The sequence below is a fragment of the Mesoplodon densirostris genome, chromosome 8 (assembly GCF_025265405.1).
Source record: "Mesoplodon densirostris isolate mMesDen1 chromosome 8, mMesDen1 primary haplotype, whole genome shotgun sequence".
Classification (NCBI taxonomy): domain Eukaryota; kingdom Metazoa; phylum Chordata; class Mammalia; order Artiodactyla; family Ziphiidae; genus Mesoplodon; species Mesoplodon densirostris.
The window spans coordinates 8761951-8875099 of NC_082668.1; the positions used below are offsets into that span (position 1 = coordinate 8761951).

At 38.0% G+C, this 113149-nt stretch overlaps 2 protein-coding genes across 2 annotated transcripts; one reads left to right on the forward strand and one right to left on the reverse strand.

Moving 5' to 3' along the window:
• Window positions 1–229: 229 nt before the first annotated feature.
• Window positions 230–106396, reverse strand: PSMD1 (proteasome 26S subunit, non-ATPase 1). Its single transcript, XM_060106299.1, has 25 exons — window positions 106207–106396; window positions 102154–102197; window positions 101449–101522; window positions 101087–101256; window positions 97553–97758; window positions 94526–94669; window positions 92167–92393; window positions 89609–89669; window positions 88430–88558; window positions 87203–87291; window positions 86649–86727; window positions 85984–86157; window positions 84022–84133; window positions 83230–83426; window positions 82161–82256; window positions 80094–80158; window positions 42334–42448; window positions 32621–32737; window positions 26012–26114; window positions 20086–20255; window positions 18251–18343; window positions 16513–16599; window positions 15795–15941; window positions 2422–2577; window positions 230–437 (listed from the first exon to the last, which is right to left on the reverse strand). The coding sequence occupies exons 1-24, from the start codon at window positions 106220–106222 to the stop codon at window positions 2431–2433; spliced, it is 2862 nt and encodes a 953-aa protein (XP_059962282.1). The 5' UTR covers window positions 106223–106396; the 3' UTR covers window positions 230–437; window positions 2422–2430.
• On the forward strand, window positions 57387–72558 carry HTR2B (5-hydroxytryptamine receptor 2B). The gene is made up of 3 exons (XM_060107016.1): window positions 57387–57750; window positions 66869–67069; window positions 71669–72558. The coding sequence occupies exons 1-3, from the start codon at window positions 57402–57404 to the stop codon at window positions 72556–72558; spliced, it is 1440 nt and encodes a 479-aa protein (XP_059962999.1). The 5' UTR covers window positions 57387–57401.
• Window positions 106397–113149: the final 6753 nt, after the last annotated feature.

The following is a 113149-nucleotide window of genomic DNA, read 5'->3' on the forward strand; positions in this document are numbered from 1 at the left end:
TTCTTGGAGTAATAAACAAGGGTGGTTTTCTCTCTTATTTTTTCCATTATTTTTCAAATAATCTATAAAATAGTTTAACTCTTTCACCAATATTAAAGTCATGCATACTCATCCCAGCAATCAAAGATTTAGCTCTTTGGGTTTAGGCGTTTCATGGTGGGAGGAAAGAGTACTAGATCCATTTATTTAAAATCCAGGCTGAAAAACAAACAAGAAGTCCTTGTCCATCTGAAGATCTTAATATATTTATTTGAAAACCAAGTTGTGTGAAAGAGAACACTAGATAGTCATATACCATCTCTTCAACCAAAGACTTGGACACAAGGTCAGCACAGAGGCAATGATACATGCAGTGAATAGCAGGTCTCAGCATGAACTTCCTCACAGGCGTTTCCAATATGAGCCTGGACAATCTTCTTCAGGTGAGCAATAAAATCCTGGGGAAGGCAGGAGAGGGAGAAGCTAGGGTTATTCTTTATTTAAAAAACATTAAAAAAACCCAAAACAAACTACTAGATGTTGAAGTCTAAAACTAGCCTATAGACTTCCATGGTGGTCCAGTGGTTAAGACTCCACGCTTCCACTGCAGGGGTAATGGGTTCAATCCCTGGTTGGAGAACTAGAATCCCACATGTTGCACAGTGCGGCAAAAAAACAAAAAACAAAAAAACACCCAAGATAAAAAACCAAAACAACAAACAAACAAACAAAAAACAAACTAGCCCCTAACCCTGCTGATGCAGTCCTAATATGACAGTTTGTGCTAAGACAGACTATAGTTTCCAAATTCTCATTTGACTGGATATCTTACCCTTTTAAAAACTAACAAGGGGAACTTCCCTGGTCATCCAGTGGGTAAGACTCCACGCTCCCAATGCAGGGGGCCAGGGTTCGATCCCTGGTTGGGGACTAGATCCTGCATGCATACCGCAACTAAGAGTCCGCATGCTGCAACTAAGAAGTCCGCATGCTGCAACTAAAAGATCCTGCATGCTGCAATTAAAATCCACGTGCCGCAACTAAAATCCCACGTGCTGCAACTAAGACCCGGCGCAGACTAAATAAATAAATACAAAAGTAAATAGATAAATAAATAAATATGAAAAAAAAACCTAACAAGAATCCAATTTCCAACTGAAAACTTCTAAGCCATTTTGTAGTTAACTGTCTTGAAAGACTTAATCAGGGGGTTTTCAGTAAGGTATTGTGAAAGGCTGAAGAGGGCTACTGTGAGTTCAGTTCTGCACACAGACTGAGAGCTCAGGGTATTAATATTGTCATGTGCTGGTTGGGTAAAGCTTAGGAAACCATCAAGAGCTGAAAGACAATTTTCAAAAGCAGGAAGGGAAGTTATAAATCTCCAAACTATCTCTTGGAGGCTTGAATATATTTTTCTACTAATAGCAGGGTTTCTGCCTTAACATTTATCTGAGATTTCTATAAAAGCTTTCATTAATTGCTACTTAGTGTGTAACACAGCGCTAGATTTGCAACTTGACATTTCAAATGTATTTTTCTTTTGTCCTAATGTAATAAATGATACTGATCTTACTTTGTTTAAAAAGTAGAATAAATTCATATTTGTTTGACAACGTACTTGTAGTAGGGTGGAATTAGAGAACCTTGATTATACAGTTTATATGCATCTTCAGATACGTGATGACCATTCAAAAAAAACTGGAGGAAACAGAATGACAATTTCGTGAAATTGCAATCTTTTGCATCTAAAAACCCCCTTCAACATTGTTAGGACACTGGCATAATAATAATCTTTTTCAACTGGACAAAGCTTTGTGTTACAGTCTAACTGACCCCAAAGTACCTATAAGCACTATGTCTTATACATATTAGATGTTCAATAGCTTCTCGAATAATGAATGGTAAGGCTTTTAGTGCCAAAAGTATTGCCAAAGGAAAGGGAGAGAGAGAACAATCAGTGAGGAATTTAGACCTGTGCTACTCAAAGTGTGATCTACGGACCAGTGCCCGTCCACAAACTATAACTGATCCACAACAAGGAGCTTACATCAAAATGGAAATCACCTCCGTCACTGAGCTGACAGTCAGTTCAGCTGACTTTTTTGGGGTTAGTGGGTAGCAAGGCTTTTTTGATGAGAGAAGCATTGAGTTACATTCTGGAGCAAGCTCCCTACTTCGTCATGGACCTATGAAATCAGTTTGCAGTCCAGCCACTTTGAATAGCACTGGTAGAACACTAGAGGGTAGAGAGTCAAAGAAGGAAAAAGGAATTGGTATATTCCGTATTCACGAAGAGGTCAAAGAAGGGTAAATTTTAATACCGTTTAGGTAAACAGGGATTAAGTACAAAAGGGAAAAAGTGAGACCATGTCTCTGTATAAAACATTTGTGAAGAACCGACTAAGAGATTTCCCTTGATATACAATTTTGTTCCACACACACCTCTGGTCCTTAGTCATCAATATACTCAAATGGTTCTGGGGGTTCTGGCTCTTGTTCCTCTTCCTCAATTTTCGGGCCATGGGCTGCCACAGGTTCCACCAGCTCTTCAATGTCTTCACTGGTATCCTTCAGAATGATGATGCCTCCAATGGACAGCTATTAAACAGAGCAAGGAATGAAGAAGCACAAGCTCCACTCATATTTCCAGAATGCTCCAGAATCTTTTTTTCTTTTTGCGGTACGCGGGCCTCTCACTGTTGTGGTCTCTCCCGTTGTGGAGCACAGGCTCCGGATGCACAGGCTCAGCGGCCATGGCTCACGGGCCCAGCCACTCCGCGGCATGTGGGATCTTCCCGGACCGGGGCACGAACCCATGTCCCCTGCATTGGCAGGCGGACTCTCAACCACTGCGCCACCAGGGAAGCCCGCTCCAGAATCTTGAGTGCATATTTGTTAAATGGTACCTCAAGGCTACTAGAATGATTTGGAAATAAAGAACTGGGATGGAACTACACTTTCCTAGATGAGTCAGGAAACCTAGGCATTTGTGCCTGTGTGATGCTACACTAGTGACTTAACTAAACTGTTCAAACGTAAGAAGGGGCTAATAAAATCTTCCTGATCTATTCCTTCAGGTTAGTCTGAGGACTGAATGAGGACATCATTGCCAATGTGCATAAGAAAGGATAAAGATAACTGTAATCTATAGGAGTACCTGTAAATTTAACCCAGTGGCTCTGGATGGTAGAACATGTGGTGTTGCTGTTTGGATGATGCATCCCAATTTAAGAAGTATTTCTCAGTACTGCACTAGCCTCAGTTGGACTGCAGGGAGAATGTTTACTATCCAAAGACGGTATTCTAATGCCTTGCTACTCAGTGTGTGGTCCTGGACCAGTAGCATCCTCATTATCTCGGAGCTTGTTAGAAATGCAGAAAACTTGGCCCCGCTTTAGATCTCTGAATTTGTATTTTAACAAGATCCTCAGGTGATTTATATGCATGTTAAAGTTTGAGGCGCACACTACTCTAACAGATACTTTATCATTTGTGAGAAAACCATCATTTTGGACACAAGAGACAATCTACGAATGAAAAGCCAATTTTTCTCCAGCAATTTCAGAATGATAGAGCAATATAAGTATCACAAATATCTGAGTGTTTTTCACTATAATCTACAAATCCTTGTGATGCGAGACAGTGAAAAACTAGACTAGAAACAAAAGGGAAGTAGAGTGTAGAAGCAATTCTATTAAGCTCTCTCCCAAACATATTAGCGAAAGGTAAATTCAAAACTCAAACTGTCTGCCCATCTCTGGTGTGCTAATCTTATTCTATTTGCTTGCCTGTGTCAAAGGAAATGGAAAGCTGCTCTCGGTAATTAAATCAGTCAACAGTGAAGGGAACATTTGGCAAAAACATATTTCTACCAAAGCACATTACTGGGAAGGAAAAGAAGCCCAAGCACGTTAGGCAAATGATTCATGTATGTATAAGCATCTCTGCAGTCCAACCTAATCTAATTTTTACTCATCAGAACTCTGCTCTGCCACGCTGTACAACGGGTGTGCCTTCATGAATTTCTGAACTATTTCCCTTCTCTCAATATATACACATTCATACACATTAATCTATAACCCTTTCACTTAAAAAGCTGGCTTTCCTTGAAGAAAGGCCATTTTATGAATGGACTCTTCCTTTAATACCAATATTCATCCAAGAACAGAGTAACATGGCCACTGTCCTAATACTCCATGGTCTAAAAGTCTATTTGAACCTTCTAAAGGACCAAATGGAGATCAATCTTTTACTCAACAGAAAATATCCATGTTCACCAAAGGACTTCCTGCAATTTGGAAATATATGGCTGCAGATTACAGTGGTACTATTTCATGCTTAACTGGAATGCTCCAGCCCAAATCCTGCAATATAATCAACATATGGGAAGAGCTTTTTATAGCTACATGGTTTAGATTTATTAATGCCTTATATGTTAGAGAGAAAGTTCACACTCTCTAAGCAGAGAATAAGATATATGACATTCTGTTTTCTGACAAGGCTAGTGACAACGGAAGACAGAGGTAATGGGTCACTTCCGGCTGCCAAATGTTCCACACTCTCTATAAGACATCTTTTAAGATGGACAAGAAACAGAGTAGGAATGCCATCCATTTTCAAAACTAAAGCTGCTGGGATTTCCCTGATGGTCCAGTGGTTAAGAATCTGCCTTCCAACGCAGGGGACGCGGGTTTGATCCCTGGTTGGGGAACTAAGATCCCACGTGCTGTGGAGCAACTAAGCCCATGCACCGCACCTACTGAGCCCACGTGCCACAAACTACAGAGCCCATGCACCCTGGAGCCCACATGCCACAACTACAGAGCCCACGCGCCGCAACTAGAGAGAAACCTGCACACCACAATGAAGAGCCTGCGTGCTCTGGAGCCCTCACACCACAACTAGAGAACAGCCCGCGCACCACAACGAAAAATCCCGCATGCCACAAAGAAGATCCCGTGTGCCACAACTAAGACACAACATAGCCAAAAAACAAAATAAATAAATATTAAAAAAAAAAACCCTGAAGTTGCCTCTTTCAAATGCAATGTCTGAGGAAGGATCTGATGACCCTGCCATTGAGGGTTCTGGAGGGAATGAGTCAGGGGGCACCCCTTTCTTCACTGCACACACACAGAGGCAGTCTTTTCTTCCTTTTTAAAAAAATTGAGATATAATTCACATAACATAAATGATCTCTTTTAAAGTATACAATTCAGTGATTTTTTTTTTTAGGATACAAAGTTGTGCAGCCACCTCCACTATCTAATTCAAGAACACATTCATCAACGTAAAAGAAACTCTGCACCTGCTAGCCGTCATTCTCCATCCCCCACTCCCAGCTCCTACAACCGCTAAAGCAACTTCTGTCTGTATGGATTTGTCTATTCTGGACATCTCAAATAAACAGAACCATACATTATGTGGACTTCTGCGTCTGGCTTTTTTCACTTAGGATAAGGTTTTTAAGTTTCAAACACGGTGGAGTATATGTCAGTATGTCATTTCTTTCAGCTGAATAATACTGCATTGTGCATATCACATTTTGTTTATCCATCCACCACTTGATAGACAAATATTTGAGTTGTTTCTACCTTCTGGCTATTATGTATAAAGCTGATATAAACATTAGTGTACAAGTGTTTGTGTGGACATAGTTTTCATTCTCTTGGGCACATACTAAGGAGTGGAATTGCTGGGTCATATAAGTCTACATTTAACTTTTCGAGGAACTGCCAAACTGGTTTCCATAGAGGCTGCAACACTTTACATTCCTACCAGTACTATATGCGGCTTCCAATTTCTCCATATCCTTGCTAACTTTAACCTACAAACCTATTGTCTTTTTCTTTTTCTTTTTTTTTTTTGCGGTATGTGGGCCTCTCACTGCTGTGGCCCCTCCCTGTAGCGGAGCACAGGCTCCGGACGCCCAGGCTCAGCGGCCATGGCTCACAGGCCCAGCCGCTCTGCGGCATGTGGGATCCTCCCGGACCGAGGCACGAACCCGTGTCCCCCGCACCAGCAGGCGGACTCTCAACCACTGCGCCACCAGGGAAGCCCCTATTATCTTTTTGATTATAGCCATCCTAGGGTATTATGAAGTATCTCCTTGTGGTTCTGATTTCCATTTCCCTAATGATGAATGATGTTGAGCATCTTTTCATGTGCTTTTGGCCATTTGTAAATCTTCTTTGGAGAAATGTCTATTCAAATCCTTTGCCTAGTTAAAAAATATATTTTTTTTAATCATTGAGTTTTAAGAGTTTAAAAAAATGTATTTGGATATAAGTCTCTCATCAGGTATGTGATTTGAAAATATTTTCTATTCTCTGGTTTTTTTTTCCACTTTCTTGATAGTGTCTTTTGTAACACAAAAGTTTTTAACTTGATTAAGTCCAATTTATCTTTTTTGGGGGTTGCTTCTGCTTTAGATGTCACATATGAGAAAACACTGCCTAATCCAAGATCATAAAGATTTACAGATAGTGTTTATATAGTGTTAGCTCGTACATTTAAGTCTTTGATCCATTTTCAATTAATTTTTATATATGCTGTAAGGTAGGGATCCAATTTAATTCTTTTGCATATGGATAGCCAGTTGTCTTAAGCACCATGTCTTAAAAATATTATTCTTTCCCCATTGAAGAAAATCAATCGACCATAAAATGGATTAAAGACCTAAATGTAGGGCTTCCCTGGTGGCGCAGTGGTTGAGAATTTGCCTGCCAATGCAGGGCACACAGGTTCGAGCCCTTGTCTGGGAAGATCCCACATGCCGCAGAGCGACTAGGCCCGTGAGCCACAATTACTGAGCCTGCGCTCCACTACAAGAGAGGCCGCGATATTGAGAGGCCCGCGCACCGCGATGAAGAGTGGCCCCCTCTTGTCACAACTAGAAAAAGCCCTCTCACAGAAATGAAGACCAAACACATCCATAAAATAAAATAAATAAATAAATTTAAAAAAATTATAAAAAAATAATAGGAAGTTACATGGCCCTCACCATTCAGGTTTATCTCTCATCCTAGTACTGGGTGTTTAAAAAAAAAAAAAAAAAAAAAAAACCTAAATGTAAGACCAGATACTATAAAACTTCTAGAGGAAAACACAGGCAGAACACTCTTTGACAGAAATCGCAACAAATTTTTTTTTAGATCCATCTCCTAGAGTAACGGAAACAAAAGCAAAAATACACAAATGGGACCTAATTAAACTTAAAAGCTTTTGCACAGCAAAGGAAACTATAAAACAAAAAGACAGCATACAAAATAGGAGAAAATATTTGCAAACAATGTGACTGACAAGGCATTAATTTCTAAAATATATAAACAGCGTATACAGCTTAATATCAAAAAAGCAAACAATCCACTCAAAAAATGGGCAGAGAACCTAAATAGACATTTCTCCAAAGAAGACATACAGATGGCCAACAGGCACATGAAAAGATGCTCAGCATCACTAATTATTAGAGAAATGTAAATCAAAACCATAATGAGCTATCACCTCACACAGGTGAGAATGGCCATCATCAAAAAAAACTACAAATAATACATGCCGGAGAGAGTGTGGAGAAAAGGGAACCTTCCTACACTGTTGGTGGGAATATAAATTGGTGCAGCCACTATGGAGAACACTATGGAGGCTCCTTAAAAAACTAAAAACAGAGTTACTATATAATCCAGTAACCCCACTCCTGGGCATGTATCTGGAAAAGACAAAAACTAATTCAGAAAAATATATGTACCCCAATGCTCACAGCAGCTCTACTTACAATAGCCAGGACATGGAAGCAACCTAAATGCCCACTGACAGATGAATGGATAAAGATGTGGTACACACACACACACACACACACACACACACACACACACACACACACACACACACACACACACACACACACACACACACACACACACACACACACACACACACACACACACACACACACACACACACACACACACACAGGAATATTACTCAGCCATAAAAAAGAATGAAGTAATGCCATTTGCAGCAACAGGGATGGACCAAGAGATTATCATATACTCAGTGAAGAAAGTCAGATAGACAAAGACAAATATAATATCATATCACTTATCTGTGGAATCTAAAAAACGCTACAAATTTATTTACAAAACAGAAGTAGACTCAGATAATACCGTAGAAAGCAAACTTACGGTTACCAAAGGGGAAAGGGTGGGCGGGGGAGGGATAAATTAGGAGTCTGGGATTCACAGATACACACTACTATATATAAAAGAGATAAACAACAAGGACCTACTGTATAGCACATGGGAACTATATCCAATACCTTATAATAACCTATAATGGAAAAGAATATGAAAAAGAGTAGATATATACATAAATGTATAACTGAATCACTTTGCTGTATGTATACCTGAAACTAATACAACATTGTAAATCAACTATACTTCAATTATAAAAAAAGTCAAATTGACCATAAATTTTTGGACTCTCAATTTAAATTCATTTATCTGGATGTCTATCCTTATGCCAATACCAGTTTTGATTACTGTAGCTTTGTAGTAAGTTTTGAAATTGGGAAGTGTGATTCTTCCAACTTTGCTCTTCTTTCTCAAGACTGTTTTGGCTATTCTGGGTCCCCTGTATTTCCATATGAATTTTAGGATCAGTTTGTATATTTCTGCAAAAAAAGTCAGCTGGGATTTTGATAAGGACTATGTTGAATCTATAGATCAAATTGGGGAGTACTGCCATCTTGAGTAATACTAAATCTTCCAATTTGTGAACATTAATTATTGGCTCTGTAGTTTTTTTCCTTGTAATGTCTTTGCCTGGTTTTACTACAGAGTAATACTGGCCACAAAGAATAAGTTTGGCAGTGTTTCCTCCTCTTGTATTTTTTTAGAGCAGTTTGTAAAGGATTGATGCTATTTTTTCTTTAAACATTTGATGGAATTAACCAGTGAAGCCATCTGGCCCTGGGCTTTTCTTTATTGCTTTCTGATTATTAATTCAATCTCTTTACTTGTTATATATCTATTCAGATTTACTATTTCTTCTTGAATCAGTTGTAGTAGTTTGTCTTTCTAGGACTTTGTCAATTTCATCTAAATTACCTAATTTGTTGACATATAGTTATTCACAGTATACTCTCATAATCCTTTTATTTCTGTAAGGTTGGTAGTAATGTGTAAGGCTGATAGTAAGTAATGTCCCTTCTTTGTTTCCTGATTTTAGTAATTTGAGTCTTTCCCCTTTCTTTTGGCTTTTTTTTTTTTTTTTTTTTTTTTTTGCGGTATGCAGGCCTCTCACTGTTGTGGCCTCTCCCGCTGAGGAGCACAGGCTCAGCGGCCATGGTTCACGGGCCTAGCCGCTCCGCGGCATGTAGGATCTTCCCAGACCGGGGCACGAACCCGTGTCCCCTGCATCGGCAGGCAGACTCTCAACCACTGCGCCCCCAGGGAAGTCCCTTTCCCCTTTTTTTTATTAAACAGATAGAAATTTATTTGCCATATATAATAAGAATAATCATAACAATATCCAACTTTAGTATACACGTACTGTGTGCCAGACATGGTTCTGTATGGCTCACGTATGTGCCAAACATACCTATATGTTGTGTCCCCTCCCCCAATTCATATGATGAAATCCTACCCCACCCCCACAAAGTGTAATGGTATGAGAAGGTGGGTCTTTAGGATGCAATTAGGTCATGAAGGCAAAGCCCTTAGGAATGAAATTCATGCCCTTGTAAGAAGCAACATGAAGAGAGTTTGCTTTCTCTTTCTCTGCTATGTGAGGATACAATGAGAAGAGGGCTGTCTATAAGCTGGGATGATGGCCTTTACCAAGAACTTGCTCATGCTGGCACCCTGTTCTTGGACATCTAGTCTCAGAACTGTGAGAAAGAAAGATTTGTTGTTTAAGCCATCCAGTCTTAAACAGTAGGTGGCAATTTGCTATAGCAGCCAGAACAGACTAAGACATACTTCAATGCAAATTACATTTTTATACAGTGTGTACACATCAACACCAATTTATGATTGCACTGTACAGCTGTCTTTTAAATCAGATAAGAGGAAAAAAGACCAAGGAGTGGGTGGTGAGCTGGCCACCCTGGGGACAGGGTGAGAGCAGACTCCGGCCACAGGGTGCGGTCCCTCTGGTGTAGAGTTCTGTGACCACATTTTCTGAACTCCAACTCATCTGATAAAGAATTTTTCTGGATTCCTTCATAATCTTAAGAATTACTGAAGACCACAAATAACAAATATTGGCAAGTATGTGGAGAAAAGGGAACCCTTGTGCACTGTTGGTGGGAATGTAAATTGGTTCAGCCACTATGGACAACAGTATGGAGGTTCCTCAAAAAACTAAAACTAGAACTACCAGATGATCTAGCAGTTCTACTCCTGGGTAGTATTTGAAGAAAATGAACATTAATTTGAAAAGATATATGCACTGCAATATTCATAGCAACATTGTTTACAATAGCCAAGATATGGAAGCAATGTAAGTGTCCATAAACAGGTGAATGAATAAAAAAGAATAAATGGACTACTCCTCAGCCATAAAAAAGAATGAAATTGTGCCATTTGTAACAACACAGATGGACTTGGAGGGTATTATGCTCAGTGAAATAAGTCAAATACTGTATGATATCACTTATATGTGGAACCTAAAATATAAAACAAACTAGTGAATATAACAAAAAAGAAAGAGACTCACAGATATGGAGAACAAACTAGTGGTTACAGTGGGGAGAGGGAAGGGGGAGGGACGAGATGGGGCAGGGGATTAAGAGGTACAAACTACTATGTATAAAATGAACTACAAGGATATATTGTACAGCACAGAGAACATAGCCAATATTTTATAATAACTAGAAATGGAGTATAACCTTGAAAAATTGTGAATCACTATGTTGTAACCTGAAACTTACATAATATTGTAAATCAACTATACCTCAATTAAAAAAATTAATGGAGAAAAAACAGGAAAAAAAGAGTTACAAACAAAAATAAACTTATACTATCTTTTATATTTACCTATATAATTATGTTTACCAGTGCTCTGTATGTTTTCATGTGGATTCAAGTTACTATGTCTTCACTTCATCCTGAAAGGTTCACTTTAGTACTTCTTGTATGGCAGGCTGGCTAGCAACAAATTCTCTTAGTTTTCATCTGTGAATGTCTTAATTTTGCCTTCATTTTTGAAGGATAGTTTTGTTGGATATGGCATTCTTGGTTGAGACTTTTCTTTGAGCACTTTGACTATATCAACATTCTGCCTTCTGGCCTCCATAGTTTCTAATGACAAATCAGCTGTTGATCTTATTGTGGCTCTGGGTACATGAGGAGGAGTTGTGTTTCTCTTGCTGCTCTCAAGATTCTCTGTCAAATCTGTTGCGTTTCTATACAATAACAATGAACTAGCAGAAAGAGAAACTAAGAAAACAATCCTGTTTACAATTGCAACAAAAAGAATAAAATACCTAGTAGTAAGTTTAATCAAGGAGGAGAAAGACCTATATACTGATAACTGAATAAGACATTGTTGAACGAAACTGAAAATACAAAGAAATGGAAAGACATTTCATGCTCATAAATTAGAAAAATTAACAATATTAAAATGTCCATATACCTAAAGCAATCTATAGATTCAATGCAATCCCTATCACAATCCCAATGACATTTGTTTTTACGGAAATAGAACCAAAAAAATCCTAAATTTAAAAATGTAAATACAGAAGACCTGGAATAGCCAAAGAAATCCTGAGAAAAAAGAACCAAGCTGGAGGTGTCACACTCCCTGATTTCAAATTATACTACAAAGCTGTAGTAATCAAAGCAGCATGTTATCGGCAGAAAAATAGACACAACAGACACACAGATCAATGGAACAGAACTGAACATTCAGAAATAAACCCACAAATACAGACAACTAATTTACGACAAAGGAGCCAAGAGCATACAGTAGAGAAAGTAAAGTCTCTTCAATAAACCGTGTTGTGAAAACTGGACAGCCAAATGCAAAAGAATGAAACCAGACCACTCTCTTACAACATACACAAAAATTAACTGGACAGCCAAATGCAAAAGAATGAAACCAGACCACTCTCTTACAACATACACAAAAATTAACTGGACAGCCAAATGCAAAAGAATGAAACCAGACCACTCTCTTACAACATACACAAAAATTAACTCAAAATTTATTAAAGACTTGAATGTAAGACCTGAAACCATAAGACTCCTAGAAGAAAACATAGGCAGTATGCTTTCTGACATTGGTTTTAGCAGTATCTGTCTGGATATGTTTCCTCAGACAAGGGAAACAAAAGCAACAATGAACAAATGGGACTACTTCAAACCAAAGGTTTCTCCACAGCAAAGGAAACCATCAATGAAAAGAAAACCTACCAAATGGGAGAAGATATTTGCAAATCATATATCCATCATACAAGAGGTTCATATCCAAAATATATAAAGAACTTTTACAACTGACCAACAAAAAAAACAAATGACTAAATTTAAAAAAAGGCAAAGGAGTTGAATAGATATTTTTCCAAAGAAGATACAGGTGGCCAACAGGCACATGAAAAGATGTTCAACATTGCTAATTATTAAGTAAATGAAAATCAACCAAAACCATGAGATATCACCTCATACCCAATAGAATGGCTATTATCAAAAAGGCAAAAAATAACAAGGGTTGGAGAGTATGTGGAGAAAAGGAAACCCTGGTACACTGTTGGTCGAAATGTAAATGGATGTAGCCATTGTGGAAAACAGTATGCAGATTCCTCAAAGAATGATCCAGCTATTCTATTTCTGGGAATCTGAAAACACTAATTTGAAAAGATATATGTACCCCTATGTTCATAGCAGCATTATTTATAACAGCCAAGATATGGACACAACCTAAGTGCCCACTGATAGGAGAATGGATAAAAAAGATGTGATACACACACACACACACACACACACACACACACACACACACACACAATGGAATACTTACTACTCAGCCATAAAAAAGGATGAAATCTTGCCATCTGCAATAACATGGATACACCTTGAGGGTATTATGCTAAGTGAAACAAGTTAGATGGAAAAAGACAAATACCATGATTTCACTCATATATGGACTAAAACAAAAAAAGTAATGAACAAGCAAAACAAAACAAAGCAAAAAAAAAACATAGAGAAAACAGTAACTTCTGGGGGGTGAAATGGAGAAAGGGGGGTCAATTGTATGGTGATGGATGGAAACTAGAGTTTTGGTGGTGAGCATACTGCTGTGTATACAGAAGGTGAATTATAATGTTGTATACACAAAACTTACATTTGTTATAAACCAATGTTACCTCAGTTAAAAAAAAGAAGAAAAAGAAGAAAAGAATCCTTCTTTGTCTTTCAACAGTGTGATTATGATGTGTCTAGGTGTGGATCTCTTTATCTTACTTGGATTCACTGAGCATCCTGGATATGTAGATCAATGTTATTCATAAAATTATGGAAGTTTTCAGTCATTATTTCTTCAAATATTCTTCTATACTTTTCTCTTTTTGGGACTCCCATTATCCCATTTCTGTGTATGTTGGTATGCTTGGCTTTTAACAGGTCTGTTCTTTTTTTCTTCACCCTTTTTTTGTTCCTCAGATGACCTATTTTCAAGTTTGCTCAAGTCTTCCTGAATCAGCTGTTGAGCTCCTCTAGCAAATTTTTCATTTCAGTTATTGTATTTTTCAAATCCAGAATGTCTATTTGATTATTTTTTACAATTTCTATCTCTTTACTGATATTCATGATTTGTTAAGACAACGTTCTTATACTTTCCTTTAGTTCTTTAGACATAGTTCCTTTAGTTCTTTGAACGTATTTTAGTTGATTTAGTCTGTCTATTATGTACATCTAGGCTTCCTCAGAGACAGTTTTATTAACTGCTTTTTTCCTGTGTATGAGTCATGTCTTATTGCTTTGTATGTCTTGTAATTTTCTGTTGAAAACTGGACATTTAAATAATATAATGTGGCAACTCTGGAAATCAGATTCTCACCTCTCCCCAGGGTTTGCTGCTGTTGTCTGTTTTGTGACTTTTCTATAAACTATTTTCTGTTGTATGTGACCACTGAAGTCTCCTCTCAGTTACCTGATTGGACAGCTAATGACTAGCCAGGGATTTCCTTAAACACCTGGAACAGTAAGTCTCCGAGTCTTTGCTGAGGGGCTATGTGTGTGATTGGGGCACACCTTCAACAGTCAGCCAGGCACAGACAGAAGAAATCTTTTCGCTTGTAAATGAACAACTGTTACAGCTTCCTTGTATTTATTTTGAGCAAAGGCTTAACAATCATTTAAGTTCCAGCTGAGGAAAATCAGCCTCCTCATATGGCCTCATGACACTGAACATATACTTTGCTCTCTTTAGTTCTTCATAATTGTCAAAATCACTAGGTGTTTTGTGTGCTTAAAGTATTCACTAGTTGTGTACTAATATACCTATTCTGGCATGAGCAGTTTTGAAAGGATGCTGTTAGAATATATTCTCTGGAAACATGTCACTTTAGCGAGCTGGGTTGCAGATTAGATAGCGACTACATTTAATGTGTCCATTAGTGGTTCTATTAATTCATTCATTCGACACTGCAGACCAAGCAGTATTAGGTCTTAGTAATGCAAAATTAATAGGAGATGGGAGAAGACCTGCAAGCTATTCCGTCTTTCCTGGCCTGATTGCCTGCTGCCCACAGATGGCTGATGACTTGTCACCACCACCAAGTAATATTCACTGACAGGATTTACCATGTTCCACATGTTGTTTTAAGTGTTTCACATATAACAACCTATTTAATCTTTACAATATTCCTAGGCGGTAGGTAGTATCACCATCCCAACTATTAGATGAAGAAACTGAAACACGAAGCAATCAACTGACTTGTCTCAGTTACACAGCTAAGAAACGGCAGATCTGCAATATAAACTCAGTTCCGCCCAATTCTAGTTCTTCCACTAAATATCTTCCATCCTTTGCCTTTGTCTCCTCTAGCTGATAATCTAGTCAGGTAAGAGCTTGACTCACAATTGTGGGTAAGAGTTGTCACCACCATCAGGGACCACCTTCAAGATGATGAGAATGGGTTTACTTTTCTATAAGGATCTAGAAATCTTGTCTATGACATTTTAGACAGGTCCAGGATTTGAATGTATTAAATATGTCTACTAATGGTTCTCTAGTTTTCGAGATACAAGAACCTAGAAAATAAAGACATTATCACTGCTCAAATTTCTGATCAGCATTTGTTTCTAACATGCAACATTCTGCCCTAGAATAAATTAAATGGCATGAAGATCCTTTTCTAATTGTAAAATAGAACACTCTAAGTGCTTACGTATTAACTGTATTACCTTGTTCAATCACATTCCTATGAGTTAAGGATGATAATTCTTATTTTAGAGTAGTGAAAACCGAGGAAGAGAGGATTAGTACTTGGCCTAAGGTCTCATAGGTTGAAAGTGGTAGAATCAGGATTCAAACTCAGGATGTCTGGCTCCAGAGTCTGTAGTCCAAATCACTATGCTGTATTAGAAACGTCCATGATGTAAGCCTTTGGTAGATGAAGGATGTTTGTAGGGTCACACAAAGAAAAGTCTCCCCAAATCTATATGGAATGCAAAGGAATGTTCTCCTTTGCTAAGAGATTTATTAGTACTACAGAGCTTTTCCCAATACTTTGGAGATTTATCCTTCTCTATAAAGATTCCATTGCCCTACAGATTAACATCCTACTGGTATATAGTTAAGGGGCATTGGTGACTTACTGGTTTGAAAGGCTGGTATCTGCAGGTCTCTGGCATGCTTAGGACCTTAAGTTGGGCAGGCATAACTCGAGCTGGGTTATCCAATAACTGGAAGTTTGGCTCAGGTTCTTTTTTCTTCTCTTTTTCTTCCTTTTTCTCTGCCTCATCCTAGGGGGGAAAAATAGCCCCATAAAGGTTCACTTCTGTTCTACATCACTGAATAATGTTTAATAAATTTACTGAGCAACTATTAGGTGTAAAAGGTAGTTAGGATTAGACATAACGGAAGTAGAAGTAAAGTGATACCAGACGCAGACAAGAGAGATGGTAACTCTGCTTGGGGGTGAGAATGATATTTAACTTAGTTGTAAAGAGTGAGAAGATTTTTCTATCATCAAAGATATTCAAAAATAAATGATGTTCCCTTTGCCTGAAAGGGCTTTTCTCTCTACCACCATCATCTCACTGTCTGATGAAAATCCTACTCTGCCCTTCAAAACTCATTTTGGTTGTCATTTCCTCCAAGAACTCATTTTTGATTTGTACCCTTCTATTCTTCCCATGAATGGGTGTAATTTCTAAAGTCTCTTCCAATTAAAATTTTGAGTCTTCATGCTTGGAACAGGATAATTATTTAAAGGAAGCCAAGAGCAAGGTATAACAATGTTCAACTAAGGAAGAATCTGGACCATGACAGAGAAAGCTACATCAACCCATATGACCACCAAGTTATACCTACCACTTCCATTTTCTCCTCCTCCTTTTTTTCCTTTTCTTTTTCCTTCTTTTTAGCCTTGGCAGTTATAGATAACACAGCAGTGGAAACCTAGAGGAGTGAACAGGGTAAATCATTGTAATCCCTTACTTACACGCAAATGTACAAGCCCAATGAGAATTCAGTTCTACAGTACTATTCTGTTTCCTTGTAGTAAGTATCATAAAGAACAAAATAATCTGGGAATATAAAGATAACTTACTGTTACAGTCATCAGGTAAATCTTTAGTTCCTAGAGGCCTGTGTCCAATATAACTCTAATTTTTTTTGATCTGTAGTATACCTTGGATGTGAATTTGCTATGATAAGTTTCTAAGATAGAGATTTGGGTGCCACATCCTTTTTTACTTCATAGGGAAAGCACTGGAAAACAAAAATTTTCTCCAAATCTGGTCGTAAAGATCTCTCACTGGACTAGATGCCCTACAATGGTAATCCACAGTGGGTGAGTCGTTAACCTGGAATTATCCTCCTTGATGGGTCTCATTGAAATCAAAGGTGAAACAGGTACTTCTAAAGGCTGGGCAGTAATGGTGTAAAGCTGCCTTTGTTTTAGACTCAAGAGGGAGGGGGCCCTGAAACACAGCTGATGAACAAGATACTGTTGTCAAAGGATATCATCACCTACCACCCACAATTTGGTCAGTTATATAATTATCCCTACTTAACTATAACATTTACAGCAAATAGTCAACTGGCTAATATGGAACGTTCTCTTGAGGGAAAAAATCATTTTCCTAAACCTCAAGTGTCGTAAAGGGTAATTTTACTGAGAAAACTACAGGGGCAAGCACAGCTCTCAATTTCACCATACTTTAACTTAACACGTATCAATGAGTGTCTTCATGCTTGTGGGGAGGAGTATAAATTGGTTATATCCATTTTGAAAAGAAATTTAGTTGACACTTATAAAAATAAATAATGTGCATTACTTTTTTTTTTAGTGGTATGCGGGCCTCTCACTGTCGTGGCCTCTCCCGTTGTGGAGCACAGGCTCCGGACGCACAGGCTCAGCGGCCATGGCTCACGGGCCCAGCCACTCCGCGGCATGTGGGATCTTCCCGGACCGGGGCACGAACCCCGTGTCCCCTGCATCGGCAGGCGGATTCTCAACCACTGCGCCACCAGGGAAGCCCCTCATGTGCATTACTTTTGATCAAGCAATTCCATATTCCTAACCTATAGATATACTTGTACAAGTGCACAAATATACATGTATAAAAACTCTATTCCAGTCCCATTTGTAACAGTGACAAATCAGAAATAACCTTAAATGTCTATCAGATAAAGAACTGGTAAGACAATGATATATATACATAAAGGGATTGCTCTGCAGCTTTGGAAAAAAAGAGATCAATACACATTGAAAGTTTAAAAAAAAAAAATTGTTAAAGTGAAAACAATAAGATACAGAACAGCACACAGAGAATAATTCGATTTGTGGTATAAAAAGTATATCTATGTGCAGAAAAAACATTTGGAGGGATTCACAAGTTGTGATTCCTGCAACACGGGACTTGGACGACCAGGAGAGAAAAGGGCTTTCACTTTATATTCCTGTGTAACGTTGGATTTTACTATGAGAAGTATTACTTTAAAAATACCTACTTTAAAACATAACAATATTTAAAACAAACCCAAGTAAAACACTAAGCAGCTCCTATATAGGTACAAATGGTGCTCAAAGTAGCAAAAAACCTACCTTTTCCTTTTCTTTTTCTTTTGGTACTTCCAGAGGGGCAGGATATGCAAATGTTGATGGTTTACAGTTTGATTTATACTGAACTTTCGGCATCTGAAGAAATAAGAGAATTCCCCCCCTCTATTAAAATAATCAAAACCAAGATTTAAGTATTCTATGCTCTTAACAAGCATACAGATGCCAAGGGGTGCCAGAAGTTTCAATCCTGGCTAAATTACACAGTTATTCAATTATGTTACCACTCCTCCCTTAAAGGCATCTCTCTTCTTTCACTGAATTAGTTTTGAGGTGCTTTACAGAACTACTGTGGTTCCCTATACTTTCTTGAAGCTCTGTGCCTTTGAACCGGCATTCCTTTCATTTTTACTGACCACACACCCTGCTTCAGAGCGTTAAGTCCCACCCACGGTATGAGCGTCAGATCAACTGTTACCTTCTTTGTAAAGTGTCATCTGATTATCTAACCTGCATTCCTAACTTTCATGTCCCTTCCTTGTACCACAGTAACAACCTATACACGTCCATATACAGTTTCTACACCATATAATCACACCTTACAAGAGTCTAGCATGAGCCTAATGGAAAAGTTGGCTTTGCATTACTTATTGACTAGGTTTAAAGTTCTCTAGTATGAATTTTTCTCTATTTACCCAAGAGAATGGTAATAAGCATCACATTTACTAGGACAAGCAATCTTGTCTTTTCCATCCCACTTTCACTGTAAGGAATGGAAACAGAGATCATAAAATTGTGTGCCAGAGGAAGAAGTCCCTAAAGATTATACAGTATGTTTAACCACAATGTTAAATGTTAGGGATTGGGAAAACAAAAGATTTTTGCTCTGAGAGATAAAACTGCTCAATATTTACAAATGTGAGTAGTTTAATACTGAAACACTTAGAGGATAATTAATTGGCTATACAGCTATACTGAAAAAAATCAATTCAATGAAATACTCAATCTTTACCAGCCATTTTTTCGCCTAAAATTTTTCCACTCTGAAAACTTAACAGAATGTTTTAACAATGGCGATGACCTAATGTAAGAGTTATTTAAAGATCAAAAAGCCTCTGAGAGGATGCAAGACCAAGAAAGTGAGTCATCAGGCCATAGGACTGAGAAAAAAGAAATAAGCAAAAACCTCATTAAAAAAAAAAAAAAAAAAAAGGATAGTGTGATGACAGGGAATGTATCACCTTAAGTCTTTGACTTAAGTGACTAGTTTCTTTCTGTCAGTGTCCCTGGCTCCTCACTGCTGGTCTTGCTTTCTGCCACTACCAAAGGGACATCCTCCTATCTTGTTTTCCCTTTAGCAACAATCCTTTCTTCTATCAAATGCCCTAGCATCACATAACACTGAAACATATCCCTGTCTCAAACCTTCCTTCCTTAGTAAGATTTAGTTTAGGTGTTCCTTGTCCAGATTACTGCAATAGCATTGTAACAAATTTCCACTGATATCAGAATGTTTCTAAAATGCAAATCTCATCATGTCATTTATCTGCATGAAATCCTACAACAGCTCTCGCAGACCTTCAATATTAAATAAAATTCATCAGTGATTATAAAGCCTTTTCATATTTTTATATTTTGCCCCCCTCTTACCAATCCCTCTCAATTGATTTACCCAAGGTTACGCAGTTAGTAAAAAGACTTGATTTTCAAAACTTCCACCAACACACTCCTCTCAATAAGGTGATGACTCAGTCTGAAGGGAAAATACTTTATTAATAAGGTGCTAACTACTCTTTAAAATGTTATGAAAATCCTTGTGAGTGGGTGGCCAATAGAATATGGTGAAGATACAATGTAAAACTGAGGTCTCACAAACATACCTTTAAGTCCTTGTTAAGGCCAATGACACAGGTAGGGGTATAAGCCAATGACAGGAAGTGTGAAAGAGGAAACCAGAACCAGAACTGGGTAAAGACAAGGACGCCAACCACAGAAGGCATATGGGTGTGCCCAGTTCTGGACTGCAAGGAGATTGTGACATTATGTCCACCTGTAGAAAAGGAGAGAAATCATAAACATGAATCTAGTTGAGCAATAATAAAGATTTCTAAGTACTACACTAGGGAAAAACTTGGTGATTATTTTGAGAGTATAGTTCTAAAATCTAATATGAAGTCACTGGAATTAGTTAGCCAATGAGCTATCTAGGGTCTCCAAAATTGGAAATACTGGACTCAGCGTAATTTAGAACTTCTTTCAATATAGGTAGGCATTTTCCAAAAACTAAGCCTGAAGGATATCAGAACTTGTATGCTTAATTAAATATTAATCTATATTGTACATTGGCTTTTAATATGCAAACAAAAAGTAAAATTTTAGTACACATCGTATTTGTAAACAATGGCAAAGAGACAAGAGGTAGATACTGTTTGCTTATTTTTATTCTTTCTGCTTTAGTCATGTCTGAATGCAGGCAGCTCCAAGATTAACTAGCCTTGTGATCTTGGACAAATCACTTTACCTCTAAAAGTTTTTTTTCCCATTGGCAAAATGAGAGTTTGAACTTGAGCATTTGAATTAGAGCACTACCACTAACAAAATATCCAATTCTTGATTCAACTGAAAAATTTTTTTGAGGAAGCACAATATGTAAAACAATGAAATCAGAGCTAATTCTGTTAAATCAGAAGAGATTTTGGGCTTGAATCTGACCTGTTAATCTACCTCTTTCCACGTCCCCTAGACTTTCCCTTGAGGGAGTGCAGAGAAACACAGTTTGAAAGCTAGTGAACAAGAACTAAGATCCAAGTATTAGTTAGCTAAGATCTCTACTGGGACCTCATAAGGCTGAGATTCTAGGAGGCTTTAGGGGTTGCAAACTTGAATGTCTTTAGGAACTGGTCAGGTAAACAAATGAGAAAAGTTGGACTGAAAGCAGTGTGGATTGAAGCAAACTGAAAGGTTCATGTCGGGCTTTCCTGGTTGCGCAGTGGTTGAGAGTCCGCCTGCCAATGCAGGGGACACGGGTTCGTGCCCCGGTCCGGGAAGATCCCACATGCCGTGGAGCAGCTGGGCCCGTGAGCCATGGCTGCTGAGCCTGCGCGTCCGGAGCCTGTGCTCTGCAACGGGAGAGGCCACAACGGTGAGAAGCCCGTGTATCGCAAAAAAAAAAAAAAGTTCATGTCATATTTAAAGAGAACATGTTACTAGGGGTGTTAGATCCAGGGTCACTATGTAATTTTGTTTTTAAAAGTACACTTGAATCTGGATTTTGGACAAAATTTTGCAAATTTTGCTAGGCAGGCAAAAACGTGTTTAAGGCAGGTATGGCCCACAGGCTGTTGTGTTGCAGCCTCTGGCCTATAGTAACAGTGTTAGTGTTGGACCCCAGAACTTTGAGACACGAATCTTTTAGCTTATATAATATAGCCCATAAAAATAAGGCTTGTTTGTGCCTAGTCACCATCCTAATGTGAATTCCAATTCTGGATCTCCATTGCTCACGTTTCACTTCTCTTCATCTCAGTATCACACAGACACCTTCATGTATTTTATGTATTTACTTATGGCTGTATTGGGTCTTTGTTGCTATGCAAGGGCTTTCTCTAGTTGCGGTGAGCAGGGGCTACTCTTTGTTGTGGTGTGCGGGCTTCTCATTGCAGTGGCTTCTCTTGTTGCAGAGCACGGGCTCTAGGTGCACGGGCTTCAGTAGTTGTCACACGTGGGCTCAGCAGTGTGGCTCACGGGCTTAGTTGCTCCGTGGCATGTGGGATTTTCCCGGACCAGGGCTTGAACCCGTGTCCCCTGCATTGGTGGGCCGATTCTTAACCACTGCACCACCAGGGATGTCCTGCCTTCATGTTTTGCTTGGAGTTAGGAAGTGAGTACTAACTTTACTAAGCCAAAAAGCATTTTTTATAAGAATCAGGGTTCTACTGTTCAACCAAATAACCTAGATTTTCCTAATACTCCCTCTACAGATATTTCATTTAAGATTTTACCTAGAGATAAATCAGGTATACTTTAATTGTGTTTTTCCAATAGGAATGAGTTATACTTTTACTGTCTGCTTATATTCTTCCCTATTCTAAACCCTACATTCACAGAATACTTCCTATATATTAAGAATTTTGAAATACTGAAAAAGATTCCAAGGAGCCTCCAATCTAGTGAAGACAGATAATTAGATAATTAAAATAAGGCATAAAAGTATTATGATAGGTATAACTGGGTACTAGGCCCACCTACATGGTGGAGGCTGAATACACTAGAAAAAGAGGGGGGAAGGGCTTCCTAGAGAATGTGATATTTGATCTAAGTTTTGAAGCTGAATTTTCTTTTATTTCAATGAAACCTATCTTCTTCAGACTTAGAAACTAAACTAGCCTTTAGTTCTAATAGTTTGAGATTTAATATGAAACAAGGGCAAGTTTATTCTATTGATAGTGTTTACACAGTTTTACAAACTTCACCATCAACTTTCTTAATCTTCAGCTTTTCTCCTTGAAGAAACCAAATCATTGAGTGAATTCTCATAAACTTCACTCATTCCTTTGAAGTTGCCCTCTCCAGATTTTCTCTACTACCATTAACTTCTGAGAGATAAATTACAGGACTAAAATTTTTTCTAATGCAGTTGCAGAAATGTTGTCCAGGAAGAAAGGATATTAGCAAAGTGAAAAAGGGTAAGAAAATAATCTTATACTCCTAATAGAAAATATGGCAGTACACAACTTTTATGTACTTAACACTAAAAAGAGAAATGGAAAGAAGCACCAAAACTTGATTGATTCATCACAGATCAAACAGACACTCACAAAAAGAAAGATGGAAGGAGAGAAGGGCTCAAAGAGGAAGGAGGGGAAAACAGAGAGAGGACTTCTAGTAAAGATGGCAGAATAAAGCTAAAACAAAGAATTATTCTCTCCCCAATTTCTTAACAAATGGCTCTAATTTAGTAGTACTGAATGAATGAGTAAAGGGTTGAAGCCTAAAACCACAAACTTCAAAAACTAGCAGCTAAAAGAAAACATAAAATATTATGGGGTAGTAAAATGTTACTTCTAAATCCTATTGAAAAACCAGTTACCTAAAGTAGCCAATCTGAAAAGGTTACATACTGTATGATTCCAACTATATAACATTCTGGAAAAGGAAAAACTAAAGCTATAGAGACAGCAGAAAGATCAGTGGTTGCCCGGGGCTTGGGGGTGCGGGAGTGGGGAGGGAGGGAGGGATGAAAAGGTAGAGCACAGAGGATTTTTAAGGCAGTGAAAGTATTCTGTATGATACTGTAAAGGTGGATACATATCATTACGCATCTATCAAAACCCATAGAGAGTGAACCCGAATGTAAACTAGAGACTGACAAAATCCAGTCAGTTAAGTGTCAAGTCTTAGTATAGATACCTTGGAAAAAGAAGCGGCAATAAAAGAAATGGTGGTGAGCACTGAATCCCTTTAAATATGAAACTAAGACTAAACTGTGAGAATTATGATTTCACAAGAGTATGTAAATGTTACGAGTTAGGACAATGTAAACATAATATAAAAATTTTGGAAGGTGGCAAAGAATGAGAAGGGAGAAACTATGGCATGTCAATGTCTGTATCACTTATACATGGGAGAGAATCAATACCATCAAGAACTGAAATGGTTTACTTCATCTAAAGTATCTATAGAATACTGTCCTTATTTATATACAGCTGCAACGACCTATCTTTAAGTTAAAAAGAGAAAAATATAAATTGTACGATAAACACTAAAAATTTAAGCAGAAAACTCTCAACTTCTTGGAAAATTAAAACAAAACAAACTTTACTAGACAAATGGATTAAAAGAGAAGGGTATTTGCCTCAAAAATTTAGAAAACAAGGACTTCCCTGGTGGTCCAGTGGCTAAGACTCTATGCTCCGAATGCAGGGGGCCCGGGTTCAATCCCTGGTCAGGGAACTAGATCCCACATGCATGCCAGAACTAAGAGTTCGCATGCCAGAACTAAAGATCCCACATGCTGCAATGAAGATCCTGCGTGCTGCAACTAAGACCCAGCTCAGCCAAAATAAATAAATTAATTAATTTAAAAAAAATTTAGGGGCTTCCCTGGTGGCGCAGTGGTTAAGAGTCCGCCTGCCGATGCAGAGAACGCGGGTTCGTGCCCCGGTCTGGGAAGATCCCACATGCCGCGGAGCGGCTAGGCCCGTGAGCCATGGCCGCTGAGCCTGCGCGTCCGCAGCCTGTGCTCCGCAACGGGAGAGGCCACAACAATGAGAGGCCCACGTACCACAAAAAAAAAAAAAAAAAAAAAATTTTTAGAAAACAGCACCAACGTTCTAAAAAAGAAAGAAAAAGCAAATAAGAGTCAAGCAAAAATAAAGAATTTAGGGGAAAAAAAGACTAACAACAGCATATAAACAAAAAGAGAAATCTCTAGCAAATCTAATTAAGAAAAAGATAATATAATCAAATTAGAAAGGAGACAGATTTTTTAAAAAGCCTTATATATAAGGGAGATTGCCTAAAATTAAAAAATAAGGACGCTGAAAATCTTAATATCACTAAAAAATACTCTAAGTACAAAACCTGACAAGGTTAACAAAAAAACTTACGATATTAAAAACTTCAGCTTCTTTCTCTGATTTCCTTCACTAGAAATATAAACACATTTCTAGTTGACCAATAAAAGAATGGTTGCAATAAATATGGATAACAGTTTTTATTAGAAGAAATTAAGATAACCAATAAGTTTTAGAAAAGCTCATCTAGTAATAGAATTACTATGAAAACCTTGAGATACTATCGTTTTACCTTCCAAATTAGCAAAGATTAATGAAAAAGATTATATTCTACATGCCTAGGGTACAGTTAGAAAAAGAATCTCACACTTGAATGAAATAGTTATGCTTACTCCCTTCTACCCTACTGAGTGAGATATCACCAGTAATAACAGTTAAAGAATAGGTTGAATGAACCCCAAGTCCAAGGTACTAAAGCACACCATTCTATCTTGAAAGGGTAGCCCATCTCTTTCTAAATAAACCATAGTGTAGTGGTGAAGAATGTGAATTCAGGAGCCAGTTGGTACAGTGTGCTATGCATTTACTAGGGAAATATTCCATGTATCTTTTTTTTTTTTTTTTTTTTTTTGCGGTACGTGGGCCTCTCACTGTTGCGGACTCTTCCGTTGCGGAGCACAGGCTCCGGACGTGCAGGCTCAGTGGCCATGGCTCACGGGCCCAGCTGCTCTGCGGCATGTGGGATCTTCCCGGACTGGGGCACGAACCCGTGTCCCCTGCATCAGCAGGCGGACTCTTAACCACTGCGCCACCAGGGAAGCCCTCCATGTATCTTATTTTAGGATGATTTAGCTACTAGAATTTGTCTAAAACCTAATATTTTCCTCCAAAAATTTCCAATGTCAACTTGTTTAAAACTGATATATACTAAGAAAATTAAAGGAAAAGAAATCAGCTGACACTCACTGAGCACTTTACTAAGTGACTGGGACTGTTTTAGTGGCTTTACATATACTTTTAATCCTCCCAACACTATGAGGTAGACCTTACGAAACAAGAAAACAGACATAAAGAGGGGAAATATAGCTAGTACTGTAAAGGGACTGGGATTCAAACCGTAATAGTCTGCAGTCTTAACTCTACTAAGTTATTATGAACTGCAGGCTCCAAATTTTCTCCAGGAGTAATTTGTCCCAGACTCAATTTCTACTTTGTCATATAGGTAGAACAGATATTTCATTAGATTTAGTTTAAACAGACAAATTAATCTGGAAGATTTATAAACATTTACCTGCATCCAGTATGCCCTGGGCCAGAATAGCGCCAAACTTGGCCATGACATCATCATGTTTATCATTGATGACTTTTGAATACAGCTGTCTGAACTGATTCACCTGAAGGAACAAGAAAAACAATTATAGTCTAGTTCTATTCACTTGCTGTGTCATTTTCGAGTGGGGAAAATAACTGCTCAAATGGCAATGAAACCTGAGTTCTGATTCACAACATTCAAAAAGAGAGGGATCCGGACCGGATTTGAAGGCAGAACAGTCCCATGGTTGAAATCATGGATGTCATGACTTTTCTGGTATGGGAGCACCAGCTCTGTTTTCAATCCTCATTCCACAGTGGATGATTCAGACTCAAGGGAATGCTGAGTGTGATTTCATATTGCACCACTCTTAGTCAGCAGGCTTAAACAGTTCAAGTGAACACTAAGGCTTCCAGTGAACTCTGAATTACACCTCTTCTGCTCACCATCAACCTACAGGTTTCCTAATGGGCACAGTCCTTCAATTCTACCTTACAACAAACTACCTTTCACTGCAGCTGTGTGAGGTATATTTTGGATTTATATTCACATATACAATAAAGATTTTCATTATGCTTACACATTAATTTTCAGAGGACACATCACAATAATTACTCTTACCAAAAGAATACATCAAGGGACTTCCCTGGTGGTGCAGTGTTTAAGAATCCACCTGCCAATGCCAGGGACACGGGTTGGATCCCTGGTCCAGGAAGATCCCGCATGCCGTGGAGCAACTAAGCCTGTGCATCTCAACTACTGAGCCTGTGCTCTAGAGCCTGCGAGCCACAACTACTGAGGCTGGTGTGACAACTACTGAAGCCCAGGCACCTACAGCCCGTGCTCTGCAACAAGAGAAGCCACTGCAGTGAGAAGCCTGTGCACACCAACAAAGAGTAGCCCCCACTCGCCGCAACTAGAGAAAGCCCGCGTGCAGCAACGAAGACCCAATGCAGCCAAAAATAAAATTAGTTAAAAACAAAAAGGGAAAAAAAAATCTTAAAAAAAAAAAAAAGAACACACAAAAATGGAATACATGCTGACTCATTCAGGAAGGGATTACTGGTAATTTTTGTTTGCTTCTTCATTATTTTCTGTATTTTCTAAAATTAACATATATTACTTTTATAATTAGAAAATAATATTTATAAAATGTATGTTCTCATCAAAATATCTGATTTTTGGGTGACAATAAGGGAAATATTTTATGCTTCCTCCATGTCTTACACTTCTCTATTTTCCCACCAAGTGCTTTTCAAGTGGTAAGCACCCAGAAAGAAGTCGGCTTGTTCAAGAAGCACACGATCACAGAGCTCCCCAAATCTGCCAAAGGCAGAAAATATTGAATTTGAGTTTCCCAATATAATGATTTTATCTGCATTACATATTCTTTCAGAATCTCTTGCCCTTTTCATTTATCTTGGTCCGGGAGGCCACACTGTGATACAGTGCAGAGTAACACAGGGTCAGACAACACTGGCTTATAAATACCTCTGCTCTAATAGGCTGTTTGGGTAAGTTACTTGGCTTTTCTGAGTCTCAGTTTCTTTGTCTCTACAGGGATTACAACACCTACACGGCTGTTGTAAGGACTATATGAAGTAATACATATGTAAAGTAATGTGTAAAAGGCATTTTATGATTCAGTAAGCATGGCTGTATTACCATATCAGAGCAGAGTCCTACCAGTCCTCCATGACTATCCTCTCTGCAACCTAAATACTGTTATCAAAATGATATTCCTTAAAATGGTTCTCACTTATTTATTCATAGGCAACAACAGAATGTGATAGGGAAAACAATGAACTAACTCTGCCACTACCCAGCATATGACCATTAGCAAGCCACTCACTTCTTTACATCTTACTTTCTCTAGCTATAAAACCCCGCACGATGAGATCATCACAAAATTTCCTTCTAGTTTTAAAAATCCTAAGGTTTGATGCTTTTACTCTGGTTCAACAAGTCAAATTCCTTTGATTCTTAACTTATTTTAGATGAACACTTACATTACCTTATATAGGATGGAAATTTTATGTGCTAACAGTTTACAAAATAGTTCATGAACTTACAAAAAGAAACGCTGGACAAAGCACTGTATGTACATTATAAGGAAGAACTTAAATATAAAACCACACCCCAAACAACAGGACATTTGGTGAAACTGAAAGATGGAATAAAAAAAAATCAATGCAAATACATAATGGGTTTATCCAATCAATATTAAGTAGACTAGTACTTCATAAAAGCTAGTTTTTGTTCATCACTTAAAAATTTTTCCTCTCATTTTATTACTTATGCAGCAGTAACTTAATTTTCATTATTACGATTCTTCATAAAGAATTATATTAGTAGGTTAGGATAGTATCTTACATTTGGAAGGCGACTTTGAGCCCATCTGGTCTACTCTGCCTAATTTACAGATGTGAAAAATGGAACCAAGATAGGTAAAAAGACTGGCTCACTTGTGATCACAAACAATTTATTGCAGTCATGGCTAAGGATCATGATTTTCTGACTCAATTTCATCGCTATGAATAGTATGGCCCCCACATAAAACAAATCAGAATTTGTACGAGAAAATCATATTAATTTCCCATTTTATATTATGATAATCTCACAGAAAAGACAATTAAATTTCAGACAATGCTGTGACCCATGCCTTCTGCTGTGCCTGATTATCTAAAATATACCTTCTCCAAATCCTGCATTTAAAACACTCATCATGTTTTTAACTCTATACACCTCATACTGTTGGAAAAAAACAAAACCCATAATTCTATGTCAGAGAGAAAAATAAAGGATGGGAGAAGGGCATAAAGTTCTGTAAACATCTTTTCTGTGGTTACTTATCACCTAGGTATGTCTCTTCCTATTTTTTTTTTTTTTCCTGTTTTCCTGGATATAGAAATGAAGCTGTACATCAGGGATCAGTTTTAGAGTTTTTTTTTCCCCCTCTTCTCTTTCTATGACATTACATTAGTTCTTATGACTTCAACTAGGTATATAATTCCTTCCACGAACTCACTGAGGCCCGATGAATTTTGGAATTCAGAATTTAGAAAGGTGACAAGGTGCACACACCATAAATTATGCAATATGCTCAGTGGAGCGTGGGGGTAATATCCCGTAATCAACCAAATTAATGTTTCTGAAGCAGCAAAAATGAATATTTACTAAATGGGATAAAGGCTATAAATGAGTTCATACTGGCTCAGATTTGACAGCCAAACGAGTCCTTAAAGACAGACAAAACTCTTAGTTTTCAGACCTTTCTGTAAATTGGCATTGCAGATAAAGGGCCATGAACTTATATAATTTATCTGGGCTAGCTCCTATCTCTTTCTTTAGTTCTGATTTTTTTCCTATGCTCTCATCTTATCTCCAACTGACTTGCTATAATCTCAAACTTAACATGCCTAATGTGAAAATTATCTTTATTCTTTTTCAAGATTCCTGGCAATGCTATCATGATTTCCCCACTATCAATAACCCAAGTGATGTTTTCAGCTCCCTCCTCAATCTTATTAGTATTATTTTGTTCATGGTAGTTGGTTGTGCCTTTTCTTTATATTACCACCAACACTTTTAGGGTCCAAATTCCTGTCTTACTTAAGGCAACAGTATGGTAGTACAAATTACTATTTAAAAATGTGTTATGCTGTAAAATAAAACCTTATAATATAAAAGTTCATGCTGATTTATTTTAAAACTGCAAAAGCTGATCAAACTTGGCCAAATATGATCCTACTTCCAAAAAGGGTACATGTCAGTGGTGGGAGAAGCTTCCTTGTAACAGGCCTCAGGCTAGATGATATTAGGCAAGGAGGAGCACAGGATCCCATTCTTACACTTTAATATTTTTAACTGATTCTATATATGATACTTGTTATATACATGTTCAAATAACTGCTAACAGTGAAGTTCATTTAATAAGAAAAACAGAAGATAGATCCTTCATAAAGAGTTGGGTTCTGGAGACAAAGTAACTCCAAGGACCTATAAAAGAACAGTATTCTAGTTAAATGGTTCTGAACCTCTGGTCTAAGAGCCTTCTAAATTGGGTTTGTAATCACCCAAGGGTGTATGCGTGTTCTGGGGTCTATGTTTGTGAGAGTGAGTGAGCAAGAAACTGGCAGAAGAAAAGCAAAGATGTACTGGAGTTAGTTAAACTAAGACCACAATGTGTAGAGCTTAGTGTTAAGACAGCATTCTGTAAAAGGATGTGAGGTAGATCATGACTGCATAAAAAACATTTCCTTTGGAAATTTCCATTAAAAATCTCACAAAATATCTAAGAAATGTCCCTTCTGTATTCCTTTGAGGAGGGGGTTATAGTCTTGATGAAATTAACACTTGATCTTTAATTTCAAGGCATTTTCATGGACTGGTTTGTAACCTTGTGACTAGGACTCTGTAGCCTTGAGAACTTACTTTTCTCTTCAAGCTTGTTAACAGCTTTTTCTTTTCAGCAATATCACACCACCCCAAAAGAATATCAATTTTTTAAATTTTGGCCATGCCACGTGGCTTGCAGGATCTTAGTTCCTGGAGCAGGGATTGAACCCGTGCCCCCTGCAGTGGACGTGCAAAGTCCCAACCACTGGACCACCAGGGAATTCCCAGAATATTTATTAGAATAAATAGTTGAAAGGTTTTTGAAACTATACAGCCTACCCTAACCTAACCCCACCCCATTACAAAGTACTCTGCCATTGTTGGTGCAGAGCTTATGGTTATAAAATCAATGAAATCCTACAGCAGAGGATGGGAAGATGGCAAAACATTTGTCATGTTCACAATACATATAACAAGAAAGCAACATGTGAGGTCAAAGTGAATAAGTATCTATATATTACTGTTAGGGGACGTGCATTCCATGGCCAAACTTCCTTCTTTAATGACATTACTCAGTTGGATAACCTCCAGCTGATAAAGCTCAACAGAAGATCAAAAGTAGAAATAAAAGATGCAAAAACTACTCATAACTGCTCTATTTAAAAACAAAAACTAAAAAGAAATGTGGTCTGCTTGAAAAGATGTTTATATTCTAGAAGATACAATATATTAAGTAAGTAATTAAGTATTAAAAGAGGATGAGAAGTTTGATTCTATTTTTGCAATAACCCAATTTTTATAAGTCTTAAAAGTGATTTTAGGGCTTCCCTGGTGGCGCAGTGGTTGACAGTCCACCTGCCGATGCAGGGGACATGGGTTCGTGCCCTGGTCCGGGAAGATCCCACATGCCACGGAGCGGCTGGGCCTGTGAGCCATGGCCGCTGAGCCTGCGCGTCCGAAGCCTGTGCTCCGCAACGGGAGAGGCCACAACAGTGAGAGGCTCGCATACCCCCCCCCACACGCACACAAAAAGTGATTTTAGGAGAGAGTAGGACTAGATTAAAAAAAAAAAAAAAAAAAAAGACAGCAACAAAAATGATAGCAACTGCTCAGAAAAGGAAATTATTAAAGTTCCACAGAATAATCAATGAGTTCTGAAATTTTTCTCCTCCTCCCCGCTAGTCTATCTATTGATACTTTGCTAAAAGTGAATCTGCTTAATGAGGCAGAAGACAGTATACCAGTGGCTTTTTCTGTTGTCAATTTATTTCACTGTTTCTTATATAGGAGCAGAATTATACAAGGTTGTTAAATGCCCTAACTTTAAATTAAGAATTAAAGATCTGAAATTTCTTCATAAGCTATATACATCTATTAAACATGTTAAACATGGTAATTTTTAGTATATGTAATAAGATTTATGCAATTTCTGTTTCTCAACAAAATGAGAAGTTCTGGGTGAGGTGCCAAGATACATTAGATACCAAAGTCTGAAATGAGGTCTGAGAGACTATCATGAGGAAATTTTAAAACAGATGCCTCAAAATCTGTTATGGGGTCATTCACACGGTATATATGAGGACCTGATTGTATCAATAGAAGAATATGTGAAAAGGATTTCTCTACGGGGAAAACTGGGCTTTATGTCTTTCCCACTAACTCTAAGCCTAGAGATGGGCTTCAGGGAGACCATGTGGTGAGCATGTGGTGAGCCTAGTATGATCAGTGGTCACTGGAAGAAAGAAAGCCTTCCTGGAGCCATTTGAAACCCTGCCCAAGGGATCTCCAATGAGGGCAATGACATTCTAACAGAGAATCTGGATGTACTCATTTCTAAACTGAGATTGTATATACTATATAAAGTTTTTATTACCTCAGAAGGATGGATCAAAAAAAATCACAGACCACTTAGTTTGTATCTTGTATCACAGGAACAAGTTATCCTACTGAATAAATTTTAAAAGGACAGCAGGAGGCAAAAATTCAAGTTGATTTTTATGATTTTGTCAACCCATGAGTTCTAATTTTTCAAGTATGGCTATATAACTGAATTAACAAAGTGACCATAAATTTATAAAAAATGCAATCAAAGAGTATTATATACTTAAAGTTTTCCTATTCTCCTACCTCTTTACTTTCTGTGAGTTCAGTGTACACCATATTTGAGTTAGAAATGTCCTCAAAAGAAGATAAGCTATCAAAGAAAAGCCTGAACCAGCTCTCTTCTAGAGAATTTTTTTGTTTGCTCACCTTGGGACAAGTGATTTCAGTCTGCTGGATCATGATGAGAGCCGAAGCTATGAGAGCTCCTTGCCTCACATAGTTCACAGGGTCATTTGTCATTGGTTCTAGCAAATTAATTGCTTCCTGAAAGCATTAAAAAAAAAACTTTTAATAAAGTTTATATAGCTAAATTTTCAGATTAGTTACTGTCTTTCTAAGTCAATATTTTCATCCAACATTGTAATCACAAGTTAATTTAAGACTACTTGGATGCAACAGTCAGAACTGAGTATGCTTTAAGTTTCAATATAATTGATGGTAAGTGAAAAGGAAGCTTACAACACAAGTGCTCCTGTCTTGGGGTAAAAGAGATAAAAAAGAAAGCAGAAAAATGAGATTAATGTTTGATAAACACCTATTGTTTTCCAGGTGCAGTGGGAGATATTTTATATATATTATCCATTTAATCCTCTTCATCCTAAAACAACAATAACAGCAATACAAAACAATCTTTATAAACAAAGAAACAGAGTTAGACAGGTAAAGTAAATTGCCAAAAATCACATAAATGTAGCAAACTCAGGCCAGTCTGACTCTAAGTATCCAACTTCCTTCAAATACTAGGGTAAGATAATATCTTAAGATGATTTTACAAAATCTAATTTAAAAAATTAAATAAATCGAATGTAAATTGAAACAAACAAAAAAACAAAGAGAAACAAAACTCCCAAAACAAAAAAGATTTTACCTGCTAGGAGAATGGCAACACAAATTAAGTCAAATACGACTAGAAATGATTCCATGGTTACACTTCCCACATACGGTGGGATTTTCCAAAATGTTTACCAGGATATCCCCAATATCATATTCTTCAGAATACCAGTTCTAGAAAACAGGATTCCTTGATTAAATAAGTTTGGGAGCTCCTGCATACTGTATATCACCCCCTCTTCTGATTCAAAAATGTATCTAGCACACCAAGGGCTCCAGGAGTGTACATATCATAACAAAAGGTTCAAGAAACCTTACTAAAGAAACTACTAGACCTTTGCATAGCCCAGCATCTGTTCATTGTATTTGACCAAGAACTCTTTTGCTCCATATAACTTCTATTACACACCCTGCAGGACCTTTGTTCAGTGCCCCTTACAAGATCCTTAGGTAGGTATAAATTTGGAGGAACAAAGCAATTAGTTTATATGATTATCAAACTTATTTAAATACAGTATGTCATTTCTCAAATGTCCTTTGTTCCAAAGCCAAGTAAAGGAAGAATAAATTGAATCCTTTTGCGGGGGGGCATGGGGGGAATGACTTCAGATTTCCTTTTACGTCGATTTATTTACTTAAGAAAAATCAGAGCAAGAGACTGGTTCAAGATAGTGGAGTGCGCAAGAAGGACGTGCGCTCACTTCCTCTTGAGAGACCACTGGAATCACAACTAACTACTGAACGATCATTAACAGGAAGACACTGGAACTCACCAAAAAAGATACCCCACATCCAAAGACAAAGGAGAAACCACAGTGAGATGGTAGGAGGGGGGCAATCACAGTAAAATCAAATTCCATAACTGCTGGGTGGGTGACTCACAGACTGGAGAACACTTATACCACAGAAGTCCACCCACTGGAGTGAAGGTTCTGAGCCCCACGTCAGGCTTCCCAACCTGGGGGTCCGGCAATGGGAGGAGGAATTCCTGGAGAATCAGACTTTGAAGGCTAGCGGGATCTGACTGCAGGACTTCAACAGGACTGGGGGAAACAGAGACTCCACACTTGGAGGGAACACAAAAAGTAGTGTGTGCACTGGGACCCAGGGGAAGGAGCAGTGACCCCATAGGAGACTGAACCAGACCTACCTGCTTGTGTTGGAGGGTCTCCTGCAGAGGCAGGGGGTGGCTGTGTCTCACCATAAGGACAAGGACACTGGCAGCAGAAGTTCTGGGAAGTACTCCTTGGGTGAGCCCTCCCAGAGTCTGCCATTAGCCCCACCAAAGAGCCAGGTAGGATCCAGTGTTGGGTCGCCTCAGGCCAAAAAACCAACAGGGAGGGAACCCAGCCCCTCCATCAGCAGACAAGAGGATTAAAGTTTTACTAAGCTCTGCCCACCACCAGTCCCTCCCATCAGGAAACTTGCACAAGCCTCTTAGACAGCCTCATCCACCAGAGGGCAGACAGCAGAAGCAAGAAGAACTACAGTCCTGAAGACTGTGGAACAAAAAACACATTCACAGAAAGAGAGATGAGATGAAAAGGCAGAAGGCTATGTACTAGATGAAGGAACAAGATAAAACCCCAGAAAAACAACTAAATGAAGTGGAGATAGGAAACCTTCCAGAAGAAGAACTCAGAATAATGATAGTAAAGATGATCCAGGACCTCAGAAAAACAACGGAGGCAAAGATCGAGAAGATGCAAGAAATGTTTAACAAAGACCTAGAAGAATTAAAGAACAAACAGAGATGAACAATACAATAACTGAAATGAAAAATACACTAGAAGGAATCAATAGCAGAATAACTGAGGCAGAAGAATGGATAAGTGACCTGGAAGACAGAATGGTGGAATTCACTGCTGTGGAACAGAATAAAGAAAAAAGAATGAAACGAAATGAAGACAGCCTAATAGACCTCTGGGACAACATTAAACGCAACAACATTCACATGAAAGAGGTCCCAGAGGAAGAAGACAGAGAGAAAGGACCATAGAAAATATTTGAAGAGATTATAGTCAAAAACTTCCCTAACATGGGAAAGGAAATAGCCACCCAAGCCCAGGAAGCACAGAGAGTCCCAGGCATGATAAACCCAAGGAGAAACATGGCGAGACACACAGTAATCAAACCGACAAAAATTAAAGACAGAAAAATTACTGAAAGCAACAAGGGAAAAATGACAAATAACATGCAAGGGAACTCCCATAAGGATAACAGCTGATTTCTCAGCAGAAACTCTACAGGCCAGAAGGGAGTGGCATGATATATTTCAAGTGATGAAAGGGAAGAACCTACAACCAAGATTATGCTACCCAGCAAGGATCTCATTCAGATTCGATGGAGAAATCAACAGTTTAAAGACAAGCAAAAGCTAAAAGAATTCAGCACCACCAAACCAGCTCTACAACAAATGCTAAAAGAACTTCTTTAAGTGGGAGACACAAGAGAAGAAAAGGACCTACAAAAACAAACCCCAAACAATTAAGAAAATGGTAACAGGATCATACATATCGATAATTACCTTAAACGTGAATGGATTAAATGCTCCAACCAAAAGACACAGGCTAGTTGAATGCATACAAAACAAGACCCATATATATGCTGTCTACAGGAGACCCACTTCAGAGCTAGGTACACATACAGACTGAAAGTGAGGGGATGGAAAAAGATGTTCCATGAAAATGGAAATCAAAAGAAAGCTGGAGTAGCAATATTCATATCTGATAAAATAGACTTTAAAATAAAGAATGTTACAAGAGACAAGGAAGGACACTATATAATGATCAAGGGATCAATCCAAGAAGAAGATATAACAATTATAAATATATATGCACCCAACATAGGAGCACCTCAATACATAAGGCAACTGCTAACAGCTATAAAAGAGGAAATTGACAGTAACACAATAATAGTGGGGGACTTTAACACCTCACTTACACCAATGGACAGATCATCCAAACAGAAAATTAATAAGGAAACACAAGCTTTAAATGACACAATAGACCAGAGAGATTTAATTGATATTTATAGGACATTCCATCCCAAAACAGCAGTTTACACTTTCTTCTCAAGTGCACACAGAACATTCTCCAGGACAGATCACATCTTGGGTCACAAAACAAGCCTCAGTAAATTTAAGAAAATTGAAATCATATCAAGCATCTTTTCTGACCTCAACACTATGAGATTAGAAATCAATTACAGGGGAAAAAACGTAAAAAACACAAACACATGGAGGCTAAATAATACGTTACTAAATAAGCAAGAGATCACTGAAGAAATCAAAGAGGAAATCAAAACATACCTAGAGACAAATATGACGATCCAAAACCTATGGGATGCAGCAAAAGCAGTTCTCAGAGGGAAGTTTATAGCTATACAAGCCTACCTCAAGAAACAAGAAAAATCTCAAATAAACAATCTAACCTTACACCTGAAGGAACTAGAGAAAGAAGAACAAACAAAACCCAAAGTTAGCAGAAGGAAAGAAATTATAAAGATCAGAGCAGAAATAAATGAAATAGAAACAAAGAAAACAACAGAAAAGATCAATAAAACTAAAAGCTGGTTCTTGGAGAAGATAAACAAAATTGATAAACCATTAGCCAGACTCATCAAGAAAAAGAGGGAGAGGACTCAAATCAATAAAATTAGAAATGAAAAAGGAGAAGTTACAACAGACACTGCAGAAATACAAAGCATCCTGAGAGACTACAACAAGCAGCTCTATGCCAACAAAATGGACAACCTGGAAGAAATGGACAAATTCGTAGAAAGGTATAACCTTCCAAGACTGAACCAGGAAGAAATAGAAAATACGAACAGACAAATCACAAGTAATGAAATTGAAACTGTGATTAAAAATCTTCCAACAAACAAAAGTCCAGGACCAGATGGCTTCACAGGTGAATTCTATCAAACATGTAGAGAAGAGCTAACACTCATCCTTCTCAAACTCTTCCAGAAAATTGCAGGGGAAGGAACACTCACAAACTCATTCTATGAGGCCACCATCACCCTGATACGAAAACCAAAGATATGACAAAAAAAGAAAATTACAGACCAATATCACTGATGAATATAGATGCAAAATTCCTCAACAAAGGGCTTCCATGGTGGCGCAGTGGTTGAGAGTCCGCCTGCCGATGCAGGGGACACGGGTTCGTGCCCCGATCCCGGAAGATCCCACATGCCGCGGAGCGGCTGGGCCCGCGAGCCATGGCCGTGGAGCCTGTGTGTCCGGAGCCTGTGCTCCGCAACGGGAGAGGCCACAGCAGTGAGAGGTCCGCGTACAGCAAAAAAAAAAAAAAAAAAAAAAAAAAAAAAAAAAAAATTCCTCAACAAAATACTAGCAAACAGAATCCAACAACACATTAAAAGGATCATACACCATGATCAAGTGGGATTTATCCCGGAGATGCAAAGATTCTTCAATATACACAAATCAATCAATATGATACACCATATTAACAAAATGAAGAATAAAAACCATATGATCATCTCAATAGATGCAGAAAAAGCTTATGACAAAATTCAACACCCATTTATGGTAAAAACTCTTAAGAAAGTGGGCATAGAGGGAAACTACCTCAACATAATAAAGACCATATATGACAAACCTACAGCAAACATCATTCTCAATGGTGAAAAACTGAAAGCATTCCCTCTAAGATCAGGAACAAGACAAGAATGTCCACTCTCGCCACTATTATTCAACATAGTTTTGGAAGTCCTAGCCATGGCAGTCAGAGAAGACAGAGAAACAAAAGGAATCCAAATTGGAAAAGAAGAAGTAAAACTGTCACTGTTTGCAGGTAACATGATACTATACATAGAGAATCCTAAAGATGCTACCAGAAAACTACTAGAGCTAATCAATGAATTTGGTAAAGTTGCAGGATACAAAATGAGTGCACAGAAATCTCTTGCGTTCCTATACACTACTGATGAAAAATCTGAAAGACGAATTCAGGAAACACTCCCATTTACCACTGCAACAAAAAGAATAAAATACCTAGGAATAAACCTACCTAGGGAGACAAAAGACCTGTATACAGAAAACTATTAAGACACCGATGAAAGAAATTAAAGATGATACAAACAGATCGAGAGATATACCATATTCTTGGATTGGAGGAATCAATATTGTGAAACTGACTATACTACCTAAAGCAATCTACAGATTCAATGCAATCCCTATCAAATTACCAATGGCATTTTTTACAGAACTAGAACAAAAAAGTCTAAACATTTGTATGGAGACACAAAAGACCCTGAATAGCTAAAGCAGTCTTGAGGGGAAAAAATGGAGCTGGAGGAATCAGACTCTGTGACTTCAGACTATACTACAGAGCTACAGTAACCAAGACAATATGGTACTGGTAGAAAAAGAGAAATATAGATCAATGGAACAGAATAGAAAGCCCAGAGATAAACCCACGCACCTAGGGTCAACTAATCTATGACAAAGGAGGCAAGGATATACAATGGAGAAAAGACAGTCTCTTCAGTAAGTGGTGCTGGGGAAACTGGACAGTTACATGTAAAAGAATGAAATTAGAACACTCCCTAACTCCATACACAAAAATAAACTCAAAATGGATTAGAGACCTAAATCTAAGGACAGACACTATAAAACTCTTAGAGGAAAACATAGGAAGAACACTCTTTGACATAAATCACAGCAAGAGATATTTTGATCTACCTCTTAGAGTAATGGAAATAAAACCAAAAATAAACAAATGGGACCTAATGAAACTTAAAAGCTTTTGCAAAGCAAAGGAAACTACAAACAGGACGAAAAGACAACCCTCATAATGGGAGAAAATATTTGCAAACGAATCAATGGACAAAGGATTAATCTCCAAAATATATAAACTGCTCATGCAGCTCAATATTAAAAACACAAACAACCCAATCAAAAAATGGACAGAAGATCTAAATAGACATTTCTCCAAAGAAGACATACAGATGGCCAAGAAGCACATGAAAAGCTGCTCAACATCACTAATTATTAGGGAAATGCAAATCAAAACTACAATGAGGTATCACCTCACACCAGTTAGAATGGGCATTGTCAGAAAATCTAGAAACAACAAATGCTGGAGAGGGTGTGGAGAAAAGTGAACACTCTTGCACTGTTGGTGGGAATGTAAACTGATACAGCCACTATGGAGAACAGTATGGAGGCTCCTTAAAAAACTAAAAATAGAATTACCATATGACCCAGCAATCCCACTACTGGGCATTTACCCAGAGAAAACTGTAATTCAAAAAGACACATGCACCCCAATGTTCATTGTTGCACTGTTTACAATAGTCAGGTCATGGAAGCCACCTAAATGCCCATCAACAGACGAATGGATAAAGAAGATGTGGTACATATATACAATGGAATATTACTCGGCCAAAAAAAGGAACGAAATTGGGTCATTTGTAGAGACGTGGATGGACCTAGAGACTGTCATACAGAGTGAAGTAAGTCAGAAAGAAAAACAAATACCGTATATTAACACATATATGTGGAACCTAGAAAAACGGTACAGATGTACCGGTTTGTAGGGCAGAAATAGAGACACAGATGTAGAGAAGAAACATATGGACACTAAGGGGGGAAAGTGGCGGGGGGATGGTGGTGGTGGTGGTGTGATGAATTGGGAGAGTGGGATTGACATATATACACCAATATGTAAAAAATAGATAACTAATAAGAACCTGCTGTATAAAAAAATAAAATTAAATTCAAAAATTCAAAAAAGAAAAATGAGAGCGATTAATAGATAATACAAATACCATATAAATGTATTCTTTCTCCTCACTTCCATGAAAAATGTAGTGCTGTTGTTTAGAAGAGAAAGTTTTGCAAACGTTACTCATATTGTCAATATTGTTTATGAAGTATTCATGATAAAAATATAAGAAAATTTCCAACTTGTAAGTTAAAAGACACTAACTTGGGGCTTCCCTGGTGGCGCAGTGGTTGAGAATCCGCCTGCTGATGCAGGGGACGAGGGTTCGTGCCCTGGTCCAGGAAGATCCCACATGCCGTGGAGCGTCTGGGCCTGTGAGCTATGGCCACTCAGCCTGCGCATCCGGAGCCTGTGCTCCGCAGCGGGAGAGGCCACAACAGTGAGAGGCCCGTGTACCGCAAAAAAGAAGAAAAAAAAAAAAGACACTAACTTGGCCTTTGAGGTATGTGATATGACCTCAAAGATACATTTTAGAATAAATAGGTGTTTCAGGCTTTTAAGAAACAAAATTAATGTGCCAAGCTTCAGACAGATAGGTATTGATACGTAGATCATACAAACTATCTAGAAATAAAGCAGACTTGTTTAGTATGAGTAATGAAGAATATTCATTGAATTAACTTGTCAGATACTGTGTCTCAAAGAACATTTGCTCCTAGATACCATATTAAGTTTAGAATAATCTGGAAAGACAAAAATCTAATTTACATTTAACTTATGAGGTCTGACATAAATGTCTACTAAACACCGGAGGGAGAAAATACTTAGTAAAACATCCATCTATATTTTTCCTTTGTTTATAGAACAGATGTGTCCTAGAAAAAAATGAAGGCCTATTTCTATAAACTGTATTTTATACACACAATGACTTTTCTAATAGCCCTGAAGATACATTCTCATGTAAGAAATTCTCTTCCAAAAGAAATGAAAACATTTAAAAAACAAAACTGTGAGGACAGAGACCCTGTCCAACTTGCTCATCATCATATCCTTAAAATGATCTTCCCTTCATCATTCATTTGACAAATATTTACTGAAACTCTACTATGTGCCAGGTCTGTCTGACTTTAGGTTTTAGCAGTGAACATTCAACATGTTCTCAGGGACCTTACATTTCAGTGGAGAGAAGACAGACAATAAATAAATAGGTGTAAAAATATGTCAGGTGGTGATAAGTGCTATGAAGAAAAATAAAGCAGGGTAAGGAGACAGAATGAGAATACTGGAAGGGCATGTCTATACATTTTTATACAATTCTTGCCACATATAGTGAAAATGCCTATTTTAATTCCTAGCTTCAATAATGTTTTATGTGACTAGAAAAAAATTATTTGTATCCAATACTAATACTCTTTTTTAGGGAAAAAGTCACACAAGTTAAAATCTAATTCCTGGAATCAATCAATAAACTAATAACTATGCTTTGCTTTACTTTAGTTTGGACAAGAGATGATTTTTAAAAAGTAGCTCCTTTCTGATGTAAAGACACTGGGAATATAACCATGTTCTTGTTCTCTCTCTCTCTCTCTCTGTCTCTCTCTCTCACACACACACACACACATGCCTGTGTGCTATTAAAAGAAAAGTGCACCTTTTGGGGAACTGGCCAAGGTGTGCTCATGTGCTCTATGAAAGGCAAAATGTGGTGATTTATGTTATTGCTGTGAATCAAGAATACTTGTTATTAAAGCATTGGTGCATTTCTTTATGACTCTCATGACAAACTGTTTTCAAATCATCAATGTACCTAACCCCAGTCTTTATTTTGTCACTTTTGTGGGCTTAACAAATACCAGGTTATCTATTATGTTCTTGAGGAGAAAACAGGCAAACAGCAGTTAAATATAAACTTAAAACAAACACACAAAAAATATCAAACTGAGTTGACTGTGGTGGCCTCACATAAGAACTTTGATTTCCACAATACTTATTATGCAAATTAAACATGTAAAATAACAATGTAAAATGGCCAGAGTAGCTTTTCAAAGAAAAAATACTATTTCTTCTTTTTAAAGAAATCAATGCTTTCATAAAAAATTCAACAGCATTGTTTTCATTAGAGCCATCCATGTAATGTGGTGGTTTGTTCTTAAACGGCTTTGAGCAATCCAGCATAGTTAAGTGAGGAAGTTCTGGGAAGCTTAACTTGTGAGGCAAGTTAAGTCTTACAGATCACACCACACTTGTATTTTTACAACTGTTACATAAACTTTTCGGCTAGGGAAAACAGTCTGGCGCCAGAAAAGAACTGACCGCATTGGCTTTGGCCTTTACCTTGTTTCCTGTACCAGCACAGCAGATGCCCAGGGCCATTGCAGCTCCATAACGCACATGAGGATTGTAACTCTCTGACAACAATGAAACGACACTGGGGCACTGTTCAGGGGTCCTGATGAGAAACAGAGAAAGTGAAGACAGTGTTATAGATAACATTTTAAATCAAGATGGAAGAATTTTAAACAATTTTTTGAAAGTTATGGGAAGCAACAGAGTTATATTTAACACAGAAGTTGCAGAATTAAAAATCTCCAACAGAATTCTAATTATTGATATTAGAAAGCTATCGTCAATATTCAGAGAATATATGCCAAGAAAGAGGAACATATCAGTGATCCCTCAACCACAGCTCTGCATCACAGCATTACTCATTCCCTTGTGTCTTCTCCAGGGTGGGGAACAGCCATGGGAGACGAGGCGGGGTGGGGGGTGGGGGTAATGGGGACGGGGAACGCTGCCCTACGTCCATTCTTATAACTCCTGCTTACTCTGTGTCTTGTTTCAGAAGACAAAAGTCACTTACAGAGACTCCAAGATGTTTCCAAAGCTGCACAAAAGATTTAAATCTCCCAGTATTACTCTGATTGAATATTAAATTGTTAAATAAGACTTGGTATGAAAAGATTCTGATTTTTTTTTTTCAGCAATTATTTTTGTGTTGATAAGAACAGAGAAATTGTTCTTTCCTCATCTTCTTCCTATTTGCAGCAAATACAGAAGAGAGGACAACCTTGACAAATGAAGTATCTGATCTCATCTTGGAAGGACTATCCTGTCGTAGTGGTCACTCCTGAGGCGGCAGCAGGATGGGTGTAGTAACTAGAAGAGAGTGTAAGGGGAGTCTCGGGAAGGCTGGCACTGATGTTGAACTAGGTGCTGGTTACACAGGTGTGTTCAGTTGTGAAAATTCATCAAGCTGTAGGCTAATTATGATCATGTTTTTAGATGTATATTACACTTCAATAAAAACTTAAAAAAGAGACTATTAATATATTACATTTCAATAGAACGTTTTTTTAAAAAAGTATCCTGTTGTGAATGAAAGCAGTTATTACCTACAGACCAATTTAAATCTATAATTCTGTTGAAATTGTCCTCTAGCCTCAACCTCCAGTAAATGGTAAATTCAGATTTCAAATGGGGTAGAGCCAAGTTTATGCAAACTGTCTATAAAGGTGGGATTTTGGGGGAGGGGCAAGATAGGGGTAGGGGATTAAGAGTACAAACTACTACGTATAAAATAAATAAGCTACAAGGATATACTGTACAATACAGGGAATACAGCCCATATTTTATGGTAACTATATATGGAACATAATCTTTTAAAATTGTGAATCACTATGCTGTACATCTGAAACTTATATATTATACATCAACCATACCTCAAAAAAGAAAAAAAGGTAGAACTCTGCTATCACTCTTTCTTGAAAATGTTCTGGGCCTCCCTGGTGGCGCAGTGGTTGAGAGTCCGCCTGCCGATGCAGGGGATACGGGTTCGTGCCCCGATCTGGGAGGATCCCATATGCCGCGGAGCGGCTGGGCCCGTGAGCCATGGCCGCTGGGCCTGCGCATCCGGAGCCTGTGCTCCGCAACGGGAGAGGCCACGACAGTGAGAGGCCCGCATACCGCAAAAAGAAAAAAAAAAAAAAAAAAAAAAGAAAATGTTCTTTCTCAGTTTGATGAAGCTAGTTCCTAGTACAAAAAATCTGTAAACAATCTAGTGGCAACAATACAGAAGAACAGTATAAAGAAAGCAATGTACTAGGAAACGGAAGATCTGGGTTCTAGTCTTAGTTTTGTTAATTTCTTAGTACATGACATTAGGCAATTCATTTAAATTTTCTTTTCTGTAACTAGATAATATTTCTTGACTATCATGCAGGAATAATATAAAAACAAATGAGCAAATACACATATGCTTTCAGTTAATGAGTACTTAGGTAAATAACAGTAAGTTATATAAGAAGTAAAAAACCCATGTTCTAGTTCCTGTTTTGCCTCTAAATAGCTGGGATAATTTTAGACAAGGTTCAATTAACCATACACTCTGGGGTCCCTTTTCACATCGGAAAAAGAAGGAATTGGACTAAAAGTTCCATAAGGTCTGTTCCACTTTACAATTCTATGGCTTTTAAAAATGAATCAATCATCAAAGGTTTCAAATCAGTGTTCATTATTACAGGACATTTCATCAATGAGAAATATTCCTATGAAATAAAAATGAGGGCTTCCTTGGTGGTGCAGTGGTTGAGAGTCCGCCTGCCGATGCAGGGGACACGGGGTTCGTATCCCGGTCCGGGAAGATCCCACATGCCGCACAGCAGCTGGGCCCGTGAGCCACGGCAAATGAGCCTGCGCTTTCGGAGCCTGTGCTCCGCAACGGGAGAGGCCACAACAGTGAGAGGCCCACATGCCGCAAAAAAAAAAAAAAAAAAAGAAAATTTTAAAGGTGGTATCATACCAAAGAGGTTGCTGGAGAATAGTTGACAGCATCGTTGTTTAACTTTTTTTCCCCAATTAATTAATTAATTAATTATTGGCTGCATTGGGTCTTCATTGCTGTGTGCGGGCTTTCTCTAGTTGTGGCGAGCGGGGGCTACTCTTCATTGCAGTGCACGGGCTTCTCAACACAGTGGTTTCTCTTGCTGTGGAGCATGGGCTCTAGGTGGGCAGGCTTAGTAGTTGTGGCTCACGGGCTCTAGGTGCGCGGGCTCAGCAGTTGTGGTGCACAGGCTTAGTTGCTCTGCAGCATGTGGGATCTTCCTGGACCAGAGCTCAAACCTGTGTCCCCTGCATTGGCAGGGCGGATTCATAACCACTGAGCCACCAGGGAAGCCCAGTTCTGTCCATACTTTGATACTCAAATCCTCTGACAAACTCAAACATCTTATCACATAACAAATTATAACAAATTATAAATAAAACCACTCAAGACTGCACATGTCTCAAGGGTCAAGGATAGAGACTGTGTCTTCTGTACTTAAATTAGCGGCACAGTGCTAGGTACTAAAGATAAAATAATTTTTATTACTTAATAAAAGACAAAGGGAGCCAAACTAAATATATATTTAGAGACTTGACCAACAAGTATTTCCTATTAGGTTCAAGTCCTAAGGGTTAATCACTGGGAAAAATATCAGGCCCTTCCTTGTTCCCCTCCTCATGTAAGTTTTTAACTCAGCTAGATAATCAAAAAAGAGAGTTAACAAGTACCTCTGAGTTACTTCATAAGGGCTAATTGAGTATCTTTTAATTTTATGTGCTTTGAAGTTCCCAGTAGGGAGACCACATAAAGGGCTAGGGAAGGCCTACTTTAAAAAGTAAAACACTGAAACAGGTAACTAAGTTCTGATTTGTTGTTTCAATAAAATTTCTTGGTTTGTAGCTAACAGTCATCTTACCAACTTACTATTTGTACAATCTTCCAGAGAGCAGGAATTGTGCAAGGTCATATGCACAAGTCACTACCATACCATATTATCCAACCATAAAGTGCACATATGAATTCCTTTTTTTAAAACATACTGGCTATTAACTACTGTTTATTGAATATTTTGTACAACCTCAATATTAAATTGTATTAATAAATCAAAATGCTTTCAAGAATATGTGTTTTTTCTAATCTATCTTCCCTAGAAGAGGAAAAAATATAGCACTATACGTATATAGGCAGAAACACTGTTCTAAGCACGTGGGTTTGGTCCATCGCAGTGGGAATTTGGTGAGGACATAAACCTCATGGTAGTCCCTTGGTAGAGTTATGAATTTATATTTTCATTAGGTAAGTGCCACAGGATTAACATAATGACACAGGAATTAAGAGTATTCCCTCTGCTTAATTCCCTTGTACTCCCTACCAACAGACTCCAAATAATCTGAGCAGCATCCTGAATTTTGAAGTGCCTGTTGAACGTCTTTAACTAAAGAGTCCACAAAGACCTCAGTCAATACACAGAATTCTGTACAGAAAGAGGAATAAAGGGCACCCCTCCCCTAAACTGCTTCTCTTTCCACCATGACTATTCATCTGTACACCAAGAAAACTCACATTTTCATTCTATTCGCTCATTCCCCACATCTAATCTGCCCAATCAAGTGAAACCTTTAAATCTTGTTTCTGTTTTTGCACTGCTTGTTTTAGACCCTGATCATCTCTCACTTGAAATAATACAGTGGTTCCTTAAACGATCTCTCTTCTTCCTCTCCCTTTCGTTTTCAACATGCTGTGGTAGAGAGAACGTGGGCTTGGAATCTGAAAATCCTGGATTCTAATTCTAGTGCAGCCATTTATTAATAGAATGGCAATCACTAAGTCTCTCTGAGCCTTAACTGCTTCATGCGTAAAATGATATCTGCTCCACCTTATTTATGCTGGGGAGTTAGTGGTGTGGTAGAGTAGAATACTATACTATAATTACTAAAATCTAAATGCATAACCAGAAATTTATGCTGGGGAGTCAGTGGTGTGGTAGAGTAGAATACTATACTATAATTACTAAAATCTAAATGCATAACCAGAAATTGCCTTTGGGTCAGAACCAGGAATTTGGTTACTAGTATGCTGTAGTTTGGGCTCTTATTTTTAAAGAAAGGTAAGGCAACTCATACCCAAAAGTTCATTCAAAACAATGTAAAACAAGTTGGATATTAAATCTAGAAAGCTGGTTATATTCAGGGTTCTGACCTCCAGATTTCCTCACCAACTTTTTAGGGAGCTAATGGCACAGAGAACACTTTACCTACCTTGCCCCTCAGGTGCAGCAAGGACAGGACATTGCAGGGAAAAGTGACTCACAAAGAGCTTATCCTAAACGTATCTTAAAACTTCATTTATTTTATGATCTCCCACTTGTTAAAAAGTATTATACTTAGAATAGGGCATTAACAATTTCATGAGGTTTAGAAAAAAATTTTGCCTGCGAACATAAATACAGAGCTTTGCCTGGGAGCCTAACGCAGAGAGCTTTACCTAGTTGATTACCATAAAAGACGGAGATAGGTTGTGAGGGCTATAAACTCAAAAGCACATAAAAAATTCTTTTATGTTTCTCGGTCTAATAATAGTTCCAACTCTGACACCTTCTTCAGAAAATTTGTTAAGACAAGGAACGACAAATTCTTTAATTAGCTTAGACATTCAACCTCTTCAAGAGTACAATAAAATCATAATATTCTAGGTTTATTTTAATTTTTCAACAGGCAGCTCTAAAAGGACAAAAGAATTTTTCTAAGTAATGATCGCAATGCAAACATTCACTGAAAGCAAAACTTACATTAATCTTTATCCAAATACATACATACATGTTGGTATATATATATAATTTTTAAAACTAAGCTAATAAATGATAAAATTTATAGCATCACCATTTTGAAACTGGTAATGAATTAATGGACAACAGCATCATTATCAAAGACGCTAACATCATGAAAAGAGAAACAACTAGACCTTACACCTTATGTTCACTGCCAGCCCCTTCTTAATAAAAAAGGAGGAGAGGGAGGAAGGAAGAGGGGGAGGAGGAGGAGAAGGAGAAGAGAAAGAGTGAAAAATTGAACCTGAATGTGACCAAGCCTCTAGATCTAGCTATCAACTTACAGGAAATATAGAAGACCAAAAAACACATTATATTACACACAGGGATCCAACTGAGAAAGAGCGGGGCAAGGCAAGGGAAGGAGAAAGAACCTACAAATTAATAGAAAATACACTAACTCTTTAATAACAATTCATAAGGCTTTTTTTCAGTTATTTTAGATAATTCTGACTCTCCTTGAATGTTAGCTTTTCTATGTAAACATTTATCTCTTTAAGATAATGTCACAAAATAATTCCTGTAGTTTGTTTTAATGGCTTTGGATCAGCATTTAAAACTAAGTATTTAGGGCTTCCCTGGTGGCGCAGTGGTTAAGAATCCGCCTGCCAATGCAGGGGACACGGGTTCGAGCCCTGGTCCGGGAAGATGCCACATGCTGCGGAGCAACTACTGAAGCCTGCGCGCCTAGAGCCCGTGCTCAACAAGAGAAGCCACCGCAATGAGAAGCCTGCTCACCACAACATAGAGTAGCCCCCGCTGGATGCAACTAGAGATAAGCCCGCGCAGCAATGAAGACCGAACACAGCCAAAAATAAATAAATATTAAAAAAAAAAAAAAAAAAAACTAAGTATTTAAATGACTAATCCCTGATCAGCAATACAAGTTCATCTCTATGTCTCTGTGAACATATTTAGAAAAATAAATGTCTAGAGATGTTCAAGTCACAGGAAAAATAGTGGATTTTGTTATATTAGCTGGGGATAGTTAGAGAGCAAGGAATTCAACACTTTGATTAGCACAAAATGTTACCTATGACTTAGCTTTTCCTCATATTTACATTTTGATATGTTAAATTTAAAAGTATATTTACTCAGACAATTACAAATTTGCTAGCTGCATTTGTTCTCAACAATGGAGCTACATGTGGGAATTCTAGCAACATTTCTTTTTTTTTTTTTTTTTTTTTTTGCGGTACACGGGCCTCTCACTGTTGTGGCCTCTCTCGTTGCGGAGCACAGGCTCCGGACGCGCAGGCTCAGCGGCCATGGCTCACGGGCCCAGCCGCTCCGCGGCATGTGGGATCTTCCCAGACCAGGGCACGAACCCATGTCTCCTGCATTGGCAGGCGGACTCTCAACCACTGCGCCACCAGGGAAGCCCACTAGCAACATTTCTTGCTCTCTTTATTTCTTGGCTAGTTTATAAAAATTTAAAAAGTGAATACCATTAAAAGAGGGGAGATATTAAACATTTTGAAGTTTGTTTTCATCACAATATAAAACATACATAAAATATTATCACAAAAATAACTGAAAAAGAAAACAGTTTCATTTCCCAAAAACACTTCTGTCCCATGAAACTCTGTATCCTAAGCTACTGCTATTTGTAGTTTTTTACTACAGTTTTTTTTTTTTTTTTTTTTTTTTTGCGGTTCGAGGGCCTCTTACTGTTGTGGCCTCTCCCGTTGCGGAGCACAGGTTCCGGATGCACAGGCTCAGCTGCCATGGCTCGCGGGCCTAGCCACTCTGTGGCGTGTGGGATCTTCCCGGACCGGGGCACGAACCCATGTTCCCTGCATCGGCAGGCGGACTCTCAACCACTGCGCCACCAGGGAAGCCCCTTTACTACAGTTTTTATGGTAGTTTTTTTTTTTTACCATCAATTTAGTATTTACTGAATTATCTATCTACTACATGTAAAGTACCACAAGGAAAACAAAACCACACAGATCTTGCCCCAAACCTTACAAATTTAGTGCAATCTTTAATATCTCTTTTTTAACATCTTATTGGACTTCAGAAAGCTAAAAATAATTATAGTTTTAGACAAGCTTTTGGTATGTTTCCAAACAGATTAATTCCTTTCAGGTGCTGCCAAAATGGAGTGAAAATATCTCAAATAGGTGAGAAGAAAGTAGATTGAAAAGGTTTATATAAAGAAATTGCTATTTCACCATAATAAGAAACATGGCTCTTAAAAATCTCAGACTGCATTCCTGAACCTAGAGAAATATGTAACATTCAGAAAGTTACAGCATTATCAGCATGTTTCCCCCTGCCCTTCAAATCATCAAACTAAGAAATGAAAAATTCTCTAGAGGGGGCTCAACAGCAGAATTAAGCAGGCAGAAAAAAGAATCAAATAAGGTTAACTGATAATATTAAGTTAGGTTAATTGAGAATTGAAGCTAGCTTAGTTGAGATTATCCAATCTGAGGAGCAGAAAAAGAATGAAGCAAAATGAACAGGAGAGCCTAAGAGACCTGTGGGTGACACAAAATATACCAACATATGCATAATGGGAGTCCCAATGGGAGAAGAGAAAGAGAAGGCTGAAAGAACTCTTGAAGAAATAATGGCCAAAAACTTCCCAAATTTTGATGAGAGACTAGAAGCTTAACAAACTCCAAGCAGGATAAACTCAAAGAGAACAGTGAACAAAAAAGACAAAGACTACATTCTAGTAGGAGAAAGACAATAAAGAATAAATGATAAAGTAAGTAAAAAGGTGAAGTTCTAAGGAGAACCAAAAAAGTAAATCAAGGTAAGGTGTATTGGAAGAGCCAAGAGAAGGGGGCATTTTGCAGTATTCATTAGAGTAGTCAAGGCAGGCTTCAATGATAGGTGATATTTAAGCAAAGAAAAGAAGGCAGTGAAGAAGTGAGCCAAGTGGCTATCCAGAGAAGGAGTATATTAGGTAGAGGAAACAGCTCATGCAAGGGCCCTGTGGGGGGATGACGCCTAGCATGTTTGAGGAGTGGCAAAGAGGCCAGTAGTTCGAGTGTAGTGAAGAGGGGAAGAGTAGTTGAAAACAGGGCCAGACTATAGGAAACTTGGTTTTTACTATGAGTGAAGGGCAATCAGGATTCTAAGCAAAGGAATGATATGATCTGACTTGTTTAAAAATGGTAATTTTGGCTGCTCTACTGAGACCAGAGGGCAAAGGTAGAAGAAAGAAGATGAGTTAAGAGGCTATCTCACAAATCTGGTTAAGATATAACTGTGACTTGGTGGTAGTCATGAACATGGGGGAAAAAGTTTGAAATTTGGTACATATACTGAAGTAGAATAAACAAGATTTCCTGATGGTAAGACGTGAAAAAAAAGAGACTGGAAGAATGCAACTGCCTTTAACTGAGATAAAGAAACCAACAGATAGAACAGATTTGGAGGGAAAGAGCAAAAGTTCAATTTTGGACATTTTGAGTTTGAGATGTTTTTAGACATCTAAGGGAAATACTGAGTAGGTAATTAAATGTAACAGTCTGGAGTATGAAGGAAAGGTCTAGGCTAGAGATTCAAGTTTGGGAGTTTTAGTATATAGGTAGTATTCAAAGCCTTAAGTGTGTCTGAGATCACCAAGTGTGAGGGGAGAGGAGATCCAGAAATGAGTCCCAGAGGAGCCCCAATATTAAAGAGGTTGAGATAAAAGAGAACAAGTAAAGGAGACTACAAAGGAGTAGTAATGAGGTAGGAGAAAATCCAACAGTGTGGTCTAGTGGAAGCCAAGCAAAGAAACTATTTTAAGGAAGGGGAAGGGGAAATGATCAACTGGGTCAAATGCTGCTGTGAAGTAGGCAGAGCAGGTTACATCACCTCCTTTTTACAAATGTAGAAATTAAAGCTCAGAGAAATTGGTTTGTCTGAGGTCTCCTAACCCTTAAGTACGCTGCTTGTCTCATGTCATGACCACAAGATCACAGTCATTGGGCTGGAAACAGAGTTTTAGGAGTTTTTTTCAACAAGTCAATGGAAAACCATAAGAGTGAATTGGAAGGAGAAAATGAAGAGGGAGAAAAGTCAACAGGATAGGAACCTTCAAAAATCTACATATTAAGAGGGTGGAATAAGACTTAAAAAAGATTCTGTAAGAAAGACAAAGAACCCAGGATAGGGCGTCTTTGAAGTAAAAAAAAAGATACAAGTTTTAAAGAGAAATGCTCAGTCAATAGTGATGAATACTGCACAAAACCAACAACTGGTGTTAATTAGTGACTTTCTAAGAGTTATTTTAATAGAACGTTGGGGGATAAAAATCTGATTACAAGGGTTATAGATTGGGTGGGTAGTAAGAAGGAAAAAGATAGGCAATTCTCTAAAGAAGTCAAATGATGAAGGAAAGAGACTTAAGGGATAATGAAAGGTTTTATTTTTCATTAACTGTAAACCTGAGCATGTCTGCAAGAAAGAAGTTAAAGCTGAGGAAATGAATATTCAAGGCATGGATTCTATGTGTGAAAAAGAAGATACTTTGTTCAGCAAGACTGCAAAGAATTACCATAAAGAGTTGGGACTAAGGATTTAAGTAGAAGTTAGTTATGGTAAAGACGAATGACAACATGATCCCAAACGATAGGATGGATGAAAAGAAAGACATTTTAAGAAGTTGAAAGGTGACAGAGCTTTCAGATGGGTCTAAGTCTTTCATTAAAATAAGACGTAAGGGACTTCCCTGGTGGTGCAGTGGTTAAGAATCTGCCTGCCAATGCAGGGGACATAGGTTCAAGCCCTGGTCTGGGAAGATCCCACATGCCGTGGAGCAACTAAGCCCACGTGCCACAACTACTGAAGCCTGAGTGCCACAACTACTGAAGTCCAAGCACCTAGAGCCCGTGCTCCGCAACAAGAGAAGCTACCGTAATGAGAAGCCTGCGCACCACAAGGAAGAGTAGCCCCCACTCGCCACAACCAGAAAAAGCCTGTGCGCAGCAACCAAGACACAACACAGCCAAAAATAAATTAATTAATTAAAAAATAATAATAAGAGGTAAAGTCAGTCATCAGGGAACAATGAGCGAAGTTTTAGCTCTTTCACTGATCTCATCAAAGAGAGTGAACAAGAAAAGAATTAAAAAAAAAAAAAGCCAAGAAATATTTGAGCTGCACCGAGGGCCCTGGTGAAGTGAGTTAGCCTTAGCTGTACCATATCTATATTATAATTATCAGCATATGCGTTTGCACCCCTCATAAAATTTCAAATTATATTGATATAAAGGCAGAAAATGTTTATCTTGTTCATTACTGTATCTCCACAAGCTAACGGAACTCAGTGAATACTTCGCAAATGAATGAATATGTAGTGGACACAATCCACATATTGTCAAAAATTCCTTAGTGTGTTAGTGTTTGAAAGATACTATGACTGAGAGATAAAAAATATCTTTGACTGATATTTAAGTTGTCTTCCTAAACTTATAAGAGATACTAGACTGTCCCTTTAAGTAGAAGACAGAATCTGTTCAATAAATTTAAAGGCATCAGGGATAAAAATAAGTATTTTAGAAAAAAAGGCACCAATTAGGTGTTTTGGTTATGGTCAGATTAGAGTTTGAGTCTGACCTTTAAGCTACTTTAGTAAGAATTAATTTATCTGGAGTTCTTGGTAAATGAGATATTCTACACAAATAAAGTTTTCAGATATTTGAAATCTCATTCTACCATTTAGAATCATACTTTTATATTTTTTGTCATTTTGGATGAAAATTTTTAAAAATGCATTTCATGTACTCCTGTCATCCAAAACAGAGCTGAATAAAGATGATTTAACCTTTATTAAATATATGGTAGACAACACTATGATATCAATTATTATACCACAGAGTTGTGGACAGCTGAGTTATAAGAACTACAAGTCTCTATTCTGAGTAGACCTACACGCCTACACTTTTTAATTCCTGTTTTTTTTTTTTTTTTTCGGTATGCGGGCCTCTCACAGTTGTGGCCTCTCCCGTTGCGGACCACAGGCTCCGGACGTGCAGGCTCAGCGGCCATGGCTCACGGGCCCAGCCACTCCACGGCATGTGGGATCCTCCCGGACCGGGGCACGAACCCGTGTCCCCTGCATCGGCAGGCAGACTCTCAACCACTGCGCCACCGGGGAAGCCCCTAATTCCTGTTTTTATAATTGGCCCTGTTTGCTATTACCAAAGTGCTTGTCCACCTCTTAATTTGTTACTCTACTCTGGAGAAGGGAGGGAAACGTGTTTGTTAAAACTGTCTCAAATATTAAAACAACAACAACAACAAAAAACCGTCTCAAGAGTGAATTTATCAATGGATATTCTTTTGTACGATTCAGATTTACCACCATGTGCAAATGTTTGTTTTCATTAAAGATGGGAGAGAGAAGTTTTTGTGAGTGTGTTTAGAGCAAAAAGATTTGGAGTGGGGACTTATAGACAGCCTTCTGCCTAATGTGCATGAGGTTTTAGAGCACAGGTTTAGTTATTTGCCAACTGAGAGATTCATCTACCCTTTTATTATTATTATTTTGCTTTCTCTCTGATTATCAGCTATGCTTCTAATAACTCAAGGTTGCCAAATAAGTAGCTGTTCTAGCTAGTTATGTCCTTTAGCCATTAAACTAATTAAAAATACAAAAATAAAATAAAAACATTCCAAGAACCAATTTTAACTACTTTTAGTTAAGGTTTAAAAAAAAAAGTGAGGGACTTCCCTGGTCATGCAGTGGTTAAGAATCCACCTTCCAATGAAGGGGACGCAGGTTCGATCCCTGGCAGGGGAACTAAGATCCCACATGCCGTGGGGAAACTAAGCCCATGCGCCTCAACTACTGAGCGTGAGAGCCACAACTAGAGAGCCCGCGTGCTCTGGAGCCCGCACGCCACAACGAAAAGATCCCACGTGCTGCAACCAAGATCCCGCGTGCTGCAACTAAGACCCTATGCAGCCAAAAATAAAATAAATAAATAAATATTTTTTAAAAAAAGAAGAAACTGAGTGAATGTGGGTGAGAAGGGTCAGTATTGGCACAGTATTATAAAATAATAATGTTTGGTATTTTTATAATATACTCAATGAATATTTTAATAAATTTATCTGTAAACACAAACCAACGAAGGTTTCTTTCATACAAGTCTTTTCATTAAATATAATGATGCTATTTTCAATGTGACATTACTTGTTTTACAGATACCTATCTGCCTGCATGAGCATAGGGGTCAAATTGTGGTTCAGAATAAAGCAGTATTTTAAGATATTTTCATAGTCCTGAAGAGAAATTCTGGCACATTAAAATCCATCTGATTGTTCTTGAGGGTTATTTTATTCGTTTTCACCCAAAATTCTTAGTAAATATTTCTTCCAAAATATTGAATTTTGAGTTAAAATAAAACAGCAAATATTGAGTAAAATCTGAAGTGCTCAGTAGAACTGAAATGAACAAAATATTTTCCAATAACTTTCACACAAGGTAAGGAATATAAATTTGAAACAGGGCATAAATGTGGTTGACAATGTAGAAGTAATTAAATAGTTTAAAAATATGAGCAATCTATGATGATTTTTATTTATTTTTTGCCACACGGCATGCGGGATCTTAGTTCCCTGACAAGGGATCGAACACGCGCCCCCCTGCAATGGAAGCGCAGAGTCTTAACCACTGGACCGCCAGGGAAGTCCCCTATGATGATCTTTCAAAAGGAAACCTTGAGAATGCTGAAGTTCTAGTACTAAGCTAGTCTTACAGTTTAAGGAAAACTCAGATAGAATAGCTGATAAGACTTTTACACTAATTTTCTGAAATAAGGCAGAAATATATTTTCATTATATATCACATACTTTCCCCAATGTATCTGTGAAAAAAAAAAAACTGCCAGTGAACCAACTCCAAAATCCAGAGGCCATCTTTTTAAAAGCAAGCAATGAAAAAGTCTCTTCTAAAACTTATGTAAGCATGTAGAATTCAAACCTTTCTGTGTTCTTCTATATAAGCTTGTAACCAGAGCAAATTAATTGTGTTCCACAACAAAGGCATAAAAGCTGGATAAGAATCTTGTTTCACTGGCAGAAATTAGAGCTCTGGAAATCACTCTAAGGTTCACTGGGCAGAACTTTCACAGAATTAAAGCTCTAGTATCTCTAGATTGTATCTTATTCTTTCTCAAATGGGAAAAACAGCCTAGGGTTAATCTAAAACAAAACTACGTTAAGCTAAAATGACAGAGTTTATTACAGTCCCCCCAATATTAAAGAGAGCTCTTAAGAATATAACTTGAATGAGGGTCATGAACTGGTTCAACATACTTAACTAGTGACTTTATGAATTATAATGAATGCTGCTACTCTGTAAAAATGAATATATCACAGATGAAATAACCTCCTTGGCATGCTTACAGCTAGACAACACATTTGTTTCATTGCTTTCAAGCACCAGTGCTGGAGGCTCAGAATAAGTCAATGGGAGGAGGACTCCAGTCACAGCAGCAAGCAGGTCTACTGAGCAGATAAGATGACATGCTTGGGAGAGTAAAGAGCAAGCAAGAGGTAAGTATTTAACAATATAGAGTTGATCTAAAGAGTTTTCTTTTTTTTCTTTCTTCACAAACTCTGCTACCATAATCTTTTATTTCTATTCAGTGGTTAAAAAAACCAAAATGAAAAATTTACAAATGTTAAAGGGGAGATTTTTAATGTGGGATTTGTAGATTTTATGAATAAATGATTTAATCTTCCTCTCAGCTTCCCCTCCTTCCTTTGGAAACTGGGAAGGTTAAGAAAAAAATTACTACTTAAAAGCAAAAAAGAACTGGTTCAAATTTGGCATAAAGCGATAAACATAAAGTGATAAATTTGGAAAATATTTGTTGCAGAAACATGCTTTCTTTGAAAGATGAAATAAGTAAAAACAATTATCAGGATTCTAGTAATACTTATTTTCTCCCCTTCTTTCAAACTAAAGGAGTTCTAAAATGTTTTACAAAAATGGCATTTATATCAGTATTAAAATAAACCTGCTCAGACAAAACCCAATTACAAATAAGGATTCCTAGCTGGTAAATCATTTATTTATACGTTAGGGGGGCTTGGAGTGTTTCTAGGTAGATGGCCAGTGTGTATGAAAAGTTCTATTCAGAACTATTTGGTGCTCTGATGTTTCTAATCTTCTGTACATATTCTAAAGTAAAGGTAAAAAGACATTCAAGGGTCAGGAAACATCTAGGTTTTTATTATACCACTGAAAAAATTAATATATTCCGTTTCATTAATTGGAGCATACCAGGCATACGTTTATGAGGATTGGCTGCATTGTCACAAATGCACAAGAGACCTATTGAGAAGGGTGGGGCTAGTAATAAATTCAACTGTTTTTTTTAAACTGGGTTTTGAAAATAAAGAAATAAAATAATGCAATTGACATATTTTATATCTAGGGGGAACTCTCTGGCATTCAAATTCAAACTCGACTCCATCACTACAAGAAAAAAAAAGAGGGAGAGAGAGAAACCAAAAATATAGTCTTTTTTTCACAGCTATCAGTTTCTTTCACTAAGCCTTCTGAAACCGGAACCTCTGCAGAATACTAAACACTCGGGCCTTACCTACAGACATGGACAAATGTATGTATGCTCTCATTTTATAGAACTTGAAATTCTTTTTTTAAGGAAGGAGTCAACTTTGGCCTTGAGTGTTTGGCATGGGTACAAAGGCTTAACAACGCAGATGACTAGCTTAGCTACTGACCATGCTGACCACTGTCTGGAATCAGAACAAATTAAAGAAAAACAACGAATGGCTCTCTCTTATAGAATATTCGAACAACGCACAATTCCTGAGCACATTTTGCAGAGCTCATTTGACCATTTAATATCTTCTAACTGGTCTGGATTACAGACAGAATCGATACCAGACGAAATGAAACAGATTGTTGAGGAACAGGGAAATAAGCTGCGCTGGGCAGCTCTTCTGATACTCATGGTGATAATACCCACAATTGGTGGAAACATCCTCGTTATTCTGGCTGTTGCACTGGAGAAAAAGTTACAGTATGCTACCAATTATTTCCTAATGTCCCTGGCAGTGGCTGATTTGCTGGTTGGATTGTTTGTGATGCCGATTGCCCTCTTGACAATAATGTTTGGTAAGTATTTCACTTTGTTCCTGCCATCAAACCACCGAACTATGGTATACTATTAGAGAAATGGATACTCATTTAATCTTTAAATATGGACTTGGACTATTTAAAGGTACAGTGAGTAAACAGTCCTTCATTTTTCATCATTTTCCATAGTTGATAATCATTTTTAAAGGGCGAAAAATAATTTCTTGGAAACAATTCCATTCCCTCCTCAGCCACCTAACAAAATCATTTAAAAAGTCATCCAAGTTAGCAATATTCATATATTCTGCATATATTACCTAAAAATTATTGTGAAGAACAGACCTATACTTTACCCCATTACTGGTACTTTTTTTTTTCTTGATAAAGCAATATCTAGGACACTGCTGTGACAGTTAATGTGCTGGATTAATTATTAATAATAAGGTCTTTGAATCACTAAATTCCAATATAAATCTCTAAACCCCAATTTAAATTGGAATTGTTCTAAAAAGTTTTGTTATATCTCTTTATAGTTTGTGTACTTAAGACTTAAACACAAGTCTTACACATGTGTCTTGTTAACAAAAAACTGTGTTTAGTTGCTGAAGGAATGGTCTGGCTCAGAGCATCTCAAGAGATGATCCATCTGTTTAATTTTTATGATTTCTGACCATCTGTGTCCTTGATATATGTTAGAGGAATCAGACCTCTAAGTTACTAAAATAAGGGATCAAAACCTGAGTTATTACAATAATTTAAAATATAATTAGAACTAAAATCTTAGTTGTAATATCGATAAAAAAGATAACGATATTAAAATGATATAAGTAGTTTCCTATTCATGCATATCATCTCTAGTTAGAGAATTTGGGTGAAAACAAATAATTCTGATGATGAATTATGAGGGCTCTTAAGAATCAGCATTAAGAGAATATTTAACTTATTTAATGCTTGACATTAATTGATATTCCATTCATTAACTGCTTAAGAAAAATTATTATTTGTAGCAGATAGGGCTTCTTGGAATTGCTTATATGGTGAAGATAAAAATATTTCAGGTTATAGAAGTAAAATTTATTAACTAGAATATATATTAGAAGGTGAAGAAAAACTGCCATTCAAACTATTGTATTCAGGTTTAAATGTTACTTTTTTATAAGTAAGCACAGAAAGATATCTAAAAGTAAGTACTTGATCCCCCATATATAATCAGATGGTGATGGGCTAAAACTTCCCATTCTAAATCAATACTTATCCAGGCTTTAAATTCTGTGGCAGGACATGCAGTAATGAATAAGGTCTTCTGCTTTAGAAGACTCTCTAATCATTAATATTGCCTGTCTATACTCCTCCTTTTTACAAATTTGCAACCTTTTGAATATTCTAGTGCTACACATAACCATGGAAAATAATTAGGAAATCTTACTCTAAAGGAGAACCTAAACAATCTTAATTCTGAATAAAGTTTAAAAGAAATAAATGAGGATTATGCAGGAACATTTATGCATATATGGTAAAGACTGTATAGGCATTGATTCAAACTCTTATCTCCATGCACACAATAGTTTAATGTGTCAAATCACTCTTTAAATTGTGCTTTGCTAGGCGTACAAAAAATGTTAAAATGCTCGTCTCATACTACCACAAAATTTAATTGACGTTATGTTGAATAAATGAGATTAAAGTGAATTTTAACTTTAAAATCCATGAGTCCATCAAACATACTGTGGTAGATACTTAAATCAACAGCTAAACAGTTAAGGAATCCTAAAAGGCAAAGTTTCATGGCATTAAAGTAAGCTGACAAACAAAACACGAAAGCAGACAACAGTGATAATCCCATGTATTCCACAGGAAAACAGTAGGTATATAGCAGCTGAAAACTAAGTTTATATTTAAATATTTGGGGCCCAAGATATTCTTAGCTATAAGAGTCAGCAGAAGGGCCTCCCTGGTGGCGCAGTGGTTAAGAGTCCGCCTGCCGATGCAGGGGATGCGGGTTCGTGCCCCGGTCTGGGAGGATCCCACATGCCACGGAGCGGCTGGGCCCGTGAGCCATGGCCGCTGGGCCTGCGCGTCCGGAGCCTGTGCTCCGCAACGGGAGAGGCCACGACAGTGAGAGGCCCGCGTACCGAAAAAAGAAAAAAAAAAAAAAAAAAAAAAAAAAAGAGTCAGCAGAAAATCCAACATATTTTAACACAAAATATGCAGAATGTCTTCCTATGTCTGAAATAATTATTACATTTTTAACCTCATTTCCTTCTTTCAAATGTAAATTTTTAATTACAAAATAAACTCTTTCATATACTGAAACACTTCTACTATCAGTAATTAAACTATATAGAAAGGTTAGTAGATTTTTAAAAATAAACTAACCTGGGAACTTAACCACTATTTAAAATATTACTGCATTAATTCATTATTGAAAACATTATTCTATTTCTATGAGAAAATGTATGAGAAAATGCATGTTGCCCTCTAAAAAGCTTCAAAAGGATGCATTCATAAATTGGGAACTGCACATATTATAAATGGGGACCTGACTTCAAATACTAAGATTTTTTGATAGCCTTTCATGTGTTAACAAATACTAAGACTTTCTAAATTAATGCATTTATAAGAATTTCTGTAATCTTAAAATGCAGGAGTAGATTTTGTGTATTTTTCTCTCATTATAGGGATAATCTTCAGAACTTCTGAAGTCAGTACAAACAAAAGTGTCCCTGGCTCTGTAAACATAAACAAACTAATTACACTATGAATGACATAAGTTATTTTAGTTATCTCAGGGAAATTCAATGAAAGTAACACTGAAACTTTATATTCTAATAAACTGTAGTTTAAAAAAAAAAGGAGAGCACTGAAAAATTTAAAGTGGCTTTTCCACTGAGAAACATTTTATTCAACCAATAATTTGTATAATATTTGATTATATATTATTTGAATTTCTATTTTTCCAAGATTATTACAACTGGCAGGCATACATGGTCTTTCAAATTGTGCTACATCAACTTTTCTGTCACTTCTTCCTCTTTGGGAGCATTGGACTTAACCTTTACTTTCCAGTTTTTTACTGTCTTGTCTATAATTCTTAAAAATCATGATCACAAATTAGTAGCTTATAACATAAGGCCTGAAGTTGCCTAGGTTAGAAATACTTGAGTAGGACACAAAGGAAAACAGAACATCATATGCCAATATAAAAAAGACAGATTATTCACAGTTTAAGAACATCTCTGAACTTTGCCTTCTCTCATGAAATAAATGATTAAAAATGTAAAGGGAGCAAATATAGCATTTGGTCATTCATTGGTCATTACTGGCTTATTTACAACAAGTTTTAATCCATGTCTCATGATCTGTAAGTTGAAACAGTATCTGTGGTACAGTTGAAAGAGGGTGTATAAAATGGCTGAAAGATGGGGGTTTGAAGCAAGATACCCTAGGCTTTGAATCCTGGTTCTCTTGTATTGGCTTAGGCAAGTCACTTAACAACATATCAGAGTTCAATCACCTTGTCTGTAAAATGGTTATGCTACATCTTCCATTGCCAATATCCTGTGAAATTGTCAAGTAGGTCCCAGCACGTTTTAGGCACTAATAATTGGCAAGTATCAGTACAACATGCAAAGGGTTTATATACTTAAATAGAAGATTTAGTTTGGATGTGAGTTTCACCAGAGATGAGATAAATGTATAGCAGTAAAAGAAAAAAAATCAGTTATTCATTTATGCAGTGAAATGCTGCTCTACCTAATTCTTAAATGAGGGAGCAAAGAAATTAAAGGTACTTCTTTTTGGAAAGTGGAAATTTTAAAAAACCAAGGAAAAATTTTCATAAGTATTAAATCACTCGAAATGCTTAAAATACTATATTGGACATCTAACCCCAGGATATCTCACATGCTCAAATGTAATGAAAAAACAAGAATAACAAAAACAAAGCAGAAGCTTCGTAATAAAAATTTAAGCACTGATCTAGGTCTGTCTTTTCCAGAAGATAAATATAGAAACATAAGAATTTCTGAGATTAAAAAAAACGTGTACTTGAAAACTATGTCCTTTTTGGACATTAGAGCCATTTAGGATTTGTCCTGCTCCAATACATTCATGAACTATTTACCTCAACGAACATAGTCCTCTTGGAATGGCTTTTAAAATAGCCTTTAAATACTCAAAAGGGAAATCTTTTATGTGCCAGATCCAGAGATTAATGTCAATTACTTTCCAAAACAAAAAAACAAACAAAAAGGCATGGCAATGTTTGGCAATGCACATAGGTTACTTATGCTTCTTTGCCATAGTTAAAATTCAACTTTAGTAAAAGGCATACTTTCATGACAAATTTAATTAAAAGTTGAACAGTTAAACATGTTCTCATGCCCTTTTTTTGAAGTACAGTTTTAAGTTTAATTGGATGCATGCACTCTTGCTACAGCAGGCAGGAAGACAAACATACCAGGTTTTATACTGATGATATGGCTCATTGTTTCTAAGTGGGAGTGTTTTAATGATTGGGCTAGTTGGCTAGTTTCTGTCAAACAATAATAGTAATAAGAACTAACATTTATTGAGTGCTTTCTCTATGCTATTGTTCTAAACACTTTACATGTATTATTGCATTTAATCCTCAAAGCAACTCTATAAAATCATTATTATTATCATCCCCATTTTACAAGAGAGGACACAGAAATAAGTAAGTGGCAGAGATACAATTTGAACCTAGGAGAACTGATTCTAGAATTCACACTCTTAACCTCTGTTACCCTGCTTTCTCAAATGAAATGAGAAATTATATCAACCAAAACTATAATATTTGGCAAAGACAACATTTATATCTTGAATAACTCGATCTAACAGGAGGGCCATAGGATTTTCTCTAGGGACAAGGCAGAACCCAATATTTTTTTAAGGTTATATTTCATATTAAATGATACAGAATACATGGGTCTTAACCAATACTTGCATGAATCCTTGAAATGATTGCCAGACATCTTTTCTGAGGAAGATATAAGACATAGGTCTAAGAAGTTACTGAACCTTCCCTGGGAGACAAATAGAACGTAGGTAACTGAACGGCAATTCTACCACCCCTTATGTATGATGGTACTTACAGCACACAAGTCTTCATTTTAAACAAGGTATTTGTGCTACTAATATTTTTAGATAAATAATGAACTGTCCATGATCCAAGACTCATTTAAGACTTGTTTTGATCCTATAATTATCAATTTGTAATTATTTTAGGCACCCAAGGAAATGCCATTATTCAAACGTTATTGGAAGTAAATTCCTCTTTGAGTTTAATGAAGTGGATAGGGCAACGAGGTGGGAAACGGGATTTGTTTTTCAGAGAAATTTTGTGTGCTCTCTTTTTGTGGGACAACAAATACTATATAATTTAAATGTCTTCCCCTTTCTGTATTAGCTTTTATTAAAAAAAAGTCTAATTTAGAGCCCCAGCAGTAATTAACTTAGTTTAAGTACCTGATAACTTATTTCCCTTAGATTCTTTCTTTCTTTTTATGTTCCATTTAAAATAATACATTACATTCTTATGGAAATAAGTTAGACATAATACGTTATAACAAATAAATGAAATTATAAATCCTTAAAACAAATTAAAACTCCTGATAAAAATAACATTTAAGTTTTTGAATAGCTAACCTATCTCACCATACCAAGTTAACCTTTTTCAGTTACTCTGAATAGTAAAAAATCTTTCTGACCTTGAGCCTATCAAATTAATACTATTTAGAATGAAAATATGTGGACTAGAAAAAGTCCTTTTATAAACTGAGACTGTCTAGAACTGTTTTTAACTTGTATAAATTACTGTATTATGTGATTTCTACTTAGGCAATTATTTTAGCTTTGTATGAAAGATTTCTATTTAATGCAGTCATCTGTTACTTTTATATTAGTTTCATAAAAACAGTCTATTCACTAGTATTTCATGAAACTTGGAATCATAAAGGTTAATCAAAAAGATCCATCACTCTTAATTCTAAACCTCAGTCTCTTTCTTTCTTAAAGAAGTTTCTCTATCATGTTTCAACATCTCTACTGTTACCAATTAAGAAAGCACTCAAGTAATAAAATTTTAATGATCTGCATTAATTTTAATATCCACTTTCTGTTCCAAAATTGGAGTTTATAAAATAAATTCATTATGTTGGAAAAGGAGGCTAACAAGGTTTCACAGGTTTAACTAAAACCAGCACTAAAGAGCTTTCCCTCTTAGCTCACAATGAGAAGTATGTGGGTCAGGCAGTTCAATTCCAAAGACATGTACTTTTCATATGAGAATTCTATTGTGGTTTTCTAGTCACGGCTACTAGATTTATGACTAGAATTTTCCAGACCTTAATTAAAAAAATATAATCCATAATTAGAACAGCTAAATAGGCAAGTTTAAATTTATTAGCAACCCACTTTAAAAGATGATGGAGAGCATGCATTTAAAAAAAGGAAGCCTAAGATATAAGACATTAATTATCTGCCTTTTAAAATCCTTAACTATGATTAACATCTCTGGTTGTAGCTCTAGGCTTGAGTATTTTTCTACTTCCTACTCAGTTCTAAATCTGAACTTCAGGATAGTTTAAGATGAAGCCTCACTTCAAGTAGCTTCCACTGCAAAACTATCTGTCATATATGATTCTTTCCACTCTAGACCATAAGTTTGCTTAAGCTCAGGTCAAAGAGTACATTGCTGCCTTTGTTCAAGGTCCTTTTCCACTAGTTAACAGGAAAACTGAACACTACGGCTAAGAGGGAGAAAGTCTGATTGATTAGATTCATTCTAAACACAAGTTTCTCTGCCATACTTTGTTTATTTTGAGCCGTCTTCCATAAGTTCGTTTCTATGAGGAACAGAGTGCCTATCCTACGCCAGCAAACTCAATACACAACCTTTTCAAGAAAGCAGTGCTTCTCAAACACTAATCTGCATACAGATCACCTGGGTATTTCCTTCAACTGCAGTATGATTCAGTGCCTAAGGGATGAGGCCCAAGAGCCTGCAGTTCTAACTAGTTCCTAGGTGATGCTGATCCTTGCTGATCTGAAGAGCACACCTTGAGTAGCAAGGTCCTAAAGAACGTTTTCAATTAACATTTAAATTTTGATAAATAAATGCTCCCTCTCATATTCAAAGACTTAATTGTACCAGAATTTACTCATCTGCAAAATCAATGATACAATCTCTAAGGTCTCTTCCAGCTCAATGACTATAATTTATCATCTCTGTCCCTTATCCCCACCCCCAATTCAGTGAAGTAGGAAAAGTCTGATTAAAGTAATTTACTTAAAAGTATGAATTACTCCTTTCACCTAATGCTTTAAATCCTTTTGAAAGAATCTGCTGAACATGGAACCAAGTACCAAGGAATCATTTATCCTTTTTCAATAAAAAATTCATACTGAATTTTTTTTTTTTTTTTGCGGTACGCAGGGCCTCTCACTGTCGTGGCCTCTCGCATTGCGGAGCACAGGCTCCAGACACGCAGGCTCAGCAGCCATGGCTCACAGGCCCAGCCACTCCACAGCATGTGGGATCTTCCCGGACTGGGGCACAAACCCGTGTCCGCTAGCATCGGCAGGCGGACTCAACCACTGCGCCACCAGGGAAGCCCCTGATTTTGTTTTAAAAAGAAATATTTTAATATTCCTATTAAGAATGCCACATACCAACTCTGGAAACAGAAGGCACCAAAAGGTGCATTTGTCAGCCTTGCTACCTACCTTTTCTTGTGAAGTGTCCAAATATTTTTCACTGAGATCCTACTTGAGTCTTGAAAAAGACATATTCAAGTCTATCTAAAACCTCTTTCCCTAAATTATGGTCCTTTTTTGGTCTGGGATACTAACCTTTCTCCACCCCCCCCCCAGGCTTCCTGAATTTAAACAGTTTACAACTAAAGGGTCTCTTGGTGCTCTGAAATCCTGAGATAGTTATCTTGGTTCCCCCCTTCAATTATCTCAATCATTTTATACCTGTCGAAGTCAGATATACTCGCAAAAACCAGGAAAAGAAAAGTAGTTTACATGTCAGTGGACATACAATTAAACCATAAAAAGGGTTTATACAATCTCATATGTATGACATTTGTTCTATACAGGAGGAATTTGCTTTTACAGCAAGTTCTAAAATCTGTGTGTGTTTGTAAAATGGATTCTAACTGAAATACTCTAGGACAAACGCTATAATAAATTTTAGTTGTTTTAAGACTGCAAAATTTAGTAGTGAGTATAATGCATAGTGTATCACATTCATATATGTATGAATACTCATCTAAGTAAATTTATTGGAAAACTATCATAACCCAAACCTGAAATTTTTTAAAAAGTTAATATTTCTAAAGTGTTTCAGACTGTATGAGGTAGAGAATAAATGCTTTTTAAATAAGAATTTATTAAATAAAGTACTATGCTTAATAATGAGATTTTCTTTTTAAACCAAAGTCTGTACTGCTTATTACATCTCCTTGCTTGGAGTGAAGGATGCACTATATTGGAAGGGTAACAACCCACTTTTCTTTGGAATAATCTGAAGCCATTCCTTTTGCAAACTTTATTTAAGAACTATTTCTGTCAAAAGGAAAACTCAAGTCATTCCACTTAATTATTTCACCAAATTAGAGTTTGCTATAAACAAGGATCATACTGCTAGTTAATGCTAGAAGTGAGCCAAAATCCCAGGCCTCACTGAGACTGCCATGCTAATATTATTTTTGCCACATTATATTGCTTCCTCTATTTGATAAATGTATTTTTTTAAATACAATAGCAGCTTGAAAATAAATTTTATCTGAATAGTAAGGTTAAGTTCCAGTTGCAACACTGTATACATTTTTAAAAGATCACAAAAGGAATACACAAAAGAGCAAAGGTCAAAATAATGCTAAAAATGCTAAACTGATTTAGGAGAAGAGCTGTAATTATTATACAAAACAGAAAATGTATTTAAAGGGTACCATCTACAGAAATGTATTTAATATTACTGGACTCCATTATCTGAAGTCAAACATTACCTTGGAGCTTAAGTCATACAATTTCAGATGAATTCAGGAAAAGGTTAAAAAATATGTATCACTTAATTAAAGGTTGCCATTTTGACGAGAATATGTTTTTGTTTTGTTTTTCTTTCTTTCAGAGGCTATGTGGCCCCTCCCACTCGTCCTATGCCCTGCCTGGTTATTTCTTGACGTTCTTTTTTCTACTGCATCCATCATGCATCTCTGCGCCATTTCAGTGGATCGTTACATAGCCATCAAAAAGCCAATCCAGGCCAATCAATATAACTCACGAGCTACAGCATTCATCAAGATTACAGTGGTGTGGTTAATTTCAATAGGTATGTGGGGAATGTCAGGGTGTGGGGTGGTGTATATAGCCTTTGGTTCCATTTGGCTAGGAGATTACCAGGCCTGGTAGACACTGTTACACCAATACAAGCTCCTCACAACATTACATTCATCATATAGCTTCTAAAGCACACTATCAGCAAAAAGTGTGAAAAAGCAGAAAAGTTCAAGGCTTGATTTTGACATGCAGGAAGACTAAATCTGAAAACAGTTTTCATATTTGTCAACTGGTCATTAAGGTCTGGGTAGCATGCAGAATCTTGAAATTTTATTAAAGTAACAACAATTAAAAAAAAAAGAAATGCAACTTAAATCACACCTAAGAAGATAAATAGGAAAAGAGGGGAAAAAAACAAAAACAAAAAGAACCCAAACTTCTTGTATGCAGGTATCAGAGTTCATATATTCGCCTTGGAAACCAATATGTACGCAGACTAAAGGCATTACTGTTTAAGTGTTTTGAACATGTTTAATTTCAAGTTTTAAGAGAGATACAAACGATGTTCAGAAATAATTTTTGGGAGAAATCATATTTCTTCTAAACTGTTTTATGCCCCTGTGCCCATGTTTAATACTCAAAGATAGCTGCTATATTAGAGTAACTTAGCATGAAGTGCAGCATAAATGATAACTCAAATCTTTTAAGTAAGTTAGTATCAGAAAAACAAACAGATTCACAACGGTTACTATGATCACTAACAGTTTGCCAGCAGATTCACTTTCTCCTAGTAAGGAAAAATTCAAAGAAGAAAAAAAATCAAGAGAGACCTGAAAATGCTAAAAGGAAAGCAAGAAAAAGATGTGACTTCTCTCCCTAATCAGAAAAAAGAACGCTGGGGGAAAAAAACAAGAATCCAAGACTTTGAAAATGACCTTTATATTCCTGGAATAAAGATACCAAGGCCAACCCTCTTTTGAAAAGTTTGGAGGTAAAACTAAGGACTGTTACTAGTCTGGCTTGGGAAGAAATTAGGGTCAAGGAAAAGTCTACTCAGAATGGAGATATCTGCAAGTAGAGAGAAAAGGCTAGCTTTGGAGACAGAGCCTGATTGATAGAAGAGGCCCCTAAAAAAGAAGCTACGGAAAGGGCATGGATGGGTGACAACTGCCAAAATTTAGAGTGGAGAGAAGGAAAACTAAAGTAGTTCATGTCAAACAACCCATACCTTTTTGGTAAGCTCAGTGTGATAAGGGAGAAGGAAAGGGAAACGGTGTGTGTTGGGGTAGGGTGGAGGTGGGGGCTGGGCAGGGGGAGAGAATAGGGCAAAGGTAGAGGGAAAATAGGAGAAATGGCTCCTTAAGAGAATTAAAACATTGAAATTGAAATATAATCAAGCCAATAAACAGCCTGTTGGTAATTCAATCAAGGCTGGATGACATGAATTTATAAATTGATCAAATTTATAGAGTACCTATGATATGTTAGGTACTAAGAATATAAAGATAAATAAGAAAAAGAATCTTTGCATTCAGGAAGATGGACTAATAATACTAAGTGATATGTATACAGGAAGAAAAGAATAAAAAGATGACCCCAAATTTACAGCTCAGAAGGATCTCACAAATCTACTTTTTCCTTTTACAGATGAGAAAAGAAACCTAAAGGTTTTAAACAGTTGGCTTAAAGACTTAACAGCTTTTTAGCACAAAGGCCAAGATAAAGGCCATTTTCATTTCATCACACTTTGTGTTGTAGAACCAATGACAATTTAGTGACTTTGTAAAAGAAAAGGCAAATAATGAGGTTAGTTCAGTTTTTAAATTCTGCAAAGTGCTAAAAAAAAAAAAAAGAGCTCACTTTCTTCTTCTGGATTTACAGTTATCCTAGGTCACACCTGACAACAGTAAGGCGAAAGGAGAATAAGAGGGTAAGGTATAAAAAATACTAGTGAAAACTTAAATGTCATTGACCAACAAGCTGGTTGGGAAGGTAACCTGAGCCTTGATGGGAGTTAATGGAATGTGAAAAAAGAGAAGGAAGGATGCACTAGACGTCAAGATAATTGCAAAGAGAAGTAATGAAGATTAGCAGGACAAGAAAGGGAAATATCAGAGTTCATGATTTTCGATATGGGCCAGTTTTTTTGTTTTTAATTTATTTATTTTTGGCTGTGTTGGGTCTTTGTTGCTGCATGCGGGCTTTCTCTAGCTGTGGTGAGCGAGGGCTGCTGTTCGTTGTGGTGTGCAGACTTCTCATGCAGTGGCTTCTCTTGTTGCGGAGCATCTAGGCACACAAGCTTCAGTAGTTGTGGCACACGGGCTCAGTAGTTGTGGCTCACGGGCTCTAGAGCACGGGCTCAGTAGTTGTGGTGCACAGGCCTAGCTGCTTCACGGCATGTGGGATCTTCCTGGACCAGGGCTCGAACCCGTGTCCCCCGCACTGGCAGGCAGATTCTTAACCACTGCACCACTAGGGAAGTCCCTATGGGGTAGTTTTAAGTGGACTTATGGATGCATGGCTTCAGGAGTGCATTGGAGTTGAAGAGTTCAACAAATATAAAATTAGGTGTTAGAAGAGTAATAAATGGGATGAAGTCATGGAAGATGATAGCAAGGTTAACAGTGGATAGAAAGCTAGAGCAAGGGGCTGAAACCATTAAAGAAGACAGACATATATCCTGGAGGTTGGTAGATGATCTGGATGGAGAATAGAGTGGTATAAGTAGCTTAAATAGACTTGAAAAGGGAAGTGCTTTGGGGTGGGGAAAGAACAGTGTAATGATTACCTGGAAGTAACAGGGTAGAGGAGGAGCCAGCCAAGTTTTTCTATAAAGGGCAAGACAGTAAATATTTTGGTCTTACAGATGCTATATGGTTCTGTCAGAACTACTCAACTCTGCAGCAGAACAAAAGCAGCCATATATAATACATTAACAAATGGGTGTGGCTGTGTTCCAATAAAGTTTTATTTACAAAAACAGAAGGCAGGCCAGATTTGGCCCTTGGGCTATAGTTTGCTGACCCCTAGTGTAGAAAAGAAAGTATACAGAATCCTCTTTCTGGTGTTATACCTGAGGAAAAGTAGAAAAAGCAGTGGCCTCCATTAGAAAGGGTTTGAGGAATATATTCTTGTCAAGGTCTCTTTGCTACCATAAAAAGGCTATGCAGATGATAGGAGTACTTTTAGATTCATAAAAGTGAATTCTTTCATGATACTTCCTAGAGGTGTCTAAAGATCAATTAATTCAGACTTATTTTAAAGTATTTGCTGTTTCAAAGGGAAAGGATTAGGGTTAACCCTTGTGCTGTCTTGCTAATAAGCTACTTCACTAATAAACAAGGTCATATTTAAATACCTACTTCACGGTATTTAAAGTATAATAAAATTAGCATGAGGTACATTTCTTTCATTTTTTTTTTTTTTTTCTTCTTTTTGCTGTATGCGGGCCTCTCACTGTTGTGGCCTCTCCCGTTGCGGAGCACAGGCTCCGGATGCGCAGGCCCAGCGGCCATGGCTCACGGGCCCAGCCGCTCCGCGGCATATGGGATCCTCCCAGACCGGGGCACGAACCCGTATCCCCTGCATCGGCAGGTGGACTCTTAACCACTGTGCCACCAGGGAGGCCCCCATTTCTTTCATTTTTATAGAGGAACCTTCAATCTTGAAAATAAATTTCATGGCTTCCCTGGTGGTGCAGTGGTTAAGAATCCGCCTGTCAATACAGGGGACACGGGTTCGAGCCCTGGTCGGGGAAGATCCCACATGATGCGGAGCAACTAAGCCCGTGCGCCACAACTACTGAGCCTGCGCTCTAGAACCCGCAAGCCACAACTACTGGGCCCAAGTGTTACAACTACTGAAGCTCATGTGCTTAGAGCGCATGCTCTGCAACAAGAGAAGCCACCGCAATGAGAAGCCCGTGCACCACAATGAAGAGTAGCCTCTGCTCACTCCAACTAGAGAAAGCCCGCATGCAGCAACAAAGACCCAACACAGCCAAAAATAAATAAATTAATTTTAAAAAAAGCAAGCAAATATCATGATCCACTCGCTCTCAAATTTTTAAGTAGCATTTGAAAATAAACAATGAACCCTGAGTCTTCCCTAAGAAGTCAGAAAGAAAAGGTTAAAAGACATTCACAAATATCAAAAGATAAAACTGTCTGTTAAATGAAACTCTGTAACCTCAAACATTATAAAATAGGTATCTACTCAGAATTAAGATACTGCATGAATGTATTCTTAAGTCTCTTTAGCTCAGCTACACTGGATATTAAGATAAAAGCAACTTCTATTCTGAATTCTTTTCCTTAACTTGGGATAGATCAACGAACAAAAACAGATAATGAGAAATGGAGAATAAATGAAGACATTCTCTACTATTTCATGTATACACTATGGTTTTAGGGAAGCTTTAATTATAAAACTAAAACCACTAACCAATCTCTTTAAAAACAGCAGGTTTGCTTACTTAGGTTCTATTTGTCAAATCTTCCATTGATTTATTGCTTGACAGATTCTGCATTGTGGGTACCAGGAATTACAATACACTAATAGGGTAAAGTCAGTAAGATAAACTTTAAAAGGACCTAATCTAAGAGTCAAAGGTCATAAAGTAACTCAATTTATCTTGTTTCTTCTTCCTTAGGCATTGCCATTCCAGTCCCTATTAAAGGTATAGACACTGATGTGGGTAACTCAAACAACATCACTTGTGGGCTGACAAAGGATCGTTTTGGCAATTTCATGCTCTTTGGCTCATTGGCTTCCTTCTTTACACCTCTGGCAATCATGATTGTCACCTACTTTCTCACTATCCATGCTTTACAGAAGAAAGTTTACTTGGTCAAAAACAAGCCACCTCAACGCCTAATGTGGTTGACTGTGTCCACAGTTTTCCAAAGGGATGAAACACCTTGCTCATCACCAGAAAAAGTGGCAATGCTGGATGGTTCTCACAAGGACAAAACCCTGCCCAATGCAAGTGATGACATACTTATGCGAAGAACGTCCACAGTAGGAAAAAAGTCAGTACAGACCATTTCCAATGAACAGAGAGCCTCAAAGGTTCTAGGGATTGTGTTTTTCCTCTTTTTGCTTATGTGGTGCCCCTTTTTTATTACAAATGTAACTTTAGCTTTATGTGATTCCTGCAACCAGACTACTCTCAAAATGCTCCTGGAGATATTTGTGTGGATAGGCTATGTTTCCTCAGGGGTGAATCCTCTGGTCTACACCCTCTTCAACAAGACATTTCGGGATGCATTTGGCCGGTACATCACCTGCAATTACCGGGCCACAAAATCGGTAAAAACTCTCAGAAAATGCTCCAGTAATGTGTACTTCCAGAATCCAATGGCAGAGAACTCTAAATTTTTTATGAAACATAGCATGCAAAATGGCATTAATCCTGCCATGTACCAGAGCCCAATGAGTCTCCGAAGTTCAACCATTCAGTCTTCATCAATCATTTCACTAGATACACTTCTCACCGAAAATGAAGGTGACAAAACTGAAGAGCAAATCAGTTATGTATAGAGTAATGGCACAGTTTTTATGTAACTAATATAATGATGAGTAAGATAAAGAAGATATAAATATACCAAGAATTACATAAAGAAGAACTTTATATCATGTATCAAAAACCATCTCTTTAAATTAAGAATTATGTATTAAGATTATCCAATTTTCTTTATTTGGGCAAAATTATTCTAACGAAAAAAATCATTTTTGTATAGTTGCAAATTAAAACAATCCAGCACACTAGTTAAATGTTAAGATAGTCAAATGAAATAAAATTAAATAAATCAATAAACTTCTGGCTTACAAAAAAACAATGTCACCATAAGAATTTATTTAGTTCCTAATTGGATGCAAAGCTATGCTAAGAATGAAATAAACAAGACAAGTATTAACCTTGTCTTCAAGGCATTAAAGACATAAGGTATAACACAGAACAACAGTGACAGGAACAGAGGACTAAAAATAAGTGCATAAAATAATGATCACATCTGAAGGTGAGCTGAGATTGCCATTCACAGTCTGGCTTAGTTAAATGTAGTCACAATTTTGCACGGATCAGGAAACTGTCTTGATGGAAGGGGTAGGGAGAGTAGTTGTATATCACACAAAGTGACACGGTCTTAGAACTAGAGCTGTTTGTTAGATGGCTCACACCAGGCATCTACTCAGCAGAGGTGGGTCTACTGGAGGAGGAGGAGAAAGCAAATGAAACCAGTCTTGGGTACCTAAACCTCATTATGTTTCTCAAAGAGCCTGTGCATTATGTTTCTCAAAGAGCATGCAATAAGGCATGGGACCTTATTAATCCAGGAACCTACATTTTAATGATCTTATAAATGAGATCACGGCTGGCTAAGCTTCCCCAAAGACTTGGTTGAACTTCTGGTACAAAATTTTTTATTCATCCTTTTGTTACTTTACTTTGCCCTACTAGATCTGGAATAAATCCAATCTATGCCGTTTACTAACTGACTGAATTTACAAAAATACTTGATTTCTCAGTTTCCTCATCTACGTTTCATAGGCTTCTTATGAGAATGAGTTCATGTGGGTACTCTGTAAATGGTAGCCAATTCTATTTACTTTGATATTTTAATTTTTAAATTATTTTTGGCGGTGTTGGGTCTTCGTTGCTGCGCGCGGGCTTTCTCTAGTTGTGGCGAGAGGGGGCTACTCCTCATCGCGGTGTGCAGGCTTCTCACTGCAGTGGCTTCTCTTGTTGCGGAGCACGGGCTCTAGGCATGTGGGCTTCAGTAGTTGTGGCACGTGGGCTCAGTAGTTGTGTCTTGTGGGCTCCAGAGCGCAGGCTCAGTAGTTGTGGTGCATGGGCTTAGCTGCTCCGCGGCATGTGGGATCTTCCTGGACCAGGGCTCGAACCCGTGTCCCCTGCGTTGGCAGGCGGATTCTTAACCACTGCGCCACCAGGGAAGCCTGTGATATTTTATTTTTATGCTACTCACATAAATGGTGAATAAATTTAGGCTGAGGGAATCTGTAGTGAAGACAGCCCATGTCTTAACCTTTCCTTTTCAGGTTGACCCATTCTTATGCCTCAACCTATTGCTCCATCCTTGATCCCTTCCAGGCAACACAGTTTAACAAAATTATCACAAGAAATATGCTGGCTATGGAGAAGCTCACTCAGCATAAGGGAACCAGGTATATAAAATTCAAATGGCAGAATCCTTTCCTAGAACATGGTTCTATTACAGACCTTATGGGCTCTACGTTATCTGCCAGAAAGAGTATACCGTACATATTTAACACCTAAATCATTAAAACTTTAGGCATTTTTGCCACAACTCTTTCTTCAGCAGTGTTAAGGGTGGATTATCTCCACGTGAAAGGATGCTTAACATCACTAATCATTAGAGAAATACAAATCAAAACTACAGTGAGGTATCACCTCACACCGGTCAGAATGGCCATCATCAAAAAAACTACAGGGCTTCCCTGGTGGCGCAGTGGTTGAGAGTCCGCCTGCCGATGCAGAGGACACGGGTTCGTGCCCCGGTCCGGGAAGATCCCATATGCCATGGAGCGGCTAGGCCCGTGAGCCATGGCCGCTGAGCCTGTGCGTCCGGAGCCTGTGCTCCACAACAGGAGCAGCCACAACAGTGAGAGGCCCGCGTACCACAAAAAAACAAAACAAAACAAAACAAACTACAAACAATAAATGCTGGAGAGGATGTGGAGAAAAGGGAACCCTCTTGCACTGTTGGTGAGAATGTAAATTGACACAGCCACTATGGAGAACAGTATGGAGTTTCCTTAGAAAACTAAAAGTAGAACTACCATACCACCCAGCAATCTGACTACTGGGCATATACCCTGAGAAAACCATAATTCAAAAGGAGTCATGTACCACAGTGTTCATTGCAGCTCTATTTATAATAGCCAGGACATGGAAGCAACCTAAGTGTCCATCGACAGATGAATGGATAAAGAAGATGTGGTACATATATACAATGGAATATTACTCAGCCATAAAAGGAAACAAAATTGAGTTATTTGTAGTGAGGTGGATGGACCTAGAGACTGTCGTGCAGAGTGAAGTAAGTCAGAAAGAGAAAAACAAATACCATATGCTAACACATATATATGGAATCTAAAAAAAAAAAAAATTCCTCTCCTAGGGGCAGGACAGGAATAAAGACGCAGACATAGAGAATGGACTTGAGGACACAGGAAGGGGGAAGGGTAAGCTGGGATGAAGTGAGAGAGTGGCATGGACATATATGTACACTACCAAATGTAAAATAGATAGCTAGTGGGAAGCAGCCACATAGCACAGGGAGATCAGCTCGGTGTTTTGTGTCCACCTAGAGGGGTGGGATAGGGAGGGTGGGAGGGAGACAAAAGAGGGAGGATATATGGGGATATATGTATATGTATAGCTGATTCACTTTGTTATACAGCAGAGACTAACACAACACTGTAAAGCAATTGTACTGCAATAAAGATGTTAAAAAAAAAAAAGGATGGATTATCTCGAATAAGAGGCAAAATAATTTACGTTCCTAAAAAAAAAAAAAAAAAAAAATTCCTGTCTATTTTGGTTCCAGTCTCTAATATGAAGTGTTTGGCATATGTTAAGATTTACATTCTTGCCAAGTCAGAGATTAAGTTTTCAGGTATCACTCCAACAGTATTCCAAACTGTGTCTTAGGTATCTGATGGCATATAAAATTGTTTCAGAAAATTTAAATACTAGAGATGGCAATCTCACTGGCAAAGCTCTATCCCTAGACAATCTAGATTAGAAGGAATATCTTCCCACATGCTCTATACTGACTTCAAATTTGTGTATGTGCTTAAACATATGCATACCCACAGAATTAACTATAAGACCTTTAAGCTGTTCAGCTTCAATTCCTGAAGAAAAATTCCTTGCTTACAGTTAGCTGAGAGCTAGTTAATGAGAGATCATTCTAGTATGTCCAGAAGATTCTAGAAAAAAGAAATACAACTCCAATATAAACTATTCCTGAAAAAGTACAATACAGCACAAAATTTTTAGCATTTTGATACATAACTGATATTTCTATTCTAAAACATTTTAAGGAAATCTATATTTAAAAGCAAATCTTGAAGTTAACCACCACTATGGCAACAAAGAGCCTCTCTTTTATAGTCCTACCTTCAAAGAAAAGGAATAGGTTGTACCTATTTAGAAGAATATTTTGAAAACAATTTTTTTCACTCTATTCCATATTTATTGTTAATTGAATGCGAGGGGAAAACAAAGATGCAGATAGAAGATAGAAGGAAGAATTAAAAAAACAAAACTAAAGAAAGTTACAGCATCCAGACACTGAGGAGAAACAGAAAACAGCACATAGAGAATATGTATCAAATTGATATAAAATTGTGAATGGAGATATTGTAAAGGTAATGTATGCATTTGGTGGTAACTATTTGACTGCTAGGGTTCCTTCAAATGCTAAGGATCTATGATGATGCAACATATTTCTATTCAAGAAACCATGTTTTGTGGTCTAAAAAATATCTGCACCAAGAATCTCCCTCTGATCTTGTGAGATCCATCCATATCTGCAAGTAAATTAATGTATAAATTGAGAAATATTTAGTGTTATATTGTAAGCTTAAGTCACAGCAAAGATGATCGCGGATATCAAAGATTATCTAATTTTAAGAAAGGTCTATATCAGATCATCAACTTGTTCACCATTATAGCAACTTAATTTTAACAAGTATATAAAAACTAATACTTCTATTAGCCTCTTTCTTCATTTTCCTTTCCGATGTGAAGATGAAATAATTCAGATGCTGTTCAATTCCAACTGAGTTTTCAGTCAATGCCAAGCACAGTACTGTACAGAGTTGTGATAATAAATCTGCTGACTAGACTAATAACAATGGACCCACGAATCACCTATTTACTGGGTTAAAAATACACTAGGTTCACTTCAACTTGGCAAGGATGTTTTTCAATTTAATTTTCTATTCTTATCATATAGATTATGAACATATAACCCACAAATACCAGGAGAAAGAAACAGTGAAAATACTACAACTCCCTGGACTATCCTAAGAATAAAGGAGACAATATACATGAAAATTTTTAGTTTCCTACAAAGACAATTTCACCTTAGTTGCTGAAGTACAAATACGTGTTTACTGATATGTTTTCAGTATTTGTGTCCAATAAGTACACTTTAAAAGCAGTTTTAAAAATTAAGAAGAAATAAATCCTTAAAACATGATTCAAGGGGGCCAAATGTCTGTAGTTATTTTAAAAGTGACATTTAAAAGGGAAGAAATGATAAAATGGAGCACACTAAGAAAGCAACCAATGACACATCAGAAAACACTTACTAATTCTTAGGATACAGGACAGAAACTTTCCAAATATTAAACTTAATAAGGAAATTTGAGATTAAAAATGTTCTATCACAGCCACTCAGAAAGAAGGCGCTCTGAAGGAAAGGCATGGTAGAGAAAGCATTGGTCTATCCTGAGACCTGTTTTGAATTTCTGTTCTACCATTCAGCTCTATGACAACAGGAAGTTTTGTTAACGATTTTGGAATTCAATTTTCTTCTCTTTAAAAAAAATGGGAATACTGTTTTATTTCTAAGGTTTTTTTCACCTTTAAATATTATCACTCCAGGGAACTGACAACAGTCTAAAATTAGAGAACTTGGTTTTAACTGCAACTCCTTAGACAAGTTGATTACATTTAATTTTCTTCATCCATGAAGTTTTAGACAAAGTTACCTCTAAAGTCTTTTCCAGTTTCTACTTCTTATAAGAATCATATTATGAAGAAAAAAGAAAACAACAGCAACAGAACTCTGAATGGTCCCTTAGAAATAATGAGCACAAAACCAACTCATTAGCTGGATCTGAGTATCCTAGGTAGTAGAGATCTTAGCAAAGCCTAAAAGCAGCTCATGGAAGACATCTGCTGCTGAAACTGGGAATTGAGCACATGTGTAAGCTACAGTAAATACAAGGGCAGAAATGAATTTTGATAATTAGAGAGCAAAGCACTGTCAGGTTAAAAATGGAAGAAAAACAGTTTTCACGAAAGCTCAACTTCTTAGGTGGCTGATTTATATAAAATATAAAGTGACTAACAGGAACAGTTAGTAGCCGACAATGAATAGATAAAACAAAGGAAGAGACCATCATGAGTAGGATTCTTTATACAGGCCAATAGTTACTAAGGGTACATCTAGAAGAATATATTTTCCATATACAAATTACCTAGTTTTCCAGTAAGAATTAAAAAAAAACCCTCCCTGAATAGCAATAATAAAACCATTTGTTTTTGGCTTTCAACTGTGTCTAAACTCTAGAACAAAAATAAGGAAAGGCTAGCATCACAGGTTGGCTAGAATGATATGCCAAAGACGACAGGAAGGAAACAGGACTATTCAACTTCTATTTTGCTTCCATCTTTTGTCTCAGGAGAATGCTTTTTAGACCAGAAAGATAGAAAGTAATGTTGTAAAGACTGATCAAAATGCAAAACAGGTGAAGAGACTGGTGCCTTAAATGAGTTCAAGTCTCTAAGCTAAATGAATCACTTCCCTGAAACAGAACTTGTGAATATAATTGTAGAACCACTGTTGACAAATCTGAGCAAAAACAGAAAATGGCAAAGATACAAAAGGACTGTACGTGGCTAAATATTCCAACGTTCAAAACGAGATAGGACTCAAGAAATTTAAACTATGGAGTCTGCTGTAGATCTTTTGAAAAAATGTGGACTAGCTTAACACAAATAGGTTTTATCAGATCTCAGAAAAGGAATCAATGAACACGTGATACTTCTATGAATTTACTAAAAACAGTAATCACCAATTAACCACATAATCTGTTTTAGAGGTACCAGACCAGTAGATCTGTATAAATACTACGTCTTTAGGATTTAATGAAAGTTCTGTAGTGTCTTGGTGAACAAGTTAGACAAATGAGGGTTAGAGATAATACAGTAAAGGAAATTAGTATTTTGTTGAACAACCTCATTCAACAAAACTGACTGGTGTAAGGAGAAACCTATTAACATGCTATATGGATGTGTGCTTTGCTCTTTTATTCGACATTTTTATCCACAATAGGAAAAAAATATTTAGTGCCTGCAGTAAATGGTTAACTTCCTATCTTGCATCTTAGAGAAGGTCCCCTAACCAGTTCACAGTGGATGTTGAGTAAATACTTGTTGGAAAAAATATATATACATATCTATACCAAAGATTAAAAGTACATGAAACTCATCTTACATGCACCTTCAGAACTTATTTTACTGTAATTTCACCACAAGTAAACTCTAATAAGCAGTGCCCAGAAACGAGCTGAAAGAAATACTTTTAATGTTCCTATGTTGCATTTTAAGATAAAGTACCTTAGCGAAAAGAAACAGTGTATATGAGATTGGAGAGAAGAACTACTGTAAGAAGTACTACTGCATCTACCACCACTAACTATTACAACTGCCACTACTCATACACACTTGAATAGCACTTACTAGTGCCAGATACAGTTCGAAGGGCTTTAGACATATTAATTCACTTAACTGTCAAAAAATAGTCTTGGGTACTATTACTATACCCTTAGGAATGCGAAGTTCAAAGACGCTAAGTAACAAGCCCAAAGTCACTCAGCTAGTCAATGACAAGGCCAAGATTCAATCCTGGCAGATTGGTTTCAGAGTGTCCTCTAAATCACAACCATACTACAATGCCAAGGGCATCTCCAAATGTTTCACTCTTTTGCATTTAAACAAAGCCTAATACCTTTCACTCTCACTAAAGAGCTCCAAGAACTCTACAAGTCTGTGTGACAGACAGCATCCCTTTTTAATTACCAATATACCTGGGAAGAGGACGACTGCTTCTCAAAGAGCATCTCAGACTCTCAAAACACACTGGCCTCTGTTTCAGAGGAACAGTACTAACTTTATTGTTATATGGTCCTCACTCTGAACCTAGACATACTTCCTCAGATATTTAGCTTCTGTTTAATTACTAACTACAAATAGAAATGGAATGTAAATAGAATCAGAAGTCAGAAATTATTACCTGAAGAGAATGAACCCAAGTGATTCTACTGCTGCCCTCCTGACATCGTCGTTAACATCACTTACCTAGGAAAAAATTTCAAGGATAATTACATTATACTACATGCATCCTAGTACTACATTCATTACATTACTAGAATAAATTGATTATGAGAGGCCCACATCATTAAAATGTAAACTAGATCTCATTAGCATATTACCATAGCCACCTCCCTAATTCATGGTTTCACTTTCAGCAGTTTCAGTTACCCACAGTCAACTGTGGTCTGAATATTTATTAAATGGAAAATTCCAGAAATAAATAATTCATAAGTTTTAAATTGCATGTCATTCTGAGTATTGTAATGAAATCTCACGCCATCCCACTCTGTCCCGCCTGGGATGTAAATCATCCCTTTGTTCGGTGTATCCAAGTTGTATAGTCTATCCATAGTAGCCCTCTCAGTTATCAGATTGATGCGGTATTGCAGTGCTTATATTCAAATAACCTTTATTTTACCTAATAATGGCCGCAAAGCACAGGAGTAGTGATGCTGCAATTCAGGTATTCTCTTACTGTGCCTAATTTATAAGTTAAACTTTATTACAGGTTATGTATGTATGTATGTATATAAAAAAACATAGTATATGTACTATCCGTGGTTTCAGGCATCCCCTGGGGGTCTTGGAACATATACCCCGTGGGTAAGGGGGGACTACTGTATTCCTCTATTAGAATGTCTTACCCCAATTAAGAAAAATTCATCTGAGAATTTCATTTCAAGGCTTAGAAGCCTTTTATAGTTTGGTGAAGTTTAAGATGCAGGGCTACTTCTAAAGACTATTTCAGCTCTACCGTAGCTTTTGTGGGCCACGTTGAAAATCTCACCATTCCTTCAATGTTGTTTTCAAAACCATATGTCCAAAACTCAAGCAAAATACAACCATCTATAACATACCACATGCTGCACTGATAAATAATAAATTATTAATAAATACTGTGTCATGTGAATATCTCTAGGAAGAAAGAAATAATAATAGCTCTAAACCCTTTCTGTATGGGAAGATGACCTTGGGTCTACCATCTCTCAGCACCAAGATGGTAGAAACCTACTGGGTTAAGACATATGGAACATCCACTGTGTTATCAGGCATTATTTATCACTGAAAAACTGTACCTGGATTGGGTGACTCTGAGTGGAAAAAGCCTGTTGGAAAACATGGGCATTGGCTTTCCTGTGCAACGTGTCTCTTGTCACAGAGCATGTCCCTTAGGGGTACCTGGAAGCTAACTTCACAGGCTGTAAAAAGAAGTCGTTCCTATTGTTCATTAGATTTCCCTACCCTGGGGTGGCTGCACACATTCACATGGTCTTTTTTTTTTAAACACAATAAAAGAGTTTAATAAGGTGTCCAGTTTACAAAATAAATCTAAAAAAATCAATAGCTTTTGTTTTACACCAATAATAACCTGGCAGAAAATGTAATGGGAGGAAAATTCCATACAATCATAACAATAAATATGAATTACCCAGGAACAATTCTCCTGAGGTGTGTTGAAGTCCTAGACGAATGGTTTACAATTTATTTGCAGACGGGAAGACATATCATGTTCCTTAAAGGGAGCAGCTGATATGCAGTTTGAGTTTTCTGTGTTGTAACTCTAATTACACTTGTATTAATTTGTTCTGGCATCTGTATTCCCCACAATACTGTAAGCTCAATGATGCCAAAGACTCCGTGTCATTCCCTGCTGTGTTCTAGTGCATGTCCAAGTTCCTGGATCCATTCACATGGTCTTGTCCCTTATAAATGAGGGTGCCCCTTGGAATAGAGTTTCAGAAGTTGCCCCTAAATGACTTTAAGGACTTTCATTCAAATAGACACACTGTTATCCTTTCCTGTATCCTTCTGAAAAGCTAAGTGAACCTGGCGCTAGGTTACGGTTGACTGTGCTCCATGAATGAGAATCTGAACCTGGGGCCGCTGGTGGTAGTTATATGGTATGGGTGTGCAGTCATCAGCACATTTAGTGTCCGTCTGCAAACTTTCTCTTCCACGTCTATCCAAGAAAGGTCAGAGTACTTACAGCAACGTGTAGCAGGCGGCGAATAGCTTTGTTGTTACCTGAACCACAATAAGCCATGGCCACAGTATACATTCCAGATCGTCGAAGAATTGGATCCTAAGAAATAATTCAATGTCAATCATCAACTTATTTCAGATAGTAACTTCTACAGGCTTAGTTTCATCCATCAGGGGAGTTGGTTTTAGGTAAGAAATGAACTCAAGGAGGACCATTTTGTGGTTGGCAGTTCTCTAAACAAATGGAGAATTAAAAGACTCTAATATGGTAGTAGTTAACTGCTTCTAATTCCCAATATTCTGTGCAACATGCCTATACTGCCTCACACTTTTTATGAAGTATAAACTCAAGCCCAATACCAACACTCACTGCCCTATGATTCTCAGCTTCCATTTGTCAAACAACAAAGAAGCTTGCTTCTAATTCTACATTCTAACTTGCTTTTACCTTACCACTTAATTCTTGGGCACTGAGCACTGAGTGGAAGAGATACGGAGTCTGATAGGTGAGCAAAATAATTAGTAGTTTTATGAATAAACTATAGCAGTGGATGTTTTTATCAGATTACAGAGGACAGTACTGTTTACCATTGACTACCTACCATATACAATACCATTGTAAAAACAAAACAAAAGGCAAAGGAAAAAAATCTCACCCAAATAAATAAGTATAGAGATTGGCACTGTTTTCTGATGAAAAAACAATGAAGTAAACTTTATATCTTATTAGATTATGAAATCATCCCCAAAACATTATTTCTAAAGGAAATCAACTTATGTATTTCTAAAGAACTTTTCTAAATCTGCTTATTTGAAAAATCACTGAAGTCTTGATTAAATTTAAAATTCTCGAATTAGCCCTGCTCACCTCTTTTACTCAGTGTTTTTCTTTCCTAAATTCTATTAGGCTTTATATATCTTTTGAGAAGTTTTATCAACAAATGTCCCTACGAGTTCTGATAGGAACAGAGATAATTTCCAGTAAAGGTTAAGTGTTTCTGTAAATGCTGGATATAATAACCAGAGGGTGAGGAAATGCAGGGAAAAAAAGGATGAATAATATGTGATCTCACCTTATCACGGCAGAGAGATTCAATGAGAGCATCAGCCTCTTCCATCCTCCCGTACATCACTAATGCTATGCCAACTGCAAGACCACGTAGAATCTTCTCATGTTGAGTTTCCTGTGCATAGCCAACCATGTCCTCAATAGCCTGGGCATTTTTAGAGCCCAACATAACCAAACCTAGGGCCAGGCCAGCTGCTTCCCCTAGTGAGTGAAAAGCAAAACATTAAAGAATAAGAGTTATGTATGTAAAGTAAATAAAACATATCCTATTGGAAGTGCTAACTATTAGCATCAACTATCAAAACAACCATTAGCTTCTGAGAGCATTTTTTCAAGTCATCAGATATAAGGAATAGTTTATGTGGAAGTACATCCATATATTTACAGCTATTTTCCTTTTAAATCTTGATAGGATATACTACCAAATCCTACAGTGATTTCAAAGGAGACATTATGCAATACTTTTCTACATTATCACCAAGCAGTATAGACAGCCCCAGGATACAAGCAGATCACTCTAATAAACTTCTATTTGCAAAAGTCAGTTATATAGACATACACACAAGATATACCATTTTAAAAAGCCTATATATCACAAAACATATTTTTATAAGATGAGTTTGATAAATGAGGCAAATAGAGAAATCTATTCCTATACTTCCTAAAAAGAATTCTCTACAAATAGAGAAATCCATTAGATTTAATTTTAAGAGACCACAAAATATAGGTAGAAAACAAGTATTACAGTTACATTAATTAATCCTAGAGTTTGTCACCTTTGGAAAGAATCACTTACCTGTCACAGCATCATCCTGATAAAGGTTTGTTTTTAGCAAATCATACACATCCTGGCGTGCAGTCCCCATGGCAGCCAAACCAAGGCCCAGACTACCACCATGTCGAACAATCTAGAGAAAAAGGATGGGCTCCATTTATTTGGTACACTGCACTTAAAATCCAAGCTTTCATTCTAATTTCAAAATACGTTGTGATATTAAGCATGGAAAGCAGCTGGCCTAGAAAGTATGATCAAAGGATACAGAGGGCCAGTGGTAACCTCACCAATTTCAGTTTCAAAAGAATGCTGCTTGCTGATGCAAAATAATAGTGAGTTGAGAAGGAAATGAAAAAAATGAAAGTGGAGATAGTACAGCTCTCATTTAATAAATTTACATGAGAAAGGGAGGAGAAAGATGACAACAACTAAAAGGGAGAAGCAAATGGTGAGGAAAGATTTTTTTAGGATAGGTGAGACCTGAAGATGCTTGTGGACTGAGAGAGGCAGCATAGAAGGAAACTGAAGACAGAGGAGAAAAAAGTTTTTTCATAACTTCCTGGTTATGAAGAAAGTGGGAGAAAATGGTGTCAAGACCAAAAGTTAGTCTTTATTTGAAGAACACTTTTGTGGTGATCTGTTACTTTTGAATGTACAGAATCCTTTTATTGGTGGCAGCACCCCATTCCTGCTTGGGGAATATTCCTCCCCACTGGTTCGAGTCTTGGTGGAACCATCACTTAAAATAAGCTCCCATATTCCCCTAGCGGAAGTGTGGGCCTGTGACCCAAGACAGGCCAGTCAGATGCTCCTCTGGAATTTTAATCTTTCTTAGGTGGAATGACCCAAGGACCTAAAACATTTCAAGTTCATTCATCCTGACAGTAGTGCCCTGAAGAGATGATCCCATTAGTTCCTGTTATCTAGATTCCTAGAATTGCCCTGCACTTAACCTTTGTGAGAACTGGTTCATCAGCTTTTCCTTTAATTAAATAAGCTACTTCCAATAAACTCCTTGTTTAAGCAGAGGGTTTTATTGCTGATAACCAAGAAGTTTTATCTGACAAGAAAATTTTTACCTGAGACCAACAGAGGAAATGAGGTGGAGATATGTATAAACTATATGATTTGTGGATAGGGGGTTTATTAGCTGAGAAAGACCTTCCTACTGGCCTCAGTCTTTTCACTGAAGTAGGACAGAATTTTCTGGCTCACTTAGCTACTCTCCCAATAGCCTTCTAAAAGAGACTAACATAAAAGTTAAAGTCTAAAATCCTATGCGTCAAGGTTCCTTAAAAAAAGAACAGGGCTGCTTAGTAAGTTTTTCCAAAAGAGTTACATTTAAAAAATCATCAAAGATCAAACAAGCAAGAATTCTGATTCCCAAAAGAGTACATGCAATTTCTTTGGGCTTTAGTTTCCTGAAAAATAATAGAATTAGGCTAAACGATCACTAAGGTCATTTATATAACATAACAAGACCCTGAAGTGTGGGAATACAACACATATTTTATCAATATAAATATCTGGTACTTTATTTTGCTCCTCACACAAGGTTTAAGGACTGAGAAGCACAATTTTAGCTTATAGAGAAGGAGAGGAAATTACCTTCAAAAGAAAAGATTCTAGGGACTTCCCTGGTGGTGTAGTGGTTAAGACTCCATGCTCCCAATGCAGGGGGCCTGGGTTCGATCCCTGGTCAGGGAACTAGATCCCACATGCATGCCCCAACTAAGGAGCCCATGTGCTGCAACTAAGGAGCTGGCCAGCCATAACTAAGGAGTCCTCGAGCCACAACTAAGGAGCCCACCTGCCACAACTAAGACCCACACAACCAAATAAAGAAAGAAAGAAAAGATTCAATGAGTACAGTACTGGTTTGAGAATCCTACAAAATTTCTATTCACTAAAATAATTTGGCAGATATAATGTTTCCCTGGACTCCTAAGTAATGGGAATTTATTTTTCCATTCTAATACTTACATCATTGCTGGCATTCTTAAGCTGGTTAAGCAGATAGTCAATTATATCACCACCATGATTGGCATGAATGAGACCTAGTGCATAGAGACCTCCACCTTCCTGATAGGCTGATCCTGGAGAGGTGTCCTTGGGAAGATATGTTGCCATTAACTGTAATGCTTCCTTCTCATGACCCTGTAAATTTGAGCCACCACAAAGGTGTCAGTAAAGAAGGTTAGAGAAAAGAAGATGTAACATTTTCTATGATTTTTGCTTTTTCTCTGGAGTGAAGGGGGAAGTGGGGCTCTCTCCTAAGCAACTTTATCACTCACACAAGAAGACAGCCTTTAAATGACCCAGTCACATCCTGGTTAGAAACAAATGCTGCAATTCCCACCCCCTCCTTGTTTTATAACAGTTCCCCAAATTCATCTTAGACAATGCAAATAACTTATTTCAATTCATTTTGAGAAATGTCTAAGCTAGTCTTCACAGGAAAAAGATTTCCACTTTTTGTAAAAAAAACAAACACATTTCTTCTTTACTTTATCCTTCCCTGTATGAGGACTGACCCAATTTAACAAAATGTACCTGTCAATGAATTATAGTAAACTTTAGTTTTTTTCTTAACTCCAGGAAAATTGCTTCTGTTCTGATGCCTGCTCACAGTGATTGGTATATATTACCTTATGAATTACACCCAAACTGGCCGTGGCTGTAAATTTTGCCCAGTTAGTGGCTCTGGCTAACCATTCCAAGTTATCTCTGTAAGAAAAGGAAATTCAGCAACACAACTGAAATGAATTCCATAAAGCTTTTTATAACACTAACATCAAAGCATTAAAATGTTCACCTTGAACTGTTACAAATCATTTTACTTTATGGATCTCAAGTTACTGATGATTCCGTTTTACCTCCTAAGTTGTTCTTAATATTTTGAGGACTTTAAAAAAATGAATGACATGTAATTCCACTATGAACAAAAGCAAAATTGTATCAAATTTCTAAGCTTAACGTATTTCATTCAAAAACCTATATTCAAGGAAACTAATAAAGAAAATTAATTTTACTTCAAAACAAGCAGGCATATGCAATTAAAAAAATTTATAAAATAGAAAATTAGAATTTAAAATTCAGGACTATCAGGCAGGGAAAGTTCCCCACATCCATGTGACAATGTCAACAGAGTCTCTGTCAAAGACAATTTTAAACCAAAGTGGGAACCTACAAGCATATTTACCTAAGAAACTGGTCACTGGTAGTCCCACAGTGCATAAAAGAGTTTGCTATAACAGTTGCTGTGTGACACACAGAGTTCCTTACTGCATCCTACAAAAACAAATACAGATTTTTATTATTAGCAAAGTATTCATACAAACGCAAGCTTGCACGTGAACACACAGTAAGAGGCCCTGTTTTGTGGTGAAAACATGAATAAACTGAACTGGTGTTTAACATATGAATCTTGGATATTTCTTTTATAAACATTAAATAGCTAGCTTATAAAAAACAAGCAAGTCAAACAAAGTTTTATTTGTGGTCTTAACTTGAGGTCAGTAGTAGATTTTAGGCAGGAATTTACGCAGCAGATTTTCTAATTTTTGGTTTCTGAATAGTTCGTCATTTCTCTTCAGTATCTTGCTCAAGGTCTCCAAAGTATTGGGGTAACCTGAGGAGCAATGCTGCACCTCTTCTGGCACTGTAACTCTGGCAAGCACCAAAGTTATTTTGTTTATTTTTAATGAGACTGCGTTATAAAGACAAACATCAGAAAATTGTCATAAATGCAAATTACATTATTCTTTTTGCCATCTGTAAAAATTATTTTGAAAGTCTGGAGAAGCATGATTACATATGCCTCAATCAAACAACTGCTTAGTAATGGAATAGTATATGATAATAAAAAATGAATAAATGACTTTGGGAAAGGATACTGGGTAAATAACACAGGCAAGGCAGGAAGATTTTTTGTACTATGTATCTTTTTATATTAAAACATTTTTTGAACCAGATGAATAGATTATCTGTTCGAAAATTAAAATTAATAATTGTTAGGATCAATATCTCAACAAAGGTTACAATATCAAGGTGAGAACCCCTATTCTCAAGGAGTTTGCAGCTCAGTGGGAAAAAACAAACACACAAATAACCTGTATTCATGTTCTGATTGTGGTATTTGTCCAAAAGCCACATGTATACATTCAAATAAAAGCTAACTTAAAAAAAAAAAAGCCACTAAACTTCCCAATGAGAGACTAACACAAAAAACAGGAGCTCAATCAATATTAATTCCCTTTCTTCTTCAACAAGATCAAGCATTTCTCCCATTGTTATTTTCTTAAAAATACTTATTTCCTTGATCAGGAATAAAATGCAACAAATTATTCAATAAGAAATAAATATAAGTACTTATTCAACAAAGAAATAAATATAAGAAAAAAGCCTCCATTACAGATGAGTTTCCTACCTTTGTGTTTTTTAGAATCATGAGATCTGTGTTATTGTTTCGTATTAAAAACTGCAGATGTAACTCAATAGCCATTTCACCACTTAGAATTTTAATCATTTTCAAAGTCTGGTCCTTGGGCTCTGGACTCTGCCGAACAAACAAGAATGAAAATTATTGTATTACTGAAATCCAGTAAGCTAACTTTAACAGCCCTAAACCAGTGAAATTCACAGTCATACACACAACAAAACCCATATTTTAACAGTAGGATCTAGAAAACTCATGTATCATTTATTTGAGAGAAAGTAATTTATTTCTTTATTAGATGCCATTGAGATATGATACCAGCTTGATGGAAGAATGCAATTCATTCCAAACTCGCTTCCAATATAAAATATTTTAATATTAAAAAAAACTGTAAAAGAGTAACTAATTACTGGTGATATGCAAGGAGAACTATTTTATACACAGCCAACTTATAGTTTAGGTGAGAAACTCCCTCCTCCAAATTGAGAAAAAGCACCTTTAACCAACACATATATATGATCTCATGAACTACCAAGCCATCAACACAACTCTCCAACCATGTGAACAAGAGTTGAAATTTATATACCTGATAACCAGAAACCAAAAATCCTGATAGAGGAAACAGTTACATCCAACAGACCACTGCTCTAATCCTTGCCCCACTCTCCACACACCATGAATACTAAAAATAAAGACAACTAAACTACCCCCTCCCCCTCTATGATAAGTTGCCATTTATTTGTTAGAAGCCATACTTTTTTTTCTCACCCTGTGACAGGTAATTCAGTTATTCTGGACAGAGTTCATTCTTTGATAAGGATCTGAGGATTTGACTTCTTCTAAGTCAAGTGCTTTCTGGGATTGATCTTTTTTCTTTTTTGACCATGCTGTGTGGCTTGTGGGATCTTAGTCCCCTGACCAAGGATTGAACCCAGGCCCTGTCAGCAGTGAAAGCGCTGAGTCCTAACCACTGGACTACCAGGGAATTCCCTGGGATGAATCTTTAAAATTTTACTTTTTACAGAAAATCCATTTTTATAAAATAACTTTGGTATCAAACTTAATAATAAACCTCCATAAAAGCAGATATGAAATACTTTTAAATAGTTTACAATATAGTGTGGAAATATGTGTTTAAATGGCAACCTCAACTTCAAAAAGCACACTTACCGCTTCTGGTGTCTTTCCTACAAGTACACTACCTGTCTTTTCTTCTGTTTCCATTGAGTCACTAAAAAGAAGAGAACCAATAGTTACTAATGTGATAAATCTTTTCTGAATAGTATGTGTGGGTGGCTTTTTTTTTTCTTTTAATCAAACTGAAGGTCTGAACCATGTCCAAATTAAATATTTTGCAAGGAAAAAACAGTTAATTACTTCTTAAGTACTGCCATTAGGAAACGAAAAAGATTGTAAAATAAGATGGAGGCAACCCAGTTACTGGATTTCCACCAAATACATTCATAAAAACACGCAAAGCAACTATGTTAGCAAAATATATGGACAACAAAACCAGGTGACAAAGTATCTCCCAGATTCCCAAAACATGGTCAGGTGAAGATACACCACTACGAGACACAAAGACCAGTCTGAAGCAAAGCAGCTGGAGCCTCAACAACTCTTAAACGAACCAGCCGACACCCCCTTCTAGGTCAAAGCACTACACTGAGGAGAAAATGCTGGGCACAGAATCCAAATTAAGGTGGCAGAAATGAGGGAAAAAGAAGGCTGAAATAAAAGTGAGAAAGGAAACAGAGCCAGAAGATCTCAGAACATAAGACATCATTTTGTTTAAAACTCCACAAACACAATAAAAGAGGAAGTTCTAGAGAACAGGGAAATTAGAAAAACTATCCTCCTTTGTAAATATTTAGGAAAACTAATTTCAGTAAAGATAAACCACAGAAAAGAATCAAAGTAAAATCCCATTCACTATTATAAGAAAAAATTATTTGAAAAGAGGTCAAAGATATGAAGAAAACTTTTATAAGATATAAAAGAAAATTATATATATATCAGAAATGAAATAATATAACTAGGGAAAAACTGGGAATGGAAGAAAAAGGATAATTACTTCAGAAATTAAGATCAACTCAGAAAGAACATGAAAGCAAATAAACACAACACAAGAATAGGAGAGGGTAAGGAGAAAGGAAATTTTAAAATCAAAAAGAAATAAATTAAATGCTATTACCCCACGATTAGGAACAAAGGAAGAATGTTTGGATTTCCTAACCAATGCAGAAAAAAATAAGGGGGGAAAAGATATGAAAGTTATAAAGGAAGAAGTAAAATTGTCTCTGTTCACAGATGACATGATTCCTATGTAGAAAATTCTATAAAGGGATCTATAAAAAAAATTTACTAGACCTAATAAGTGACTTAAGCAAGGTTGTGGGGTTCAACATTAATATAGAAAAATCAATTGTAATTCTATATATTAGCAACAAACAATTGGAAATTGAAATTTAAACGTACCACTTACAGCAGCATTAAAAGACCTAATACACTTAGGAATAAATTTAGGGAAAAATGTACAAAACTCCTGTACTAAAATCTACAAAAACACTATTGAGAGAAATGAAAGAAAACCTAAATAAATGAAGATTACAAGATTACTGACTTACAGTAATTTTTATTAGTTCTAATAAAAGTGTTAAAAAAGCCGACAATGGGGACTTCCCTAGTGGTCCAGTGGTTAAGAATCCGCCTGCCAATGCAGGGGACACGGGTTCGAGCCCTGGTCCGGGAAGATCCCACATGCTGCGGAGCAACTAAGGCCGTGTGCCACAACTACTGAGCATGTGCTCTAGAGCCCATGAGCCACGACTACTGAGCCCGTGCACCTAGAGCCCGTGCTCCGCAACAGGAGGAGGCACCGCAGTGAGAAGCCTCCGCTGGCTGCAACTAGAGAAAGCCCGGGCACAGCAATGAAGACCCAACACAACCAAAAATAATAAAAATAAATAAATTAAAAAAAAAAAAAAAAAGGACTAGTGAGAGGAAACATCCTTGTTTAAAAAAAAAAAAAAAAAAAAAAGCTGAGAATGTTTCTAACTGTACAAATATCTAACCCAAATGCCTAAAATCTAGCCCAACCTACCCCATCTGAGATTTTTTTTTTAATTTATTTATTTTATTTTTGACTGCGTTGCGTCTTCGTTGCCATGTGCGGGCTTCCTCTAGCTGCAGCGAGCGGGGGCCACTCCTCGCTGCAGTGCGCGGGCTTCTCACTGCGACGGCCTCTCCTGTTGCGGAGCAGGGGCTGTAGGCGCAATGGGCTTCAGCAGTTGTGGCTCGCGGGCTCTACAGCACAGGCTCAGTAGTTGTGGCAGACAAGCTCAGTTGCTCCGCGGCATGTGGGATCTTCCCAGACCAGGGCTCGTACCCATGTTCCCTGCATTGGGAGGCGGATTCCTAACCACTGTACCACCAGGGAAGCCCTATCTGAGATTTTTAATTTACTTGACTAAATAGCACACATGCTGTCTGGCAGGCACCCTCCCCATCAGACAACCACTTCCATTTCTTTCCATAAGGGTCCATTTCTTTGGTTTTCCTTAATGTAAGCAGCAGAGTGCAAAACAGAGCAATAGCTTTAGTAAGAGGCTAATCTATGAAAGCTGATGGCGAAATTTATTCTTAGATTATGTTGTCTATAAATATCTATTCCCAAAATGAAATAAAGATTGTTGAATTAGTTCTGATAGAGAAAAAGATACTTATACCTGTCTTTCTCTGATCCTGGAACAGTACCCGTATTGGTGGATCCAGGCACAGAAGCAATAGGGGTGCCAACAGTTCGAAGATTCTGGATTACAGATGACAAAAACTGCTGGCTAGCGCTTTCATACAAATCAAAACAAATCTGATAAGCCATCAGGAGGTTGTCTTCCTTTACCAGTTTTTCTAAGATATCACTCACAGCCTGAGGATCATCTAAGAAAATTAAGCACTGAAATGCAAATAAAGAACAATTACATAATAATTGAAGACTTTGTCTACAACATACTTAGAGAGTGATAGTCAACAAATGTAAGTAAAGGTAAACTGGGGCGGACTAACTATCTAGTCTAGCATTCTATTTCTGATCCTGGCACCAAAGTTTTCCTGAAAATGGAATCTGCCTTCCATAAGAAAATCCATACAACTTATATTCACAGCTCCTAACACTGTGCCTGGCAATCAGCAATATTCACTAACCGGCTGGTGAATGAATCTTGGCTTCTTTAAATCTTCTCCATACATCGCTATCCAGTGCTCTGTAACTTATTTTCTGCTTTACCATAAATTGTAGGAGTCGTTCATTCATTTTAACACATTATACTGTGCTGGGCCAGGACAAGAGGCACATTTTAAAATGACCATTTTGAAGCATTTCTCTTACTACTCTTAGGATTTGCCACCTGTTTTAACAAAAACCACCCAATAAATTTAGGATTTTTCTTTTAAGAATTCAATTTAAATTTTCTTTTTCCCTTAAGCAGCAAATAACTCAATTTCAAAATGAACACATTAACCAAAGTTATTATAAATTAAGAATAGGAAATTATGGAAACAAAATAAATGACCAAACCAGTAGACTGGTTAAGAAAGGCAAAGTATATCCACTGAATGACTACTGCACAATCAAGAAAGAGTTTGTACAAGAATTTGTGAAACGTCAAAACATGAAAAAATGTTAAATTGAAGGAAATATATAATTGATACTGTCTGCTTCCAGGGAAGGGAAATTGGGAGCCAAAGGAAAGAAGTGTCAAGAAGACTTTTTGCTGTATATCCTTGATTCTTCACGAATTTTGAATCATGTGAATGTAATATTATCTGTTCAAAAGTGTATTTTAAAAATGTAAAATAAATTTAAAAAATTTTACAGGGACAAGGAATAAAATAGCTAAAAGAAATAAAATTACTTCTGAGGAATAAAACTGAAATACACAGAGGAAGAAGGCAAAGGACTACTGTTTTTCATGTAAGTTTTAAAAAACTATTTGAAAAACTATTAAAAACTATTTAGAAGCAAACACAACCCAAAAAACCTATACAGAGAAAAGTGAAAGGAAATATACTAAAATGTTAGGTAGACTTCGGGTGACATAAAGGTGGATATTTTTCTTCCAGCTTTTTCTGTTTCACACTTGGTTTAAAAAGCATCAAAAACTATATATAAAATAGATAAGCAACAAGGATTTACTGTACAGCACAGAGAACTATATTCAGTATCTTGTAATAACCTATAACGGAAAATAATTTGGAAAAAAATAAAAACCTGAATCACTTTGCTGTACATCTAAAACTAACATAATATTGTAAATCAACTATACTCAATTTTTAAAAAAAGCATTGAAAAAAAGGATGCATTAATCTAAATTTTAAATATGTATAGAGGATAGAAACATATATTGAGAACACATTATAATGAAAAAATAACAAACCAAATGCATGATAAAATGCTGTGCTCTAAGCAGAATACAAAAATTTGTCAATAAAACATAATCTACCATCGAAAAGAATGAGGTAGCTCCACACATGCTAGTAGGTAGAGGAAAAACATTTATGAATCTTTTAATTGGGAAAAGGCCAATGGAAAGGGAAAGATACACTTTTCATTTTATCTATTTTCTATACTGTCTTAATTTTTTTTAAAGTGTGCAAGCAAGTCCATACATGAAAAGAGATAAAATATACCCAAAGGTCTTGGCTAGTGTTTGGGGAATGAAACCAAAGATAATTTTTATAGCTGAAATTCTTTCTAGAATGACATAACATAGGTACCGTTTTTATCTTTTCTTCTACCTTTTTTTTTTTTAACCTCACTTTCAAAAATTTCCTTAAATGCCTGGATTATTTTCAAAATGAAAAAAAGAATACATAGAAATAACATATTAAAACAAAACAGCTTTTTAGTTTTGAGAGATTCAGTTTCTTATCAGTAAAATGGAATATAAACGCATAAAGTATCTTCACAAGGCTGTTGTAAAGATCAATTGAGATACATGTATGAAATTATAGTGATGTGATGTTATATAATGTAATGTAGTGAGGCATGGCTCAGCAGTACAGTGTAAAGTAATACAATGTTATCACCTGACAAACATTGATGAAATCAGGTTTCTCCAAGTTCATGTAGATTTTAACTAGAACTCTCAGTACTTTATTCCGAAACTGTTTATTCTGCATTAAAGACATGCAGAGCTTGAGGCTATAAGCCAGCATTCCTGGGACATCATTCTGAAAGAGATAATTTGAAGAGACATGATTATCTGGTTACTGAAGCATGTTTATTTAGAAATCAAATTATTTTAATCAATATTCTTTAGTCATTCTAGGCAGCTAAAGATTTACTTGCTACTTAAACAATAAAACTTAAAATTTTAACCATTTCAGATGAAAATCTTAAAAGAAAATTACCTATTTCCCTGTCTTCATGAAAAAAAAAATAGGTTGAAAACAATTAAATATTTAGTGATCATCCAGGATCATGACTATATGACCATAGTATACTATACCTGTGGTGGTGCTGTTAGTTATTATAAAAAGATCTATACAGCTGTACATATACCAAGTGGCTATGCTTTTCAATTGTGCCTGCCTCTAGTCTTGCTAATCCTCATGACTTACCGCCTGTACTCACTGGCCAGGAACACAATGTGATAGAACTATTCTCCAGCTCTGAGTGACTCAAGCTTTGAGTGCTGTCACATCTAGCTGGGGCTCTCCCGAGGAAACTTTGACTCCAGATTATTTATGTATTTATTTATTTTATAAATTTATGTTTATTTTATTTATTTATTTTTGGCTGCGTTGGGTCTTCACTACTGCGCGCGGGCTTCCTCTAGTTGTGGCGAGCGGGGGCTATTCTTCGTTGCGGCACGCGGGCTTCTCACTGCAGTGGCTTCTCTTGTTGCGGAGCACGGGCTTCAGTAGCTGGGGCGCACAACTACTGTGGCTTAGTGCTCTGCGGCATGTGGGATCTTCCCGGACGAGGGCTCAAACCCATGTCCCCAGCATTGGCAGGCAGATTCTTAACCACTGCGCCAGCAGGGAAGCCCCTCCAGATTATTTATGTTTACCTTGTGCTTCTTCAAAGCGTACCCAATATTTGAGATACTAACCTAAAAAAGTCCTTCAACATAAATAAGCATACCCAATATTTGAGATACTAACCTATAAAAGTCCTTCAGCATAAATAAGCATGCTGAAGAGCTACAGGAGTACTTCTCAAAAAGCGAGTGGAGAAATTAAAAATTCACAAAATTCATTAATTTGAAAAGATATACACACCCCAATAGCAGTGTTATTTACAATAGCCAAGATATGGAAGCAACTTAAGTGTCCATCAACAGATGAATGGATAAAGATGTGGGGTGTCACACATACACAAATGTATATACACAATGGAATACTACTCAGCCACAAAAAAGAATGAGATTTTGCCATTTGCAGCAACATGGATGGACTTGGAGGGCATTATGCTAAGTGAAATAAGTCAGACAGAGAAAGACAAATACTGCATGATATCACTTATATGTGGAATCTGAAAAATACAACAAACTAGTGAATAAAACAAAAAATAAAAGCAGACTCACAGATAGAACAAACTAGAAGTTATCAGTGGGGACAGGGAAGGGGGAAGGGTAATATAGGAGTAGGGGATAAAAAAGGGTTATTATAGGATTATATGAAATCATGTGTGTGAAACTTTTGAAAACTGTAAAGCACTATAAAATTTAAAGATAGCTTTGTTCAATGATTAAAAAAAAATTTTTTTTAAAGCAAGTTGTGACCTATCAGCGTATACATTATGAAATCAACTTAATGGGACTAGCATTTTTTAAAAAATGAAATACAATTTAAAAATATCAGGATTACATCGTAAGTAGAAAAAGTAGGTATTATTTCATCCTAAATTACATCTATATGTATATGTGCACTGGGATGTAAAGTAAGACACATTTCTTACTCTGCTTTATTCTTTTTAAAAAAATTTATCACCCCTTTACCTTATAGGGAATAAAGCTTCACTGCCTGTTCCCCCAGTGGATTATTCCATTTGGGCAGGAACTTTGTTGGTCTTGTTTGCCACTGTATCTCCAATGTCTAGAACAGTGTCTGAGACATAATACACACTCAAAAAATATTTGTTGAATGAATAAAAACAAATATTTTAGTTCTATTCACCTGAAGACAAGGAGAAACTACAACTGCACAAAAATCAAACAGAGCAAAATAAGAGCCGTTCTATGACACTGGGTCATTCATTCATTTACTCATTTAAACTAATCTTACCACTGCTGCTAAACACTGCCTTAGGCTTTGGGGACCCAGTGGTGAAAGTACCTATCCTTAAGGAGGTTATAATCTGGTGGACCTAGCTGGACCTAAGGGTTGAGGAGGGTATGGCTGGCAGGGACTGACAGAAGGATCTGTAAACAAATGACAGTTGAGCTGAACCGTGAATCTTGAACAGGAATACAACAGGTAAAGAAAGAAAAGCAAAAAGGATGTTTTTGGCAGGGGCAATACTTTTGGCAAGGGGAATGGGGTATGGTACATCTAGCAGAAGAGACAAGGTCAAAATGGCTGGAGTGCAAAGAGCTAGCTTGTGGAAAAGAATAGGTAGTGAGGCAGGCAAAGTGGGCATGCAGATCAATGTCCATTTAACTCAGTCTTGCACCTCTCTGACCACTTTGGTTGGTGACTTACAACTGTCATAATTATTGCAAAACATCCCCAAACCGGGAATGTAGCTTATAGTTTTAACCATGATAAATGCATTACAATAGTAGTTTACCAATATAGTCTTCTTAAAAAGAGCAGGGTAATTAAGACAACTTCCCCATGCAAGATCTCAAAGGAATAAATGTGGTAAGATAAAAGCAACTATTCGACAAACACAAAACACAGCCAAGGTTCATTTATAAACATAAATATAAATATAAAATACATATATCTTATATTTTATAAATATAAAAATAAAAATTTTCCCAAAAGAGCACCTTATTATATCTAAGTTAGATGTTCTTTTCACTATCCATGCAATTTTCAGTTTTAATTATTTGCTCTGCTGATTCTTCATCAGTAGCAATCTCTAAAATCCCATCATCTACCTACCGACTCAAGTATAGTCTTCTCAAAGATGTCCAGTCTTCGTGTCTCCAGAGCAATGCCGATAGCTTGCTTATACTTGTGATCATCTAGACATCGTTGAAACATTTTATTCACAATGCCTTCCAATCTCTGGTCAATTGGTTTTTTTTCTCCTTCAGGCAAATCTGCATTTTCCACACACTGTTTGGTGTAGTGATCAATGCACTTTGCTATAGAGAAAATAAAATAACTCTGATCAGCTGGTAAATAGGGCTACACTACTAGAAAGGACAATGCCTACATTTATAATCATAAAAAAAACTTATGGGATAACTATGGAGTAATGAGCAAATGTCAAATTTTTTAAATGCTGTAAGTTATACCTTCAAATTAATATTGTTCCCTTCATTAACAGTTACACTGCAGGGCTACACACTAATTCCAGTAAGCTGACATTATTTAAAACATTTCCAGGACTTCCCTTGTGGCGCAGTGGTTAAGAATCCGCCTGCCAATGCAGGGGACACGGGTTTGAGCCCTGGTCCGGGAAGATCCCGCATGCTGCGGAGCAACTAAGCCCATGCACCACAACTACTGAGCCTGCGCACCTAGAGCCTGTACTCTGCAACGAGAAGCCACTGCAATGAGAAGCCCGCGCACCGCAACGAAGACCCAACGCAGCCACAAGATAAATAAATTAATTTAAAAAAATTTCTATCTTGTTACTGCTTATTATTCAAAATCATGTTATTCAACTTGACTAAGCTGCTTATTCTACGGAGTTGGCTACAAACAGCTGCTCTTTTCACTCTCAAAAACAAATACTTGCCATGATTAAGGATATTAACAAAAACCCTATTGTAGCAATTATCACATGGCAATAAATTACAATTCTTCACATTAATGAAACTATCAGATTCTTGATAGTAGAGAGTCTGTCTATGACCTGAAATGTGCCACAGGTTCTAAAGGCAATCCCAAGAAGATTTCCAAAAACCTTTCCGGCAATCAGCTAAAATATTCACTGTCTCAATGTGAGGTAGGTTGAACCTATTCACACATACTTCCCCTCTCCCCCAAACAGGGAGTCTGAAAATTCATGCAGTGGTGCATGTGCATAATTTGGCTTTCCCATTTCACGATGATTTGGGTGAACGGGGAGGATGAGGCAACATACTGAAGGGTATCATGTTTACAACTTACACTACTTTACAATCATAACTTAAACTTTATAGGAGCAACCAAGAAAGGAAATTTCCCTAAACCTTCTTCCACCTTCTTAAGGAGAACAGCCACTCAAGCTGAATGACATATATAATAGTTATCCTCTCTATAACTCACTGGCCTGTCACCCTCCCTTTCAAAGAGAAAGGTACAAGGAAAAGATTAATTCGTTGCACACTATAGCCCCAGGAAACAGAAATGATTTGAACTAGGATGAAGAACTGCTGGTCTACTAGATGGCCCATGTTAAGGGGTCTGTATTCTGGGGGAAGCAGAGGACCTTTATAAATTGGAATATACCACATTCAGGGTCCACCCAGGTAGGATTAGGCAGGTTCAGGTACAGTTAGTAAGAACTAAGTGGCACTCACAAAGCAGACCTTAAACAAGTTTGGTTGCAGAAAATCTTCACCAGGCCCTAATATGAGCTTTTTGAACCAAATGCAGTTGTGAGGAAACATTACCCCTACCTCATCAGAAAGGAATCTCAGATTTATAACATTTGGGGAGCTTTCCTTAGTTAATAACTGAGGAAGAAAAATGTTACCTCCCAGGTTTCAAATGAGACCTGTGCTCTCACTTACCAGGTTTATGTCATAACTGTATTCCAGAACCAAGCCTCATTCCTAGCTGAAGTCTTATTACAATCGGGAGAAGATTGAAAATTCTAGCCTTGAATTTTCTGAGTGTACTGTTTATGACATTCATTAAGATCCTAGGAAGGCTTTCCTAAATTCTATTTTATATATCCTCACAAATCTCACTGACATTTAAAAAAATCCATTCTAATAGTCCCAAGAAAACTAGAAGGGTGAACCCCATTTCCACACAAAGAAAAGCAAACAGAACTGGTCTACCAGTCAACCATCACCTTCTACAAGCTAAGATTAAGATGATACATAGGAAGGCATCTACCACCTCATAGCCTCTTATAGGCCAGCTGTCCTGATTAAAAGTATCATTTGTAAAATGTTAACATTGCAAGCACTTGCAGATCACCACTGGAAAAAATTATCAACATTCATCAAAAAAAAAAAAATCCTTCAAATAAGAGAAAAGAGATAAATGCACTTAACTCACCATTTCTAACTTAATGTAGGGAAAGTGCTCTGGTTTCAAATGATACGGTCTATTCTTTAAAATCATCTGTTCTTCCCACAGAATTCACAGATGAAAACTCCAATTCAGTGAGTTCCCAACAACAATAAACTTACTTGCAACATTCTCACACCATCATGGCAAAAAAATTTTAAATGTGAACACAAAATCTTACTTCAAACTTCAGGGACATTTGAAAAGTACCTCTCTGGACTGCCTTGTGCAGCATTTCCCAATTTCTGAAAGAGAATACCAATTTTCTCCTTTTAAGGGTTCAGGTGAATAATGCAGATCTCCTCTTAAACAGCAATTCAAAAAACTATACTATACACACTTGACAGAGAACACACTCTTGGGCTCTCTGTACCTATGATCTAAAGCTTGATAGTCAAAAAGACACATCTGAAGGGTATGCAATCCCTTTTTCCACCTATTAGAACAGGAGTTTTCAAACATTTTTAAAGCTACAAAAGCTTTGAACAAACTCTTACAGAGCTGGTTCAACTTACAAGATAGAGAATCCCAAACCTTACCTGTGTGCTACCCTCTCCAAAAATACAGAAGCAAATAAAAAAACAATGGTTACTAGTAGAAACAGTATGGATTTCGTAGTGAGTAAGCCTGGGTTTTAAATTCTGACCCTCCTATTTAATAGCCATGTGTCTTTATCATCTTGAAACCCAAGTTTTCTCATGTGTAAAACAAGGCTAGCTCCTTCTTCACAGGGCAGCTGTGGAATAAACTATGCTATGAAGAACGACCGGTACAGTGCCTAGTACAATGGAAACACTCACTAATGGTTTCCTGTGTTAGAAACAACTCTATAAGTTACTATCATTTAATTTCTGTTATTCACAATAATCTGATTTAATTTTTTCATATAACAGTACGCTCACCGGAAAAGAGATAAACATAATCACTGAGATAACTATCTTTGTGTTAAGTTGGCTGTTTCTGAATAATTTCTTAGATTCATTCTTAAAATATCTTGTGAGTAGAGTGTCTTCATTATTACTGTTGTTCATGTTATTGTTCATTACGACAAAAAATAACAAAGCACAGAATTCTAAGGCAGATCTAAAAACTCAGCCTGCATAAAATTACTGTAGAAAGATTATGAACTTTCAATTCAAATGAAATGTGGCAACCTCAAAAATTCAGGGAAAAAAATGCTATATGTACTAGAGCAAGAAAGAAGCCAACAAGATAAAGCCTTACTAGATGGAAGATAATTACCTATAATAGTCTCCACATATTCAGAGTTATCATTGACATTGAAGAGGTCACCTGCTCCAAGTGCATAATTCAGAGACTCCTCAAAAGCCCCCAGGTGATAAAATACTTTAGATGCCACTAAGGCTGCAAACTGCCGACTCCGGAAACCTTCATCTTCATACAAAACTTCTCTGAAAGAAATTAGGAAGTATAGGCCTAGTTCAAACTGTGGTTCTCCTTAAAAATTCCAAATCTAAATACTCAAGCCGCAATTTAGTGGCAGCAAATCTCTAAATGAATTAATAAGCCACAAGACCCACATCCACAGATAATTAAGGTTGATCTACTTTATTCCAATTTATAGAAATAAAGTAAATTCTTACATTTTGTCTACAGACTCAGAAATTTCTGCCCAGAAGTCATTGACAACTGCATTCAATTTGTGTAGTGCAAATTCCTGTAGAAGATAAAACCAAAATTCGATTTTGAGACAGACTTACCATTATACTTCCTTAAAAAAAAGTTTCCAACAAATCAGTGGCCAAATTCTAAGTCATATTTACTAAACGACAAATACAAAAGTTTACCAACTGACTTTCAATTGGGCTTACATACTTCCTTTCTGTTTTCAATCATAAAACATAATGTCATTCCTTATCATACTGAACATTTTTCTTCTTTGACAGTATGTATAAGATTGACTCTAGGCTGCTGGTTTGGATATAAATGAATTCAGGTGCCTAGAGCCAACTGAAGTATATTCCAAATTTTTGTCATATGAAAATAGTTTTAAAATATGTGATACAGAAGTAACTTTTTGTGATTGCCGTTGATAAGAAAACTGGTGTGTGTGGGGGTGGTTTCCAGGTGCCACACTGAGATTTATTTGCCTCAGCTTTGTTAAACTCTAGGGAAAACCACTGCTGTTGCCCAAATACTGTCCTGTCCTCTGGGGCTAGATTTCAATGACTAGGTATAGACTAAGTAGGATGGCTATTTTAAATGGTGGAAGATATATAGATATCAGTAAATTCAAAGAGCTTCAAAGTACTCATATTAAGCCCAGTTAATTTTTCTTCAACTCATACCTTAAGCTGTGGTTCTTCTTCATCCAGAAGAGAAATTATTCCAGCTATAAGACAAAAGATATATGATTATGAAATATATCTCCTAAGATAAACTAATGCTTAGTCAAAAATATATCAGAGTTGGAAAAAAAGTATTTTTTGAGGGGTGACTTCACTAGAGGAATCATTATTTTTCTTTAAAACTGAAAAGGTTTATATTTCAAATTTTAAGAATTAACTATGTTATCAAACCCTCATAATACCATATATATCCCATTATTTGCCTAATTCAACAGTTTGCAAAGCATGGTTCCTGGATCAATTAGCATTAGCATTACCTGGGAACTTGTTAAAAATAAAAATTCTTGGCCTCATCACAGATCTACTAAATTAGAAATTGTGGGGATGGGGTCCAGTAATGGAGCCATAAGCCTTCCTTGTAATACTGATATTCATTACAGTTTGACAATCACTGGCCTAATTTACTGACCAAAATGAGAAACTTTCCTACACAATTTTAGAATAAAATTATTCACACAAAATAAACCAAGAGTTATAAAATTATTTACAAAAGCAGGAGTATTTAGTCATCAACTCACAGAATAAAATAATTCGATTATTTCAAGATGCCTATATTAAGGCACCTCTGTTGTAATCACAAGTAACCTAGAAGGTTTTGCTAAATGATGAGCAATCTCACTGTTCTGACTTCAGTTACTGAAGCACAGCATTCCCCATGTGACCCTGAGGTGATTAGCACTAACACTGGAGAGTAAAGGAAATAACTGTCCTCTCCAAAAAAATGCACCCTGAAATACAGTCATATATCAAATGGATTATTAGAAAAAAAGATGTGGGAAATTACCGTCCTTGGACCATGAAGGAAACTAAACTGTCTCTCAGATATGTTTTCCCTGTAGGTCTTAAAATCATTCCGGAACACTGACTTGAAACTGTGAGCTGATACAAAGTGTCAAGGCAACTTTCCTTAGGAGATGTAGCCATTTCTAAATGGTAAGTGTAGGTTTGCCAAATAGCTTCAAAATTTAGCAAACAAAACTATGCCATGGTTCTAGCTAGGGCATACTACTGTTCAAAAAGCATGAAAGCAGATAAAAGGAACTTCTTGGTACTCTAGGTTGGTATAACAAACCCAGAACAGAGAGGTTGAATTGAAAGCATGAAGAGAAGACAGATTAAAGAATGCAATCGGGGAGGGGAGGGGGATTGTGAACTAGTGACATGGAAGAGCTGACAGACAAGAGTCCCTTAAATGTGGAACAGATCATAAATGGCAGAATGCTTATCAAAACACTAAAAATGCTACCCATTCCCTTATCATCAATCAAGGGTATGTCTGAGCTGCTTTTACCAAAAGAGGTGATGGATTTCTGTATACTCTCCTGTTTGGTTTCACTTATGACTAATGTGTTATATGGTTGTCCTGTCTTAGAAATGCAGCCGTTGTCCATGGAACACAACTAAATCAAATACCTACACTCCATACACAAATATTTCTCATCTTAAAAACAACAGAACTCACCTTGAGATGTGGGACGAGGCGCACCTGGGGAATGCGGAATGTTTCAGGATGCTAAAAAATTTCTTATGCCATAATATGAAGTCGGCAGATATTACCTAAAGTTGCTGTATCAATTTATAGCATTATTTTAAATAGCATATTATTTATAAATATAAAGGTATGCTCCAGAAGACACAGCTTAAAAGTTGAAAACAGCTGCCTCAAGGAATAAGGGGAAAGAGGAGTGGGAGACTATTGTTTTAAAGCTTTTACGCATAATTTTCCTTTATTATGTTAAAAAAAAATTCATTCTCACGTCTCCCTCCAGTAACCACCTATCTCTATCTCTCCGCTCCCTTTCACAGCCAAACCTCTTGGAAAAACTAAACAGTACACGTTAACCTCTTATTCACCACTGTGTTCTTAGTGCCCTGCAAGTGCCTAGCCAATAAATGAACAAATAAACTGACTAATCCAAACCAGTACCTGTTAGGTTCTGTTTAGCACCCGGGACAGAGCCTAAGCCATAGACAGCCAAAGGACAGGAAACCAGGTGACAAAAGGTTTGGAGCAGAAGCTGATAAGTAATCCAGTAAAGGTCACCAGTGACAGTAACGAATACACACTATGCTATCACCACCAAGTCTCAGAGTAAGGCCTCAAAAATCATTAGGTTTAAATTCTATTAAATCCCCACCAAGTGTTATTTCAGCCTCTACTTAAAATACTCTGGTGACTGATCTATTGATTTGATTAGCTAACTGAGTTCTTCATTCGCGAAATACTTCTGAACTTCTGTCATCTGCTTGGCGGTTGTTCTAAGAATTATGAAAAGTTTCCCGCCCCAAATTCTACCACAGAGAGAAAAACAGTAGTGAGGCAAGTAAACAAAGTAATTACAGGACTGTAATGAAGAGAGGGGACAGCTGAGGGGGAGAGATGCAGCGTGTTTTAATAGAATGATCAGGAAAGACGAACATTTGAGCGGAAACTAAGGCTTGAGAAGCTAAGGGAAAACTTGAGGAAGAGGAGTTTAGAATGTGACAGGGCCTGAGGTAGGAGAGAAACTGACATATTCAAGGAACAGAAAGGCCAGTATGATTAGGGTATAGTGAGGAAAAAAGCAGTACAAGACAAGCCAGGAATCAGATCATGTAGGCCTATAAGCCTGGATTTTATTATAAGCACAGTGGAAACCACTGAAGGATTTTAACCAGAAAAATAATATTATGTGATTAAGGTTTAAAAAAGAATACTCTGACTACAACACGAAGAATGAACTATACGGAGGTAATTGTTGGAAAAACAAAATCTTAAGGCTGTCAAAGCAAGCCAGGCAAGAGATGAAGGTGGTGTGGGCTAAGTAGGGGGATCTGAAAAACAATGAGGCCTACATTTACAAGCAGCAAGAAATTTAGTGCTCATTTTCTCTTTAGAGAACTCTGACTGGATGGAACAGCTTGTCCTTACATTGAACTAAAATTCATCTCCCAATCATTTGTACCCACTGGAGACAAAACTCTAATCCCATGTACAGGGATTCAAGTCTTTAAAAAGAACTATTATGTCTCCCAGGGTCTCCACCAATTTCTTTAAGCAATCCTTATAAACACACGGTTTGAGGCTCCTTACAAGTTACTGTTCTCTGATTTTATCAGTTTGTTTATAGCAAAGCACTTGTGGGGCAAGTGTAGAGTAAAACAGGACGAGAAAAAAAGGTTTGTGAGCAGGCACGAAAAAAGGCACCAAGGCTGTGGACAGCTACGTGCACATCAATCTGCAGCCCGGGGCTTAAAAATCTCCACTTGAAACCTGACTTCTACAGCTTATCCCGCTGCAAACGTCACTCCACGATCTACGCACACAACGGTTAAGTGTAGGAAACCTGCCCCGCACACTCATGAGTTCTTCCTTCAAGGCAGCATAGTTAGCAACTAGCCTCAAAACCACAGTTGGATTCTCAGTATAATGTCTGCCTTCAGGATGCTGTCTTCACCGAACACGAAAGTTCTCTGGGTGCTTTAACTAAATATCCTTAGAACAGACCCAGAAACGACCCGCCTCAAGCCTAATTTAACTTAGATTTCCCTCTAAAGAGAAAAGTGCTAGGTCAGGTCGAGAAGTACTTCAGTAGCATGGGCTGCCTTACAGTCCGGCTGCACTGGGGGACCATCCCACCCTAACCACCTGCAAGGAAGGGCTGGGCTCGGACGGCCCCACATGGTCAACCGCCGGAGGAATGGAATTAAGGAAAACCCGTCGGGGTCGGAGAAGGGCCCAGGAAGCCCCTCGTGTCCGGGCACGGGGGTGTGGCTGCGGAGGAAGAACGAGCCGGTCAACCCAGCGCGATTCCCCCGAGCCGGAGGGGGTCGCGAGGGCCCCGGGAGAGCCCGGGCCACACTGCCAGCCCCCGGCCCGGGGGGTGAGCCTCGCGCAGTGAGCAGCCGCGCAGGCCGGTGTTCCGCCGGGAGGTGCCCAGTCACCGGCCCTGACTCAGCTAAAAGCCGGCGTGGCGTCTCCTCCCTTTCGGCGCCGGCTGCGATCCCACTCACCGGCTGAAGTGATCATGGCTGCGCTCTGTACTAGCCCGCCCGCTCGCTCGCTCGCTCGCCGCCCCGGCCGCGCCGTCTATCTGTCAGCTCCTTGCCCGCTCGCTCCGCCGCGCCGCCTGGCTCCCCGGGTGCCCGGCTCAGTCAGTCGTCTCTTCAGGCCACCGGCTCGCTTCTCACCCAGGACCCCGCCCGCCCCGGGGCTGCCCGCTGGTCCGCCTGCCGCCTGGCGCGAATTCGCCCCAGGCCTGTGTCTTCCGTGCCGCCACTGCCGCCCCGCCTCGCGAGGGAGGTCGCACGGAGAGCTCCATGGTGTTCTCTAATCGTCCTCGAGGTCAGCGCTTCCGCGGGAATGAGAACCCTCGTCCGCACCTGGGATCAGGCTTCAGAATAGCCACCCCTAGAGAAAGGCCCCCCTCCCCACCCCGTCACCCGCCATTGCTGAGAAAAACGGGTTGAGGAGAGGTGCTTGCGGGGCTCGTAGCGCCACCTGCTGCTCGGGAAGTCTCCCTGCAGCGCCCACCCCGCGCCCCAGCCAAGCCTTTGGGGATCCCGGTAGGGCAAAGAGCGTTTTCTTAGAAGGGTGATTTTCCATTTTTTTAAAAAACCAGGGCCCAGCTTCCAAAGAAATCCAAACATAAATGCTTTACAATCATAGCACGATGAATCCCTAAGTAAGCACTGGTTTATAATAAAGTTGAAAAATGAAGGTTTTTATTTACATTTGGAATAGTTAATACTGTACATGGTTTAAAAATCAGAAATATAAAAAGATATACAGTGAAAAGTGATCTGAAGGAAAAACAAATTTTCCGTTCTTGTCTTACATCCGACCAGTTCCTCTCTCCTTCCGTAGCGACAGGTTCCTGTTTTTTATTGTATCTAATTTGGAATGCCTGTTGTGATAGCCATCTGCAGTCTTACACCAGCTTTACTAAACAATTTACTTCAATAGTCAGTACTGAGAAAACCTTGACGAAGATTTGTGACAAATGGTGGCATTTTAAAGCCACTAGCCTTATCAAGCTACTCTTCAACTGGATAGTGACTACTAAAGCTTATTTCTGAGGCCTTCTCAAAACAATGTAACCCAGTGGCACAAGCCAATGTTTTGCAGTTGAAATAAAATTTGGTTTATGACACACTTGAGCGAATGTGTGAATTTTTTTTTTTTTTTTTTTTTTTTTACTCTTGTGGCCAAGTTGCATGACATGTGAGATCTTAGTTCCCCAACCAGGGATCCAACCCACGCCCCCCCGCTTTGGAAGCGTGGAGTCTTAACCACTGGACCGCCAGGGAAGTCCCAGGGCATGTGTGAATTTTTTTTTAAATTAGTATTCTTAGGCTATGGTTGTTAAAATATATTAAATATAATTATTAAACACTTTTTAAGAACCTGTAGCTCAGATTGAAAGACACTTACCTCGGAGGTGTGCATGGAAAAACAAACAGATTGAGTGCGTGGGAGTATTATTTTACAGAGGCACTTTGGCTGATCCCTCACATAAAGATACCTGTGCGCCCCAAACTCCTAGAAGAATCAGACACATACGCTAACAGCTAATGGGAATGAGTGAAGCAGGCCGAGTGTAAGAAAACACAAGCTCAGCAGGATGGTGCACGGCAACTGACACTAGTGTCAGGGAAGCAGTAGGGGGTGGTGGTGACTGACAGAATGAAGAGTGATGTTCCATCTAAAGAGAGCAATGGCTACTCAGCTCTGACAGTGTTGCAGTGCCAAATGCAGGGCTACTGTCGTGAGGGCTTCTGATTTTTCCAAGAAAAGCCAGAAATCGGAATTTTGTGTGAAATCCTCGGAATATTTACATGTTGGCAAGTTGGGTGAAATGGGTGAAGGGGGTGGAAAGGTACAAACTTCCATTTATAGGATAAATCAGTCCTGGGGATGAATGTACAGCATGACGATTTACAGTTGCATATTGGAAAGTTGCTAAGAGAGTAAATTTTAAAAGTTCTGATCACAAGAAAAAATTGTAACTTTGTGCAGTGACGGATGTTAACTAAACTTATGGTGATAAGCAGTTCACAGCATACACATATACCAAATCATTAGACTGTACACCTAAAACAAATACAATGTTTTATGTCAATTATATCTCAAAAAAAATGCTGGCAACTAATTCTAAACGTTTTAAAGCAGAGAGGTGTCCAGTTTGCCATCTCTGCTCTTCAAAAAGAAGACATTCTCTATGGAAGGACGATTCTGTCTCTGGCTGGGACGCTGAGCTTGTACTTGCCACAGTCTCATCTGAGCCCCATGGGAGCCCTCTGAGAGGTCCCTCTCTTCTTGGACATTCTGCTGTCCCAGGTCTCTGGCTTCTCCCTCTCCACTCCATTCTGCACTCTTTAGTCAGAGTAATCTTTTTCAAAATTTAACTCTGACCACTGCCTCTGCTCCTTGAAACCCCGAGTCCCCATCTTGGGCTCTATTCTTCTGCTTTGTTCTTCCCTGTTTCTGTGCACAGGCTTCTTCTCACTCCCTGTTCTCCCTGTGGGAGTGCAATGCCTCGGATTGCTATGGACAAGGTGGTGGCCCTAAAATGTACCCCTGCAGCCCTGCCCTCTCTCCAGAGCATCAGACTCATACACCTACCAGGCATCTCTGCTTGATGCTTCTTAATTCAATGACCTCAAAGCTGCATACATTGCGCCCCTCCCCCCCGCCCCCGCTGCATGTGTGTCTCCTGCCTTGATCCCAGTGTGATGAAGGGCATCCATCAGCTACTGAAGCAGGGCCCCCAGGGAGAGGGTGGGTAGAGGGCACCATTGACTGTTCTGTCCCCCCCCCCACCTGGTCTGCACCAGATCTGGTCCTCCCTAATCTCTCTCACACCAGCCCAGCCTCCCATCTCACTCCATTACCCACTAGTCATCTCCCCCTCTTCTTTCCTGGCTGCAACAGTTCCCAACAGCCTTGACTTCCTGCTCACCATCGCACAATTCTCCAGGCCATTCTTCACAGCTAGCCTGGAGCACTACCCAAAACAAGGAAGGCAGGGACTGTCTCCTCCAAGCTTCTCCAGGACTTTCACCCAACCCTGCTTACCCTCCATCTTTATGTCCCACCCCTCTGCCCTGTGTACCACACTCCTGCCATCCTGAACTGCTCCGATTCCCAGAAAGGCTGTGCGGGCATGGTACCTTGTCTCTGACCTCAGTACCTGCTCTGCGCTCTGTCTTCAAGGCCTCTCCCCCTCATCCCCAGCACCTCCTCCAGGAAGCCTTCCTTGACCACCCCACCATGTGTCCCCTTACAGCCTTTACCCCACACAGCTATAATCATGTCTTCTTGCCTATGTCCCAACTGGACAGGGAGCTACTCAAGGGCACAGCCGCATCTTATTCATCTCCGTGTCCCCTAGAGTAACTAGTACAGGGTCAGGCACATAGTAGGTGCTCAATAAATGTTTGTTGGATGAATGGATGAACACAGGGTCCGTTAGTTATTGGCGCAAGGCTAGAACTCAGACCTATGTCTCAGGAACCTCTGCCCTCTCCAAGACTCTAAAATGAGCTCTTTTTAGAGGACATTTAGGACACAGTAAAACCACAGAAAGAATTCTTACACAGTGCTCTGTTCATAAACAACTATCTCCCTCTAAATACAGGAATAACACAAAAGATCTCAAAACCCAAACGAGGTCAGCTGTGGGCTCACACAGTTACGCGCTAGGCGGGGGCCTCTGTCAGGGTGACCCTGATTTTTCTTTGCGGATGTGCCCACCTTGAGCAGGATTCAGTCCGAAGCTTCGCCGAAGCACCTCCCTGGCCCGCGCGGCGCCCTCTAGTGGTCACAGCGTTCCCCAGAAGGCAGAGCACATGGGAAGGGGCGAGCGCTCATGACCACCCACCTGTACCCACCCCCATCCCCTCAACCCGCGAGCCTTCTGGCATTTAGATCCTGGGTCTTAGGAGGGCTCGGTCTCCTGTCAAGAACTGGGCTTGACTGCTTTTTGAGCTGCACAGTGATAAGGTGCCGGGACACCAGGGATCAAATCCCTGTTGCACAGCAGCCCTGGGGTCACCTGAACCCTGCTGTAGAGGGGGCTGGTCCACCTACCTGGCGCCGCTTGTGAGGGGAGGTGCTCTAATCAAGGGTTTGGCATAGAACAGCGCGGAATAAAACTGGCCACGAGGCTAGTGGTTGCTTCCTGTACAGCACGCCGGCCACGTGCTTTTAGAGTAAAAGCGTTTATTCAGGGAGCAGAAACGTAAACGCAGGCGGTGACTCGGGCCTCCCGTAGGTAGGTGCTTGGCTGGAGGGAAACGCCCGGCTGGGGCAATTGTTTTGGATGGACTGAGGCACAAAAGAACCCGGGAAGCCATCGGAGACGCTGGGCTCTCTTCCCTCTAAGGACAGTGTCCAGGAGGTCAACGCCTATCGTGGGCAACCGGAAGTCTGCCCTGGATGAAGTGATGCTGGAAGCCACTGTTCCTTCGCTGGGGGAGGGATGGCTGGGGGCGGGGGGAGGGTCTATGATGACCAACCAGCTCTGGGCAAGTGGCCAGGGGTGGGAGGAGCCACAATGAACCCTCAAGCGAGATCTCCTGCACTCTGGCTGTCCTATCTAGTGGCTACTAGCCCCAGGTGGCCACTTGAAATGTGGCTAGTGTAACCCAGGAACTGATTTTAAATTAAAATCGTATTTTATTGAAATTTAAAGACTGGTACCCAATTCAGTCATTGGAAAACTTTTTAAGTATCTTTGGAACAATTGAGGATGTGAATCTATTTTTTCAACTATAAATTTAATGAAATCTAAATACAGATTAAGTATATCGGATAAAAATTTAATATCTGAATTGGCTGTAAGTGTAAAATTCTCACAGGGTTTCAGAGACGCAAAATGTCTCATTAAAAAAATTTTTTTAATATTTACAGTTGAAATGATACTCTTTTGGACATACTGGGCTAAATAAAATGTTAGTAAAATTAATTTCACCTGTTTCTTTTGATTTTTTTTTTTTTCTAATGTGGCTACTAGAAAATTTAAAGCTACATGTGTGCCTGGTAGGTTCTTCTGGGACAGGGCTGATCTAGACTCACACCGAGGTCTCAGTCCCTCCGCCCTCCTATTCAGGCCTGGCCCCTTGGCCTGCTTCACAATCATGGCTGCTCTTTGCTGGTGGCACATACTGGGCCAGACCAGATCAGGGGGCAGAATCTGAAAGTGAGACCCACCTCTGTCGGGGATCAAGGGGCTGGGAGTGGCTGCCCTCGCAGCTAGGCGTTCTGGAGAGGGCTATGCACCTGGGACGGGGGAGGGGAGGGAGGTCAGGGTGAAGGCATTCTGGGGTTAGGGTAATGATCTGAGGCAACACCCTGCTCTGAGAAGAACTTGTTAACCAGTGAGGGAGAGAAAGAACTCATGTGACACGACAGAGACCCAGTTTCTGCAGCCAGGACTCATTCTGAGGGCTTGGCTCCAAGGACTAAGCTAAGCGCCTAATTACTCCACATAAGTGCAGAGCAGGACAGCAACAAGCATGACTTGAGACTGAAAATCTGAATTTCTGCCTGAGGGTCTCTGAAATTCACTGTCTGCACTTCAGCAGGAAACTTGGCTGGAGCTGAGCAGCTCAGGGAGGAAGCCAGACAAGATTCTCTCTCTTGCAAGAGCCCTGGACCCACAGCAGCCCTAGCACCCGGTCGCACACCACGGTCCCTTGGAGTCGAATTCCAAGATCCCTGTGAACCACAGCATGGCCCAGTGGGGTAGTCTCTGTTTCTGCTCCGTATTAGGCAGCCTCAAATAGAAGGCAACCAGAGGGCTCTGGCCCAGGGGCCAAAGGCATCAGAGGGATACGTGTGGGATCCTGGGCGTCACCCCTGCCTTCTCCATTTCCCCTTGAACTTTCCACGTGTCAGCATATGGCAGGCTGCCCAGGCCAACTTCCACGTCTGTCCCAATCCTTGATCCACTTACGCACAAAACCAGGTCAGAAGGAGGTTATTTGGGTACAAAATAACCGGCTCCTCTACTGTGCTGGCTATGTTTGCCACCCAAACAGGACAAAGTGCAGCCTCCTGACCACAGGGACAGCCCTGCAGCATGGATCTGCTACACTTTGAAGTATAGACTGCTTTCAGGTTAACGTGGCCACTGTCAACCTTCCCCAGGGAGGTGGGGTCCTAGGTGGTCTGCCCCTGGTAAGAGGGGCTTGTTTGGACTACAGGTGTAGGGGCCTCAGCCCTTGACCCCTTTGCAGCTTTGCCTTAAGCTTTGGTTTGATAACCAAGGGACTCTTGTGCAGAAGGTCCTGTAAACAAATATTTTGAGAGGAAACTGTGACGCACATAGTATAAAGGGTTCTCCGAGACTCAGTTAAGGCCATTTTATCTCGTTAAACATTCGCGTGTGCAGACACACACCCTAATAAATACCAAGTTAAATGCTATCTCTTAAAAAAAACAAACTCTTTTTAAATATCTACTTACACTTTCCAGCTACGTTTTCCAATCCCAGCCAATAGGGTTGTGGAGATGTCACCCAGGGCAGGACTGAGGGACTTTAGGCCAGATGATTCCAGAGGTCCTGACATTTAACCAGATGCCTTGCTCCCAAGGGTCCCTTCAAGGAACACTTTGATGAGAATAAAGGGAAAGATCCATTCCGTTTCCAATCAGCCAGCAATGAGGTACTGTTTGGCTTTATTAGATATTAGGAATTATTGATTCAAGTCAGAAGTAACACAACCACTGCCATGTTAGAAAGATTAGCACCCAAGAGCCCACACGGGAACCTGACTGGAGGCCCCTCACCGATGGCTCATGGTACCACTGACCTAATTCTGCCCTCAGACAGGCCCACCCCAACCTTTGTGCCTTGTAAAGGGTCCCTAGAGAAGAGACCCACTGCCAAAGCCATCCCTTCTGCTACCTAACTCTTCTGTCTGCTAGAAGACAGCAACAACATTTCCTAAA

Bases quoted from the DNA above. Each gene is read 5' to 3' on its own strand.
- HTR2B (XM_060107016.1), top strand. From the start codon at position 57,402: ATGGCTCTCTCTTATAGAATATTCGAACAACGCACAATTCCTGAGCAC. The intron at 57,751-66,868 runs GTAAGTATTTCA...TCTTTCTTTCAG, and splicing joins CCTCTTGACAATAATGTTTG to AGGCTATGTGGCCCCTCCCA. The intron at 67,070-71,668 runs GTATGTGGGGAA...CTTCTTCCTTAG, and splicing joins GGTGTGGTTAATTTCAATAG to GCATTGCCATTCCAGTCCCT.
- PSMD1 (XM_060106299.1), bottom strand. The intron at 87,292-88,429 runs GTAGGAAACTCA...TTGTTTTTGTAG, and splicing joins TGATTCTAAAAAACACAAAG to GATGCAGTAAGGAACTCTGT. The intron at 18,344-20,085 runs GTATGTTTGTGA...TTATTTCTTCAG, and splicing joins GCCTTAACAAGGACTTAAAG to ATGCCGAAAGTTCAGTATAA.